The 144,179-nt window shown below is 35.3% G+C and overlaps 1 protein-coding gene across 3 annotated transcripts; it reads left to right on the forward strand.

The window, feature by feature from the left end:
* Positions 1–24,164: 24,164 nt before the first annotated feature.
* Positions 24,165–110,913, forward strand: GLRA3 (glycine receptor alpha 3). 3 transcript variants are annotated; one of them, XM_021550946.2, is made up of 10 exons: positions 24,165–24,309; positions 46,778–46,905; positions 52,161–52,228; positions 69,957–70,180; positions 73,098–73,180; positions 83,146–83,283; positions 95,144–95,358; positions 96,746–96,892; positions 101,891–102,010; positions 105,641–110,913. In XM_021550946.2, exons 1-10 carry the CDS (start codon positions 24,191–24,193, stop codon positions 105,908–105,910), a joined length of 1,512 nt encoding a protein of 503 aa, XP_021406621.1. In that variant the 5' UTR covers positions 24,165–24,190; the 3' UTR covers positions 105,911–110,913. The 3 variants fall into 3 exon arrangements, with proteins under 3 accessions (XP_021406621.1, XP_021406782.1, XP_021406700.1); XM_021551107.1 differs by lacking the exon at positions 105,641–110,913 and adding an exon at positions 101,051–101,134 and having other exon boundaries at positions 101,891–101,913; XM_021551025.2 differs by lacking the exon at positions 101,891–102,010.
* The last annotated feature ends 33,266 nt before the right edge of the window (positions 110,914–144,179 follow it).

Below are 144,179 nucleotides of genomic sequence, written 5' to 3' on the forward strand. Positions count from 1 at the left end.
CAGTTATTTCTAGCACTTTTGTTTGAGACAAGAATTGTCATCATATAGGAACAAACTGAAATATATTCACTATGATACAACCACTTAGCTCTTCACAAATCCAGACATTTGTATCATTTATAACAGCCTGGATATTTATTTGTAGAAACAAGTTTGAAAGATTCTAAAAATCAGTGCTTCAAATAAAGTCTAGGAATATTCAGTGCTATGTCCCTTGTAGGTCCACTCTGCTCTAACCCTGTTGGATACCAACCTAACCTGTAAATATCCCAAAGCAGTAGTAGGCTTGTAGGATCATCTAAATCTAATCTCTGTCCAGACCTGTTACCAAAGTATATAAACTAAGTCTTGATTCAAAATTTAACACTGTCTACTTTTTTGTGTAGCAAAGTTAGATATTAAAATCCTTAGTTGGAATATATTTTTTATCCAATTGTTGATTTTGTAACCTTTCTTACCAAAACCAAATGTTCATACCTACCAGCAGTAAAAATACCCAAATCTTGATGAATAGAGCTATCAAAGACCACCTGTATGTGTGCAAATTGACATGCAAATGAAAAATTACTCCAATATAAAACACTCAGAATAAGATGAATATTTGCTGAGAAACATTAACTAAGTACCAAATTCAATATAAAAGGATTTTCCAGAGACCCCTTACAGAGTAACAAAAACATAAACAAACAGCTGCATAAAAACTTAACTCAGTAACTTCTTAATATACTTGAATTGGTAAGCTATTTGGCACTGTGCACTTAACAATTCTCAAGAGCTTGGAAAAGACTAACAGTAGAAATGCAAACTATTTCATCTACCCAGAAATAAGTGTTGCAAAGCAAAACCACTAGTGACATGAAATATTTCACTGCTGCCACCACAGAAGGGGTTCAGTTTTCAAACAAGAACTTGCACTATATTGAAGCTCCACCAGACTGAACACAGATTGTATTGAATTCATGGATTTCTAAAAACTCTGGAAGATCTGGAATCACATTACTTTTACAAGTATATCTTTCATCACTCTGAATTTTTCTTAAAGCGTATTCCCAGCTCCTTACCTCTCCTCCTCCCCAGTCATTCCTTATACAAAGGGGACTTGAGCCATAATAGCTGGTACTAGGATTCACTCACAAATATACTACGTCAGAGCTTTATGCCTGAATTAAACCTGGAAAATATGAATAGTCCCTGACAAAGTGAATTTATTGGACTATTTCCTCCAGCTAAACCAACACAAATTCCACTGACATTGGAAGCCTGGAATGTTAGTTCACTTAATATCAGCCTCTTATGTTTAATGTGTCTACAAGAAAAAAGTGGGTTTTGCATATTTTACTTCATATGCACAGATAACCATAGTCACAATAGCAGTATTTTTTGACAAATTAGTAATTTCAGATGCCCAAAAGAACGGAGGGGCACAGTATTCCCAGGACCTATAGATGTATTCCATCTGGTCCCATGGACATGTGTACCTTCAGGTTCCTTAAATGGTGTCTTCTAAACTATGTCTTCTACAGTGAGCAATGGTTCATTCTCCCAATCCCTGCTTTCACCTTCTGCAGCTTGGGTGCTGTGGCTTGAACACTTGCTGGTGGACATCAAGACAGAAAAACTAATTCACTTCCTCAGCATCCTCCATGTCCTGGTGACCAGGACTTCTGTGTTCTTCTGAGAGAGCTTTTATCTTCCCTAATATTTCTTTTATTGTTGGTGTACCTAAAGAAGCTTTTTTTTTTTTTTTTTTTTTTGTACCTTGGATGTCCTTGGCCAGATTTACTTCTGTCTGTACTTTAGCTTTGTTAACAAGATCCTTGGCTGTTTGGACAATTTCTCTGTATGCCTCCCAGGCTACCTTCCACTGGTTCCACACTCTAAGCTATCTGTATGTGTTTAAATTTGTTCAGGATCTCCTTGTTCATCCATGCAGGCCTCCTGGTGCTCTTCACTGATTTAAAGATTGCATTTTTATTGAGCCTGGAGGATACAATCCTGGAGTATCATCCAGATCTCTTGGGCCTACCTCTGCCTGTCCTTCCTAGAGATCCTGTATCCTTTAATTTCAGCACTCCAGTCTTAGGAGCCATTTCACAGTGTTCCAATGATGCCAATAAGGTTTCAGCCTTTCAAGCATGGGCACATCTCATTTGTCCTCTTTATTCCCCATGCTGCATGTATAGCATAGAGGCATTTAAGATGGGCAACCAGTGAGGCTGGCTTTCTGACTGAAGTGACGAGGAGTCCTTGGTGCACTCCTCATGACCTGTGTAGCCTCAACAAGCTCTGGGCATCTCTTGCTGACTCTGTCATCTAAAACATGAAATTAATTGGTTTCAATTGTATGCCCTACTACTTGATTACTCTTATCTGAAGTACGTGGTCCCTGACTACATATAATCCTCAATATTAGTGTTCAGATTACATCCCTTATCTTGCTGCAGGAAAAGTGTATTACCGCTGCTCCACTCTGCTGCATTTTAGTATTTACCTCCTTGATACATTATCAAAAGAGATAAAAGAAGGCCATGAGGTGATACAGCATATCTAGCTCTATGGGTTGCTGTAATCCTTTTTTCCGGAGATTTGTTGATGGTTTGGAATTTTTTTGTTTTTATTTTTGTTTTTAAATAGTTAGGTCAGTATTCAAGACAAAAATGTCTTCATAAAGATGAGTAAGTCTTCCCAAATTTTGATCTAATGCAGAGAGTGTAGGTGCTATTGGCTCCCTGCTCCCCTTCCAGACCAAAGGGACACATCACCACCACTTAGCTTAGAGCAGGCAATGCTGAGGAGAAGGACATCTCATGTTCCTCTTCCAATACTGCTGCTACAACAGAGAAAAACATTGCTAAATTTATGACAGCATATCAGATAATTCCCCTACATGGCAAAGAGGCACAGGAAGCAACACTATTGCAGTGACTCCCATAGTGAAAAAAAGATCCATCCTGTAGTGAAAACTTGCATATATTTGTTTTCCTTAATACAGATCAGACCATGCTGAGGCATATTTTTCTACAATCCTGATCCACTTCTCCTATATCACCTATTTCTCAGCTTTTTTTAAAAACTAGTTTCTTCTCCTTAGTTCCCTACCTTTTTTGTCACAAGTTCAAATAGCAGGGAAAAAGCGAGAAAATAAGTCTGACACAAGACAGAATTCAGTTCAGTGGGTTTGCTGTTATAAACCTTCCCTTTACATGGGAAGGTTTATAAAACAGAGCAACTTAAACACCTCACAACACCCTTCTGATAAATAACTATTAATGTACGTTTTCTCATAAATATTTACAAAGGCAAGACACCATAGTTCTTATCCAGTACCATTTAAAATATTCACAAGTTAAACAAGTGTGTGAGAGGGAGGAAAAAATAGTATTGACATCCGTTCAAATAAAGACTAAAAATCTCTTTTTGATTGTGCCATTCACATAATTTTGAGTGTGGTCAAGAGGAAGTGCTGGTCATACAGTTCATGTCTAAAATCAGTGATAGGCAGTATCATCTATGAACCTGCTTGTGGCTGAGTTACCTCTCTTCAGTAATAGGCAACCTCAGTTTAAGGTCACTTGCAAAGCTTGGTAGAGAGCTTTGTACACTCTGTCTGTGGCTTAAAAATCCCAAACAAACAAATCCCTAAACCATACAGAGTATCATAAGTTCTACATAGCAGATGTACTAAAGATAAGTGATTTCCCTTTATCAATCCCCACAGGCCTTGTTTTGGGTTAGAACTGGTTGTATTTATTACTCCAAAAATGCCATCAGTTGCAAGGTAGTGCATATTAGGCAGAACGGGTAGCAGGTTCTGTTGTCAAAGCAAATGGGAAAAAAAACCCAACATCAACCCCCTCTTCCATATACACTTCTTCCCTTGTTTACTATGGACTCAAACTCCCCCTTCTTTCTTCTGAGCCTACTCCTTGTTAAATATCTGTGATTGTTAACCAACCTTAAGATGACTCAAATATGTGTGGGAGTTCGTCTTCTTTAATTAAATAAGCCTTGCAGTTGCCAAGCAGCAAAACAAACTTCTACAGAAAAAGAAAAGAATGTTGCAGCAAAACCTTTTTCAGTTCAATTACCAAAAAGATCAAAATAATAAAAAAAAAAATCCATACATCTTTCTTTAGTAAGATTCTAAAATGCTCTTCCATTATTATCATTACTATCCCTGCAAGTAAAACACTCTGCTTATTTGTTAGACTATCATCTCCCACGGAAAAAAAAAGGTTTGAAAGCCTTTTTTCAAAAAAAATCATTTTCTCAAAAAAAAAGCATGAAAACAAAAGGAAAACAAAAATATAGTCACAAGATGCATTTTCACTGGCTGTGAAAGACACTCCAAAATGATCTGTCTGGTCACGGAATGAAATTTCCTCTTTGAAATTCATTAAGTCAGACACTATCAGCCCAATGCTGCAATTCTGATTCAGGCAAAACTGTCATTGACATCAGTGAAAGCTTTGTCTTTATGAAAAGCAAGAACTGAATTAAGGACTGGAACCTAGTTGTGTTTCATTTCATTACCATCTTATTTCACAAACAAAAACTCCATTAAGATCAAAATGATATTCTAATTTAAAGGAAAAACTGCATATCCACAGAACATAAACCAAGCACAGTATGAATTGCAGTGGAATTTTATTGTGGCCTTTATTTTAACTTTCCGTTAGATGTCAGGACTGTGCAAAAATCAACATATATTTTCTTTATGAGTGTTGGCTTCTCTCAAAGTGATTTATGAAAACAGATCTGCTGCTAGAAGTGCTGTAGGGTAGACAGAAGGTTGTAGGGAAAATGCCAGCACACTAGAGACTAAAGAAAAATAGGCAAGAACAAAGTACAAAAGAAAGCAGTATAGGAATATTCAAGTATTTAATATTTTCTTAAGATCTCACAAACACTAAAGAAGCTATCCCATTTATGCTTAAATAAAAATAAAATAAAATAACCAAACAGTTATTGCATCAGAGGGTCTTTTTTTCAGAACTCCACTAAATTTGGGAATGTAGACCTTCATTTTTTTTCTTGCTTTTCATACAAGATTAGAATTATAAATTATAAATTATAAATCCAAATATGTGAGACTTTTCATTGCCTGATCAGAAGTTACATCTGTTCATAAATTTATAGAATATCTTGAGTTGGGAGGGACCCATAAACATCATCAAGTCCAACTCCCTCCTCCTCACATTCGGTGCTATTTAGGTAGTAATATGACAAATTACAGTCCAAAACCTAAAGAAAAAGTGGCATAATTTACACTAATTTAAGGATTCACTAACTCTTGCAACTAAATGGATCAAGCACATTTATATTTCCTACAACTCCATGCTTATATCAATCCTAAGAAAGCAACCTACCTCTGAGTGGAATACATGGGCACACACAAGGGGGCTGACATGCTCCTATAGTGCATATTCAATGTTGTGCTCACTAAGTCACCTGGACCTATACAGTGAATTATACCCCAAATCTGCAGAGCCTGGCAGATGTCATTTTATTGCCACACAGAAAACTTGACTGTTTACTGAAAAAGTAGTCAAATCATTTTTCCTCCTCAAATGTTTCTCAGACACAAGCTTTCAAGCTTTCACAGATATTCTGCCATGCTGCTTTTTAGTATTTGTTTTACTATTAAAAGAATATAAGCAATCATTTGAAGACAGAAAATTCCCATTCAGTTTTCCTAACTGAATTGTTCCCAAATCAGTACGAAGTGTAATACTTGAGATAATTCATAACACTTACAGAGTAAACTCAAAAATGCTTGTGGCTGTATTTCAGACCACCCATGTCTGAAAGCAACCACTGTATTTCCCTCATTTTTTTGTTTAAACTTTGCCTCCAACAGCATCCTCCTAGCCATGAAGCTACAAATGTCCACAAAGCCATCTGTACCTCAAATTCACTTCAACCAGAATGGGGAGCCGTAAGAAAATTCTACAAATATATCTGTCCCGACAACTTTACCACATAGAATCTTAGAAATTTTTAGATTAGAAAAGATCTCTAAGGTCATCAAGCTAATCATAGTAGTCAACAGTCTGTCCACTTCCACAGGATTTCAAGTATTCACAGCTGAAGTTTTTATACCACAGAGTCACACACTTTCCTAATGCATAGGTATGGTTATCATCTCAGTAATTTTTCTTTTAAATTAAAGGTTCTATGCTGAGATCTGCAAGATCTGGTCGAGCATTGGGGAAACTATATAGGCATTGGAATGACACCTGGAAAAACCATGTGTTGTTCACCCTATTAAAACACAAGGTAACACAAGAAGACAGAGAATGTTGTTTGCAACTACAAGAGTCATTAGAGCTTATTATTACAGAATATTTTAGTATCACATGTTTAAGATTCATGTCACTTTACTGAATGTGTAAGACTATGTAAAAATAAGAATATAACAAAATATGCAGGGTATGTTAAAAAATATAAAATATTTAAAAAATATATAAATAAATCTAAAGTTTGCATCTTAGTTCTTCTATATAGACAACCAGTTTTCCAGGAGGATTCTTTAAAAGAAAAAAATAAATTTAAAACAAAAAAAGTCTGAGGAGATAGAATAAAGTTTAAAGGTTAGTAAACAACTTTTTGCTAAATATGACTGTTTGGAAATCTGCTCATTACAACAGAAAACTTCATGAATTTAAAGAAAGCATTCTCTTGGTAATTTCAGGAAAAGGAATACATTTGAATTATCTCTTGGATACAGTTCTCCTTGTTGGACAGTCTTCTAAGTAAACATTTCAATCCTTAGTATTGTTTGATAATTTTTTTTATTATTTTTCAATATATCTGTTTTCACCGTGTATTTTTATTTGCTTTAGGGGCATAAATAGGACTTAAAAGAAGTTTGATATTTTCAGCAGTCATCTCATCATGTATAAGTGGATTACATTAAGATTCAGTACATGAAAACACCAGATAATGATTTTTAAAAATTTTAAAATAATATATTGCACATCAAAATAATTTTTTAATTGAAATGTATATTGAGGTAGTTTACATTTTGGAGGCACAGCTTTCCCTCTTTTGTTTCATTGCTCAGATATGTTAAAAAGGCAATTCTTCTAAAATACGCTGTAAAGCAGACAGGTTTTTTTCATGTTAAGGAAATAGCATTGGAGAAACAAGAAATCCTGACTTCTCTCAGTTCTAATCAAAGTTGTTACTGGGCAAGTAGAACCTTCAATAAAATGTTTTTCTATGCAACCCACAGAAGTCATCTGTACATGGAGCTGTGTGCCTTTCAGCACCTGTTTTGCCAAGGAGTACCTAAAAGACATTTGAAGAGGTGCTCCTGCCTATGGGTAAGTCAGTTGGACTTAGATGATATTTAGGGTCCTTTTCAACCCAAACCATTCTGTGACTCTCTGAACTGTGTGACCAACATGGTGGTATTAATTCTTGTAGTAGTGAGTAAGTTTCTATCTGGCTTATTCAGGCAAATTAAAATCTACCTTTATGTATTATATTAAAAAGTGCAAAGAAATTTCTTCTTATGAGAAGTATAAACACAGGAAACCAAAGGACACTTCTACAAATCAGCACAATATTTCACTGTGCAGTTTACTGGTACAACTAAATCAAATAATGCTGAATCCCACTAACTTATTTTCAATAAGCTCCACAGCCCTAAGAATTAGTTGTGCTTTGCTAGGGCTGCAGAGCAGTGCTCCTATGCTGGAAGCAGGAAGTCAGACATTTCAGCTACCCAGATGAGATTTTGCTTTGTGGCTGTTACAGTCGCAGGACTGGAAATTGCAGAACCACCTGCAGCAGGTGAAGATCTGCTGCTCTTGGTCATTTCTTAAGTCTGACACTGTTTGTCTGTCACTGATAAGCTATGATTTCATCCAGATGTTAAGGCCACAAAGCTTCTGTTTCTATTCAGACAGCTCAGAAGCTGCTCAACCAACACCCCTGACCAGGCATCCTGCTAAACTCATGAAGAAGTCACTTAACACCCTATCTTTTTAAAAGGATTTTACAAATTCATAGCACATTAACAGTTTTCCCTGTTACATTCTACTTGGAAACTGGGAGTTAGGCAACACAGTGTCAGTAATCTCAAGTGCAACACCATATGTCAAATCTGTTAGATTTAGCAATAACAGATAAACACTTGGAATATACGACATGCACATGCTCCTGAGCACACAAGGAGTCAGTACACATGAATTTTTACAAGCTGTGAAGAAGACTTTACAAGGCCTTGGTGAAATAATGCATTAAAATTCATTTCTAGTATCCATGAATAAAAAAAAGTGAGGGCATTCAGTGTTGCTTGCATTTCCAACCCTCAATTCCTCCGCTGAGAACCCAATGTAACTGGGAACTCTCTTCATAAGATCTTACAAGTCATGAAAAATTGCAGCATTGGTTCCTCTTCAGGTAAGAACATTGTGTGAATCTGGTAGATTTTTGATTATGTTGACAAATTTCAGTAGAGAGATGGTATCAACAAAGAAAAGAACCTATTCCATTAAAAAGCAGTTTCCCCAGATTAAATACAGCACATTCAGCAGATTTCAGTTGCTCTTCAGCTTTTCCATTAGACTTCTCCGTTGTTTAACTGGATGCTAGGTAAAGAAGGGACCTGGCCTACATTGATGTAAAGCCCAGACATAGCTGTTCTTTCAGAACATTTAATTAGAAACATTAAGAAACAGTTATGTTTCTTCAACAGATTAGGTGGTACTATCTTCATGTTTAACAGAAACATATATATATATATATATATATATATATATATATATATATATACACACCCACCCCTTAAAACAGGAAGCTGAAAAGAAGTCATTACATATTCAAATTCTGGTTTCCACTGGAGAAAATCATCTTACATGAGGAACAACAACAGAAAAAGCAAGATATTTGCCTGGTCAGTTCACCTTGGCAAATGCAATGACAATTGTAATGTGTCTATTTAGTGTCCTTCAGAGTTTGGTGAAAGATATCTGGAAAAATATCTGGAAAAACAATTTGGTACTGAAGGCTAAATTGAGTCCACGCTTAAGTGTTTTCTTAATTTCACAGGCTGTTTTTGTATGCCACTTTAAGGCTTTATCTGTAGGCACTTCAAATCAAGAAAAGTTTTTAAAATCTCAGTTATTTTTATAACCTGGCAAGGTCTAGACAACATTGTCTTGACAGAATGGCCCTGTCTTCGAGCTAATCAGTTAAGGGTAATAGTACAAGCTTTTCCATAAACAAATAGATCCAACTCACAATGGGTAGTTTGTTGTTTGCTTCACTATCTGGAAAGCAAATTATCTCAGATAAGGCATATCAATCACTTCTGGTCATAAATGACTGTTGACTTTGACAAGCTGTCAGTGAAAAAAGAAAAAGTCATATTTCAAATTTGTTATCTTAAGACAAAGAAAAATTCCTTCCCCCAGCAGTAAACAAAAACCCTTCAGAAGTCTCAGACAAGCATCTACACCTGAAAATAGTCAGCATGAGAGCCAATCCAACACAAACCTTGTAAAAGCTGTCTATTCCATAGGAATAAGAGCAGCCCAGGTTGGAAGGGACCTTGATAGATCATCTGGTCCAGCCTTCCATGGGAAAAGAAGCCTAGATGAGATTATTTAGCAAGGTCCAATTACATACTAAAAATCTTCAGTTATGTGGAAAGATCACGATCATATCCCTGAGGAGGCTGCCCCCAGTATCCTAACATTTTATGAGACATTTATAGCATTCTGAAACTCCTCTTATTTACCTTTATTCAATAAAAAATGTATTTTTTAAAAAAATTCACAGTTTGTAACACATTTGCATAAAAGAGTTGTGCCTTAAAAAACTTTTCTGAATGCTATGCTGAAAGGGGAAAACTGGGGTACACTTCCTTATTTCATTCTAATGTCTACTGAGATAAGCTCCTTGCACGTATTTCCTTTTTGGAGGAAATGTTTCAAAGAACTGAATTTTGCCTTTCTTGTAGCTGGAAAGAAATTCTGGTTCACTGTAATGCCAGGCTCCAAATGTCTCATGGTTGCCCAGGTGTTTCCTGCTCACTGGCTTTGTAAAATGCCTGCACTGTATTTAACTTCAGAAATTCATTTATATGTGTGACTTTATGATAAAGGAAATTATATCTCACTGCTGCCAATATGCATGAAATAGCTTTGTTATTAGCTCTGGCAACTCAACAGTTTTTCCATTTTACATTTGTTTCACTAATGGCCTTTACTTATTCAAGTGATTCCCACAGGTATCCAGGTATTCATAATAATGAAAAAACATTTTTTCTGAAGTAATAGTCCATAATATACTACCTTTAAGAAAGAAGAAATGTGAAAGAAGGGTCATGCTGATTATATTGAAGTTTTTTTTCAAAGCATACTCCTTAATCTCAATTTTAAATACAATTATTTAAATGAAACAACCATAAAACCTAACTGCCAAGATAAGTCTAAATACATTTCTAAACCCTTCCTCCTCATGCTGCATGGACTACATCATTATAATAAAAATAGTCCGCCTCATTTTAATATTGAAAGGAAAATAAACATCATAGTTGAAGTCTGGACACTTGATAAATACTGCTCAGATATTTGAAACACAATATTCTATCTTATTTTTCACTAACATCAGGGTTCACTCTATTCACTGCTAATCTTTGTGAGATACTGAAACAGTCTGTGAAACAAGTAAACAATTACTATTGCCTGAGCAAATAAATAATTGAGATGTTTCAAGAATTAATATGAATTAGCTTAGATTTTCTTTATACAGATTTTGTATTACCACTTTTTCATGAATGCAGGACATAGCTTGTTTGGTTGTTTTTTTTTGTTTTTTTTTTTTTTGTGCAAACAGAGCTTCTGAACTATGTCAAAATTTGTCTGTTACTATTGCTGCTGAATCCCATTCAAACTAAGTGGAGGTAACAGTCATCTTTTTCCTCAATGTGTTTTGATTTGTGCTTTATCTGCTGACAAGGATGTCACAAAAGCTTCAACCCTTCCACCTTTATTAAAAGCTTTTGATGAATGAGATATTTTTATAAATATGTTTTTATACAGCAAAAATATTTTGAACTTTCCTCTGGCAGAAGTATCTTGATACTAATGAAAAAAAAATAGTAATATTTCCAGATCAGGTCTGCTTGAAGATCCTATATATTAGTAATGTCTCAGAGATGGGATTTCTTCTTTGTCTCCATCATCAAGGTGGTACTCAATGGGCTGGATGGATGTCATATCTACATTCATCTATGCCAAGAAGCAGATAAGAAATAATTTTTACTCCCATTTTAGAGTTTGGAAAGAAAATAGAAATAGCAATACTATGGAACAGATTTTGATAATAACTATATACATTCTCAAGGTAAGACAACATTACAATCTCCAAAGCATTTGGAGACCTTTCTGTTTGTCAGGGAATTAAAAAGACAGTTCTGTTTTCCTTGAAGTGATATGAAGCAGTGCCACAGAGACAAGAAGAGAACTGTTAGACAGCCTCAGTTTCTCTCTGTACTCCTGAAGACTGCATCCTAACCCTACTGAGGCTCAGAAAATGCACAGCAGCTTTATTTGCTTTTTACCATTACTGCATTCCTGCTCCCTTGGTAATAGGCCTCATATTGTTAGATATCTTAATTGCTGAACTGACACACTACATTTGTAATGCAAGGCTATTTACATTTGTATTGCAGTTTTTCATCCAACTTCCTCTCTTCCAAGGAAGAGGTCACAAAAATCCACTATAGGATTACTCATCAGCCAGAGACTATTTGAGTTCTCCACATTTATGTCTCCAGATTGCAAGTATGAATCACTCTCCTACATCATTTCTGCATATAGACCACAGCTCCCTATGAGGAAATATGAATGAATCTGAATTTGATCCACCAGGGCCTCATCTGTTCCAAAACCTCACACTCAATACAACTGGCATATTTTTCTTCTGTGTCTCATCTCCTTAGCTGACATACAGGACCATTTCTTTAAAAAAATCAAAAACATAGTGTGATGACAATTCCAGCAAGAAGCACTCTTATTGAGAACTGAGAATGAAAAAATGTCATTTATATACAATTGAAACAGTAATGATAAATTTACCTTGTAAATTCTTCTAGTATCTCTGGAGTTGTTCAGGGTTCCAACTGAAACTTCAGTATTCAAAACATACTAAGAGTACATGTCACTTTTGCCACAGTTTTATGACTTTAGTTGAATCTGAATTGCCTGTATACATCTGTGACTGAAATAGACTTGCTTCAAGTTCTGCCTCTCCTCAAGAAAAAACTAAAATGCAAAAATATACAAGAAACATCATTCAGAATGAAGAAACTTGATACTCCAAGTTTGATTGCAAGTTAACATATAAACAGAACAAAGATAATTTTCAATGAAATAAGCTTTTTAATTCAGCAAAAACTCTCCTTCATTAATGACTCAAATGAACACTAAGCAGGTTTGCTGATGATAGTAAACTGGGAGTTGTCAACTCCCTTGAAGGGAGAGAGGCCCTACAGAGGGGCCTCAACAAATTAGAGGGCTGAGCAATCACCAATCATATGTTTAACATGGGAATGTGCACCTGGGATGGGGCAGCCCTGGATGTACAGATGGACAGGACAATGAGAGGCTGGAAAGCAGAGCCATGAAAAGGGACATGGGAGTCTTGGCTGACAGAAAGTTAAACCTGAGTCAGCAGTGCTCTGGCAGCCAGGGGGGTGTGATTCTTGAGGTGTCCTTTACAGGGCCAGGAGTTGGAGAGGATGATCCTGATGGGTCCCTTCCAACACAGAATATTCTATGTCTTCACTTAGGCCAAAGCTATGAAATGCATGGGAGCTTGCCCTCCTGCCAAAAAACACAGAACTCCCCTTCACTGGTATTGTTTTGTAGATGAAGAAAGGACTTTTTCCTCTGAAGGTTTTTTAACTAGGCTTTCTGACACTACACATACTGCAACATGAACATGTAAAGCTACAGATTTCCACTTATCTTCATGTCTCAAAGCATGCTCAAGGATATTGTCATTCAGAAATTTACCAAAATTAGACATTTTTAGAAACTACTAGTTTTCAATCAATTAAGTAAATCATTAAAGCTATCATGAAATGTAGCCTCTGGAGTCCCACTGTTGTAACAGTGCTTTGTAAAAGCATCCTCTGAAATATGACTCAGAAAGAACAAACACCAGTTTGCTTACAGAGCAGGATACATTTTCTTCTCCATGGGGCAAGACTATAGGATCCTTCATGTGCCTGTGCTTTGCAAGCATCCACTTAAGGGCAAAGCAGATAATTTCTGAGTACACAACACATGAATGATCTAAGTGGATGGGACTCTCTGAGTACAGTACCTCTTTCATTTCCCAACAGCTGTCCTCTTCAAGTGCTTACATTAAGTCCCCAAAATAGTTTTATCTACTAATGAAAAACCTGTATGAGGGCAATGTCTTTCTTCACATTGAGAAAACATCAGTTTAAGTAAAACCTTGAAATAATCTCAATTCTGCTGTGCTTTTTTATTGCTTAATTACTACAAGTGAGGGAAGAAATGCACTTCTATAAATTTTGCATGTGGTGCTTGCTGTTTTCTGAAATTGTTTATCTTAATTCATATGTTTTCTTTATTAATAAGTAAAATAAAGCCCTAAGTTCCATATCAACTTTATATCTACACCTGAAGTAAAATTCATATTATATTGAACTAAAAATGCAACCAGGGATGTTACATTTAATATGTGAAACATATATATCACTAAAATAGAATGGTTTTATGATTCATTAACACTTTATACTTTTGAAGAGTCTTTCAGTTTCTGGTTATGCTAATTTGTAGTTATGTTGTAGTTTTGCCAAAGAAGACACTTAAACATTTTAACATTGTCTCCCCTCAATGATAACAGAGATAAATAAAAAATAAATATTTTAATTTAAGCTATATACATTGCCAATCATTAATTCAAGATTAGGCTTTAATATTTCTTCTGAGCCATATTTAAGACAAAACTTAACCCTGCCATATTTCAGCATATGCTATACTGTATTTATGCATGTGCACAAAAGCCACAAACACACATCTGATTCAGGCCATGTAATAGTTAATAAAACAGAAAATAAACTATCTACAGCTAAGTAGTACAAGTTGTCTGTCACATCTGTCCCCTGCCTACAACTTGACAATAACCAGAGCAGGATAGTCACTCCAGCCTCCTTTAGGTGTCTGGCCATCACTCTAACATCCCACTTTTGAAGCATCTAGGAGCATAGAGCTCAGAATTTCTGTAATTGGTACGTCCAGGAACAAAATAATTGCCATGCTGGACCATAAACCTGGCAAAAATAAGCTGAAATAAAAACAAGCTTCCTGTTTCAGACTTTTATTATTCACTTACATAATTTTACAAGTTGGTTCAATGAGATTCAGTTTGTTATAGATGCTTTAAAGGCAAGATGCATCATGTGAATGATCAGCACATACATGTAGGAAATACTGAGCATTGAACAGAGATTTTAAAACAAAATTTACTAGATATAGATTTATTTCATAAAAATGAAGAATACACTGGAAACTCAATTAGTAGCTTTGAGGAAAACCCCTTTGATTACAGCACATTTGGAGAGGAAAAAGCTTCTCTAACACTTTATATTCCAGCATGTACAAGTTACAGAAGCAGAAGTTAACATTTAAATCTGAGATTTTTTTGAGACAGCTAAAAAGTAAAAAAATATTTTTAATAGTGTTGTTTGTTGACATCTTGACCTATAATAGCTAAAACTCCTACCAGAAAGAATATGTTTGAAGTCACATCTTAAGGGATGAAACAACGTATTTAATAACTGCTACTTTGTAGTCAATATCTGATAGAGAGCTGTTACTGAAATAACTTCTTCACTGTGACATTAACATATTCTGTCTTTAAAAAAAAATCTACCTTCAGAAACATACAAGCTGCTCTCTGCAAGATTCAACAGTAATGTGCTAAACGCACTAGTACAATAGTTTCCTCTGACCCTCCTCTTAAAGGATTACAATGAAGTATATATGTGATGATACCAAAGATGAGTTATGGGATATATACTCGAAGACAGATTGGCACAGATATTGGATTCACAGATCAGGGCAGGACAGTCATCTTCACAGCTCTACAAAGACAGCTTTTGACTTTCAATCTGCAGCTATATAGTTTTTGTCAGTGGATAAGAGGATTTTGAATTCAATAACTACATGTATATGATTACTTGGACACCAAATTTAACTTAAACTCCACATTTTCTATAAGTTATTATAAAATACTTGCTCAACCAAGCTGAAACTCTAAGTATTTCATAGCATCATTTAGAACAATAGCATCATCACCCTTAAGAATCTGACCACCACTAAACCACATCCACAATTACACAGCTTCACATCTACACAACTTTTGAACTCCTGCAGGGCTGGTGTCTCCACCACTTCCCCGATCCTGTTCCAATGCTTGACAACCATTTCAGAGATTAATTTTTTCCCAATATCCAAGTTAAAACTACCTTAATACAATTTGAAGCCATTTCCTCTTGTTCTATCTCTTGTTACTTGGGTGAAGAGACTGACCTCCACCTTGCCACTGGTGGGATAATTACAGAGAGAGAGAGAAGGTCCCCCTTAATCTCCTTTTCCTGAGACTAAATACCCCCATCTCTTTCAGCCAGTCCTCATCAGACCTTTGTTCTCAACCTTCACCAGCTTTGCTGCCCTTTTGTGGACAGCACCTCCACATCTTTCTAGTAGTGAGGGGCTCAGAACTGAAGACAAGATTTGAGCTGTGGCCTTGGCAGTGCCATGTGCAGGGGGACAATCACTGCCATGGTCCTGCTGCCCACACCATCTAGTGAGATCTAGTATATAATATTCTCAAAACCATGCCCTACATGCATTTCTCTTTAAAGCACACATGCTGAAGAACAGCCTTGCAAGCTGTACGTGCCATTCCTAGAGAAGTGAGCCTCAAAAGGCAGACAGACTTGTCCTAAAACTTAAGCTAAACAGGATACCTTGAAAATTTGATGAATTTTGGTTGTTCCCATTTTCTAGAACTGAAGAATTCTCTGGGCACAAAGTGCCTGGCACAGCTTTATCATTACTGAAAGTTTATGCTTTCAAGACTTACATGATATTTTCAAAATATATCCCTTAAAGTTATGAATGGATTATTGACTCACCCCTTCTTCCTTTCCAGAAGAATGAGGCTAAGAAAGAAACCTCATTAAAAGGAGGGCCAAATGGTCGCATGAAGTGAATCAACAAAACAGGAGTAACTGTTTAGAATTATGACTCTCAAAGCTTTCCTAGACCCCTCCCCATATAAGCAATTTGCCACACGTGAATAAAAGCTGGACAGTAAGTCGAGAGTAGCACAACTTCAAAATAAACCCAGTGGTCATTTATTGAAACCGTCTTCTCCCACTGTCAAGCTACTGTTAGGCAAAACATTAGAGCACATCTCTACACAGTCCATAGCTTTAGTTGAACAGCTGAATTTCAGAGGACATTATGGGTGCTCATGGAAAACTTTTTGCACTTAGAACTAGAGCTATCAAAATAGTTTTCATTTAGAGTAAAATCAGAAAGAAAGACAATGCCAAACAGCTCCTAGAAATAATTCCAAAATATAGGCATAAACCCAATACCAACTTAGGAAATGTTACACTGACACCAACTAATAGGCATGTTACAAGCCGTTCTCATATGTGCTTCCTCTCACATCTGTGTCTCAGTGATTAATAGCACTACCTAGAGATGCATAAGTAGAAAGCATTAGATAATAGCAAAACCAAAAACTATCCTTTTTTGTCAGGGGGGAAAAAAGTCAAATAATTAAACATGATCCTTTTCAAAGCTGTGACAGATATTGCAAACATGAAATGAGGAACAAGACAGTAAAAGCTTATGTTAGGAAGCAGATTGATTTGAGAATTAATAGAATTGAGACTAACAGAAAAAAAAAAAAAAATCTCTGCCTTTTTCCTAATACTAGGCATTATTATACTTCAATGCAAATGATCCACTCATCCAAGACCTTATAAACAAGTCAAAATATGTTATCAAGCACTCATTCCATATAAAAGTAATGAATTAAAAAAATATCATTAATTGATTATCACAAAAATAATAAATTTTACAGTAAATTAATTAGCTGAAATAGGGCAATAGATGTAAGAAAAATGTTTAAGAAAAGCTACTGAGGAAAAAGTGGGCAAAAATAGTTTGGTTTTCATTCACAACTCTGAGAATCAGTTTTGAGTAACGGTGTTTATAAAGAAACAGCCAGCTACCAAATTAAGCTTGCCCAGGTCTTACATTTTGAAATCACTTTCCAGATCTCCTGGAAAAAAGGATCTTCTGCAACCTATTTAAGTCATACAGGAATTCAAAGGGTTATGAATGCTTATATATCCTCACTAGATTTATGCATAATATCCTCACTAGATTTATGTCCTTTCTTTATCCTTATGATGCATGCATTGTGTCCATTTAGTAGAAAGGAACTGAGCACAAACCACAGCAAAAAGGAGAGAACAACCACTGGGAGATTTTCACTATTTTATGTCTTTAGTATTTACTCTCTCCCTAAATTCATACTTGTGTTTCTTACTCCTAGGACATACTGAAAAATCTGTACACTCTCAAGATGAACAAGGAAAATGCTGTAAAGTAAGTCAGGATAAGGAAATCTGGATGATCAGCTCTAATTCCTCTCTTTTTACATATACCTGCTGTCACTATGACTGCTGCATCTCTTCATGGCCACTGAGAAATGCTTTTAGAAAGCAGTTTGGTTTGGGGTTTTGGTGGTTTTTTTCTTTTTTACATTTTAATCTATAATACTTTATTAGAAACAAAGGTAGTCCAACCCCAACAGATTTCAAAAATATCTACCTAAACTCTTTCTTTAAACACAAAAAACAACACAGCCTAAAATATAAAGCATTGAGACATCCTCATTATAAGTCTGCTCGCCACAAGACCCACAGATTTTCAACTATATTAAAAATAGTCTCAACCTTTACTATGTTTTGCACGTGAAAGCAATCATATTTCTAGCATCAAAATCCATGGGAGCTAATTTGCACAGGTACAATATGCTTCTCTGTTATTTTTTTGCATGCAAAATTATCCCATGGGTGAATTAAAAAAAACCACTCAAACAAAAGAACAAACTGAAAGTTTCACACTGGGAAAATGGCAGGCTCTGGATATTTAAGAATTGCTCTGATATGATTACATGGAATAATTAAATTAAAATTTAAAAAAAAGGGAGCACTCACTAACTAGCAGGAATGGTCTCCCTTGAGGCTTGAGCCAGCAAAACACTCACAGGGCCGCTGACTCCAGCAGAACAGCTCACTTGCTTTGAGCTAAACAGAGTTAAATGGATTGAAACCTTGATTAATTAATGGAGCTAATAAAACAGTATTGAAATTAACTTGGAAATCTTTCTGCTTTTGATTGAACTATGCACACAATTGTTCATGGGCATTTCTACCCTCTTTATACACTGTTCTGCTAATTTTTATTGTAAAACAAAGAGAAAATACTAAGTTCCCATTGATTCTTATTTTCTAACAGAAATTATAAGCACATAAAGACCAGATCTTACTCCAAGGCAGTCAAGACACCGCAGACAACAGATCAGGTACACCTCACAACTTCTTTGTTGTTCTGACTACTGTTGAAGTACAAACTTATACTGCATTTATAGCCTTTCTTTGTTGTCTTCCCATAAAGTGAATACATAGAGACACTTTTTCATAGTTTTTTTGTAAACTACTAATCTTTAACAATAATTTTATATTTTGATATCAGACAACTTGGTGGTATTTTTATGTATATACCTGGTATTTACAGAATGGGGTGGGTTTTCATGTGATATATTATTACTCTGAAATAAAATTTACCTATTACACTGAAATAACTTAACATTGACTGGGATCTTACACTGAGAGTAAAATATAGACCATTTATCTGAATTTTAATTTCTGTTACTACTGTAATCCACCTCTCCAGATATTAGTGTCTCTTATAGATTAGCACAGATCTAAAGACCATGATGGATAAAAACTGCTGCCTCTGGAACTCGGGAACTCTATCTGGCTTATGAGAATTAAGGTTTAAGGTAGACTGTGTTTGAGAAAAAAAAAAAAAACTGAAGAAAAATACATGCAATCTGGTGTGTCACAGTTTGTTAAAAGACTGAAAGTTTAATTAACCATGAATTAGAAACAATTTATTTGTATGCACCCAAAAATTAAATGCAATGGCCAAAAGGCCTATTTATTTTAGTTATCCCTAGTCTTGTTTTTGAGGTAATACATTTTCAGAATGCTATGTTTCAGCCTTGTGGTGAACATACACACATTTCATTTTTTAGTGAAAACTGTCTGGCAAATGATTTGATACGGACTCCACTTTGTTTTTAGAGACTGAAACACATTTCTAAGCCTTTACTTGCTTGTTGAGGTAAATCGAGCAACTACATTTTTCTGTTTAGTGGAATTACTCTCATATTTTAAAAATGGCCTTTCTATTTTAGGACTGTATTTATTGAAAAACATATATTCTATTTGTAGTTTTGTGTTTAGTAATAGGTCAAAGCCTCTGGGGTTTCACACTTGAATGAATTACATCCTGGGGAATCCTGTGTACTGAGAAAGCCAGACTAATTAACATAATCAAACATGTCTCAGTAAAACCAGTATCTAAAACTACAGTGATGTCATATCCCATCACAACACCCTCTTTAAATGCTAGAATGTACAAACTGGCAATGCAAGTGTGGTAAGGACTACATACATGAGGCCTTTACTCCTTACCATTATGATATGTGGGGTTTTCAACTGACAGTTTGGAAGTCAATCTTAAAAGAAAGTAAATAACTCTAACTCTGTAGCTGAATATATCTTTATAAAGTATTTGGGGTTTATAGATTCATATGTTTTAACACTGGAGCCATGACTGACTTGAACTGAATCTCAAGGGTCATCAAATCTTACCCAGTGGCTTCTGGACCAAACCCAGAACATAAAACCGACCAAGATACAAAGACTTTAAAGGTGATCAGTTTTGCTTCCTTTTTAGGCATTTCAATAATTTATTTGCTTAAAAGTAAGATTATTCTTCTTCTATTCTGAATTCATCTTTTATCAGGTTCCAGTCTTGCCAATTTACCACCTCTAATTATTTCAAACTTTAAAATTTTTACTTTGACTTTGCAATTTCTTTTACTTCATGCAGGTGTCTAAAGACCTTACAGCTTTTTACAAGATGAAGTTTAATCTTATATTATAAAATATTTCAAGCTGTAGCATTCCTGTAGCTCTTTTCAGAAATTTGTCAGCTTTCTTTTTACAGGATCATTAAACATACTGAACCATGTGTGTATGATTGGGCATACTAAAATGATAAAAATAACGTCTTATGACTAAAACTATGATTCGTTTGTCTTAATATTCCAGAATAATGTTATCACAACTAAAAGAACATTAATTAATCCTTCTACCCATACATTCACTTCAGTTCCTCTGTATGAATAACTGCAAGTAGATACATTATCTTGCATTCAGCTGTATAAACTGTGTGTTAATAAACTGAGGTAGTCTATAATATTGATGACCTATTCTATTTCTTGCTTTCTTTCTTGTTCTAATATACAAAGTTTTCCAAGTATCCCCATTTATAGAACAAAAAAAAAAAAAAAACTGTTATGATTCTCATTAGGATCATCCTCTTCTAGTAGCCTTAAATCATTTTTGCCTCACAGGCTACTTCTAGTGAACACTTCTCAAGCTCATTAATACAAGTGATTTACTTTCATGGCTGAACCAGAGATGTAGTAGCTATTCAGTCCGATGGTTATAAGGAGAATTAGAGATTGACTTTAGAATATTTTGGTGAAAACTTTTTTTCAACATACTGATGTTTTCCATCTGTAAAGAATATACTTCAATTAACCTCTAATACTATGAAAAATAAATTATGCAGCTCCATTTTGTATGCATGTGGCACACACCAGCTATCATGTTTTGAATTATGCACAATATTATTTGATTTTTATCCAGGTATATGAGGCATATGTAAATAAACAACATTAATATTTGAGACAGAAGCTCTGTGGATTCTGGTTTAAAAATAGGTGTTCAAATAAATCTTATCTTTCAATCTACTATAACTGGCAGAAGTATCAAAAGATACCATAAAGATCTTCTAAAGATAGGTCATAACCATTAGTTTAGCTTTAAATAACAATCAGGTTAGTCTACCAGAAATGATATGGAAAGACTAAAAAGATGGCAATTAAAACAATATAGTGAATTAAAACAATTAGAAAATATTTTATCAAGGTTGGAAGTCAACAGTAGTGTTTTGTTGAATTGGAATATTTTATATATCAAGGTGCATTATTTTAATTCACTCAGAAGAAAATATTTTAATATTCAACACTATCAGCAGAAAATTTTCAAAAGTTTGAAAATAGTCTCATTTTGCAGAATAAAATAATGCAATGGCAAACTGGCTACCTACAGCACAAGCAAGCATATATATTTCCCACAAGGATTTTGAGAAGCTCAAACTCTGCATATCTAAAGTATAGCCTGCATTTATAATTAATAGACTTGTTCCTGTTGGAGACATGGAGAGTTTGTGATGGTAGTTTCAACTAATAGCACATAAATGCATTTGTCTCAGTACAACTAAATTAAATTAGACCAATTCAGTGTTGAAGTATATAATGCACAAAGATAAATAGCTCCTGGAGAAGGAGCCTCACTGTATATTCATTTTAAGAGAAAAGAGAGGAATCAACTCTTCTAAATACAGAAAGAAAGTACTCCACTGATTGTGTAGAGCACCTGCATTGACAGACTGTCCCTGAGCAAATAGAGGGATTCATTAGTTTGTTTGCTATTGTGTTTTGAGTTGAAGGTTTAAACAAGTTTCTTTCATGATCATTGTTGACATTTAGGACTGCAGAGAGAAAAAAAAAAAAAAAAAGGATCAACTTTTTGTGAAGTGGACCTAGAAACTTAGAGCATCCCTTCACTTATGTAACCAGCACTAATTTAAAAAGTTCAGGGAACAGAGGAAAATTTGTTAGTGGTGTTCTAGTGCAATCTTTGACATACACTTGATAGGTATCAACAAAGAAATCCCAGCTGGCTCTAAAATGTGTGGTAGGCATTACTATTTAGTAATATCTGCTTGGAACAAACTTGAAGAAGAGCTAGAAAAAACAATAGTGATATTGTGAAAATGGACAATGTAAATTAAGAACTGTGGTGAAAGTCATATGCGGGGTATTTTTTGAAATCAAAACAAAAAGAAAAAAAAAAAAGACCTGCAGGTGGAACATGTGATTACTTTCAAGATTTCTAATGAAATACCTTAATTCTAACTCACACCTATCTTCGGATATAAGAAATTCACAAAATCCCTGTTTCTTATTTATTTCCTGCATATCCTCTACTTGATGACCTTTTAAATGTTTTTTTTTTCTGTGTTAAAAGTTTTTCTCTATTTCACATTCTCTCTTTCCATCTTATTTTTTCTGTAATGAGTTTATTATAGTACTCTCAAATTTCAGTTTCTTTTTCTTTGCTTGATGTGCCTTACCTTGCTGAACCTTTGTCTTTTCCCACATCTGCTTCTGTCTTGGCACTCAAGTTTTCTATGGCTTTTTAGTAGTTTTAATAAAAGTCTGGCATGAAATAATCCTGTGGGCTGTGCAGCTATTGGAGCTGCACAAGTATTGGGGCTGCCATCTAACTGTTAGTGCTCATTGTTTAGTGGCCACAGGAAAAAAAAAGCAGGCAGATCATACTGAGGCAGTCAAGGAGAGGAAGATAAGCCCAGTCAGATGTTGTTCACAAGTGCAGAGCTCTGTCCTGAATTGGTCCTCCCAGATTTCTCTTTCCACTGGATCTCCCTGGCATGATATGGCTGTTCAAAGGCCACTGTCTTTTAGGTTCACAGAGCAACCCTACTTTACAGTTCCATACATATTTTCCCCTTCTGCCCTTCTCCAGGTGTAGCCCTTCATGACAAGTCCTTCATTTTACTTTGTTTACAAACTGTATCGATTCCCATAAGAATTTCTCAAATAATATTTCTCAATATAAACTCATAAAGCCTTACTCTTGCTAAGGAAAGCAGCATCTGGTCCGCCTGAAATGTTCGGTTTCTCTGACAATAAATGTAATCATGTCACTTCCCTACTACCACCTGTACTCGTAACATTATTCTCTGTTCCCCGCCCCGTTCTCATGAATAACTTTCCAGTTTTCCTCTTAAAATGTTATATTCCTCGTTCCTTCCCATAATCCCTTCCACTCTTCTTCCCAGTCAAACTTTCAGACTCTTTGGGTTTCCCTATTGGTCCACCCTACGGCTCTAGATCATCTTTCTTTACTGAAAAAGTCAAATAGAACTGGATATAACACTTTTTCTGTGTTAGTCAGCACCGTATTTTAAAAGAAGAAGCTGAAATACAGGGATAGGTTTCTCAACCCCTTCACTCATTTCCTCAGGAAAAGCCTACCACCAGACCTACGTGCAAAGCTGAAGCGCTCCTCTTTGCCCTGTCCTTTCCGAGACTCGAGGTTCAGTGAGTTCACTCGACTCTCCGACGGTCGCTACCCCGTGTAGGCACCGACTCCGCGGCTCCGTCCCCGCGGCGGGGAAGGGCTCGGGCGGGGGCCGCTCTGAGCGCAGCCCAGCGGAGCATCCCCCTCCCGGGGCGGCCCCTCCAGGCGCCCCCCGCGCCCTGCGCCGGTCCCGCCCCGCGCCCTGCGCGGCGGCCGCGCTCTCGGGGGGCGGCGGCGGCCGGCCCCCGCCCAGCCTCCCGCCCGCCCCGCCGGCCGCGGCGCGCCCCCAGCCCGGCATGCGTCCGGCGGCGGAGCGCCGGCTGCTGCCAGGAGCCGGGGGCAGCCGGGCGGCCAGGGGCGCTCCCGCCGCCGCCGCGGCTCGGCGCCGCCGCCGCGGCTGGGATTAGGCTCCCGCTCGGCTGCGATGCGGAGCGGCGGGGCGGGCGCGGCGGGGCCCAGCGGGAGGGCGCGGGGGGCCGCCCGGCGCTGAGGCGGGCGGCGGGCGAGAGCCGCCGGAGCTCTCCAGGGTGCTGGGCGCTGCCCGCCCGCCCGCGGGAGCCGCGCCGCGGGGCCCCTCCGATGCCTCCGACGCCGCCGCTCCCGGGCTCCGCCGCGGCGGCGAGCAGCATGGCCCGGATTAGGTACCTCCGCGCGGCTGTCTCGGGGTTCTATCTGTGGGAAGCTGCAGTACTGCTCAGGTGAGTTGCTTTCTTTGGGGAACTAGCGATGCCCTCGTTCCCGGGTGTCGGGCGGCTGAAATGCTTGGGACGGGTGCGGAGAGCCGCCGCGGTCACCGCCTTTCCTCGCCACGAACGCCTGGCTGGCTTCGGCAGCCAGGCTATGGGCACTTAAAAATTAAATGCGTGAGCTCCACGCTTCTGAATGGCTTCATAACATTGCCCTGTCCCGAATCTCATTTTGTGTTGTACAAGCAGGACGTTATGTACCTCCTTCACTTGCTCGCAGATAGTTTCCCTCTAAGATCTATGAATTTCATCACTGTTTTTAGCAGGAATTGTAACACCAATGATATTGAAAATTCTTAAGGTGCAAAGTGTAAAAGTTACAGAAGATGATCTGAGTTGGGAATATATAGACTTCTATATTACTGTCAGTTCTTTTCAGCAAAGGGAAAATCACAGATGGCATTAGGTCAGAAGTCTTGTGCAAAAGCAGAGAAATATTAGTTGAGCGTTTCTGAGAGGATATGGTCTACAGAAGTTCCCCCAAGAGGGAAAGCATTTGCTGTACTACTGGCAGTCTAGGATTTGTATTATGAAAGATGGTAACATATCCATAAATTATGACCTGAGTAGAAGGCAGAGGTTCGTATGGCTTTCTCAGCCCAGCACACTCTTTCTAAGTAGAGTGATGTTATTTATATCAGTGTAAGCATTCTTTTAACACATAGCTCTGGAAGTGTGGTGATACCAGGCTAAAACCAACTTGAGTCCTCCATGAGGGAAAACTTTAAAAGAAAAATCACACATGTAAAGAAAGATACTTCAGGGCTATTGTATATTCACTGCTAATGCAGTTAGCCATGCTTGTTATCAACAAACATTCTAGCTCTGTATCACAATAAACAATATATGGCATATAACATGACAGTGTCAGACTATTTTAAGAATCACATTGTAATTTTAACAAAGACAAAAAATGAAACTTGCATTTGAAAAGAGAATTTGGGGATTATATATGTAAGGGATTTATCACCATGAAGCTAAGTCAGAAGCATGTAATGCAACACAATGATGGCACACTTCACAAGTGCTCAAAGGTTTATCGCAAATCTTTGAAGTTAATTTAATGACATGTTTTGTATCAACATATGTAACATAAACATTTTATAATGTGATTTTATTGCAATTGTGCCAAACAAAAGAGATTTTATGAAACTTGGTCACACGGTATGAGATTGACACTGCAAGGAAAGAGTCAATGCATGTACATTATACTTTACATTTTACAGTAAGTGTTTAAAGTTCGGTGTAGGTGACCAAACATTTGTGTAGTGTAGGCAATACAAGGAGTACTGTGCTATTATTATTCTATTTCAATGTACTTACAGTACTTATTGTTCCTGTGCCTATTATTCCATGTAAATGCCATCCTACTGTTGAATTGTTCATCCTTTATTTTAATTATGTAAAAGCATTTATTCTAAGGGGGGGGGGGGGGGGGGAGCTATAAAGTCAGTTATGACAGTCATACAGGTATTTTGCATCGCATAAATATGTACTAATACTGAACTGTTTCCAAATGGATACAGATATCTTATGCAGCATAAATTCAAACAATTCTCTTCAACATCCAGATAACTGTGGTGTTGTAATAACCTTTTGCTCATAAATAGTTACTTTATGATAATGAACATGGTTACTGTGCACATGGATTATATGGTTGGAGAAAGAGTTCAGAAAGCTGCTCAGAATCCATGTTTATCTTCCATGTTAGTCTCAGGACTGCTGATGAGCTTAGGTCTAGAAATTATACATGAGAAACCTTAGCCAGTTCAAAACACATAGGAGTCTTCTCCATACTTTAAAAATTGAAAAAAAAAAAAAAAAAAAATGAAAACCTGTAAAATTTACTGGAGCCATTAATTCCATTTCTTTTCTAACTTAAGCCTTGTGAAATGATTTCCATTGGAGCAAAGGGAAAAGGGAATAGTAGAATGCTGCTTCCACTCTCTGTTAGACACAGACTGCAGCCTTAGTACCTGTATAACACTTCATGAGAAGATGGATGTGCTATAGATTTCTAGGAACAGTCAAACCTTAAGTGGTTTATTTACTCACACATTTTGGAAGAAATTATGTTTTCTCTTACTCGTGCAACTTTGAAACTTTTCTGCTCTCCATTAAGAAACTGAAGGCTGGGTGAGAAAACTGAATGAAACTAAAAAGAAAAGCTTTCATTACTTGTCCAACAGCCCTGAGGCTATTTAAAAATAATGTTTAAATTATATGCCTGTGAAGATAGGGGAAAAAAGATGGTTTTCAGTGTAAATTTAGACTTGCTACTTTAATGAGCAAAGTCTCAAGATGCATGCTTCACAAGAAGAAACTTCACCTGATCTATTTTTTTTAAATAACTCATTTTTCATTCCACATCAAAAGATCCTTCAAATTGCAATGACTGAAACAAGATGTATATCGGTCATTATAAGATCTGATTATTAATTTGGTCTCTGAAAGATGTAGAAAAAAAAATTAGAAGAGAAATGAAGCTGGGAAAGGGTCTAGAAAGCAAGTCTTGTGAGGAGCAGCTGAGGGAGCTGGGGTTGTTTAATCTGGAGAAAAGGAGGCTCAGGGGGGACCTTATTTTTCTCCACAATTCCCAAATCTCTAGGTGGGTATCAGCCTGCTCTCCAAGGCAACAAGTGACAGAACAAGGGGAAATGGCTTCAAGCTGTGCCAGGGAAGATTCACATTGGATATCAGGAAAAATTTCTTCATTTAAAGGGTGGTCAAGCATTGGAATGGGCTGCCCAGGGGAGTGGTGGAGTCACCATCCTTGTAGGTGGTAAAGAAATTACTGGACATGGCATTTAGGGCTGTGGCTATGTTGAGAAGGTGTTGTTCAGTCAAAGGTTGCACTTCTTGATCTTGAGGTCTTTTCCAACCTTAATGATTCTGTGATTATCTGTAGTCTTTCATAATATTGTGCATGTTTGTACTGTTATGTCATAGATTAACACACATATTGATAATGCATTAATGATTTTAAACATGAGAAATAATAGTTAAAGCACATAACACTCTGGTTTATGCAATATATTTAAGCAGACAGAGAAAATCTATTATCAGATCCAAAATAAAAAATATATTACTTATTAATATTTCTGCCAATCCAAGCCTGAGTGTGATATTAAGAGGGTCCAGGTGCAAAAAAAAAGGCACAATCTAGGGAAAATAATTTAATGTAGCCTTAAAATAACTGTAATTTACTACCAAAGAAAGAAAAAAAAATCTGATCTATAATTTGAAGTTATAATAATGTCTAAGACTGAGTATTCTCCAGAGTTTTTTCAATAAAGTAATAGTGTTAACAAAAAATCCTTTGGATTTGCCTGAATTTCAAAAGGTCATGATGAAAGCAAGATCATATTTGTAGAGCAAATGCGAAGTTCAGATTTGTGAGTCAAAAACAGTTTCATAACTCCTCAGGAACTTTCATGGACACTGATCTATTAGAACTATGCTGTTGGAGATTTGACAGAGATTTGCTTTTTCCTTGTAGGATGTAATGTATCAATTTTATATGTAGACCTGTGTATGGGAAAGAACAAGATGAAAAGGTAGGTTACACTGGGGAAATGCAAAATAGATTCTCTCTATGTGGTATTTCTTTATTTATCTATATTAACATAGACTAAGAATCATGCTACAATTATATTATTGCCTCTTTCCTTGTTCTTTTCACTACTCCATTGTACTTAGATTGCAGAAAACAGTATCATACACATAATTGCTCTTAAAAAGCAAATTTTTGTGGGAAAAATCTTCATGCAACCTAACTTTGGGGCATATCTGAGTTTAAGGTTAACTGATTTTGAAATTGTTACTGCATTTAATTGCGAATTGATTTCAGGTGAATAGCTATAAGAAGCAGAAATCATTATCCTTTAAGCCATTATTAGTTCCTTCAAATAATGATAGAGAAAAAATACACCAGCTAATAATTATTAAATTTGACATAGCATCATATTAGCATATTATCTTTGAAAATAAAGATTTTCAGGTGTTCTAATGAAGCTTCAGTAGCTTATTAATATGTTACTAATTAGACCTAACAAGAAATAAAAGTGTCTTTTCAAATCAAGGTGTCAATAAAAGTGTGTAAAAGTAAATCTACTAAAGCAAGATGCCAGCACTGAGGCACAAAACCTTTCCTCAGCAGCCCATACTTAATTTAAAATATAGTTTCTGTGGAATAAATCAGTTGGCAGACTCCAGGTACCATGAAAAGCACTTAGCATATCTCAGGGAGTAGCAAAGGTAGGGTAGGTGGGCTGGGAGCTCAGACTTACAGCAACACAGGAAGGAACAGGATTTTGCCATAAAAGTTTGCAATCCCACAGCACTTGTGCAGGAACAATTCAGAAGTTCCAATTGATGGGCAAAGGTGGTAATGAAGAGGTATGTCCAAGGTCAAAGCCAAGGGTCAGGTCAGCAGGTCAAGCTCACAGTCAAAATGATGAAGGTGCAAGACTGGGTGAAAGTATGCTCATGTAGAGACCACGAGAATCTCCCCAGCACTTCTGAGAGTGAAAAAAATAAAAGGAAAAACAAACACGGTTAAAAGAAACAAAAAACAAGTCCTCAGAGAAGACAGGTGAAAGCCTGCTGAGGGTTTTACAAAACAAACAGCTGTTTCAAAGCCGAGTTACCAGAGCTCACACTGAGCCCAATCAGTAAAACTCCTGTGATGAAGGGTCCTTCTAAAAGCCTAGGAAGAGAGCATGAGTACTTTTAAGGAAGCATTGTATTTTCCAAAACTCAGACAAAAGTGACAAAAAGGGGTTTTGTGACCCCTTATTTGAATATGTGATTCAAATTCTCTTGTATTTCACCTCTACCAATTTCTCTTGTACTTCAACTATACCACTGAAGACACTGAAGTCCTTTTGTACCAAATAAGAGTTTCTTCATTAGTAGAAATTTGATTAGTATGTTAGCTATCCATTCTTTATTTCTATAAAAACTTGGTGATTTTTTTAAGTTATTATCATTTTTATGATTTCAGGAAAGGATTATATATTTATATATTATCTATATATTTTTGTGTTTATAGTACTATAACCTTTAAGAAAATTAAATAACACTGAAATTTAAATTAAAACCATGAACAAACATGAATCTTTCAACTCTTACAGTTCTAGTGACATTTTCATACTTTTCAACATCTTTTAGTTCATTCCTAGATAATTGATGGTAACAACAACTGAAAGCCAGTAATATTGTGAGATAAGTGCTGTGCTTCTGTATGATGATAAATTTAATTGCTGCTCTATAATATTAGTTTTTTCCAGGCATCCTAGGAATCATGGCAATCAGAGAAAATGAAAATTTTTACAAGATTAGAGCTTCTTATTTTAACAGATTCAGAATACAGGCTTCAATTGACCTTACTGAGTATTATGTAATAATACCTATAGGGAATTATTCCTGCAAATCAGCTTTTCTCAAGTAATAAATGATGAAGAGCCCTTTTTGTGGTGTTGCTTCTTGTCCTCTTTACTGCTTTTCCTACTAAACTTCATGATGTTTAGTGGAAGAATCAGTGAAGAGAGATAGGAAATAGAAGATACCACTTTCACTGATATATAGGCATCATGAATAGGTCAAGTAAAAGGCACCTTTTTAAGGATATCAACTACCAGCAAAAATGGAACATCTCAGAGAGCAGGAAAATACACAGTAAAAACTATGTTTAACAAGATTGCAGGACCAAAACAGAAGAACAAGAAGAACATAAGAAAGCAGAAGAGTTTGCATTGTAAAGTCAAGAAAAAAGGCTGAGAATTCTAAAGACTATACTTTGTCCTAGCATAATGTATTATTTTTTCTGGCTTCTGAGGCAATATTATCCTTTCTGGCTGATGCCTTTAGATGGTGTGGCATTGGAAGTGTAAGTAGTGACACAAAAAAGAAAGACTGAGAAAAAAATAGATGGTACATATTTATACAAGTGTAAAATATTGCATTTCATTAATGCATTTCCAGTCAGATGCCTAATGAATTGCTCCAATACACATTATTGAATACAACAGCAAAAAGGGTAATAACACACAATCTACACTTAACTGGACTTTCCACATAATTAACAGAATCACAGAATTAGGTTGGAAAAGACTTCTAAGATTATCAAGTCCTTTGAATTAACATCCTCATGTGAACTAGACCGTGGCACTAAGTTTCATGTCCAGTCTTTTATTAAACATCTGCAGGGACAGCGACTCCACATTCCAAATTTTTTATAATTTTTCCATACCACATACTATCCTGTTACTTCTCTGGGTTTACCACTGATGTACAAAATTAGTGGGGACAGCAGGGAGAGTTAGGGCTATTTCTAGGTAGGAACTTCCCTAAGGAAGATCAGTCCTCTTCAATACTGTTATTACTGAAGTTTCTTTCTGGTGACATGAAATATTAGCAAAATGCAGTTTCCAAGGGAAACAGTTCGAGACCACAGAAAAGGTAGAAAATTTCAAGAACACTTTGGTCTGACATGATCATGGTCACTGAAGGGGCTGTTGCAATAGTAGAACTACACAAGTAGTGGGGCTACTGACTAATACAAATCTTAATGGTTAGAGGCAAAAGCAAGGCAGATTATCCTGAGGCTCTTTTAGTAAACAATACAGTAGGAGTACTAAATTTTCTCAAACACTTTCTTAGGCTGAGTTAATTATTATTAATCTACACAGGATTCTTACAGTTAAAACTAATTTAGGAAAAGTATCATAAGCAAAATCAAAACAGTTATGAAATTTAGAAAAGCAAACATTTTTTCTTCTAATAAAATTCAAGTTGTAGTTATAACTACATCACCTACTGTCTTCATATTTTCCTCTTTTTTGCATTCCCTCTTTGATATAAGATAGATATATAAATATATTTAATCTAAAAAAAGTATTAGTTTATACTACCCATCACACCATTGCTTAAGGCTTCATATACTATGTACAGTTTACATTAAGACTCCACTATGTCTAAGAGTTTATTTCCAGTTCCTTATAAAAAACATTCCAAATACATTCTCCCTCTCTGAATTTTGAAAGATAAAATATGAACCTAATGTAATCCTAGCATCTCTGAGGATCCACAAGTACCAGAATATGCAATTTCACAGATGACTTTCTACAAAACTGGCTGTTAATTATTTTGTATGATTTTTACCAACATTTTAATTTATTTTAATTTCACATGTAACCACTCAGCAGAAATACCTAGCTAATACAGTCATACCAACATGGTTCTCAAAGGTTTCTTTTCTTTTGTTTCTTTTTAAAACTATTATGACTTTACATCCTAATGGGGAACTGCAGAGCTTAGGGACTGTTTTGTGAAAAGCTGATTTATAAAGTTCTGGAATAGAGTGGCACATAATTTCTAAAATGATCTTGAGTTTTTGTCCTGATAAGTCTTATAGTTTCATAAAGGGTTGAAAACTGTACTGTCCTTTATTAGATTCAGTAACACATGGGAGAGTCCATTCTCTGGGCTATATAGGCTAAGACATCTTCAGGGACTGACTGAACTTCCAGGTTTGTGAGCAATATAAGTGCTGACTAAGAGTGCCCTACTAGATAAAATAAATGTCACAAAGTGGTAAATTACTGGCAAAAATAAAACACCTCGAAATCAATCTGACTTCACACAGCGAAGTCGTGCCTAAGTCCTGTGTTCTAGGGCAAATGTCCATGCTGTGCCTAAGCACACATATGGAACTTTTGTGAAGGGATGTGCATCTGTGGGATGTTTCCCCAGATCCATTACCTCTGACTCAGCAGTATTAGAACAAAATTCAAAGTGGGCAGATTTCAGCCTCATATCTTGAATACATCCAGTAAAAGACTTTTTTAAAATTCATAGTGGCTTTTTTCACTGTCTTATTCCACTAGAAAAAATTATTTCTGGATAGTTTCTTTTTTCTTTTTTCTTTCTTTTTTCTTTTTTTTTTTCTTTTTTCTTTCTTCTTTTTTCTTTTTTTCTTTTTTCTTTTTTCTTTTTTCTTTTTTCTTTTTTCTTTTTTCTTTTTTCTTTTTTCTTTTTTCTTTTTTCTTTTTTCTTTTTTCTTTTTTCTTTTTTCTTTTTTCTTTTTTCTTTTTTAAGGAGCAGTTTTGTCAGAGTTTGCTTAAACTCTTAATTTGCAAGACTTAAAGTAGAATAAAATGTCTTGTAGTTTCCCTCAGTTTTTGTGCAATAAAAATTGATAGTCACTTGTTTTGAACATAATATTGCAAGTTTTTACCACATAAAAATGAATATTAAATGTCCCCACTTGAGACAGTAGTCTATGATTACAAAAACTAAAATACAGTGAGGAACTGGAATCAAAAATACCATTTGGAAGTTTCTCCATATATGTGTTAAAATTTTACCTTTTATCTTCAAAATTTATTCCCAAATTCTAACATTCTGCAAATGAGCTCTCAGAATATCCCTTTTCTTTACTTATTTCTGTTGTTTCTCTACACATATCTTTGGATCCAAGAGTGCTCAAATTTTCATCTGTAATCAAAATGTGAGCACAAAGGCACTTGTTCCAATTCCCTAAACAATGGTTAACAGAATGCTCTTTTTCCTCCTTTTCAACAGGGATGACTCCTTTGGGAGAAAATGGGTCTTGCACATAATAAAGTCTTTAACACCACTTGGGAAGGGAGCAGTGCCCTCAATGCTTTCATGATGATCCAGGGCAGGCGAGAGGGTGCACTACCTGGACCCCTCACTCATCTGGCGGAGGAGTTTGAGGGAGGTCAGCTCAGGTCATGACCCTGGAGTTCTTTACACAAGGCTCATAATACTGGGATGATAATTTAAGGGGATGCTGCCAAAATGAAGACTAGAAAAGCAAAGACTAAATATGTATCTGAGGGGAAGTTTAAACACCACTTTCTGTGTGTGAAGGAGAATGCGTGTAGTGGACCAGGATAATTTAGGAGGGAGCATGAAAGGCTAGCAGCACTTTTTTTGTAACCTTCACATTATTTTCTCTGACTTATTCCGTAAGGAATATGCTTCAGTGCATGCATTAGGAATACTGGGTTCTGTCATTATGTGGCATGAATTCTGTCACTCTCATCATCACCCTGAAGCTCAACTCTGTTCTTGTTAAAGTCTTATACTGATTTATTGCAGTGTTGATCCTGGATAGAATTAATAGAAAGGAAAAAATTACTTAATCCACATATCTCATGTAAATTAACACAGTTGGTTAAACATCACCATTCCTGTCTCACAAGAAATTCCAAAGCTCTGAAAAGATTTTCTCACTTTTCAATGTTGCAAAAAGCAGGAATACTCTCCTAATTCTGTGGGAATGGTGTTCAGAGTCTTTGAAAATTAGAACCTGAGACTCCAACTTCAGTTTCCATTGACATTGGAAAACTGATTGTTACCAACAAAATAGAAAGGACACCAAAAAATATTCCACCCAAGCCTGCCAGCATTTCATAAAGCTATATTGAAACATATGTTTCCTTAAAACTACATTTCATGAAAACAGTATTTTTTCATCCAGAAATATTCTGTCTTATTTGAAAACTATAAATTATTACTAAGAACACAGATCTACACTATAATTAGCTGGCTAGTCAGAATAAACAATTTAATGAGAAGCATTTGGGGAAAAAAATACTTTATATAGCGACTTTTCTGGCTATATTCAGCTCTTCTCTAACAGAACTTTTATCAAATTTATTTTAGAGATAAAGTTGAATCTTCTACACAACCGTCTCGCATGATCACTCAAGATACAGGACTGATACAAGCAGAGCTTCCCTAAGGCAAACATAGTGTTTGAATAGAATAGTGTTTCATTGAACTGTGGTTAAGTCTTCACAAATCTGGAGTTTTTATTCAAAACCAAAATTTTATCTAGTTTTGATAAACCTCAGTCATTTTATTCTAATGTAAGATTTTCTGAAAAAAAAATTTATGCATAGTAAAAATTAAGAAGAAGCACACAAAGAACCCATTTTCAGTTTTGCTTAGGGTTTACAATTCATAAAGGTGGATTTTTAAATAAAACAAGATAAAAAAGGAACAGAACACATATTGCATTCTAATTGGCCATTATGGTTACAAGAAAGACGTCTCTTCTGCAGTGAACACTGTTCTGTTTATACTATTGAGAGTACAGCAACCTAAGAAATACAAAACTGGTGGGGCACTCCCATAATACTAAAAAATCCATTAGAACTAAGAAATTCAGTGATAAGCATCTCTAAAATTTAAAGGACATTTTGAAATGTATTCTAAATACAGAATCAACAAAGCAGCTACACTTGGTAGAATTTTGTTTGCAGAATTCACAGGTTCTTCCTAGATCTAGGAAGAATCGCCTTGAGAAACAGCAGTTTACAGTCAAAAGTCTCATTTGCATTTATTTGCCTTTCAGTCTTGTGTTGCTTCATTCTCATGAGCTGCATTACCATCCATTATGGTGGTTAAAGACACCAGTCAGTTCCTGTGCAAAGTCAGTTGGTTAGGGGAATCATGCATTAACCATGACAATAAATGTAATTATTCAACCCTGACAGCTTTTATAGAAGAATATCTGGAGTAATAACATAGAATATTCAAGAAATTATTTTACTTAGTCATTTTGCAATCTATCCATTATGCCAATAACTTTTCTGCATTATTTAGTGAATACAGAAATTACGCTTTAAATTGAGAATAATGCATGTTCAGATTACTATAAATAAGTGGTTTACAGATTCTGTGATATTTTTAAAAATATTCCATTCCTTTTAGCCAAATACAATCTATCAAAAAACCCAAACCAAAACAAAGTTAATTGAATTTGAAGAAGATCCAACTATTTTTAATTAAAAATTAAAGTCAAAACCTAAACCCATTCATTAGTTCCTTGGAAGAGTAAGAGATTTGTCAGAGTTTGATTATTTGAAATATTCTCTGCTCCTCTTTGAGTTAGCTTTTTCCTCCCCCAAAAGTAGGCTGCATAAATTAAAATATGGCAAGAAAACTAAGACCTGAGTTTGGATCATTTATAAAAATAGTCTATACAACAGGCTAAAAGAATATTAAATATGTGCTTCTGGAAAAACAATGAAAAAAATTCAGAACAGAGTCCTAATTTATAAAATACATTCATTCATGTTGTGCATGGCTGAAACTATCAACAATAAACTTGTCTTATACAACAAAGCAAAATTACAGAAACAACCTCTAGTATGTTTAATCCATATTTTAATGAAAATAGAAAGCCTTGCCCATGGGATTATGAAGAATGCTGACAAATTAGTTTTCTCCTTTTACACTAAAACATTTTTTTCCTAAGGAAGGTATAAAGCATTATGCTTATATATATGTACCAAGTCACAAACAAAAAAAAAACTTATATAAATTTAACATTATCTAGACTATAATATACTAGAATGATGATCATGACAGAGTGTCTCAATCAGAAGACTTCAAATTGCATTATTCTGTTTTTTTCCTCTCTCTTAAGAAGAGCTGAAACATTCCACATCAATCCAAAGGTTTTTGAAACTATAGTTCATGATTTATGTACTTTATGTAAACATGTATCAAACATGTGTTTACTTTCACAAGCTATTTTACTTCCATGACCAACATGACTAGAGGAAGACTGTAGAACTGGAGGAATCCTCAACTATATTAATAAATGTGAAAAACAAATGGCACCATAAAGGTATCGGGAATGTTAAAAAATGCATGTAACCATTGCCTAAGCTGCAGAAGCATTAATATTTAATGTTAATTCTGTAGCTGAAATAGAAAAAATATTCAAATCTGAAAGAAAATATTTTTCTAATAGTTGCATTGAAATGCCACTATATATTTAATGTCCCCTATATATCACAGAATCACAAGGTTGGAAGAGACCTTCAAGATCATCGAGTCCAACCCGTTCCCTGACCCCTCAACTAAACTATGGCACTGAGTGGCACATCCAGTCTTTTTTTGAACACATCCAGGGATGGTGATTCCACCACCCCCCCAGGCAGATCATTCCAGTACTTTATCACCCTTTGCATGAAAAACTTTTTCCTAATATCTAACTGATAATTTCCTTGATGCAGCTTGAGACTGTTGACCTCTCATTCTGTCAGTTGCTGCCTGGTGAAAAAGACCAAACCCCACCTGACTACAGCCACCCTTCAGGGAGCTGTAGAGAGTGAAAATGTTGCTTCTGAGTCCCCTTTTCTTCAGGCTAAACAACCCCATCTCCCTCAGCCGTTCCTCTCAGGGTTTGTGTTCCAAGCCCCTCACCAGCCTCGTTGCCTCCTCTGGACACACTCGGGCATCTCAAGTCCTTCCTAAACGGAAGGGTCCAGAACTGGACACAGCACGCAAGGTGCGGCCTCATCAGTGCCAAGTCCAGGGGAAGGATGACCTTCCTGCTTCTGCTGGCCACACTATTCCTGATACAAGCCAGGATGCTGTTGGCCTTCTTGGCCACCAGGGCACACTGCTGGCTCAGCTGGCTGTCAGCCAGTAAGTACCCCCAGATCTCTTTCTGCCTGGGCACTGTCCAGCCACACCATCTCCAACCTATAACACTGCAGGGACTCAGCACTTGGACATTTTAAACTTCATCTTGTTAGACTCTGCCCATCTATCCAACCATTCCAGGTCTCTCTGCAGAGCCATCCTACCTTTCAACAGATTGACACGAGTTCTCAGCTTAGTGTCATCTGCAAATTTACAAATGAAAGACTCAATCCCTCATCCTTGTCATCAATAAAGATATTGAACAGAACTGATCCAGCACAGACCCCTAAGGGACACCACTGGTGACTGTCCCCAGCTGGATGCAGCAGCGTTCACCAGCACTCTCTGGGCCTGGCCATCCAGCCAGTTCCTAACCCAGCACAGAGTGCTCCTGTCCAAGCCATGGGCTGCAGCTTTTCCAGGAGAGTGCTGTGGGACACAGTGTCAAAGGCCTTGCTGAAGTCCAAATAGACAGCATCCACAGCCTTTCCTGCATCTACCAGGCAGGTCACCTGGTCATAAAAGGAGACCAGGTTGGTCAAACATGACCTACCCCTCCTAAACCCATGCTGGCTGGATCTGATACCCTGGTCATCCTGTAGATGCTGCATGATGACACTCCGTATAAATTGCTCCATTATTTTGCCAGGTACTGAGGTCACACTGACCAGACTATAATTACCAGGATCCTCCTTCCCGCCCGTTTTGTCAATGGGTGTCACACTGGCCAGCTTCCAGTCATCCGGAACCTCACCAGTGAGCCAAGAACTATTTAATGTAGATTTCATTTATAGCCACTAAAATAATACAGAATAAATAGTCAGTGAACTTAGAATGGAAAGGGTTTTTTTGTTGCACATAAGTATTGTTACTTTGGCTAAAAATATGTCCTGATGCAACTCTACTAATCTCTGCAGCATTATATTAAAAAAATTATTCTGACCATTTTCACTTAGTCAAAATAAGAGGATAGGAGGACAACTAGAAAAATCTAAAACTGTGAAAAATCAGTAGAAAAGCTAAATTTTACACAGAATATTTCAAATTTTCTTGAGGGTTTTTCTTATAAAATACCTTTTTAAAGTCTTGGTAATACAATGTTTCTGTTTCTCTTAGTTGATATGACACTGCCAAACATGAGTTAAGAATTATGTGTTTGTTCTGATAAAATTATTATTATCTTAAACATTGCAAGATATGAAAATCTGCATTTTCTTTGCACTAGGAGCTGTCAATTTTATGACCTACAACACGTAAAAGAGATTGCATCTTTAATTAGAAAGAAACACATTATTGTCAGTTTTAGCAGAAATACAATTAAATTCTCTTGCAATATCAGTCTTTGTTAACACATTGCCAACTTAATTCTTTTTCCGTCATTTACTATCTTTGGCTTCATTATATGCCACCCTCTTCCACTGTTCTTTCACTGTTGGAAAATTTTTTTTGTCCCTCAGAATGAAATTAATTTATTCACCAATAAATCATTATTCAAATAGAGTTATTTTCATAATGAAATACAAAGGAGTCGGAAGAAAGTTATCTCCTTGTATTAACCTTGAATGGTAGAAGATATAATTGTCTAATTCAGGCATCTAAACTAGGAGTTCAGTTATCCTGAGTTCACAATACAGATAATGTAAAGAGCTTGTCTTCCAAGGATAGTTCAGAGAAGGAATGAATTTTGTGTTTTGTTTTGTTTCTCAGAAGAAAGTCTCTTGGTGTGAGCTAGAACAGAACAGCATTGACAGATGATTTTGTATCTCACTTTGAGTACTGGATCCATGCAGCTGTGACCCCCCAACATAGCTCCTGGCTTTCCAGAATGGCCCTGGATTTTCAGAAAAGAATATTGCTGATAAATGGCCTCCATTCAGAAAAGTCTGTTTGTCTTCTATTTTCTACGAAGCATTTTAATTTTCAATAAAGAGATTGGTTTTAAATTTTATTAAAATTTTAAATATAATTGCTTAAAAAATGTTATCCTGTCTTTTGTACTCCCACTCCACAATATTTGCTAATCTTCAAGGTTTCAAAATTTAAAATTCTTTATTGCAGTAAAACACAGAGACTTGTATCTCTTTTCTGACACAGCCATCTCGGTTAGTCAGTTTAAACACATCACACCTCAAAAGAATATCTGTGTCATGCCACTTAAGTGAACAAATGCATTTGGATGATAAACTGGATAAATTTGAGTGATAAATTTGGAAAAACCTTAGCCTTATCCCTAAAAATGAAACTAATTAGCATTGTTTATGCTTTACATTAATGTATTATATTTTTGGTAGTAAAATTGAAGGCAGTTTTTGTCTTTCTAAAAAGAGTAGGATTTATTTTTGTAAAAACAAGGAAAACACGCTAATGGATGTGCTTGAGGCCTTGTTATTTTTATTGTTTTTCATTTTAAGCTGGCACATTCTAATCTCAAAAAGGTATTTTTGTTCAGGTTTATGTATGTGTTGACTAATGCGTGCAAATTCTGCTTACTATAAACTCTGATCTTGTTTGTCATTTACCTACTTGATTAGTAGATCAGATAATTAGAAACATTACCATTACAAGAAAAGCCATTTTTTGTACCATAACAAAAATGCTTCTGACCTCGTCAAATTAACAGCTTGCTTTCCCCATTAATTCTACCAAATGTATATGATGAAGGTCTGTATCACTCAGAAGAGGCTTTCAATGCTTTCTTCATATCACAAAATCTTATTTCTGTGTTTTCAAAATGCAAGACACCATCAGATGATCCAACACCAACAATTAGAGGATAATTTCCTTCCTAGCAGACCTCTTTAATTACATGGTTACACTGAAGATTTTTTGTTTTAAAAGCTGATGAATTCCATCACCATTGCTTACAGCTATAGAATCAAGGAGACGAGTTGTGAGATTAATTCAGCTAACTGTTGCTGGTGAATCAGTGAACAAGTACCACTAGACTAACTTACTGAAATGCTTTTGTGTACTAATTCATGTGAGATGCAATTAAATGCATATTGGCTGCAGTTTTTTATTTCCTTCTAAGGGTGTAATTAATTTCTTTGGACTTCTCTAGGAAGAATTTTAATATGAAGTGCATTAAAAACATTCAAATGTCAGCTGGAGAGAATGGACTAAAAACACAACATCCAATTGCTTCAGGGGTTTGGCCACACTTGCTGTCTGAAAGAATAAGTTTAAATAATGAAATTAAAGACCTCCTGGACCATCATAACGCATGTAGCAGCACTGTAGTACGCATTGTAAAATGAAATGCAAACTTTAAGCCTCTCTGAAAGACTAAAATGGATTGTGTTTGATTAGTGATTTATGATCAGATGAAAAGAATCCCCAGATAAATGTAACAGTAACTTGGAATCCCCAAGACATGTGTGACAGTAACTTGGTGAGAAAACATTTTTTCAAGAAAAAATGCATCAGCAGTTACCTATGGAAGGGAGAAAATGAACTTACCATATAATTCAAAGATAATTTGTATCAATTATATTCAAAAGTAAGTCTGTGAGACTCTGGAGACTACATTGAGGCTAATTTGGATAAATAAGCAGATTGTCCTAAATTTGACTTGGAAACATCTCTCTAGGAATCTTCCAGTGGAAGGTATAATTATAGCACACCATACTCTTTCTTGTTCTCTGTCACCTCCCTGTAGCAGCAACAAAACGAGAAGACTCAGCAAATGGTGTAAGATGTAATTTCTTCCTTCCCTTTTGTCTATACTGTTTTTATTAGGCCCTTTTGCAGTGATATAATCTTTCTTATAGAAATGCTGATGGTACACCATTACTTTCTTTCTTCAATATTTTTAAACAAATATATATTTTTTAAGTCTGAAAACACCCTGAAAACAATTTTTTTATTACCCACATTGAAGATGAATGTTTAAATGAGGGAAATCAGTAAAAACCAGCACTTCCTGCAATACAAAAATGATAAGGCTCAAAGGTAGTAGGCCTGAAATTACATTTGAAAATATGCCTTCTAAAAGAAAGCTTGTATAAAGGACTTTCATATGTAAAGTTTCTTTTCCTTGTTTGTGCTTTGGTAAAAATGTGTAGAAGGTTGGGATAGATAGAGACAATTTACAGGTAGAACACAGTAGTTCTCCAGGAAAAAAAAAAAAAAAACAGCAAACAAACAAACATGGGAAAGCAATCTGATTTTTGCAACCATAAATGTTTTAGAGAAGGAAACATTTGTGGGGATTGTAAATGTCCTTTGAATAGTTTTTTCCAATAATTTTATTTTGGAGGAAGGGAAGAGAAAGATGTTCTCTCAGAAAGATGCCTACTTTAAGTAGACATTTCAGGAGCACAGATTCATGACCCATGCTTTATCTTGATAACTAAATTGCCACCTGATAGATGAGATCTACCATTTAAATTCTGTAGATTTTGGTGCTCTGCCTGTATAGCTATGTTAACTATATTTTTTTCAGACTTCTGTAGCAGCAAATATTTTAAAAACATAAAAGAATCAATAATAATGCAAACATTTTCTTAGCAGAAGATTAAAAAAGGGCTGAATACCATCACCTGCAATCACCATAATACATGTCACAGCATCCTAAGGCCTAGCTCCATATTGAAACACACAGGGCTATGTATCTCAGCTCAAAATGTTAAACTATTCCATAACCTAAGTGTTTCAGTGGTGGAAAGTCTTTTAATTTTGATCTAAATATATTCCTGGCAACTTCACATACATTTGTTTTCATGGCAATATTATAGTTTAGCTTACAATTCTTTATTCTTTGCAGGTGCATGTCATAAACAGATTATTTTCCTCTCTTTTTCCTAGTTGTGGTCAAGCTCTGAATCTTTGAGCTGCTTCTTGTTTATGGGCAGCTCAAGTGCACTTTCCATTCCAGAGCTTAAGTTCCTACTGTGCAAGGAGCTGATGCTCATACAACTGCTTTGTAAGTCAAATACCCAGCTGTGAAAGGAATAGAGCAAGATGAGCCAACATTACAGCTGTAACTTTCAAACCTTATTACAGCAACTGCAAGCCTGCAAACCAACCCATGTGTAGAAGGACCCTGAGAAGACATCATTTCACACTTGGAAATATGCCCATTGCTTCCCTTCCTTAAGCTCATCAAATCCATCAAGTGCCTTTTGACAGTCTGAAGATTTCTGCATGAGATTTGTAATGTTTAACTTGAATTTAGCCTGCTTTTCTATATATTAGAACTTACTCATTTTCACCAAGTTAGCCACATATGAAAAACAATATGTTATATTTTATTAAATTGTTTCTTCCAGAAAGCTGTATTGTCTTGGTATAATCTGATTTTCTGTTAAGTTATTAAATTGCACGTCCAAATTCCCATTTTGAATTTGTCTATCTCTCATTGGTTTTTCTTCTGCTTTTCTTTAGATAAATGTCCAGCATTTTCTGCTGCGTATTTATACACTTCAATCAAGCTATTTTTTTCCACTCTTCTTTTTTGATAAACTAAGAAGATTAAGCTCTTAAAGTCTCCTACTTGAAGCAAATTTCCCTAACTCTCAGGTCATGGTTTAGTGGCTTTGTTCAGTACCTTTCCAAATGCTTTAATATCCTTTTAAAACTCAGACATGGAATTTGATGCAACATCCCAGAACTGGTCTCATTAATATCGTATAAAATAATAAGTGACCTTCATGCTTCTACTCACTCTTTCAATCTTTCTGCACCACTGGATAACACAACAGTGCAGGGAGAACTTCACCACGACAGTGCTGAGTTGGTTGAGGAATTCTGAGTCCTTCTTCACTGCTTTCTCGAACTCTGCCCACATTCACAATTTATACATCTCTTAAATATCCTTCCTCTGTTTGTTTTAATATATCCTACTTAAATGGCCTGACTTCAGGAAAGAGGTTGTTTTCTTCACATCATCAGAATTTATGTCTCTGTCAATTCTTTTGCATTTCTTAATTTTAAATCATCAACAGCTTTGCATTTTCTTTCCAGATTAGAGATGGCATTGCTGAACAGCATTCTTACAAGTAGCTTGCTTTCTCAAATTTAGGATGTGGTAGCTGGTCTAGAGAAGCTGCATCTTGCCTGTGTCAGGCTGCTTCTTACTCTCTAAGTGGGACTTATATCCCACTTAAAATATCTTCAGCTTGACCTAAGAGTTTCTGATTCAAATATGACTCTTTGTAGGTAAAATACCGTGATTTAGGAGAGTTTCCTATCTCAGTCATGGAAATTCCTACTTGACAGGCTTCAAGGCATTGATGCTAAGCTCATCTGTCCTCAGATTTTAGGTGAAAAAATAAGTTAATGGAAAGAATAGACCAGAAACAGGAGTAGTTATAGTCCTTGTGATTCTAATCTTCAGATCTTGTCTGGTGTTGTGTGACAGTTTATTTGAAACAAAAATTCTTACCTTAAGTTTTGATGGTGTAATTTGTCTGGTCACAAATAAATTTTTAATGTATCTTTTTACATTTTCAATTTTTTTTCTTGATTCTTGTCCACAACTTCAGTTATCAAATTTCTTTTTGATTGTTTTTGAAGGCTTAATTTACGTTTTAAAGATGTTCAGGATACATCCAGAAAATTGAAGTCATGTACCGTTCTAAGTCTGAAATTGGAAAATAGCTTAAATCCTTATAACTGATAGTAATATTTGCCCATAGCTCACAGGAACAACTCAGGATCACTACCAGGGAGAGCATTCTTGGTAACTTTTCTTCATAAAATATAAACAGACCAGAAGACTGTGATGTTATATCTCTCTCCAATAAAAGACTTCAGCAATGGGAAGCTTCTACCTCAAAATGTGTACAGCTTTCTTTCTCAGTCATTTAAAGTCACATAATGACTTTATGTTAAACACAAGTCCATTGTACCTTGCTGGCATTAAAATTCTTGCTGATATTAAGCTCCTATAATTCTGCTTGTTAGAAAATGCATGTACACATTCTTTAAAGAACTGTGGCAGGTCAGAATGAATTCCCTCTGGAGGCACGCAAAGCCATTCCTGGACTTCTGCAATAGTTGTGTATCAAGGACGAAGCTATGTGCATTATTAACACTAAAAGGAGCTCAATCCTTAGTTCATGAAAGGAGTAGACCCTCCTCTAAGCCCTTAGCCAGAGGCCTAACTTTCAGAGGCAGTGTTCAATAAAACTGAAGAGCCCCTACCATGCAGAATAAGTTTTTATATTTACCTGGAAACAGAAAATCCCTTCCTAAAATCCAGTGCTTTACTCAAGTTTTACTACATTATCAAGTCTAGCTCCTTTTTAACTAGACGAGTATTCCACATGTCAGTTTTGACTGATGAAAGTTTTATTTGTCCAAAAGTATTCTTGAAATACATATTTTAAATAAAAGTTAAAAGTGTAGAATTCTGCAGAACTAGACCAGCTTTTTCTCATTACACCCCAACCTTAGTAAAAGGGAAAACATTCCTTGAAGAAAGACTCAGTTACAAATTACAGCTGACTTTTGAACTTGGTTATACAAAAGATATTAATTATGCTGAATTTATTCTTTCTTAAGCTGGTGTTAAATTATTCAAGATACTCTGAGACTTAAAATTGATTAATGAAAGCAAATATTAATGATGCCATCATATGAAAAAGTAAATATCACTTTGAGAAAATACATAGTCACAGCAATTACTATTTTTCCCAGTCAGCATTAGTTAACTTAATTTCAAATTACTTTATTCCATGGCAAAGCAAGAGCTACAAGTACAACAAAGGATGATTTACAAAAATTTCAGTATAGTAAAAAAAGAGCAACGAAAAAAATTCTTCCTTTCCAGCAAATGATATTCAAGCAAACAATGAGCCTTTCTATATTTGAGTTCTGGATAATTTATGTATATTAATAATAAAAATATAGGATTGTATATTCCATAGTGTAGAAATTTTATATACCTAAGGAATAGAAGTATAAATTCCTTACAGAAGACTACCAGAAAGAAATATAACTGTTTAAGTGTATATACTAAGTGCATACACACAGTAACTCACTTCTCCTGCTTTCCAAGTAGATAACACCCAACAAAGGGTAATCTGACTCTTGTATTTTATTTGCCTTATAGATATTAGTGCTGTTTTACAGAGACAGTAATCACTACAAGTTGTAATAATGTGATGAATCAGATCCATTCAGAATGATTGATAATGAAAATTATGGCAATAAGATAATTTCAAACTGAACTATAAAAAGAATATTTTGAATGCTTACTCAGGAACGGAAATACACTCTGCAGGTATGGGAAGAAATAAAGAACTAGGTTAACTATTGAAAGAGAGTAAAGAAACATTTTTTACTGAAAGAGATACAAAAATATTGAAAACAATTTAGAAATATCCAACAATTTAACAATTTATGAACAATTTAAGAATATACAAATCAACTTACACATAGAATGGAATAAACACTTGCTAAGCAAATAAACTCAAGTATAAAATTTAACTTTCTGATTTAATATTACAGCTAAAAAACTTAATTTCCATTTTTAATTAAAATATGAGCAAACCATAGCATTCTAGAGGCTTCTATGTTCATATTCTATGTGTGCCCAAATTTGTAACTCTCAAGGACTAATATAGATCTTTTTTTTATTTAAGATAATAAATCCAAATTTCAAACTTGAAGACAAAAATTTTAGCAGACCTTCAAAATGGAAATTTCTATAAAACTGTAACTTTTAACTTCCTGTGTAAAAGAGTCTTGGAAAGAAATAAATTACATTCTCAGTCTGTGCTCCACATGGCCTCTGCATACATACATACCTGTATGGAATTTTTCCATTTTGGTATTCCATCCTCTGTTAAGAAGTAAGATTTAGCATGGTTTTTTACGAGTCACAAAATTCCTAAAGGCTTTACAATATTCCCTGTGTTTACGTCTAAACAAACACATATTTAAGTACTTCTAAAAGAGTGAATTTCTATAGAGACAATGAATTGGGTATGTAAAATAAATTTAAGTCCTCCTGTAATGGATTTTTTACTTGAATTCAGCACAAACATGCAGATCTCTTTATCATTTTTGAGACTCCAAAAGCCACAAATTATTTCATTTGCATTGTGTATCACAATATTACTCAAAATTTATGTATTTTCTGACTGTTTTATTTTTCCAGTATGTTAGCACTCAAGTAAGGGTTGTTCCACAAAACAAAGCCTTTTCCTTTGGGTCCCATGGCTGACCACAGTGCCACTACTCCTCTCTCTTAGCATGTGCAGAACACACTTTAGAATGTCAGTGGGACTTTTGCATGCATATGAAGAGGAAGCTATAGGAGACATCATTTGTCATGTGGCCCTGAGAAAAAAGTTTGTCCTAAAATAGTTTTTTCAGTAACTCAGTAGGGTTTTTTGTTTGGGTTTTTTACTCACTGTGGCAGTCACATTTGTTTTAACAGAAAATGAAATTCTAAGACAATACCACCTGCCAAGATGTTTTATTATGGTTACCTATCAACATAAAATAAAAATTGGTGATAGCAGTACTATTCTAATCAAGTCCTTAGTACTTTTTTTTTTTTTTCTTACCCAGGCTTCTATCACATATCGCATACATAGTTAAAATAGATTAATCTCAGAATAGACTCCAAAATATGACATTCCACATTCACAGCTATTTCTGTAGATGACATTATTTAACTCTGTGATAATGATATTGATTACTGCTGACTGAAAGTGTTAGTAATCACTTCAAAAGTTCCAAGGAAGAAGTAACCTATACCTGTGCAGCATAGCAGAATAAAATTTATGTATTAAATGACAGATATATAAAGAATTTACTGTTTCAGTTTCTTTGCTACTACAATTTTTGAAGCATTAACTAACTTGAAAGACTGTCTTTGCTTTCCTGTTTTCCTGTTCCTACAAAAATGAACAATTGACTAAAAAAATCAAAGTTTCACTAACAAAACTTCTAACAAATTTTTGTTTGTTTGTTTGTTTCTCCTTGCTGTTAGCTTGGTAGCCACAAAGGAAACAGACAGTGCAAGATCTCGTAGCATGCCAATGTCACCGTCCGATTTCCTGGATAAACTAATGGGTAGGATGTCAGGCTATGATGCGAGGATCAGACCAAATTTCAAAGGTAATTTCACAACTAAACTTTCAGTATTACTGCTCACAAAAATGCAATTTCTGAAACAAATATGAAAACTAAGAAGTACATTCACTGAAAAAAAAAAAAAAAAAAAGGTGCCTTCTTTTGCCTTTCTTTTGTATGTGTGGCAGTTCATTTCAGTAGCAATACAGTCTACACCTGCCCCTTTCACAGCTGCCCAATTGCAGGCCTTTCATAAGGCCTTATCCTTAGATTTGAGTTATCTAACAGGTTTTTTTCTTTCCTTTCCTGAAATGCTTACTGATGGATTCAGATTCCCACCTTGGATTGCCATAGCATGAAACACTACAGAAAGCAAGCTCTGTGAAAGATTGGCCAGATCTTCATATCTGTCTTGTTCTAAAGTGTGCTAATGACATTGACCATCAAACTCCAGACAGCTTATCTTAGTTACCACTTCTACCACTAAGTTATACTCCTCGCACCTGGGCCCCATTTGTGCTGTGAAATGCCGAAAGGACCATTTTTCCTCTTGTTCTTTTCCCTGTTCCCAATTCTCCACTGAAATTGCAAGTTCTCAGTACCTCAATACATGGAATTTTATCTTGGCATGTGCCTTCTATGCACTGATCACAAGGGAGATTCAATTAAAACACAGCAGATTCAAAGGCTGAAACAGTTTGCAAATGGAATGACTACATCTCCTGAGGGTCTTAGCATATTATCCAGACTCAGGCACATTAGAGTATTTAATGAAGGATTACAGTAACCATATTTTTATATGCATATGCAAAGTAGCATACAGACGAAGGCCATCCATTCTAATGTTCATAATCTGGGAAGTTTAGGTAAATTTGACTTGTTTTTTTTTTTTTTAAATTAGTTCCAATGTAATAGTGGAACCATATTTAACTCTATTACTGAATTTTTAAACAAGGCATCAGTCTTTAAATTACCCAGAATATAAATAGTGTTTTGAAAGAATAAACCTATTGTGATTAAAAATTATAAATTATTCTTACTGTGCCTTAGTTGCTTTCTCCCATGCCTAACGTCTTAATGCCAAAAGATTCTCTTAGCTCTAACATTTTACTATAAGGCTTTACTCCATGTTTACTACAAAAATTTTCCTTCAAACTGGCAGTGCTTTCTCCTCTAAGTCATCTGTCACTGCCTTTCCATCTTAATTCTTATTCAGCAAGAAATGTTATAATTTTTTGACATCTCCAAGTTCCAGAAACTTAAGTGGTTTTGACTCTAAAGCCACTGCTACGTGCTGGTTTTACCAGAATTTGCCCAGTCTGATTCATAAGGACCATGCAAGAGATTTGTCAGATTACTTCCTCATCAGCAAACCATAAACAGTTGGTTGTGTATATATCAACTTGTTACCCAGGATTTACTACAGCTGGGAATGTTTTGCTCTTTTTAAGTTAGTGGTGCTGATATTTCTCAGGAAATTATAAATGTGAACTGGAATTTCAGAAACATCTCTATATGATTTGGGGATTGAATTTTATAGTTTGTTATGGACATCATCCAATCACAATCTTCTGATGGGCCAACAGTGAAGAATAGGCAGATGGTTTAGAGATTATGAAATTAAATGCGGTACTTCTTGAAAGTAAAATTCAAAGGATTTAGAGCTTTGTTTTGTAACTGTTTAAACTTAAAGAGACAAAACCTAATTTGACGTTGTTCCTTTTCAAAAAGTGCACATTCTAAATCTTCTGGACAGTTATGCAGTTTGAACAGATCTGCCCAGAATGATTCAGACCTACCACTAAGAATAAGTATCTCCTTAAGCGACTTTGCCACTTTTTGGTTAGTTTTTTTACTCCTACAACAAGTGCTGGGGCTTAATGCCTTTTTGAGGTTTTAAACTGGTGACAGTTTTAAAGAAAGAGGGAAAGTGCTAATGAGATAACTCAGACATTAATTTTAAATTATTTTTTGTTCCAGTAAAATTCCTATGCAGACAAGATTTTTAATTACCAATTTTATTAATAATTAATCTTGGTCAAGGAGACAAAATTATGCATTTTGCTTATGTTCTATGCTTTTGGATATGGAATACATCATATGAGTTCTTGTTCAAAAATATAATGGAGAAGACATGGTGTTTATTCAGCTATTCAGCTATGGAATACATCAGGAAATTTAGAATCATTGTAAAAGCTCTGTTCCTGTTGCATTTTTTTTTTTTAATGTTACGTCAAACCTATAGTAAAGTGCTTCTCTTACTCAGTGTCCACACTGTAGATGATGTCCATTCCTGCAAGTATGGAAAATACTTCATTGCCTTTTAAATTTAAACACAATTATGTAACCTAGATGTAAAAAATTTAAATATTAAAGTAAAAGTTTGGGCATTTATATAGGAAAATGTAAAGTATTACTTGCCCTGCTATTGCCAAAAATTTTTCAGCAATCATTAGTTTAGAAGCTTTGAAAGCCAGGACTTAATTGAAAAAAAATTAATTTAGTTACATATGCTCTCCTGATCCCTTCTGGAAGCTGTTTCTATTTTTGGCCTTTTCATCATTTTCTGGCAATAAAACCTTTATCTTTTGGAATAGGAAAAATAATTTTTTTTGTTTGCTTTAAATTTGCTGATTATTTTACTGATTGTATTGGCATGTGACATACTAAGACATGGAGAAGTATTACCTCTTTTTGATCTTTACAAATTTGTGTATTTGTGGATTACTACCTACTGTATACCTTTTCCAGTGTTTTCTATTTAAGCTGGTTTTGTATGGCAGATTTTAATAGAATTTTTGATCCTTTTTGGCTTTTTGATATTTTTCTACAATAATATATAAATATATTAATTCATCTAATGTATTTATATATAATATTAATCTGTATTAAAAGTTTTCATTATTTCTACCAGTTTGGCTGGAACAGAGGTAAAGTTTGCAGGGATAAAGTTCATGTTCATGTCACCCACCATCATACCTGAAATCTGTGTGGTTTTTTTTTTTTTTTATTCAAGTTGTACTTGCAGAGCATGCTACACATTTCCACTGATTACAAAATTGACACAGCTGATTTACAGTGAATTGTATTTACACAATTCTGCAAAGATTTTTATAATGTCTGGATTCACATCACTTCAGCCAGTCAGTTTGTTCCTGTTCACTTGATCTGAAATGTCTTCTACAGTCTTCATACAAAATTCCAGTAGAATGGCTCTAGTGTTTGACACAGATAGCAACTGGAGACAAATGCTGCTACAAAGACTTCATTTGTTTTTTTTTTGCTCTGACCTTCTTCACTTCCATCGATACTTTTATACCTTAATCATCTTCTTTCAGCTTTCAGATCTTGGCAGGATTCTATTTTTAATGCCTTGTAGATAGTGATCATTGTTACCTTTTCTGTCTCTAGTGAGTTTTGGCTCTATTTCTTTTCTGCCTCTCTTTAATCTATGTTCAACTTGCCTGAATTCCTGTGTTGGAATATGACTTCCAGCTTTTACAGCTTCATATTCGTGATTCTTTTTGACCATATTCTGGGAAGTTCATTTTTACTCTCAGCACAGTATCTTTGAGTTAACTCTAACACATGTGGAGGCTACTTTTAGCTTCTACTTTTCTGCCCCTTTTAACTAGCTATTAACTATTTTATTGTAATTTGAAATTAGGCATCAGCACTGTAGCGATTTAGAGCTTTTTCTTAATAAAAGCAACTATGTTGATAAAGCAAACATATTTTAAAGTATAGCACTATTTTAAACAAGATAGCATCACATCAAATTTGAAAGGATGGCAGGTACTACAACATGGAAGTGTTTGAAAGAAAAGCTGCCTTGTAAACAAATTACTAATATGGGCAAGAAGTACAATTTTCTTCCTGACAGTTTTTAATGATTGCCTTAATTCATGGTCCCTGCTTTTCCTTTTTCCCTTGATTCTTTCCAGGAGTTGATCATTTAAAGCTTTTACTGAATTCTCAGAAGTATTGGATATACTCAACAACTCTAAATAATTAACTGCATACCAAAGTGACTGCAAGTGCTACCTCCTTACCTGAGTATTCTACTCCATAGGTGTAGTTTTGTGTATTGCAAAGACTGAAGTATATGTGGAAGTGTTTTGTTAGAATTGTTGTACAGGACCTCAAAACAATTTTTGCTGTCAAGAAAGAAAGCTGTGTGCTCAAAGTTCTGTTCTATTGGCAGAATTTTTAGTGGACATTCTGATTCTTCAAGTATTTAATGTGAAATTTATTGGTCATTAGATTTTGCTAGTTGCAATCCACCAGTAGTGGCAGAGGAGTTTCATTCTTCAGTGATACTAAAAAAGATATATTACATAAATGTTTATAAGACCTGTCTTCATATTCCAGATACAGATATCTCATTGTTAGACTGCTTACAATTACAAAAAGAATCCAGATTTTCCAATACTGAAGTGGTTTATTGAAATAAGAATATTGAGTTGTAGAAAGGTAACAAAAAACCTGGAGATGGAAAAACGGTTTTTTTTCTGTTTTTTTTTATATTTGACACAGATTGAAATTGATAAGGAATAATGGAAAAATTAGCATGATTTTCCACAATGACATTTTTAAAGTGACTTCTGGAAAATAATTTAAACCCTTTTCCATGAAGAGGCAATTCCTTGTTCAGTTATCATAATGACTGCTCTGCCACTATTGATTCTTCAAAATGCAAGATAAGACAAAACAACAAGTTGACTGAGGACCCATGGTAACAAAGAATTCAGTCATAAATGGACTCAAACACTTTGTGAATTTAAAAGAAATGGGAATAGAATCTAAATTACTTTCCTGTAAGCATTAGAGATAAGAACAACAATAATGCATTTCTTTTCCCAGTGATGACAGATAACATTGAAGGTAGAAGCTGCCTTGAATGAAGAAAGTCACTTTTCCCCCTACTTGTTGTGAGAAGTGAAATGCATTCTCACTGAAATACACATAAAATATTTTTACTATATATTTCAAATGGGATTTTTTTTTTTTTCATTTTTTTGTAGAAGCATGTGTGCAGGTTTATACTGAACTTTGTTTCTGTGGGTTCTTTTAATTGCTAATTGCTAAGCCTGGTCAGATAACTAGTGTACCTTTGAGAAAAATCAAAAGAAAATTCTTAGAAACTATTCAATTTAATTGTGCATTAAATTACTTGTGAATGCAGCATTATTTCTTCCAAAGTCAGTAAATATTGTTTATAATGGTTTATATTGAATAATAAATCAATAAGCAATAATTCTCAAACAGGGACTGGTGGGGTTTTTTTTTCTCTTTTGCAGGTCCTCCAGTTAATGTCACATGCAACATATTTATAAACAGTTTTGGATCCATTGCAGAGACAACCATGGTAAGATATTTTAACTCAGTCAGCATTGAAGTTCAAGTGAAATATGTTCCATGAGCTCTAAAGATAGCTAGGGCTTCTCTTTACCCGGAACTCCGTGAAGAAGGAAATCCACTTCTGAGAATTGAAAGTGAGAATTCCTAATTTGGCAATTGATTTTTTTTTCCCCTAACAAAAGTTTCATCATTATACCATACTCACAAGTAAAAGTAAAGCCAAGGCTAGAAGGTGTTTTTTAACATAATTTCTACCTAAGTTTTATTTGACAGTTGCAATTAAATTATTATTAGATAGATAGTAGTTTCAATAATGTTCCACCTCCCTAATCTCAAAAGTCCTAATTCATTAAGCAACTTTGTTAATAATATTTTTTAATGTTGTCATCTACAGTGTATATGGAGATGTATACTTTATTTTAAAAGTCCTTCTTCCACACAGTTATTGCACTGAAATAATAGAAAGTACTAAAACTTTGAACTGGTATATAAAATTTAGAATAAAAAGAAGTTGGTTATGTGTTTTTTTACATACACTTAATTTTTTTCTACTAAAGACAGATGATAAAGTACAAAAAGATGAGATTTTAAGAAAATAATAAGAAGAGGTCAGAGTGTAAAGGTAGCAAAACTAGATATTGAACTGTGAATTGATGAAGACTCCAGGATAATCTCACTTAAAATTGAGACATATGGTAGATATAATCACTAAAATTTGGTGTGGGGAGATATTGGCATTCCTTTTCTCTACAAGTGCTTCACATTTGTTTGAAGAAAGCTAAAAACACCTATTTTAAAGTAATTTTGAATAGTCATTTTGGGGCAGAGCAGGTTAAAATACAGAGAGATGACAGAAAAACTGTGGGAGTTTGTAAGATCCAAATATATAGAATACTCTGAAATCCCAACAATTTCAGGAGTCAGGAATGACAGAATTGAATTGATATAGCAAAAAAGCCCCCTATCTCTAAGTGGTATTAACAACTGCCTGTTCTTTACCTACCTTGGAACATAGTAGTAGATGTTACTGAGAGAGGTAGATGATTTTTTTTTTCAGATAGAAAATTACTTTTATTTGTATTTGGGGGCCTTTCCAGATTGCAAATCCCAAACAGATTGACAGGGCATCTAGAGAGATTTATTCAGGTTCAATCAGAGGATTAAGCAATACCCACATGATTAGAATAGTGTTCCACAGCTACTTCCTAATGTCTGGATGAGTGAATCTGGTCCAAAAGGGGAGACAGACCACAAGGTCAGTAAAGTTCAAAGACCTAGCCACTTGATTGATATATAAAGGAGATATAGAAAACTGGAGTTGTTAACACACAAAAATTGTCCTGAGTTTGGGAAGAGGATGACCAAGTTCACATCTCAAGTGGATTTTCTCTCCAAAAGCAGAGAATTATAAACATTTCCTTTCAGTGCAAGTTAGTTAAGTTAGTACAAAATTTCTCTTCTATAATCAAACTACATTCTGCTCTATGTTACCTCGAAAGCAAATTGAAACAGTCAAGGTAGACAATAACCTGGTCTGTAACAAATAGTTCCAGGTAATGTAATATGTTACAGAAAATACCAAACCTGGTCAGAACCACAAGGTTTTTAATTCTCTAATTTTCATGCATTGAAAAACTGGACATTTAAGCACAACCTTGACCTTCATGATGCTTGTGTTCTGTTAATAATGCATTCACTGACATAGCTCAAAACAGATTTTGACTTATTGTCAGCTGCTGCTGACCTCTCAGAGACTCAAGTATTTCTTTGCAGAACAAATGCTTTTGCCTAGATATGACTTTCAATTGTGTGGTTTATTAGCTTTTCTTCTTTCTAATACTGATGGTGAACTTCTAAAAAACACAAAAATCTTTCTACCTTTAAATGACAATGAAAACAATCTTGCATTTTTTTCACAAACTGAATTTGTAGCCATAGTTAATTCACTGCAGTTCAGTATGTCTTCAATTTTCACTATTTTATCAGTTGAATTGACTGTATTCCTTAAAATTCAGGTACCTACTTCTTAACTCATTAGAACAAATTTTTAGACTAAAAAAGGACTTTTTAATTATTGAAAAATACCTCTTTTTTCCAAACTGTAAACAGAACAGGTTAAGTAAGCAACAAGTGCAAAATAAAAACTGGCCACTGATACCTTGTACCTAAAGCTACCAGCTGATAATGGGATCCGGGTAAAGCGGCGTACCAGCTTCAAAGGAGCCCGAATGCATCGAGCCCTGCCCTTCGCTGGCGCCGCAATTGCCCCCGGGTCTCTGTCCCGGTTCCCAAGGTCTCTTGCTGATGACCAAAATCTTTGAGCTCCCTCTGCTGCCTCGGCTGTGCATAACAGAAAAACAGGCAGAAAAACAAGGGGTTAAAGAAGCCCGCGTTGCTCATCTCGGAGCAGCCAGCTTCACGTTGCTGGGCTGAGCGGCTCTCAGGAAGGACGAGGAGCGCGGCAGTGAGCGATGGGAAGGGCGGCGTGCGTCCCTCCGGCAAGCACGCTCCCCTTAACTCATCTACACCTGCTCTAAAGCAGCAGAATTGGGCTTGCAGCTGGTCAACTCTGTAAACTGGTTCTTTCCCTTTCCCTTTCCCTTTCCCTTTCCCTTTCCCTTTCCCTTTCCCTTTCCCTTTCCCTTTCCCTTTCCCTTTCCCTTTCCCTTTCCTTCCCTAACATATTTAATTATATAATTATATATTATATTTAATTATATTTTATAACTTTTTTCATCTAACATAACATTTTTAATACAAATTAACATGTGAAGTTTTTCATTTGAGATAAATAGTAAAAAGCTTAGCACACATACCATTAAAGATCTGACAAATAGGTTGGATTGCTTGGACATGTAAATTAAATATATATTGGCAATATGGGAACTATATCCTACAGGAAAGCAAATACTTTTCTTACTGGTGCAGTGGAACTTAGATTTCAGCTTTTATCATAATACCCTGAAAAGTTCCTTAGAGAGTTTTTGTAGCTCAAGCTGCACTCAGCTTGTATTCACACTGCTAAAAGATTTTGTGATCATTAAGAGAAGTGTCATATATATGGTCAGCAATTACCAAAAATTAAGAGGAGATTATTCAGTCACACAAGGTCAGAATAATATCAGTGCCAACATTTTCAGTTGCAAATGTTCAGAGACAGAATACAGAATACACAAAACAATTATTCTACTGCGTACATAGTAGGCCATACCAAAATATCTGCTTTTATTCTAGGAGATGTGACTGATAAACTTGCTCATGATTTTCTGAGTTTTAAAGGTCAGGCACAACACTGACCTTAATGCAGATTTAGAGCAATTTTTACTGTGTGTGTTAATACGCTTAGCATAATGCATGTGCTAAAAATGCATTGAAGGGGACACTCACAGAGAGATGTGATGGCAAATAACAACAGTGCAGACAATTAACACTGAATTAATTCATTTATTTTAATTTAACACTCTTAATTAAGTGCAATTAACAATTGGAAATCATATGTCTTTTATTTGGCCTTACCATGTTTTTGCTCAGGGGTATTTCATTATTCAGTCTGAAAAGAGTTTAATGTTGATAGGAAGCACATATCTTTCTGTAGGAAAGATAGGAGGCACAGGTCTTTCTTTACTCCTCAGACTAATGAGATTATCTTGCATTTACAAATAAAATGTGCTTTTAAACCATATCAACCCATTTTTAAGCCACCATAATTACTGTCCTTCCATGAGCCACAGTTCCTTAATTTCTTTAGCTGCACCTTTCTTCATTAGCATTTCTGATTTTGTTCTATCATACCTGTTCTAGGTTGTGTTTCAGTAGATTGCTTGGAAGAAGTGTTCCCTTGTACACATTACAAACCTCAATGCTAAAGAGTTTCATCAAGTGTTTTTCCTCAAATGAATCATTTAGACTGATGTCTCAAATACAAGGAAATTGATGCCTTTCTTTACTGAAAATACACTGAAAAATTTGTCCCGTATATGTAGCAATGTGTTAATACTGACGTGTGAGGAAGAAACACCTATGCTTTGTATCTCAGATGAGTGACAATGAGGCCTCACAATAATGGCCATTTTACAGTTTCATAATTAAAAATAAAGAAAAAAAAAAGTCCCTGTCTGACAATCAACTCCTTTCTATCAAGGCACAGAAAAATTTATTGTTCTTATGCAAGTTTGGACATCAGATTATATGACATCGTTTATTTTTCATACACTGGCCTCTGCCACCCTGATCCTGGGTTACAGAGTCAGGAGTAGACAGAGGTTTTACAAATTCTAGTGAGTCTACAGCTGTCCAGTTTGTTACATGTCAGCAGTAATCCAGGCAAATCCTGTTGCTGAACCTGCATTCCAAGCAGAAAGATCATATCACCTTACTGACATACAGGATCTATTCCATATTATAATGAAACTCTATAGGACGCAGCCAAAGTTTGCTTGGAAAAACACATCAGCACATATAAAAAATAAAAATTAGCAAAAAAACTTTTTTTTTTTTAATTGAAAGAGGAATTCTTATACCCATTGGTTTTCCAAGCAGAAATGGAAAGCATTTTTATGTATACTTCTGCTCTGAAACTTTTAGTTTAGGATAACTTTTTAGAGAAGAATCTTGGAATTCCCTGGAAATTGTGGAGGAAGATATAATGTAAAACAATGGCTGGCTTTACAATACCATAATGAAGTGGATGGGGACAAGCAAATGCAAGGCAAAAGTAGCACAACCATGTTCCAAGTGTCTCACCAAGTTGCAAGGTGTGACATGCATTGCATTGCAACAGCTGATCAAGGGTGATGTTTTGTATTGCACATTACTAACAGGTGTTGAGGATGTCTTTTCAGAGGTTCTGGTTAAGAATGAGTTCAATTTGAAGCTGTGCATAGAAATATGAGAGTCAAGTATCTGATTTGCTGATATGTCCAGAAAATCTCTCTATACTACTACCAAATGCATACAGTATCTTCTGCTTTGACTTCCTGGAAGAAATGTCAAATCATTTATACAACTATCTATACCAACTTTAGGTAGAAACAAGTTCTGAAAACAAAATCCATTAGTCAAAGATTCTTTCTTAGGTCTAGAGAAATGGTAGTGTGCGCTGGGTGTGCTTGTGTGCTGGGTGACATGTTTTTTAATTATTGTTTACATTAATGGAAACCTAGCTTCAAATATTTTTGCCTCATTTGAAGAAAAGGCTGAATCCAGACCTACAGTTGCCTTACTTCTCTAAGTTAGAAGTAATTGTTCTGGTTTATCTAAAATAGATAAATATTTACCAGTACAGGTGTTATAATCAGCTCATCCTGACATAGAAATGTAATCTCCTTTCTGCTGTATTTTAACAAGCATTCTTAAAGAATATGCAAAACGCTTTATAATACAGAAAGCTGAACAGCTCAGTTTATATACATAAAACTTTCTACTTCCTCATAGCACTAACTGCAATTTTTAGCTACAGAAGACCTGAAGTAGCCTCCTACATCATCTGCTCAAGCCCTGCTACTGCATAACAGTGCTGCTTTAAATACTACTCATCACCTGTTCTAATGCTTTCTAAAACCCAAATGGTTTCTTTACAAATTTAAGGTTCTTCCAGAACCTTTATTTTCTCATTCCATGGGACACTTAGCCTTTAGTTAAATTTTTATATCCTTTTATATCCTAAAGTGATCTAATCTAGCAAAGATTAGATCAGTTCACACTTCTTGTTTCCCCTTATCTGTGTTTCTTTACACTGATTCCTCTTCCTCTGATTGCTTTTTCACTTAAAGGGGAAACCATTACTTGTACAGCACTGCATTATGAAATCATGTGGCTTTACTCTCATCCCTTCCAGTATCTTCTTACTTACTTCCACATTATTATATTAGGCTTTTCAATCTGTTTGAAGGCTGCTATCAGGTAGGCTGTTCCTAAAAATCTACATCCTGGTATAGCAATTGCAGCATTATCCAGAAAAAACTGTGAAAATATCTAATTTGCAAGCAGAGTTCTACTCAGTCACTATTGTAGGAAAACTTAGTATCTGTGAAAATAAGATTGTGAGATTGTGGCATCATTATATAGCTCTGTTCACATCATATGAAGTTTCTTATTTTGTTGCAATCATGAAATATGAACTCCCTTGGGTTTATGATTATGCAACACTCGTGAGGATTCCTAAAATTATAACACAGATATCAGTGTAAAAACATTATAAAAAATAGTTAAATCAAAGGATTAGGTCAAAGTAATAGTTTTAAAAATATCTTTAGTGTAGCTCCTTCATTATATGTATTTAAGCAATGGAAATTAATCTCATCATGATATATGTGGATTTTGTCTTTAACTCCCATTAATGCTAATAGGAGTTAAGTCCATAAATCCCCATCTATCACTGTATGACTATCGCCTATCTCCCTCAGTTTTGCATGAACTTGAAATTTACCAACCCTGTTTACAGTAACAAAAGCTACAGTGGACTTTAGAATAGTTGTTGAAGGAACCTGAATTAAGAAAATAAATTATTTTTGGATTGTCACCTTCGTTCCTAATTTCTGTTCTTGAGTCTAGTAAATATGCCCTGGAAAAGTTCTCAGTACAAACATTCTACATTACCTTGAAATTATTTGATTCTTGATTGATTCTTGATTTGGTTCTTGACTTGAATGAGTTTCAAAACATAATTTTAGCATCAGTTAAAAACTCTGTTCTCCCACCATGTCTTCATTCTATTCTGAACACTTGACACTTCCTGCACTCTGGGTGTACGTATGCTGGTTGAGAATTTTTAATTACAGTAATCACTCAACATGAATGAGCTGTATGCTCAGACATCATACCCATAGTGCAAAAATATATTGTAAATAATATATTAAAAAAAATAGTTGAAACCATTTTATAATACTTTAAAAGTAAACAGTAAAATTGTACAATTCATCAAAAGTGCTTGTAAGAATCTGTTTTTTACATACCAGATTCTTTTTTTTCATAGACAATACATAGCATGCTATCAATTATGGCCCTTAAAATCTAGCAGAACTAGTATTATGAGTCTGTGAATCAGGCTTTAATTTTCTTTAAAAGTCAGTATGATCACTGCGAGGTGTGGTATGATATGCATTTTCTACTGACATGCCACTCCCTATGTCATTGCTGCCATTGCATAAGTAGTGTTAGACCTCTTCCTCCCCCACCCAAATCCTTTTAGATCCTAATACCAATTTCAAAAATAATAAAAAAAACCCCTCATAATCTCTCAGATAATTTGGTTTCTTTTTGCACAAAATAACCCCTATGACTTCAGAATCTGAGATATACTGTGCAGGCCTTAGCAGCAGCAGCCATCTCCTTCAGCACAGAAATTGGGTTCTGTCTTCTCTCACTCCTAAGCACTTCTATTTGACCCTCTATCTAATTAACCATCTTAACCAGGAAGTGCTACTCTGCTGTTCAGATTCATCAGACAGAGATCTACAGATTGACAGTTCCCTCCCTCTCTCCAAATTGCAGGTAATCCCATCTCAAAGGCTTCTCTTCTCCTATGCCTCTAGTGCTCCAGCTTGCAGAGGCTTTGAAATTCTCAACAATTTTATCCAGAGATGGAAAGCACTGCAAAGCCAACAAAAATCCCTCGTTCATGATTTAACCCCAGCCAGCAAAGGACTACCACACAGCCTCTCTCTTGTTCCTCCATAAGTGGGATCAGGGAGAGAATTAAATGGAATAGTAAAAGTCCGAGGACTCGTGGATTGAGATAAAGACATTTCAATAGGGCAAACAAAAGCTGCGCACACAAGCAAAGCAAAACAAGGAATGAATGCACTGCTTCCTATGGGCAGGCAGATGTTCAGCCATTCCCAGGAAAGCAGGGCTCCATCACAGGTAATAGTTACTTGGCAAACTTGACAAACATCATCACTCCAAATACGCCACTCCTCCTTGCCCCTCTACCCCTTTCTCCCTCCCAATATATACTGAGTATGATGCCATATGGCCATATTGTATATTGCCTTGGTCAGTGGGTGTTAACTGTGCCAGCTCTGTCTCTTCCCAATTTCCCATGCACCCCCATTCTCTTCATCAGCACAGCAGTTAGAAAAGCAAAAAAATAAAAATGCTTTGGCTCTGTTAAAGAATTTCTCAGCAACAACAGAAGAACACCTCTGTGTTATCAACTTTGTGCTTAGCACAAATCAAAACATAGCCCTGTAACAGCCACTGTGAAGTAGGTTAACTTTACCTCAGCTCAAACAAGCTGCAGCCTTCTCCAGAGTTTGGAAAGATCCCAACTTGCAAGCCTCTTGGTTTAAAATTTAATTTTGCCTAGGAGCAAATTTAATCCCATATCTTTCTTTCCCATTAAAAAAAAGAAACAGGCAGCCACCTCCTCAAGGTATTTCTCACTGGAGACCAAGGCAGTGTGAATAGATACTAACCTAAAACTTTATTAAAACCATGAAGATATTGAAGGTGAATTAAAAACAAATGTATTGAATACACATAACTGAGAAAAAGTGGGCATTCATTATTTCTTATTTACCTGTTTTTTATGATAAAACAATAATCTTCAAAAGCACTGTTGGAGAATCTGAATTTATTCCCTGGCTTTAAAAAAGTCTGTACATTACTTAATATTTCAGTCACTAGGTTTTTTTTTTTTTCAGTTAATGGATTTTCAAAAGGTAAATGTATAGGAACATATGCAAGCTAATTTATTGGCATAACAGGATTAGATAAAGAAGATTTCTAGTCTGATTTCCCTCTGCAAACATTGTAAGCTACAATATGCTGGATCTCCTCACAATCTTCTTTTTAGTTCCTCTATCTTCTTTTAAAAGATTTAAATTGAATGAGGGTTTAGCTACTTAACTCCTGGTAGGATTGAATGGATAGAATACTGAAAATTTGATGTTTCTAGTCAACCATTATTAAGTCCCTTGTTTGCAATATATTTTTCCATATTTTTGTGAATGTGGCTGCTTTACAGTTTCAGAAAACTGACTATATTAAATATATAATTTGCATGTCTTATTAATGTATATCATATATGTATGTAAAATATATACTAAATAAAAATATAACCACACTTTTCATTGCATATATTGATATTTTACACTGGTTAGGTATTTCATTAATTTTGGAGAGTTTTACTTCAATTTCTAAATATTTATACTAGACCTTAAAGGTAACAAGACTATTTCCCAGCTTAGCAAAATGTAGGGAAAATGTTTTAGATTTCTGCCTGTGATTACTGTTCTGGTATTACCATAGTATTACAAGTTATCTCAGTATCTGAGATCTTTTAAAATAAGGATTCACTTTTCAATTCAAAAGAAGGATTCACTTTATTTCATCATGGACCTAATGGAAGGAAGGCCTTAAAATTTACATTTCTTCTTCCTCCCTTACTACTCATCTAGATCCACATGTTCACAAAGTTAATTTCTTCATGAAAGGAACAAATCAATATATGAATGGAGTTTGTGTCTGTTGAAATTTTATTTAGTTGCCCAAGTGTATTTAGTTTGGTTTTAACAATCCCTAAGACTCCCTGAGTAATCTGGGAAGGTAGACATATCACAGGATTGCAGGACACGTGCATCTCTTTGAACCAGCAGCCAAAAGGCAAAATGTCTTAGGGTTTTCAAATGCCACTAGATGATATCTTTGGGTAGACAAACAAATCATTCCCTTTCTTCTCAGTACTAGTACAGTTCAAATACACATAAGATTTTATGTGTTGCCATGGTATAATTGTAAAACCACTAAATCAATATGATTTTCCTAAGAGACCTCTTGGTGCATTTCATGCATAATTTAAGGTCATATGAGTTAAACAAACTGAATACATATCTGCATATGAGTTTGTTTAAGTTAGTCAAGTTTGTTTAAGTCAGAAATATATTCCTTCTCATAGCCTACTTAAGCAGGTGTTTAGACTGTAGGAGTTAGCAGGCCTACTTCTGGGTTTGACCTAGTTTAGCTTTACCTTTTATTTTACCTTATTTAACCTATTCTAGACAATGTCATACCTGTCTATCAACACAAGGAAGGCATCAGAGAAATTTAATATGGAATTCCCAAAATTGTATTTGATCTATTTTGGCTATATTTCTCTGAAGAGATGAAACAGAGGGTGATTTCAAATACATGTTTTCAGTAAAGAATTATAAAATTAGCCCATTCAGTCACTCATTGAAACCAGTCATATTCAAAGGGGTAACATAAAATTCATTAATAACAAAATGGAATACATAGCACCAAAAATTCATATGAACAAATGAAAATTCTCAGAAAAACTTAACTTTTCACTTAGCAAAAAGTACCTTCTGTTGTTACAGCAAAAACTTCTTCAGGGACACATTATTTGCTTGCAGAAAAAAAAAACAGAATCTTTTGCCAAATGAGAACATGGTAAGGACCAAATGAAGACAGAGGCTTAGTGTATGTTGTTTGTTCATGTAATTGTCATGTCGTTTATCATCTAAGCCTTTTTACTACTGCTTGAAAGTGCAAACATTTTAAAAGCCCCTGAGCTAAAGCTTAAAAAAGCAATTACACTGAACAAAATGTGATTTAAGTGTAATGCATTAGGACTAGGGACCAGACATCTCCCATTAAATATGGGAGTAGTTGATTCAATTTTTAATTACTAAATATTCTAGGACATACAGTAGGAGCTATGACAAACATTATTATACAGTATGTCAGTACTATAATTAATCTTTTTAAGAATAAGTATCCTAGATATTAACTATCTTTGACTTCTGATGATTATATATGAGCACAGAAACTAAAATCCAGTGTTGCTACTGATAATAAACTCAACAAAATAAATCAGTGCTAAAATAAACTAAACCCATCTATTTTCAATATTTTAGCCCTAAAAGGTATGAAAAGTAAGTAGATACTGTAGCACATTGTTGAATTCAACTGATTTTGAATGGTTTGTAAAAAAAACAAGGGTGTAAGTAAAGAAAAAAACAAGGGGCTCTCTCAGAAACTACTGACTATTATTCTTTTTTTAGCTATGTGTTGAATGATAGTCTGATTGCTCTGTCTAATAAGCATCCTGTAAATGACCCAATACTTTCTCTAAGGCAAAGACAGAACTGTAGTAGTTGTAGTAGGTTCTCATCCTCCATCATTTGTAGTGGTGTCAAATGAGGTATTACTCATCCCAGAGGAAAATGAAGCAAGAAGCGTTCATCTGTACCAGCCAGAATGCTAACAGGAGTCATACCACTTGAGAATCCAAGGGATTCTGAATCCACCTCAGGATCCAAGGGTATGAAAGCAGGTGGCACACCTAGGGAGAGCACTAGGTGCAGAAGTGTAAATTTCTTTGCTAAACTCTAAATTTGAAGTTTGTAAGGAAGTCTGAGAGGTCTGACATTGCAGGTAGCAATGTTGAAGTACTAGTTTTAGCCAGCTGTTTGCCAAGTGACTTCTAGTTATATTGACTTCAATACGAGTATTGATGGATAGTTATTGGAGTAAACTCTGGAAGGAATTAGGTAAAATTGAAATAAAGTTTTAACCAAACCATTCACAGGACACCATTGGGATATCTAGTAGTTCTGAAATGTATGAGAAACAAACAAAACCAAACTAAAATCCCAAAAAATAACAAAAAAACCCAAAATTCTAGAAATATTGAAAACATCGATACACACCTTAAAATCTACTGCTCAGAGGAGCTGTTCATTCAAATCCGTCAACAGTCTTTTCTGAATAGCTCAAATAATTTTTAAATCTTCATGAGACCAGAGGCAAATTAGTTCTCACCTCATCCATCTGGGCTGTCCTACTTAATGGAGGGAGCAGGAGCACCCACAATTTTCAATATAGACTAGGATTAGAGCTTTTTTCCAGGAACTGAACAGGCCTTGTTCCTCATCCTTAGCCTTCAAGGGCTGAAATCTCGACATTCGAATCACCCACAGTGTGTTTAGCCAACTAACTTCAGGCAGGACCAGACAGGAAGGTTTTCCATGTGTTTGTATGTGGAACAGAACCCTTTTCCTTACAGAAGAATCACAGGAAGATTTGAAACAAAAATTGCAAGAAGGAGGAATTTTCCTAAGGCATATGCATAAAGACATTGCTGTCTGAGGGAGGAATCATGTGGTTCTAAAAAATTCTCAAAGTTGCTTTGTACTAAAGAAGTGGTACAGTACTGCAGCTGCTCTCAGCCTTTCTATGGGTTCTGTAATTGCAGAGTCAGAACAAGACATCCTTAGTTTTACCCACTGCCAAAATCAGTTCTGGAAAGAGAGATCCCACCTATGGAAATATCCAGCAACAGATCACCAAGAAGAATCCTCTGTGCCATAGACAAACGTTTTATCATAATTAACAGTGTATCTGCATTGCTTCTTGTAATGAATGCCCTACAGCTCTTCAGTACAGGAAAGCATGTTCTCAGGGATGTTTGGCATTAGTCAAATATTGGTACTCTGATACGGATTTAATTTGTCAGTTAAAGTTAAGTACTAAGCAATTGATTTAAATCACAGTTAATTTCTCTTTAGCTGCTATGGTAAATCTTTGACAGATTAATGAGTTACAGTTAATGGTGGAGTATGAAGCTTGTTGCAATTTGTTTTCACTCATTAATTGAAATGCCAAACAGCTTAGATATATGCACTATCCTTACTGCAGTTCAGCCCTGGAATCATAGAATGTTAAGGGATTGGAACGGACCTTTAAGATCATGAGCAGGGACATCTCCCACTAGACCAGACTGCTGAAAGCCTTATCCACCCTGCCCTTGCATGCTCTCAGGATTGCAGCACCCAGAATGTCCCTGTTCCAGTGCTTCACCATTCTCACAGTAAAAAATTTCTTCATTCAACCTCCTCTTCTCCAAGCTGAATAGCTCCAACTTTCTCACCCTGTCTTTGTAGCAGAGGTTTTCCTGACCTCTTATTAACTTTGTGGCTCTCCTCTGGATTGTTCAAACAGTTCCCTTAAGCTGGGAACACAGGAATTTAAACAGTACTCCAGTAACAGTGCAAAGATGTAATATAAAATAAATAATCCCTTTATTTACTATAATAAATAAGAGCAGTGAAAATATCACCAGTATCTGTTAGCATAAGAAAATAGATGAACCATTTCAGAATTGAAATGAGAGTTAAGGAAGGATATTCTTGTCTTAGATTTAAAATGTTTTCTCCTTCCCCTTTGATATACTTACAGAAAGCAGCTAAGTAATGAATTAAGTTATAATGTAAGTCCTTTGCATTATCGATTTAAAGAAATACAGCTTTTCATGTATACTCTCACAGAATTTACTGGCCTGTCCAGTCCTTTATCATCCTTCCCTGCACTTTCTTTTACATATCCTTTTGTACAGATAAGGATACACCATAAGTAGTCTGAGTAATGATGGAACACCAACGATTAAGCATGAGGGAAATACAAGGCATTCCTTCTGAATACAAAAACTGTATTTGCATTTCTCAAATGTGAGTGTGAATTTCACAGTTCTTCTCCTACTTTGATTTTTCAATGGCAGTGGCAACCTGCATGGAAAATGACTTGACAATTTGAGTGGCTAACTTCAATTTAAATATTTGCATTTCTGTACTATAAAAATTTTGTCAAAGGCATATTGAAATTGTTAGCTGAAAAACATTTGTTCCAGTCAGAAATTTTCAGCTATGTAAAGGAAAAATAGAAAATTCCATCAGTTTGGACAAAGTAATTAATTACCTAATGTGCAGCCACAGTGCTTAAGAACAGTGAATAAATTTAAAATGGAAAGATATTATTACAAAGTACTATTATGCCTCAGGCCATCCTGTCTAATTATACCAGTCAAGGCAGCAATAAAAAGCATGTCAAGTTGCATGTTTTTCAGAAACCAAGACAATTACTTTGGAATATCTCAGCAGTAAAAATTAAAACTATCAATGTGTTCTGCAACATAGAAGCTTTTCTTGTAAGGCAGTGAAAATTAGCTTTCATTACAAGTGTCACGGTTAACACATGAAGAAAAATTTTCCACAAGAACAGCATTTGTTATAGTGTCTTAAGTTTACTCTTAACAGTGTTCTTCCAAAGTCTGTAAGATTTCCATGTTAAAATTTTACAGTGAGTTAAAACAAGTGAAATAATCATTTGACTACATTATGCAAAAGATAAGTCTAGATTTTACTTAAAAGTATATATTAGGTAAAAATATCATAGTATTTGGCATGACAACAGAGAGAGTTCTGTATTTCTGAAGACTTGGTTCAAATAACACCATACAAAAATTATGAGAACAGCTGATATTAAATGTTCAAATGAGGGGGATATTTTGGAATCTCTCAGATCTAGAAGGATTCCACATGAAGTGCACATGAAAAATGCATTAAAGAAATAGTGAGAATTAGGACATTAGTAACTTGAGGATATGTGCAAAAATCTCCATAAAGCTATGTTCTGTGTGTTGTGGTAATATAGCTCTATCTGTACAAGTATAATGAAGTAGAAATCAAAATATCCAGGAAATGTTTCAGATTTTACCATATGCTGGAAATTACTAATCAAAACGTTTGTACCGGGGTCCATGGTGGCCTGAGTTTTGGCAGGGACAGCAAAGAGCAATTACCTGATCTTCAATTTTTATTTTAATGAGTCTTATGAAGCAGGTGAACAGCATCCTGACCCTCTAAGAAGGTTCACCTTGTGCTAAGGTTTTGAAGTATGGTGAAACAAGTGCAGACCCGTGTCTCTCTCATAGAACCAGGGTAGAGCAGCTGTTCAGACAATGGCAGCCTTGAGGTTACAGATGAGGCTGTGGAGGTCACCACAGCTGAAATAATGATTTCTCCCTCCCCTCAATGAACTTTTCTGTCACAGTTATTTGTATTAGGAGGCATCCTTTCAGGCAAAGAGCACATGAGAATACAGAGCATCTTGTAGGATAACAAATTCAGGCAGTTTGATTCTGGTGTCTGTGTTTGCATCAAACAACCCTACTTGTTTAAAGCAGTTAGGTCTTGTGCTCATAATGTGCAATTATAAACTGAGATGATGAATACTTATTCTTCATAAAATAGCAGTCAGATATATCTCTTTCCTTTGGATAGATTAGGATATATTTTAAGTGAATAATGAGCGCCAATTTAAGGCAGAGTTTTCAAGGGGGATAACAATGAAAAGTATCTCCAGTTTCTTCAGTGAGAAAAACTGAACCAGGAATTTTTTAATTTTAAAAGCTGGAAACAATTTAAACCAATAAACATTACTTATACTGACATACAGAATAACTTAATATAATCTTGAAAGGATTCCATCATTTGTTATTCTCCATTTTCCTTTTTCATTTGGCATTCCTGCAATGCATTTTTCACCTGTTCTGTCTCACACATGTGAGAAGACCTTTACTCTATAACTAATCCTGTCCCTAAGCTCTTCATAATCCACTGAGAAAAGTAAAGTAAATCGACATACCCCAGGTTATATAATGTAAAATATAAATCTCAGGTTGAGCTGAAATACAAAGTCCTGAGAGCTGCAGTGCTCCCACCCCAGTGCCCCGAGTTTAGAGCTGTTTCCTTCAGTGCAAGGATCACCTGTGCTGGGAAAGGCAGTGGAGCTGTCATTGCTCCCACATCCTTCTTCCTCCTGTCCTTTTGATTTTATACAGCAATCTGGAATGGAAACTGGTACTACGTGGTATTTGGGATGTCATGCAAAGAAATAGGGATATTTCAGGGGTTATTATTCCCTCCTATTAGAAGACACCAACAATATATTTCTGTGAGCACTGAGGCACAAACTTGTCTAAGAATTTTGTCTTACTTTGGAAACACACATAAAATACAGGCTTGTTTCTACATCTGTAAATTACAAATCCTTGGCTCTGGTTTTATCACATCATGGTACTAATTATAAAAAATACCTACAGATTCTCATAAGAAATTTTTATGACTTTTGAGGCTGTTCCCATGATGAAGAAGAAGTGTCTTTCAATCCTTTCTTGAAAGGGGTTGGGGTGTGTTTGTGTGCATCTGTGTTTAACAAATTAATTAACAGCTTATTTCTTTAAATAAAGCAGTTGATTAACAGTCCCAATGCATTTAATGTTGCATGCTTCCATTTGGTCAGAGAGCCTTTTTCCTCTTCTGGAAACAGTATTAATTTAATTTTTTTATTTAATTAAATTAACAGAATTAATTTAATTTTTCAGGTGTAGTTTTCTACTTACTTTCTTTGTGCTAAAATTTTTTAAAGCTATGTGAACATAAAATTCTTTACTGGGACTTTCTCGATATGATTTGCAAATATTGGAAAGTATTGGCAATACTTGGTAAGCATGTTTTTAGCATATTTGGCTACCCTTACTTACTCAGTCAAACTGAGTAATTAAATTGACCAAAACAGCAGGATGCTGAAGATATGAAAAACTGTTTCTCATTAATAAATGTTGAATATTGAGGTTCCTGTTGTCCTTTATTATGTCTGTTGGCATGATTCTTCCCACTACATGGATGCATGCTCCGAATTTCCTAAGAAAAATATCAATAAAATGCTGGATTTTTAACCAACAATTGCTACACCAATGGGGTTTTAACTAGTTACTCTAACCTATAAAAACTAGTATCCATAATTTTTGGCTAAATTTTATTTCTGCCCTGTATACTTAATTTCCTGTCCTGACTCAAAAAGTTGTCTTATTAAAATTAATTTTCATAATCTTTTTCAACCATAAAAAAGTGAGTTATTTTTACTTCTGTTATATTTAGAAGTGTCATGTAAGGTCTGACATCCAGTGGCCATTTTCTCCCTGCAGCTAACCTATCTTTTTCTCTATTTTATTTTGATCTTTTTCATTAATGCAGTTCAAATAATGAGGAAAATCTTATTATGACCAATAAAAGTATAGTTCCTATGCCCTTATATTCAGTGTCACTTCTAAATGCAATGTAATGAGAAGGTATTATTCACCTTCATGTAAAACCAAGTATCTTCAGAGTGGTAAAGTTGTAAGAAAGAGGAGCCATAAATATATTTCTGACAGAATGTATGTGCAGCTTCAAAATGACTTCCAGAAGTTTGAAGCACTCACTCATCTTTACTGTAAAAGCACTCTTGATTAAGACAGGAATTTCTGTAGAAATTCAGGTTCCTGCACTTGTAGCTATTATCATAAAGACTTTTAGTGTCTCTACCCTATTTGAAGAGAGGAGGAACATGGGCCCTCCTCAGACTGCTGTATAGCAAGTTACTGCTCGCACAATGTTCAATAGAGAACTGAGGCTCTGAAAGCCTATGTGGTAGGTCTAAAACAAGTAAGGATTAGAAAGAAAAATAATTAATTTAACTTCAGTTACTGTGGGACAGAGAGCGAGGGAAGTGGGAATACCCCTTACAGAGAGAGGGAAGTGGGAATACCCCTGCCAGGGTTCAAAGAGAAAAAGATAACACCATAAAACTTTTTCTATGCTTCCCATTTCAAATTCAAGACAAAATTGTGATAGAATAGGTAAATAGATAGGGTATAGTTATATGGAATTATATGAACTGTACATGGAGGTTGGATTTCCATATCTCAGGATTTTTTTTTGATTGCCATGAAATGCATCTTTATTCTTATCCATTGTGTCCCCACTAATATAAATAGGTATCATTCTGGCATTCAGCTAAGTAATTCTTTTGTCATCCACAGATGGACAAGGGATTACAAGGCTAAGAAATGAAATAAAAGCTAAATCCCTATGCTTGATAAAGCTTTGCTTGTTTTCTCTTTTATTCAGGATTACCGAGTGAACATCTTTCTCCGTCAGAATTGGAACGATCCACGCCTCGCATACAGTGAATATCCAGATGACTCTTTAGATTTAGATCCATCCATGCTGGATTCCATTTGGAAACCTGATTTGTTCTTTGCTAATGAAAAAGGTGCCAACTTTCATGAAGTTACAACAGATAATAAATTGTTGCGGATTTTCAAAAATGGAAATGTACTTTATTCCATCAGGTGAGTTGCTAATCTAATGGGTTTGTTTCAGATAGAAGCTCAAAAGTATAATTAGGATTTTCTAAAACATATATTCTGTTGATAGTCTTGCAGAACTATTATATGTGAGTTTTGAGCACAGAATTTTGTCAATATTCATTGTTAATAATAAAATAGAAAACGATCACTTATTAGGCATGCACATAGTAAAAGTAATAAGAAAATTATCTTTCCTGTTTTAAAGTACAGGTACTGAGCCTAGAGGAACTAGGACACTGCACAGAACAAACAATCCTGTAGTATTATAATCTGAGTTGGCCTATGTAGGCGTTTCACAGTCTGTGGCCTCCAATGTCATTGACAATCCAATGTTACTGCTTTTCCCCCTTTCTGCATATTGCAGTTACACTTCAACCTGAAAACATGGCCTGTTTGAGGAAGTATGACATTTAAAGATTAGTCATTTACTCATCTCTGAAGATGGAGAGAAAACTGGAAAGTAAATTTTTGAAAAGGTTTTAAGCTGAAAGCAGTAATCATAAGTATTGACAAAATCTAATTATCCCACTTTTCTTCCCATCACTTTCCTTTTAATACAGACATCAGTAGGGATTTTACCACTGTCTTCAAAAGCCCAATCTAATGAGAAACACATTGGATATAAGTATGCTAATGCCCCACTAGATTTGGTATTGAAGCAGTGATTCACTTGTGCAAAATGTTAGTCTTTACAAAATAAATATACTATTGTCCACTCTGTTTTGCTTTGCATGCTTTTATGACACTGAATTAATGTGTAATTAGACTCTTTTAAGAGACACTGGGAATCTGTAAACACTTTGTATATTGGAGAGAAAGAAAACTTTTGACTTGCATGGATGTGTCAGTGGCAAGAATCTCCTTCCTCCTTCCAGTGCCATTAGGCAGTGCTTTTCCAAGCTTACACAAGGAGAAAGGGTTGCATTAAAATTCTTACAAGAATTTCATATCCAAAAGGAAGTTAGTCTGCCACTCTGGGAGCATAATCAATCTTCAGTGTCACAACATGCATTCTGTCACTTAAAACAGATTCAAAGTAGGTTAAAAAGATTCCTTCTATGGGTTCAAGTAGAAATAGATCTAAATCAATTATCTGCAGACTGAGTCACCTTAAGATGCACTGGCTGTTGTTCCACTCTAATCAAATAACTCCTCACCTCGCCCAGCTCCTTCCAAATACACACAGCACACAGTATAGGCCCCACCACTCAGCTGAAACAAGTTGAGTTGAAACTTCAGTACAATTCAGACCAAGTTCATGGCCACATGAAATGGGGTGAAAAACCCCAAATGTGAGAAATATAATTATATTAAATTATAAAGACAACATCAAATGTGCTGAAAGCAGATACCAAATAGTTCCTCTGTTTCTTATGAAGCCAGAAAGTTTATGTTGCCTGGATTTAATTAAGAGTTTAATTAGAGTTTCTAAAACAGATTTAAAGGCACATCACTGACATCTAGTTTAGTTATGTGCATTTGAATGAGTTAACCTTCTGATTAGGGGAGATATGTTAATTGCTAGTGTGATGATATGAAAAAGAAAAAAAAAGTTTTAAAATTTGCTTCTTTCTTTCATTCCCTAATTTCTCCTCATCCCTATTTGCATTGCATTTTTTGCACCCAATTGCATTGGATCAATTCAAACAAGAAAATAATGGAAGGTAACAGTTCCTAACTCAAGGAGTACTTAATATAAAACACTAAAATGTTCACTGAAGCACAAAGTCCAGGTGCCTCTGAAATAATTTGCTGTGTTACTAGCCTACTAGCCAGAATTTGTCTTTGGAACTATTTTAAACAGCATGGGAATAGGGGATGGGTCTGACTTCCCTCCTCAGACTCTCCCGATGCAGCTCTGTCACTGTCTGGCTAAACAGAAATTACAGCAACAATGAATCAAGAAGGTTTGATCACCACCACCACCACCAACAACAAAAAAAAAAAGGTAAAAAATAGGGAAAATAAATATACATATTTGCCAGCTACCACCCACGTCACTTTAGCCCCAGTGACAAAATCAGGGGAGTGGGCTCAAGAGAGGGGGATTAGAGCACTTTCATGCTAGGAGAGCCTTATATGTAAGCAGTTTAACTGAAGCTCCTCAGGTGTTTGTAGGACATTCTATCAACTGAACTGATTAATGAAGGTAGAGTCATGGCCCTGAATCATGAATGGATACCTAGGCATGGCCAGGGAGGGAAAACATATCCCTTTATCTCTTATAAATTCTTCTTTCTGATTCCTCAGAGAAGTTCTACTCAAAAGACAGATTATTGTAAATAATTTACAAATTATTATAATAAATAATACATTTCTTTTAAATTTAAAATTTAAAGATACCTCTTGCCTATGATTTGCAAAGAATTTCACAGGAAGTATTTGGACTAACACTGACGCATAGCTACAGTTCAAAATTGCTGCCATCTTTTGGTTTACCATTAATATCATAAAATGTTTCTTTAAACCTTTATGTTTACTTTTTTAGCACCTTATTTTAGGACAGTAACACATAAAACCATTTTTCCACCATAACAGCTGACATATGCTATGAAATTCTTGCAAATTTGGGTAAGTTTTATGCCAAGGATTTGAAATACTGGAACAGTCCAATAATTCTGCTGTAGCACAAAAAGGCACAGTGTTGCTTTCGACTTCTCATTAATTTAGGCAACCCTAGTGAAAAATCTAGTTTTCTAAAAGTCTGTAATTTTTTTTTCTATGTTGTTATACTAGGCTGAGTTAGATGGGTTCAGGTAATAGAGATCTTTTTTGAGAGCTTTCTACTGAAGCACATATTCTATTTGTAATTGCTTCAATTGAGTTAATGTGTTCTTCCTCCACAGTTCTATGGCTTTTTTGGGGGGTATGTTTTTAATGTTTTTTTGTGTTCTTTCAGATTGACTTTAATACTTTCCTGTCCCATGGATCTCAAAAATTTTCCAATGGATGTGCAAACATGTATAATGCAGCTGGAAAGCTGTAAGTTTGCGTAATGTATTATCCTATACATACTTTTGCAGGGATTACAACAGCTATACAGGAGGTAGGAAAATCCCTTGTAGTGGCACAAGAACAAATTTTCAAAATTAATCCTCTATTTTATTAATAGAGTCTGTGAAATATGTATGATTTTGAGAGGAAGATGTTCTTTCATACCTATTTGAACTGAAAATCAAGAGTTTTGTGTAAATCTGAAGTTACCATTAAACTCTGACTGTTTATACAAAATTTCTGCATATAGGGTTTCACCATAAGTCTTTGTGTTCACACATGCAGGAGGTAAATAGTATGGAGAGCATAAAGGAAACATAAGAATAACTAAAAGAAGTGATTGATGGGACTTTACATGAAATAAAATTATTATATTCTAACATATATATTTTACTTATCTTCTACCTTGATATCTTGATACTTAAAGGAGGGTGGAAAGTGTAAAGCAGCTATGCCATTTCAAGGCATGACCACACTCACAAAAGGAGAAATCAACTATTCTGTCTGATGCATTGTATTCTCATTTTCCTTGTGATATGAAGTATTTGGGAATTGCTGTTTCCCTTAAATTGAGAGGATTTTGAAAGAGAGCTGTAACAGAGAAATTCTCCTAATGATACAAAGAACAAAAATAAAATAAAGCATTCTTTGAAAGGTTTCAGCAACCTGAAGTTTGTGAAAATGAATGACAGGACCAAGGCAGATTAAGAAGTATTCATCTAAAATATCTAGATTTACAATTTTAGGTCCAATAAGTAAAATATTTCAAAAATAAAATAATTTTGCATATAGAATGAACATACTGGATTATTTGAAATATATCATAGACCAGAAACACAACAAACATAATTTTATTAACAGTTTTTGGAGATTTTTTCTTTTTTTACTGGAACAAAACAACACCTAGGGGAAGGGAAGGTAATTATCTATCAGTCAGTATGTCAGAACTGTTTGTTGTATGGTATGCTATTTATAGATTATTGCAGGGTGAGTATAAAAGCCAGATCTATCCTTTATTACAATGGACAGATGGTAACATTATGAAGCAGCCTTTCAATATGAGGGCAACAGCTGAATCTGACAGCAGAAATTTTCTTGACTAAAATGGAGAGATCGTTATTTGCTGCAAATGTCAAGGAAATTAGGACAACATTATATATCCAGCTAAACTCTACAGCCAACCTGAGCAGACAATCCTACTGATAACCTATGTCACGTGTATAATTAATGTGACTAAACACAGGTTAACAGAAGGCAGTTGTATCATACATGCAGATGGCAGGTATACTCACTAAATACAATTATGCTTCAAAGAGAAAGTATCATAGTGTTTGACTGAGAAAGCAAAATATATCATTAAAAATGCTTTAAAAAGTTATTAAGCTTTTGCTTTAACAGTTTCATAAAACTCAGCTGCAATTTTCCTCTCTTTCAGCTGTTGTGAGGACAGGTCAGACAACAACTGAGCATTCTTGAACAAACAGGCATCTGCTTTGCTTTAGAGAAACCTTGCAGGAGCCCACAGTTCCCACAAGCTACGCCACAGGGAACCAACATTTATTAGTTGAACACTACTATAGATGTTACTGTACTTTCCAGCAGAACATTTCTCACTGAAGTCTTGCTTTTAATCATTGAATTCAGTGGGAGTAAATTCCCAGCTGCACATTCACATGGTAAAGAGAGGTTCACACAAAAGGAGAGCTGAAGAAAATACAGATGAGTGCTTCAAATTCTTTATTCACAGAGAAAGATCAAATTTGATTTCATAAGGAAGTTGCAAGTAATGAAGCTTTTCCCATATTGCCTTGTCTAATTCTATTTTACCTGTAATTTCAGACATCAAAAAACAGACTATGGGAAAAGATGATGGCCTGAGGCAGAAAGTTTTGCAGCATGTGTGAGCTCTGGATATGCTTACGTGTCTGACAGCAGAATAACCAGTTAGGTTTGCAAGAATAAGGCAGAAGTTCCCTGAGATTATTTTGGGACAGATCCAAAACAGATATGTACAGTGACCTAAGTTCCAAGATCCTAGACCTTTGAGAGCAGGAATTCACCTGTCCATAGGGAGTTTCTCTGTACAGGAAGGACAAGAAAGGAAATAAACAACTTAGAAGTGTTACAAAAAATATCTACATTCCAGGAAGAAGAGTAACCAGGTTAAAAAAAAAAAAAAAAGTAGTTTATACGAGAGTGAATTCTGACCAATTTCCAAAAATTAGGAAAGGCTGAGCAGAAACTTTCAGATTCCAGACTCTCTGGCTAAAAGGCATCTAGTTCTATTTAAAATTATAAAAGAAAAAAGGACGATGGGTGCATTTGGCATTTTCCCAGGCTTCAAATCAAATCTCCTGAGGTAAGAACTGAGAGCCTGATTCCACCCAAGCATCTCTAATTTCTGGGCCATAGTGTCATACTCTGCTCTGGCTGTCTGCCTTGCATTTTTTTGGTGCACAGTGAGACAATGTAAACAGAGGGATCAAAGCAGTAACCCTAGTGGTTAATGCCTTGTCTGGTGAAGTGGAAGACATTTGGGTTCAAAACAGAAAACACAGTCCTCTCATGTCCTGAGTGAATGATCTGACCACCAGGCTATGTTATAAGAAACCAAAGTGTTTGCAGGAGCAAAACAGCAGTAGCCGTGCTTCCAGATGTTTCTTTTTGAAGTGGTGATCATTGCTGTTTTTTCCAAGTTGTGTAGGACATCATACATTATGAATTTACAAGGCCCATTTGTCTCACAGTTTCTGTAAACTGTGTCTGATCTTGCAAGCCTTGATCCAGAATGTGTCACTAAGAAAATTAGAATAAATCACTCATCTTTTTTTCACTCATCTTACCACTGGGTTGCAAAGATTGGCAGTTATAACCAACAGATCGTGGGTTTTGTTTTCTTTCCTTTAAGTAATAATTTCTTTTAGTACTAGATACTTTCCTTCAGTATTGATACTGTAGCTCCATCATAGATAAGTCTAAGAGAAAAAATCATGTACAGCCTTTATTCCCAAATGATATCTTTATTTTTAGCTGACACATGTAATGTTTTCTCCAAGGTCAATCGAAGCAGTTTGATTTGCCCCTGGTAAAAGTACTTCATTAGATCATGAAGTGTCTGAGAAATATTTCAGTATAAATGTCTTCTATTTTTAAAGGATTTATTTTACCAAATGATTTCTCAGCAGCTAGAATAGCTGCTTTTTTATCTTAGAAAGGGAGCAAATGAAAATGCACATATGAAATCATCCCTTCTACAGTTCTATGCCTTACAGCAGGGCAGCCTATAGGCATGTGGGATAATTTTAGTTTTGTTCTGCTTGAATAAGATACAAAGAAATGTCAGCTAGATACGTATTTATTTCTATTGCCTATCTCCCCAGAAAGAAATGTTTTTCTTTCATATTGACTAGAGCTTGTTGTCCTTCTTTTTTAAGTTTCTCTTTTACCTCACAGCATTCCTTTATTCTTAAATTACAATTATAACTTTATGTGACATTTAATATCCCTGAATTTTCAAATATTGAAAAGTCTAAGTTCCAAAAGAAAAAATACTATGAAAAGAAACATGGGTAAGGTATAAAACACTTTCTTACCTCATAATTTTAATTTTATGTTGAGTTTTATATTGAATAGTGGCCCTTTTTTCCCCTTTTGGATTTATGGAGGCATTTTAGTCTTTCTAAGCAATCATGCTCATGTCTTCTGGATTGTTAAAGAAAATTCCCTCTGTACTACATGATTCTTATTTGCAGAATTTCTTTCTCCCCTGTCTCTAATTTGGATTTTGTACAAATGGAAGGATGGATATGGAGGCTGCACTAGTACAAGTTAATGCATTACAGAAAAGTATGTGCACATTTTTCCTTTCCAACAACATAAAGACAAAATAAGAAATATAAAATAACTGGAGTGTATTTCTTATCTGCCAGGGAATCATCAGGTGAATGACAGAAATTATGGGCATGCTAAGTGTGTGGTACAATGCCTGTCTGTATATAGAACCATAGGTATAGAACCATACTGCTTCTCTCCTTTCCATTTCAGCAGCATAAAAAATATCAACTGCTCAGGCTGTGGTTTTTATTCTGCAGATGAGTGACTCAGACTATTGTGTCTATCTGAAGGGAGACATGACACACAGCTGCAAAGATCAGGATACTTGTGGTCATCAGCTCCAATGAGCTGATGCAATGCCAATGCAGGATGAAAGGGCATTAGGAACTGTACAGCTGTTGCTAGAAACTAGCATAAAATGGGAATAAAAGTGATAGCTGAACACCTATAGGCTTCAGCAAGAATACTAAATTTGAGAGATATGCTAGAGTGCTGAGCTGAAATGTTATTCTTTTCCAAAGTTCAGGCTAAGAAAAATAAGCCTATAACTCCCCAGGGAGAGATTCCTTCAGACCAACTTAGAGGGCAATGCAAGGGGCAGACACTTTGCAAAGCAGCTCAGAAGTACATTGAGTAAAATCTTGCCTTCTTGGAGCTCCAACACAAATTTAGCCTTGAAATGAATCACAGCTCATTTCTGAAGTTAATATATTTAATGCATAATGTAAAAGAATTTGTTCTAACCTCAAGCCAAAACCAGATTCCTTAGCTCTTTCATGTCTTCTCCCTGCTACATTGCTGGGAATTTAGGGCACAATTCAAATGTCTGTCATGCTGTTAGGAACAGTAATGTGCAGGCAGCCTGTCCTGGGGGCAAACTGATGGGATGCCCAACAGAAGAGTAGTGGAATAACCCTAGTCAACATGACTGTAACTCTTGCTTCAATTGGAGACCTAAAGAACTGTTGGGTTTGCACCTGTACCGTGCCAAAAATTAAAGAAATTAGAATGTTATTTAGATAAATCACTGGGATTAAAAAATAAATGCTGTAGTTAAACTAAACTCTTCTACAAAAAAAAAAAAAATTACTCTGCTCAGTTGTTTCATGCTGAGCATGTGTCTGTTTATTGAACGTGAGGAAAAGAGTTGAGTTTTAATATACCTGTAGATATTTCAAAATGACACAAGGGAAGCACAGCCTTCCTGTAATGAAAAAGAATGAGTATAAAATTTACAGGATATATTGATATTCAGCTGGATCACAAGTTTGCTCATGGCTTGGAAAGGTGTGCTAAAGGTGGACAGAAAAGCAAATAAAACAATGTCAGCTGGGAATTATGTTGGAATTGCCAAGACAATGGCAGTTCAAAGGTGCAGAGTCTCTAAAGGTACAGGGGAGATCCTTGCCTTGCATAAGGTGTTTCTGTAACAGTGTTGTCCTTGGAGAAGCAGGAGAGATGTTAGACATTTCAACAATTCTTCAAGACAAATTTGTTGGATGTTCACTATCTTGTCTACGAGACAATGGGCTTTTATTGCCTACCACTGATACTGAATTAGCTAAAATAAATAAATATCAGTTGCATGTTAGCTTTAAGATGCAACTGATATAAATATCTTGGTTACAGTAAGTTCTATAGAGTAATGTGGACCAATGTGGGTTGAATGGGACTCTATTTCTTTAAGGCAGGCTTTAGTCCTATACTATCAAAATTGGATGAAGGAAAAGTTTATATTTATTATTAATGGTAATGCAAAAGAATTACAAAGATACAGTCTAATTCTTTCTTTCAGGAACTTCATATTAGGCAACACCATTTTAGAAAAGATATTTTTTTCTGGGAAAGATGAGTCAGACTAAGAGAAGTTTGGGTTTTCTTTCACGACACTGTAGATGCCCTTGATACTTAGAAATATTTCAGCAGGATCACATTGCTTTTTCCTGAAATTTTTCCAGAACCTGTAATTGAAAATGCTGAAAATTCTCATTGTAGCTAAACAATTTTCAGTGCTGTCTGAAGGCTAAAGCTACTATACCTATGTCAACCATCTGCCAGTTTTTTTAATAGACTACATTGACTAAATAAAATACCACTTAAATTTAATTTTATTTGCTGTCTAGTTATTCAAAATCCTCCATCAACTATTCCAGGGACAAGTCCTGTGAACTACTTTTCATTAATGCCTTATCTCTTCCACCTTCTCCCTCTGTTAGTGTAACAGAGTTTTACTTTCATTTTGTCACACTTATCACCTACTCTCTTTTAGAAAACATCATTTTCTAAAATAATATTTCTGCAGACCAAAACCAAGTTTCCCAATTGTTGCAGGCCTTCTTCTCTTCTAGCAAATTATAAATGTTCCCTAGTTCAGCATATTCATCTCAGGCAGAGCACTCATTCTGCTATTATATGCTTCATTAGCTAATTACCTGGAATGACTTCAGGCTCCTGAAAATTGCTTGTCTCTTTAAGAGAACTATTTGCACAGAGGCTAAAGTGCCATGCATTCACACAGTTCTTGAGTCTTCCTGAGAAATCCTCCCCCTGGAAACATTCTCCTCCTGGAATGATGTCTTTTTCATATAATTACCAAAAATTTACCACCTGCTTTTGCATTTTAAATGTGCAAGACCTCAGACTTTGGGTTGATAGAGTATTAATGTAACCTAACCAGCCCTATAACTCCTAAGCAATACTGTTCAAATATAACAAGATTGTTTTTCCTATAATTTCTTTATAGTTCTGTGAGGATACCATTTAGATTTTGTATAATTAGTAATATCTTTACAAAATTAAGTAAGAGTGAGTACTGCACAGTAGCCAGACAAAACGAAATACATTTCTAACTGCCCTCTTCAGCCACAGAAGATGAAGAGTTTGTCGCATAAAACACTAATTAACAACTCTACTTCCCTTTCCAGCCTTTATTCATTCATGCCCTGCAAAGCCAAACCCTAGTGCACTGCATTTCAGTGACAGAAACCTTTACCAGTCCACTTGATTTAGGTTGGACTGGTCCTGAAGACCATGCTAGTCCATAGCCTCCATTGCTTTCAGCTATTCATGTAGAATAAAAGTTTCACTTTTTGCACCAGTGAGCTGCACCCTTATATACTACCTAGGCTAGTGACTGACAGTCCTACTTTCAACTATAATATTTATCCACTAGGAATTCCCTACATAATACTATACTTCCCAGCCACTGGTAAAAAAAAAAAAATATCTGGTAGCAATTTATAATAGTCACCACCTCATAATCAAAAAAGAAAAGCTTCTGGTTTAATGAGAGGCTAAATTCATGCTGGGTTGAAGTTAATCCCTTATAGGCCCTAAAGAGAAATCTCTTGTTCTTTATAACTGTGACATACTTCAGTGCAGTTCTTACAAGTTGCATATGTCTAACAATATAACACTTCTAGCACTGATAGCCACATATCCATTCAGAATAAAGCCTTCACATTTCAAGACACACTTTACTGCTCCATTTGCACAGTGATAACCATGTAATGGAACACAACTTCTCATATTTTTTTTATCTCATAGATCGCTGGAAAATACACACAGTGTATTTCTAATCTTCAAAAACAGACCAGTATCAGCAACAGGCATTTAGACTTTTAGTTAAATTTATGCTACTGAATGACATTTTTTTAAATTGTTTTAAAGATAATGCAATTTGTTAATCAGGTAGCAAGTAGGCTCAGGTGGACTTCAGGTTTAGTATTTCTAGAACAGGACAGGGATAGTTATTACAATTAATCAGCAGAGGTTCCAAAATTAGTGTGCTAGGGGACTGTATTTTAGATTCATTGCATATATAACACCACATACCTAAACTCTAATAAAATAAATACTACAGTATGGTAACCACTGATTATTTTAAGAGTGATTTCTATAAAAATGTCTTTTTCCCCTTATGCACAATGCACATAGTACCATGAGCACTGAGAGATTCTAAGAGTTAAGCACTGTGCTATTCAGCAGGTCTTCTTCATAAAATTAATTGAAAAATACATTTTCTTTTGATTTCATTCAAGGTGATTTAATTTAACATACTAGTGGAAACATTATACTATTTTAAATTTATTTGGTATAACAGAGACTCACTCTCCATTAAGTTCTCTGTATTTTAAGGCACTTTTAATTTGTGACTATGACCTTGAGTTACAAAACTGAAGCTATAGTTTTGAATGCTAATGATATATTTGGTCATTTAAAATGTAAACATGACAAAAACTAATTACTACAGCAGCATTTTGAATATGCTGCTATTATTTGTACTATATTGCATTATAGAAAAAATAGTGGGCAAAGTAGAAAATCTAAATTAAAAGCATGCATTAAAGATGAATGAATTTGATTTAGTGAAATACATTTTGACACAACAGTTGTTTCTTGCCAGTTCAATGAGTTTTACTCAGGGAGTATCACTTCTGGCCATGATCTACATGCTTCAAGTGGTAATCTGCTTTACACACAACTGCTTTTTGTCTGAATTCATGCAAAGTTTGATAAGATTTTCCACAGTTTACGGCATTTAATGGTGAATTTTAACTGTGTTTATAGAATATTGTGCAATTGATAAGAAAAGCATATGTTTTCTTGATATATGTTTGTAGTGGCATGAGCAATTCTGGTCTTAATTACTTACTTAAAAAGATGTGGTGGTCTCATTTTTATCATATTTATCCAGCCTCAAAAAAAGTGCCAAGTAAATCAACAACAGTCAGCCTGAGTTCCTGTGAATACCCTCTATTCATGTTCTCCCAAAAGAAACATCAAGAATTTAGAAGGAAGAAGTGTTAAAAATATTTTTTTCATTTATAAACACTAATTCTTAGCTCCTAGTTTCATTCAACATAGGTCAGAAAAAATGAAATTTATCTCAGTTTTCAGGTCAGCAGATCAGGTCACTGAATGCCATTTATAGGTGTATTAAAAGAGAAACAAAGTCACTGAATATAATGGAGTAAGATTTATGCCCACACAGCAAAGAGGATCATTTTTTTGCTGGAACTCAAAATATCAGTAACTTTGTGCAGACAGTTACTCTTAGAAGGTTCTGAACAATATACTTTAAACAGCAATTTGATACTGAAAGGTTAGCAGGTTATTTTCAACAGCTTATTAGTATTGGACTAAAGCAGAAAAAATATTGCAGTGAAGCTGAAAGCTATATAAATCACATGAAAAAATTCTCCTTTTACCTTCTGGTTCCTTCTAGTATATGTGGCTTAAACTTGAATGAAAATATGAAATATTTTTTTTCCAGTTGTAATAACCAGATAAAATTTATTTAGAAATAAAATTAGAATGAAATGCATGAAAAAGTTTAACACATCACATATTCAGAAGAACTATGAGTATTTTCCCCAGTGATAAACCATGCAAATATTTATTTGAGAGAGGGAAATAGAAGGAAAAATTACTTGTCTGTTGCAAAGTCTGGGCCCTGATTACTATGTCTTTTGCTGTTATAGCTAATCTTATACACATGCATGAGGTATGGATAAATGCAGGAGTCTGAATATTAAAGCAGAGTTCTTATTAATATTATATGTCACAGTCAGTTAATATGAGAACATTATAATCAACTGCTTTGCCATGTCTTGTTCCAGTTTGAGAGAAAAACAGTTTTTCATTTCAGCTAAGACTACTGCAGAATTTTGAACTCGTTGTCTTTGAACAATTTGCACTTAACCATTCAAATTGACACAAATCCATAAGCATAACATTGACAATCCACATTTTATCTCAAGTAAAAGGAGGAAGATATCTGAGTGTAAAGGGCCTATTTTATCCTTTATGGATTGAGGAGAAAAAGATGTTCCCAAACACCCAAGAGATTTGGATGTTTAGCTAATTTAAATGCTTCTGTGGAATCCATTAATGGACCATCTAATTATAAGAATTTAAAACAGTTTCATAAGACAGCTGTTTTGTCTCTTCCAATTCAGTGTGGTATAGAATGGCAGAAAAAAAATGTGATTAACAATCAGACCCTGTGTATTTCCTCCTTTTCATAACATTTACTTAAAATATTTTAATTTGATATGTTACTACTTTTGAAATTGGAGGCAGACTTAGAGTTTATTTGTGTTTTTTCTTTGTTTTAGTTGGATACACAATGAATGATCTCATTTTTGAGTGGCAAGAAAAGGGAGCAGTTCAAGTAGCAGAAGGTCTCACTCTGCCACAGTTTCTGCTGAAAGAAGAAAAGGATTTATGTTACTGCACCAAGCATTACAATACAGGTAGGAAAGTGGTTACAACTGAAAATATATTTAACATTTATTGTTATGATAAATGTGACAGTTTGGTATATTTTAAATGTTCTCGCTGAATTCAGAAGAGGGTTAAAATGTACAGGTGCTTTGTGCAAGGTAATGCAGTTTTAATAACTGGCAAACAAACCAAAACTATCCGAAGAGTGAACAAACTTTAATTTTAGGTACCTTAAGAAAATATAGACTTGAAATAATTCAGAAACTGCTCAGTCGGGGGCTTTACCTGTTCATTAGGTGCCACGACCACATTTACAATGTGGGATCTGAAGAGCTACTGAAATCCAAAGGTCTACATGCAGTGCAGTAGTCACAGCCTGGCTCAGTCAGAAAAAAGGGACATAGGGCTGCCAAGGCAAGTTGTCCCTGCCCTAGCTCATACAGCAAGGGGCCAATGTGAATGAGCTGAAAGGTGTGCAGTGGCCAGGTGCACAACCCAGACACGAGCAGGCAGGGACAGGACAAAGGTGAATGGATTCAAATGAAAGAGAGTAGGTGTTGATATCAGGAAAAAATTCTTCATTTTGAGGGTGGTGAGGCACTGGAACAGGGTTCCCAGAAAAGCTGAGGCTGCCCCATCCCTGGAAGTGTTCAAGACCATGTTGGATTTGCCTCTGAACAGCCTCATCTAGTGAAAGGTGTCCCTGCCCATGGCAGGGGGGTTGGAGCTAGGTGATCTTTAGAGTCTCTCAACTCAAGCCATTCTATAATTCTCTAATTCTATGATTCTGAAGTGAAGCTTTATTGAACTGAGATATTTGGCTCATCTCTGGGATTATTTGAAAAATGAGGGGATTAACATAAATAATATTGTTATTATGTTTTATTTTTAATTGTGAAAAACTATTTCAATAACTGAACAATCATAAGCACAATAATCCTAAAAAGCAAAGCCTAAGAATGCACAGTTTATATAGTCTCCTGAGAAAAAAAGAAGCTACAATTCTTCCATTCTCATCTATGTATTTTTTAATTTTTGCTCTCCAGTATGATTCAACATGTCTTAAAATTTAAGATTAGAATGATTAATTTGGATTCTGCTGAAATACTGGGGAGAGAAAATTGAATAAGTGGTGCTCATAAGGAATGTCCTGCTATGATCAAAATTAAGGAGGAGTGTTTTCCAGTGTTGAGTTTTATCACAACTGCAGAGCTGCCCTAAGAGAAAAGGTTCTCTCAATTTCCATTTGGAGGAGGAACATACTGATAGAGATATTTTGAAGTGTTATCTAAAATAAATTGGAAATACTTATCATGCACTTTTATTGTACAAATGCTAATGTCTGGATAATCCTTGAAAATCTTCTAAAATTTGTGATACATACCCTATAGCAGAGTAATTTTTTCACTCAGAGACTTCTTTGTTAATGATAAGATAGAAATTCCTATTATTCCTTTTTCCTTTCTACCATAATCTTTATGATAAATAAGAAAATTTTATTTTCATCATTTTCTAGTCTCCTTTGAGATATACATGCAACTTAACCTTTCTTTTTAGTATTCTTCTGCTTTTGTGCCATTTTAATGAGTGTCTGTAATTGTATTCTACACCCCATATATCATATTAACTAATGAGAAGTCATGGTATAGAGTATTCTTCTCCTTTTTCTAAAGTTCATTTGCATAACTGATGTATCAAAAATCTCTGAGAAATTAAGACATTACTGTGATGTTTAACCTCATACTGAATGGAAACCTGGTTTGAAATTTCAGAATTCCCAGTGATTTCCAAACTCTCCATCCAAAGCTGGGTTGTACTCTTACTCATTTGTCTGAGAACTTACTTACATTATAATCATCTGAGTTTAAACCTTGTGATTTCAACTAAAATTTCATTTTTTCAATATTTTGAATGCACTACATTTTTCTTCACAACCTGTGTTTCAAGCCTATTTAACTTGGTATCAATTTTTATCTAAGGAAAAAATGCTATACCCAGGCACACTATGCTGGGTTACATGGGTCAGCTGTGGCCCTAAGCTGAGGGGAGAAGCAGGAGCCACAGATGTTATCAAATGCATGTGGGGCCTCATGGTCCTGAAGATGTGGCTACAAGTGTGCTTGTGTCTGCAATTCTGTCACTCTTAGGTGAGAGGAGGGGGTTACTGCAATAAGTCTAGAGGACAGTGTGGCCCCTCAGCAGCCTGTTGTATTCTGTATTGCTTTGGCCAAACTGCTTTTCTGTGGCCAAACATGCTCTAAGATGTGAGTTCAACCCACAACCCTGGAAAGATGAACCTCAAGCTTGTACTGAAAAAGTAATTGGACCATTTACCTTGTCCACAAAAAAAGCAAGGTATTTGATAACATGGAAACCTTGTAAGCCTGGATGCAGTTAGAGGATGGGAATGTTAAAATATGTCAGCAAAAGATAAAGCAATTGCACAGCTGTGGGACCTGCCTGTGATGGGCAGGAGGAAAAAATGTGATGCTGATGCTGAGCAGCAGGTGGAAAGGTATGTTCTCACTAGAGGAAGCAGCTGAGTGGCCTGCTCTGAGTCACAGCATCAAAATTACAAGTACAGAACTTTGTTAGGGCAAATCAGAAAGAAAAGTTACTTCTTCAAGATAACAGTATTCTGTCCAAAGTATTTTTTTTTTTTAATTCAAATCTTCAGTATGAAGCAAATTTAATCAGATTTGAGGGGTTTGGTTTCTAGGAGAGTAAGAATTCCTCTTTTTTCTTTGTTACAACCAATATTGTTAACTACCATTTGCAGGCTAAAACCCCATAAACCTTATATTAAAAGACAACAACTATTTTCACTGTGTCACTTGGATACGTGACCAGTACTGTGCTTTCTTAAGGGTTCTGCAATGAGATTACTGCAGGCAGATATGCCTTTAGTGCCTCCACAAGAACCAGAATTTACAAAAAGCAATTTTTAAAACATGATGTGGAGTCTGTTTCTCTGAACTATGATAGATTAGATAAAATAAATTCTTCAAATAATGCTAAGCAACTGCAGCTGATATGCAGTAAGTGACCAAAGAAGAGTTTTCAAATTTAATTTAGTTACAACATAGGATGGAAAGCTCTTCTGAGACATCCTGTAAAACAGTAAAAAATCCCCAAATTCTCCCTGTGAAGCAAATTAACATGAAGCTTCAGGACAGTATGTGGAAACTCATCAGTGCATGTCTCAGTGTTTCATGCCCAGTTGAAAACCCTTCACTGTAACCAGAGCTCAAAAAATAAAATGTGCCTAAATATAGAGACAGTTTCAGCAACAGTACAGTAAAATGGCTCATCAAATCTTGTGTTCTGAAGTGACACAGCAACATTTCTAATAATTTTCATGTTTTGCATCTACAGGCATATCCACAGCGACTGATTTGGAAAGTGAAGTAGAATCACAACCAGAAAAATCACACATGAACCATTTACATTACAAGGATGGTCTTGCTTTGCCACATTCCTAAGTGACATTAATTGCTTCCCTGGGCTGTTATGCAACATTAAATTTTATTTCAAACACAGCTGCAAAAAGCCCAATATACAGTAGCATGAATTGATACATAATGGCATTGGCTAACAGGCACAAATGAGTCTTGGCTTTACTCCTGCGTCATGAATAATGCTTTACACCCACACTTCAGTGATGCTGCTCAGAACTGTCTTAGGTCTAATAATGCCTTTTGGATCAAAGAATTAGATGTAGTGATCCTGGAAACAGAAGAGCTATGAAGAGCTATGAATGCTGCAGAACTGATAGATACTGTGTGTAACCATTTCTGATAATTGTGGGCTTGATAAGCAGCATGTTTCCTTAGCTCCACACTTCCCATCTGACTTCCTAATATGCACATCCCCAACACAATTCTTTCTCACGACCTCATTTGTTCCCCCATCATCAAAAAAGGTGCTTAAAACCTTTAAATTGAGGCCCTTCTAAGTCTCACCTTCAACCAATCTAGTGCATTGCATTCAGCCATTTTGCTGCCAGCTTGATGACAGTGATTAAAGGAAACTTAACTTTGATGTCTTACTCTGACAACTCAAACCTTTGCTTGTGTTGACAAACACCTAAACCACTCTTTCTGAGACTATTGGAGTGCTTTTTAAGACATGAGTTTTTAACTCCCTCAGGTTTTTTTATAGACCATTTCTCCAAAAAGAAGGTTTGTACTTTTTACCCAGGAGATAGTCCATGGGTGTGAAATCTCTGAAGCTACTCATTCCTTCACTGAAAAAGCAGAAATTATAAATACATTCTCAAACAGGGCCTATGGCAGGCTGAGGATGTGACCATCCCTAGATGCACAAAATGGCACTGTCTGACTCCAAGAAGACATTTTTCTCAAGGGCCACAATTGATCAAAATTTGAGCATCCTACTTAAAAGATTCATTGAATAAAAATTCATAATCTGTCCTGAAGTGGGAACATTACATCTAGATGTCTCTTTAGTTTATACTTCTCCTCTCTCTGTCCCAGCTAATGCAGTGCATGACAAGTCTTTCACATCACAAGACTTCTGTTCAGCTCGATATCTCTCAGGCTCCCAAGCCTGGGAGATCTGCTGCCTACCCAGCCCACCTCCAGCCTGTGTCAGGGCAGGGGGTTATGCTCATCACCCATCTCTGCATTTGTCTTTGCCATGCTGTTGTGCTGGCTTCTCCAGCCTACAAAGGTCATGCTCAATGTAGCTTGGTTCTCCTTTCTGAGGGAAATGAGAACCACAAATGCAAATTTATCAGAATGAAAAAGAAATCATTTTTATTTTCCACATTTATTTTCAAGTGTCTTTTACTGTAGTCATTACCAGTCTTACAACACTGTCAAGTTTACCACTTGCCTCAGTTTTTTTTTCCAAAAAAGCCTGTGTAAAGACACTTCCTTCCTGTCCAGGAATCTGTATATTCAAAGACAGGTGACAACCTCAGCACTGATTTCCCCCAATATACTGCTGATATCTGCAGACTATGACTTGAAAGAAAAACTGAGTGGTAGTACATTCCTAGAGTTGTTTAGTGAATCTTGGCTTTAGATACATAGACAAGTGCCATGTAAATGAAAATTTGTCTAGTTCTATATGTTAGACACTGGAAAATCATAATTGCTTTCAGGCTGTATGAAGATAGATATGGTGTTTTATCTATTTTATGATGAGGAAAACACAAGTAAGCAGCTTTTATCAGCAAAATACACTCAAATTGCAATTTATATTAAAGTGCAAATTGGAAAGTTTCTAGAGACTGCACTTACCAAGTGCTTTTTAATTATCCTGACTTCTTAGAAATGTATGAAAATTATTTCAGCTAAGTTTACTTATATGCAATCAGTTTTATAGCAAAATCTCTTGAAATAATGAGGTTTTCATACACATAATTTATGGGGTTTTTTGTTTAAAAAAATTTATTACTGGAAGACAGAGGAACAGAAAGTATTTAGCTGTATTTCAGTAATAAGTAAAGCAGAGTTGCTCTCAAACAAAAGTGTCACATTCTTGGAAGAATAAAAAGGAAACCTTGTCTTTACTGAACAAGGTAAAATCAAGTGGACTGCTTTTCTTGTGGTGATCCTGATAATGACTCAAACAGGAGAGAAAGTAAAGGGGACAGTATTGCCTCATGGAAAAGTCATTTCATATATTTCATTCTCCTTCATCCTCTCTATGAAAATCATCTGCTATTCTGACTGCAGTGTTATACATAACATGCTGTTGCCAAGAGATGTTTATTGCAGTCTTAATTTTAGCAGATTCAGAGAAAAAAGAAAGCACTCGACAAAAGGCAAAAGGAAAGTGCTGGTGGTCTATGTGGTCCCTCTTATGGCAATACAGTTTATTTCCTCCCAAGACTGTCTATTTTCAGCTAAGATGTTTTTTTCAGTTAGAAGAAAAAATTGTCCTCACAGTTTCAACATTGATAGCTTAAAACATTTTTTTTTCACCAATCCATTTTGTCTGAAGACAGTTGGAGCCAACAGTCATACTCTCACTAAAGGCAATGACATTTGCCAGGGTGATTCCATCCTCTGTACTAGATAAAACATTAGGGTTTATAAATGCAGGGCCTTTAGTAAAAGCATTGATTAATTATATGATGAATGATTTTGTCTCAGAACAATACTGATCAAGCTTCATCTGTCTAGGCCTTTAACACACAGGTCTATAAAGGACTAGCTTTCCCCTACCTAGCATACTCCTCACAGCTCAGGAGGAAACAAGTGCCAGAACCAGCATTAAGGAAGGGCTGGAGAAATACAGCAAAGAGAAGGTCTGTGATGGCTTGCAGTAAGATTACCTTTGCAATATATATTATATGTCATGAACTATGCTCAGTGTGGGCAGTCCTGCAACAGATATTTGTTTTGAGTAAATATTTGCCCTTGTACAGAGAGTAGATAGGAATACTCAAAGCATGGCAGTGACAACCATTTAGCAAGCACCTGTGAATACAAGGTATTAAACTTTAGAAAGCAGTCACAGGCATGAGATACAGTAGCCATATTACATCAGTCTATACAAAATCCATTTCTTGAGTCCACATATTGTTTCATTTTGGAGGAAGAGTCTTCAACTTTTGTCTTGAGAAGAAAGAACTATCACTGCTTTTATCTCTATAGAGAAAAGAGTGTCAGCTGGCTTTTGCAATGCGTTATTTTTTCCACATAAGATGACAAAATCTGGTTTTTACATGTCTAAAAATGTTAATCACAGCAGAGGTTTAGAATAACACTGAGAAGGAAATCCTCTGTCTAATACAATTTTCAAGCTCATTTTGAATTTAGGATCTCTGCCAGGATATAGGGAGTAGAGGAATCGAGGTGCTTAAGAAATGGCTTTCCAGAAGACAGACAAGTGGGAGAAGCTCTCTATTGTATTACATCTAAAAAAAGAAAGTCAGCCATTTAGGCTGAGCATATCCTAGCCACTGAAGCAGTCTCACTCTTTCTCCTTTCCTTCTGTCTCTCAGGTTTTTTCTCTAATTTCATGCTAAGCCTTAGTCTCCAGTTGTTTTTTCAAGAGGAAAAATGAAGTGTTGTTTCAAAGGAATAGAATCAGGACAGAACATCATCACAGTTCAATTGCCCAAGGATTCTGTTAGTAAATTTCCATAGCTAGCAATATTTTGGTTGCTAGACTGACTGCTTGTTGGCTATAAGTCACTGGTAAAATCAGAATTGTGTAGTCAATGTCCATACTGACAGATGTGTTGGAATCAGAATATGAAATATTTGCTTCCCAGATCCAAGACATATTCTGTATAGCACCATAAAGATTTATTCAGATTTGCCTAACTCTGTTCAATTTTGCTAAGCTTTAAATAATCTCTATTCCCCAACCATATGTTTATTTTAAGTAAATAGATTAATGTAATTTCATTAAGCTGTATAGTCTTTCAGCCACAGTCCTCTCTATATCCATAAGATAGTTCACAGTAAATCATTTATTAACATTATCGATGGCTTAAAAGGTCAGATTACCATTTACTACTATCTAAAGTAGTATCAAGAAATCTTCAGCAGCTAGCTCTCCATTTGTTTATACTTATTTCATATTTTATTATGTTATTAATTTTTAATTTTATAGCAGTTTAATAATTATTAGTCCTTTCTTAATTTTTTTCAGGCATACTATTTCCTTGACTCAGAATCCTGAAGTAATTCTCCCTAATTAAAACTTTCTGTACAGCTTCAGAAACAGCTACTCAGACTTCTTGGGAATCGTAGCATGTTTGTGGACATTGTAGGGACACAGCAAGAAAAGCTGTCCCCAAAAGACACCTTAAGGACTGCTAAAAGGACAGAAATACTTTTAACTCCTACCAGCTCTTACCTCTGGAACAGTTTGAGACAGATGAAACTATAAAAGAGGACTCTTTATGACTTGGATTTATGACTAATGTTTGATTTTTCTTGCACATCCCACACTACTGACAGTACCTTTTAATGACACAAGCATACTGCTGCCTGCATAGCCCATTTTTTAAACAGCACATGCCACAGCCAGAGGGAGATGTCTAGTATGAAGATGACCTGAAGTAGAAAATTGCTCTTCTTGGGCTGGCTGTGGAAGAAACAACAAAAATAGTATGTGATCCAGATACTCACTCCAAAGAAAAGCAATTTATTCTTTCTGGGCAAAAGAAATATCATATAGACTGACTACAATTTTATTTTTTCACGACACTAATGGTTTCAGCATGGACATTAAGTGGAAATCTTGCCAGTTCAGCAGCTCTAACATTGTAACCAAAGAATATGGGTAAGAGATAAAAATGCACTGCCACCAGTACATTCACTTCACATGCATAAGTACAACGCTGATCAAATCAGCACTTTTGGGTCCTTTCATGGGCTTAAAACACTGGTTAGACTACACTTACAAACACAGAAATGTAATCTCAATTAAAAAAAAAAATATTTCTTTTGGGAAGCCCTGCATAGTTTTTCTTTCTTTTGCTTCACAAAAAAATCCATTTTATGGATTGTGTGCACACTTATATTTAGCTTTAACCTGAAACTACCACTGGGTCTTAATTTGTTGCTCAGCCTCAGCAAAGCTGCACTACCAAAAAGGATTCCATCCCTCCTGCTAGGCACTCTCTGGGACATTCACAGTGCATATCAAAATGAACTGGATCTTACCTTTCATGTACTGCAAATGAATTAGAAAAATGCTCTTGGTTGCTTGTCTATCTCATTCCCCAGCTGAGATGACTTTATGAGTATGTCTCTTTATGGGTATGTCTCTTCTGATCCATTCAAGCATCCAGTGAAATAGATTAAACCACAGCTAACCTGAATTTGAAATAGAATACAGGAAGAGAAAGGAGGCCCACAGCTGGATGCTGCCTCAGGTGGGAAAAAACAGCACAGCCTCTGCTGGCTGGAGCTCACATCTGCTAGTGCAAGTGTTTTCCTTTTCCAGTCAGCTTCATTAGCCAAGTTTATGCAGGTGGTTCTGATTTCATTCAGGAAAGGCAAAAGCTAACATCAACCCTTTCACACTTAGACAGCAACTGCTGCAACTGCAGTGCTGAGACTGACTGCCATTTGCAGCCTTCTGCAACACTCGACAGGGGAGCAATGGAGAAAGGCAGCTGGGTGGCCACCAGCCTTCCTGAGGAGCTGCTAGATATTGATTTTTCAGGGCTGTACTGGAACGGAGGAACATATTAGTAGAAAGCACTGGAAGTATGCCTGGCAAGTCCATAAACTCTCTGGGTCTAAGACAAAGGCAGGACTCTAGGTCATACCTGTTGTGGAGCTAAGCAAAGGTAGTTTTCTACTTTGAGACATATTCCACTTTTTTTTTTTTCTTCAATTTTTTGTTTGGTCTTGATGTTATATGTTTTGAGTTGGTTTTTTTTGTTTTTTTTTTTCCCTTGGCCAATGATATTTGCAAAAATACTAAGCCAAGCAAAAAATGCTTTTGTATAATTCCTCTGACATATCATTCAGTCCTAGTTCTGGCCTCTTCATTATCCCTGCTTTATCCCTGCTTTTTTCTTTCCTTCCCTGTGGTTACAATATATTCTATTTGCACTTCTTTCATTAAAAATCTCTTTGATTTTTTTAGGATTCTGTTGCTTGCAATTATTCTTCCCTTCACCTTAGTTCAATTGGGTCTGTTAAATTTGCAACCACATAAAATAATCCATTATCAGAGCTACTATATTATTTACTGTTTAGGACCACAGAATTTTTGTGCTGAGTGGTCTACAATAGTTCAAGTCCACTAGAGTCTTCAGGAAAGAAAGTCAAATCTCTTATCCCACATTTCTCTGGATGGAAAAAAAAAAAAAAAAAACATACAAACAATAGCTAATGTTTACTGACACTTCATATATGCACATACATATATTATGCAGTCTGATGCTCCTTAGTTTTCCTTCCTAATTTGTTTTGAAAGGAGAATATAGAACCCTGTAAGAAGAAAATGTTGCATGCTGAACAATTCTTATTGATATGCTGCCAAATAAAATGGCTTTGCTTAGACCTAGATCGGGCTGACGCATTTCTGTCACTTCTTACCACCACGATTTACTGTGATGTATGAGACAGAGACTGCTACTGTCCAAGGCTGCTGAATTAACAGAAAGAATGACACACACAAAAAAAAGAAATCTTCAGGGTAAAAACCAGTTTGAAGAGTATGATTCCAACAAAGGCCAGTCAGTGCAGAACTTCTGGCTTGTGGGGTGTACTGAACTGCTAAGTGAAAGGCTAAATTGCATAGGTATCCTGTTGAAGACCATGGAAGAGAAACAAGGGAAAATATCCTGGCCTTTCCTGAAGCAAACACCAAAATTCCCATTCACCTTTTTTTAAACCAGGATTTCATCCTGTGACTGAGGCAGGAATCAGTCTTGAAGCTGTAGTAGCAGATGTTTGAGCCAGGAATGCCAGCAATGAGAAATGGAATAGTTGAGCTTGCAGATATAAAACTCCTGAAATACAGAATGTAACCTTAAAATTAAGCATCAAAAATAATGTCTTTCTAAATTTTTTAGTGCCTCAGCAGAATAAAATTGTCATAAAATTACATTCATTTTGGCATCATAGGAAATCTAGTGGCCTGTTAAAAGAACTGTTATGAAAATAATGAAGTTCAGAAGCACTTGATACCTAGAATAAAAATATTTGTTGGACTTTATCTGAAGTTCATTTCTGTATGCCTAACACTATTGTCACAGCATAAAACACAATATATTAGTACAGGATAAGTTTATAAATCCATTACATTTCTTTTTAATCATTTAAGTATCAAATCTCTATTGATGTGCAAAGAATTTGTATAAAATGTCATTTTGGTAACTAGAAATTGGTTAGGAGAATACCTATCAAAGCTAAGTGCAAAATATAACCAAAGAGCTTCATACCAATTAAGAAATGTAAAATGATATAGCCTTCCTTGTTAAATTTAGAATTAGGAAATGTTTTCACTCAAAATAAGGAAGAAAACTGAGTTATGTGTATTTGTTGCTGTGAGAAACTGTTTTATGTATACATCACTTGCAGTAACAGCATTGCCTTCAGCAACATTCTTATGACCATTGGGCAGAATTAGAAAATCTAATGAGACTGGGTCAAGATCTGTGAAATAATCTACAGCTTGCAGGGTGGGAAAAAACCCCAACCCCACAACAATCTGGCTAATCTAAAAATATGGGTTTATGAAATTTGTATGAGCTACTAATAGATTTTTTTTTTATGGTTTGAATAAGTCAGTAGAAGTTGCTTAATGTTTAGTACCTGGATAAAACTAGGTCATTTAATAGCCTTCCTAGAGTTTCCTAATCTCTGGACTTTCTAGTCTTCAATCAGTGTTTGAAACTTGATAATTTCTCTTATGAGCTGAAACAGTTTGAATGGGGACACAGGGAGAGATTTAGCAGATTCTCCTATTGATAACCTAATGCTCATACTGATATCACTATATTTTCCCATTTTTTAATAAAAATAAAATTAAGTTTTAAATTGAATCAAATAGAAAGGAGATACCATACAACAGGGAAGCAAGCATTTTCCTTGTGCACAAAAGTATTTCCAAATTATAAGTCACAAAAAAGTGTGAACTCACAGAGGAAATTTCCTATTGTTTTAATGAATCATGGGGGGGTTTTATAAGAAAATAAGATTTTCAGACTTTATCAAATGCTTAATTTTTCAGATATTCTGCCCCTTTTCTTTCCAGTAGACTCTCCTGTTACAACAGAGACTGTCTTTATTGCAAGTCAGTGTAGAGAATTTGAAACATAAATCTTTTTCTAGTGAACAAATATATTTGACATAGCATACATTCTTTAGGTGTGTGCACTAGATGCTGACAGTAGAGGCATTCTACTTCTCTTGAATATTTCTTCTTTGTTGTAAAAAGGAAAGTTTACGTGTATCGAAGTCCGATTCCACCTGGAGAGGCAGATGGGTTACTATCTCATCCAGATGTACATACCGAGCCTCTTGATTGTGATTCTCTCCTGGGTGTCATTTTGGATCAATATGGATGCAGCTCCAGCCAGAGTGGCTTTAGGCATAACAACTGTACTGACCATGACAACACAAAGCTCAGGTTCTCGAGCATCTCTTCCAAAGGTAGGCTTAATTTCTTTTGTTTGTACTGTATTAACCATAATGTTATGTGACAAGCACTTTCAGTCAACCTTATGTGTTACAATTATTAGTGTCCAATCATTTCCTAAACCAGCTAAATAATTTTGAAATATTTGGGGATTTCTTGATTCTCCAATCAAATATATTCTATTTTTCCCTGTCTCTACTATATAGCCAGCCACATATCTAGTTAATTCCATAAACCTTAACAAGTAGTGAAAACTTATATTCAGTTTTATATAAACCCTGCTTAACAATTGACAGGCTCATTCTTTTTCGCATCCCAGTTATCTGGTGACATGCTAGCAGATATGACTGAAATTCTAAAGGCCATAGATTCTTACCATAGATTCTCAATTATATTCCTTTCTCAAAACTGCCTAAATTATGAATTAGATTACCAGTTACAAACACAATTACGTTAAGATGTAGAAAAATGTGAACCTTAACAGCTCCAAACAATTACACAAAATTATTCTCAACACAATGAAAATCACTCAAAGTTTATTTCCATGATTACCTATTTCTGTTTTCTGGATTGTAATTGCTTTAAATATTTTCCATTTCGTTTTAGAGCTTATTCCTTGACAATCTTCATGTGCTATTGCAGCTAATAGAAATAAAATGTATACAATAAAAATAAAGTTCAATTCTGTATTAGTTTTAACATGCTATTTTTGTCTAATTAACTTTTTTTAAGTAAAACAAATTTGAACATGCTTTGTGTCCTAAATATATGAAGCTGAATGCAACCAAAGTTAGCATCAACAGCTAAAATAGAGTGCTCTAAAAACTCAAAAAATAACAATGTAAGAGGCTAACAGAGAGCTGCAGGTTATTTTGTCACATTTTGAGGCCTGAAGTTAGTTATGTTAGTTACATTTGATTTCCTGTGCCTATATTAGCAAAGAATGAACCCATTAGACCTATTTCCTTTTCCTATCTCTTTTTTTCTACCTAATTTTTATTCCAGGAACTTTCAGCCACATCCATTTTAATACAGGAATTTCATCTGGTCCCATTACAAGCTATTTTCCACTTCCTTAGTGTCATTCACATATCTCAGTGGGACAAATGAAGGAAGAGCATGTGTTTTTTTGAAGATTATTTCATTTTTGATGTAATGCACTATAAGGAACTGTTAATGATTTAAACACGTTTTGTAAAAAAATACATTTTTTTAACAAAAATTCTACATCTATACATTGAATTGTTCTTATTACTGTCTAACTTTCATGCAAAGTTTTTTTCACTAAAAGTATTGTTGGGATATGGAGGTATTAGTGCACTTCCTCCTGCCACGGAGTACTAAACTTCACATCTGTGGAACATTTTAACACACTCAGGCTTCTCCTGTCTCCTCTCATAGGTGTCATACGTCAAAGCAATTGACATCTGGATGGCGGTGTGTCTGCTCTTTGTGTTTTCTGCACTTCTGGAGTATGCAGCTGTGAACTTTGTGTCGAGGCAGCACAAAGAGCTTCTGCGATTCCGACGCAAGAGGAAGAAGAGCAAGGTAAAAGTAACGGTGTCCTCAGCTTTTAAAGGCTCTGACTGAACTCTGCTGAGACTGTACTGGGCTAATTTGGGCAACACACTGCAGCTTGAAGTGGCAATAGAAATAAAATGGCAGCACAGCATAATATTCACTATAGGCAGAGGGTCACTACAAGGACTGTGAATTGCATAAATCCAACTTGAATTCTCGAAAGAGGGATTAAGAGGGATTTAAATGAAGCATGGGCCATGTGGGAGCCATCTGCACAAGCATGAATTTCACTCTGTTGGAAGAGTCAGATTATACTTCAGTGAATGAATGTTACTGGTATTTGCAGCAGTTTTTACTACTGTGAGATTCAACAAATGTTGTTCCCCAATTTCATTCTAATACTCAATTGAAAGCCATAACAGCTGTGTTTCATGCAAATATTCTTTAATACATAAAGTACTTATTCAAATAATATTAGTGGTAGAAGAACAAGCATTTTACTTTAAAAGGCTGGTAAGTTTGTTTTTTTCTTCTGTCTGGTAATTTTGTTTTAGTTGTTCATATTATTTGTAAGAAATTTAATTATAGTAATGGTTATTACTGTTAGAGCTGGAGCTATACAGCCTACCAGTAAAGTAACTCACTACCAGTGTGCAAAGTCAAGCAGCTAAAGTTGCAAGTTTGAATTCTGAAATCTGTAGTTAAACCAAGCAATAAGGAACATTTCTTACAATGAGTAACTCCTACTTCAGATTTTACAAAGTATAAGTAGCTCTTCAGTCTACTTATTATGAGTACCCCCACACCCCGATGTAATGCAGAGTCTGTCCTTATCAGTCACTATCTAGAATATTACTAGTGGATGAAAGTCTGACCATAGCAACATGATTCAGTTCAATCATCTTTCATTCCTGAAGACTTAGTCTACTGCTTACATCAGCAGAAGAAGATATTTACAAGTTTCCCTCTTACTTAGAAGATCTGCACTGCTGTAAGACCTACCTAACCTGTCTCTGTTAGTAAGACTCAGTGTTAAAAGGCAGGCCAGACAGTCAGGTGAAAATGACATTTTCATATATTTGCCTGTCCCTGTGTAGTGAGTCCCAAACTTCTTCAGCTGCACAGAGAAACTCATGTAATGTGGACTAGAGGATGATTCAGACTGCAAGTGCCTGTGTTCAACATTTGACCCTGTGAAAACTGTGCTTCTTTCCTCCTGCTGACAGTAGCAGAAAAAAAAAGCAGTTTTGTAACAAGGTGTTTCTTGGAATATGGCAGCTCTCTGAAAGCTGTCCTAAGGTTTGGAATGGGAGGAATGGGGTGGTGCAGTCAGGAATTACTGGACAGGGGGTAGGTAAATCACAACAAATGAATTGTGATCAAACAGCTGTGGTAAGTGATACATTATGTCACTATACATTTAGTCCATTCCTCTTTCTCACATCTATTATTGTTTCTTCTGGATCTCAAGCAAATTTCCCAGTTTCAACTTAAGTGATATCTCTCCTCAATCAAGGACTGCAGAATTAGGAAGTGGCAGGAAGTATCTTCCTCCCTCAGAATCAAACCAAATTTCTTCTCAGCTCCCTTTTAGCAAGACTTCCAATTCACCAAAGACACTCGTTCAGCAATCACAATCAATTACATTTCAGCCTAGAGATATGTGAAAGAGGAACCACAATATTAAAAGGACTTCTAAGAGTAAAAGGACTTTTAAAGAAAAAAGGTTTGTGCATGAATAACCACATTGGCTTAAGTGTTTTTCTGGATTATGGTATTTTTAAATTCACACTTAAAAGTTCTTATTCTAATTCTACACTTCATTAGACAGTCTTTAGTTTCAGGTAGATTGCCTGCTATATTCTCAAAAAATTACAAGGTTAGAATTAGAGACTTTAGAGTGTACAATGAAGTACCAAGAACTTTGCTTTGATTCTAAAGGATGGATATGTGCATTTCAATGCTTTTCTTCATAACGTACGTCAGGTGAGGGTATTAAATATATTCAGGGGTATGGGGCTTTCCCTTCTCCCTGTACCTATATGTTTCATCATGAGACAAGTTTCTCAGTCTAAATTTACCACAAAATTCTTTGTTCCTGTGCAAGATTATGATTTTAGGAAAATAGTAATTTTTCAGAAAATTTTAATTTAATTAAATGGTTTTTAACTCACTCTAATTCCATGTAGATTTAGAGCTCCTGGACAGAGTTAACCATTGAGAATGTACCTTCTCAAACTCTAGAGACAGCTCAGCTAATTGCTTCTCTCTTTCTCAATGTTTTATGAAACCTTTCCTTGCCCAACAATTATAGAATACTTGAAGCATTATAGCATGGAGATTTTATCTCTTAAAAAGAAATTTCTATTATATTTTAAACCCTCCATTATAAAAATAATAAATGAGTCTTACACATTAAAAACTGCAGTTGATAACTTGCCTTCCTTACCAAAAATGTTATTATTTATTCACCAAAATTTACAACATGAAATGCAGGACCTAGGATCATAACTCAATGTAACTTGATTTTCCTTCCTCTTTTGTCTTTTTCAAAGTCAGTTACTGTAGCTGATGCTTATACAGTTTTTTATGTTTGTTATTCCTTTGGACTAGGTCAAACAGCCACTGGCTCTCAGGGATTAGATTGTATTGACTTTGAAATCTGCCATGTGTTAAGAAATGTTCATTTGACCATAAAGTCAAGAGGTGAAAAGATGTTATGTAAAAAGGCTACATTTAAAATAAACTTCAGGGGCTTCCTTGAACATTAAATCTTCACCCTTGGCAAAGAGAAAACAGCATTCTATTCAGTATTTACATTTAAAACTATTAGAGAAATAAAGTAGATAGGATGACTTATTAGACTTTTTCTTTCTGTATGCTTGCCCTCTTGGAACATTTTACTGAGATCAAGTTTTTCTACCAGGTGAATTCTAAGTGTCGAATACAGATTTTTTTCTTTTGTTTTTCTTTTTTTTTTTTTTTTTTTTTTTTTTGCTACTGGCATTTTATCTACAAGGGTACAGCAAAACTTCTAGTGATTTGACATGTTGCAAAAGTGCAAAAATTAGATCAGTTTGGAAATGTTTAATTTCAGGTATGTGTAGGGCAGATGAAGAATTTCCAAAGTCTGGGGGTTTTTTGTAATTATAAAGATATGCTTGTTGCAAGAAATATTTACTTTTACCAAGTTACCAAAGCAATAGTTCTATGATTGAATTTCACTGTCTTTCGGAGATAAGTGGATCCATTTTCCTGACTTTCATACCTAATTCATCCCAGCCATAAAAATTCCACAAGGTCCCCTGAAATCTATTCCAATTGTTTAAAAAGTTTTTTTCATTAATGTGTTTTTTAGCTTGGCATAGCTTGTCTAAAAAGGACACAGAAACCAGACTTCTTCCTTCCTTCATGTCACCATTTGCACATTTCCATTCAATCTTTTCTATAAATATTCCCAGTGGATACAATTTTTGGGCTTGGTTTGCTTTGGGTTGTGGGATTTTGGTTTTGTTTTGTTTTTTTTCTCATTCACCTTCCCTGGAAATTCTTTTAATAAGTCTATATAAGGCCTCAAAACTATGCTTGCAACATTAACAAAATGAAACCTATACAGTAACAGTTGAAAGCAGCTAAAGGATCAAGTGATGCAAGTAACAGAGTTGTTTATCCAAGCCGGTTTTCCATTTGCCTTTTAAACAACATCATGTTATTGACCCATATGATTGTGATCTTCCATATCTTCTGGGTCTTTTTCCAGAGAAACGCTGGAACACTGTCTTTCCATCTAATGCAAAGCTGATTATTTCTGGCTAAATGTCATACTTACTGATTCTTCTGTATTTTTCAGATGCTTTGTTCAAATCAATGAATTCAATTTTATTTCTAAACATATCCTCAAATAAATTTTCATGTTTTCATAGTCTGGACTATTTTTTAAATTAATTAAAACTATGGGTTATGTCCTTCTGAAAGCACAGAGAAACTGGAATCTCTCTGTTAAGAAGCATATGTTTGAATTTGGATAAGACCCCTGCAGTAAATTCTATTATACAAATTCCAGTTCTGTACAGAACTGCAACACGACATTTTGGCATCCAGAGTTCATCTATCCTTCCCATTTTCCTTATGCTTTTTCCACTTATAGTCACTGCCTTTTTTACACACCATCTGGTTCATTTGCAGCCTCCCTTCCCAGACAACAAAAACAGCAGCATCAAAGGCAATTCTTAGGTACAACTGCACCCTCTGGCCACCATTTTTATGATTGTAAGTATGGACTTCACTCAGTGATTCCAAATTACTTACAGGCAAATTTCTTTTCAGAGGCTCAACTCAGTTTGTACAGAACTAGCAAAAATTTTGAAGTGTTTGGAATTTTGTCATAAATTTATTTATAAATGAAAACTGTTGTTGCAACATAATGTGCAACCTACTCAATGCTTTTTTCCAATAAGCATCATGGTAGGTATAAGAGATTTTTTTTAAAGGGTCGAATGTCTTTATGATTACACAAATGGCATAACACATCCTGAGAACAGGAAAATTTTTGTTCCCAATTTGAGACTTCATTTGATACTTAGTATATGAGCCACAGTTCTTTGACAAAAAAAAAGAAATCTGGCCAGTGAAAAGAACTATTCAGAAATACTATGTTACTGTTCCTTCAGAATGAATGTTAATTATTCATTTCCTTCCTAAAAGACAAAAGGAAAAAAAGGCAGAAAAAGAAATCATACAGGGATGCTGAAACACACCAATGATCATAGTTTTTCTTAGTTGCATTTACATTCTATGGGAAAAATATTATCTGTGTACATATACTGAATAATAACAAATTGATTTTAGGTTAACTTAATATATTTAGGTTTTGGGAATATTCAGTCTTTTAGCTCTATTTTCAAAATCTAAAGATCATCATATCTTTAGAGAGGAAAATAGACATGCAAACTAGATTGTCTTTAATGGTAATCACGCCTTTTTTCTTTTGTTTTCTTTTTGGTCAACCATCCATTTTGATGAAAGTATTTTGAGGGAGTTCTTGATGGAAATGAAATCAGTGAATCATTACAGCATAGCAATGGCTTGAGATGTGCAGGACGTATAGACGGGACTTTGCCTCAAATCTACAGTACAAATTTAAGGGTAAACTATTGAGAAGCTGTCCCATTTGTCATAATGTGCTATCCAACCATTGACAGAGGCCCTGTCCTTTTGTCTACAATAACATCTTCCCATGTGAACTTCATATACCTTCATTGCTACCTGTATGTGATGACGTGAAATGTTAGTAAAGGCACTGTCTTGTTAATTTCATAATCCATTTTGGTCTGTTTAAATCTGGATTAAAATGTAGTACTAAAATCCTGCACTGTTTGTAGTGCAAAACAACTCAATACCAATTTCATTCTCAAAACAGCAATAAAAAACACAGTGTTCAAATTACCAAAGTCAAGGTCTCAAATAAGTTTTCAAGTTGTTACGACACCTTACAATCAAACAGCTATGGAGTTACTTTCAGCCCTTATATACATGTTTTTTCTCAAGATAAATGTATTACTAAGCACACTAAATGGAAACACCATAGTCACAAGACCATAAAACTCACAGTTTTCTATTCATTTATAGCTAAGTATTTTGTAGAACAATACTGATACAGAAGTAAATGAATTGAAATTATTTCCTTCAAACCACTAAAGAATTCCAACTTTCCAAATGAAACTTCTTATCTAATTTTTTTCCACTTCTTAATTACATTAGTTTTAATAGAAATTATAAAATATTTAAATGTAACTGCATGCAGAACAACTTTCAACTTGTTAATTCTAAAGATGAATGGGTAAAAAGCACATCCAAATCAAACTCTTACTAAAGTTCATTAATAATAAAATTTTTGAAGTTTTATCAATAATCTATAATAAATAGTTTTCTTTAGTGACAATACACTCAAAAGGACACAAAAGAAACAAAAGCTTCCTTATCAATTAAAAAAAAAATTCTATTAGTTCAGCCAAAATGCAGGACTTCTTCAGGAAGTTTCAGTGTAAAGGCTCCCAACTGGGTCATACATGGTATTGTTCTTCAGATGATTTCTACATCTGTAGACTCAGACATATGCATTCTGAGACATACTTCTAGTCAAAAAGAGGGATTTTAGCCCAGTCAATCAATAGAAAAAAAGGGATGTTGCTGACATAAATGCCTTCAAAAAAGCACTCAAAGCTAGTATTGATAATAACAGTAACTGCATCTTTCCTTCTGTGCACAAGCACCCTCTGATATGAAAATGAAGCCAACCTAGTGATCTTTCTGCATTATGAATCTGCTGGAAAACTTGCAGAACTCATTTTAATATTGAAGCGGCTGCCCCTAAAAGGAATTCTGGCAGCTCTTGGTATGCTCCAGAAGGTCCTTTCCTGCATATCCACCAGCCCTAACACTTGGGTGTGGCTTGGCTGGCTCCAACAATCTGCCTGCCCTGGTGGAGACACCATCCAACAGACACTGGGCAGCAATGCTGGGCTCCTACCAGGACCTTCACATCAGCTCAACAACAGAGAGTATTTCCAACCAGACTGCTTGCAGATGAAATACAGGAGGTCTGCAAGCACAAAAATAAGGAGACACCTGTCCTTTAAAACATTCTAGGGGATCATTCCATTCAGGTAAACCTGAAACAAAGGCAGCAAAGTCTTACTATATAGTGTCTGATCTTGAAAACATGCACAGCTGAAATCTGCTACTCAAAAGAATAATTTTATTATCTTTCTTGTCTTGTGCAGTCATAAGCCTTATTTTCTGGTGAAAAAGACAAAATCCTGAAATGTATATGTGAAGGTGTTTAAATGGCAAATTTATAGTAAATTCTCACAGTACATGCATTTCTAACTTAATATTTCTCTTAACTGGAAAAAGACTACAGCTACTCTAGAATACTACTACATTAAAGATGTTATTTCCCATTCTTATCTGACAGGAGAAGAACACAAATCTCTGTTTTATCACGTCATCAAATAATGATCCTATCATTTTGTATTTCTGTTTTTCATTTCCATAGTAAAGTCAGTGATTTTCCTCCTCCTTTTCTTTCATGTTAATTTTTCTTTATTTTTATTTTTTAAAGGCAAATTCTAATACAGATTTTAGATATAGTAGTTTCAGTGAACTTTATCAGTGTCGCTATTTATTCAATTTAGATGTATGAAGAAGTATCTCAGTAGGTTGATATCTACATCTCTGCTGGGTGGTCATGCTGATGACCAAATAGTTCACTTCAAACTTAGTAATTTATCTGCATTCATTTGTAGCTAACATATTCAGTTAATATTGATAATAAAACTTGGATTTCCTTTTAAACAAAGTAATTAGCAATTATTTGATGAATGTTTAAATTTTTTAAAATTAATTCTTCATTGAAAAGTGTTTTCAGATTTTCAAAATGTCAGACATTTTCAAAATGAAAAATTTTCAACTTTAGATTTAATTTGTACTCATTGAGAAATTGCATTTGTATGAAGTAAAAAGTTAAAGTAAAACAAAAAATGCTTCTAACTATTGAATTGAAGTAGTAATTATTTGACTTGCTTTGAAAAATAAATATTTTTTAGATTTATTTTAATTTCAGATAGGACAAGCTTTAAAATATCAAAAATTCTCCTACAAAAGAATAACTGGCAGCTGCTCAACTGTTTTTATAATACTTATAAAAATAATTTTTCAAAATACTTATTTAAGAATTAATGTAGTACTTTCTCTATTTCATAAAAGTGTAAAATCCTAAAGCAACTAAGCTAAATTAGACATGAAAAATTTACATTCCTGACTTTTAAATTAGTATTGAATAAATAGTGAGTGCCATCAAAATGATATAATTATTCTTGAGTAGTCTAGGTAAAGGAGTACACTGGAATAATTTCATAATCAAATCTAGCCCTGACTTCACAGATTACATACCATTTATTTTTCTGCATATGTGCCTTTTTTTCACTTGAGGATACCTATGTAAAGAGAAGTAAAAAAGATGTCTCCAGACACAAGCTACAATTTTAAATTGTATGCTATGAAAATATGTGTATCTTCAAAACATCTACTGTTTCTGTGCCATGTGATTAAGAATCACTTTCTTTTATAGTTCCCTAATCCTGAATGTTTTTACCAGTTTTCCCCTGAATTGACTGAGTCAGAAGAAAAATCTGACATTTAGCTTTCATTTCCTTTACTTTAAACTAAGACGCTGCACACTATTATCTTATCTGATGCAGTCACAGGGAACAGCAGAAATTAGGCATACAGATAAGATTAATTCTTGCTAATATAATGACTATGCATATCATAGTGGTTTTATGATGAATATTTCCAGAGGCCAGGATTCTGGGTTTTAAGGCAATGAACAGACTTAATAGCTGTTTTCTAAAAGACCAGTGTGAAACTTGTCCATTTGAAGACTGCACATATTTACTGTAAATGGGGAAACTTAACCAAATCAGAAGTTGTGAGCCCAATTACCACTAGTTTACTAGGCTTTCACATTTCTCTAAATAGTTTACAGAATCCATAAACAAACAGAAACATTCTGTGCTTGTTAACAATCCAGCAATATTTTTAGCAGACTGATAGGGATGAAATTTCAACAAGTTAAGCTAAGGTGTGGATTCAATAAGTCAATGAGGTAATGGTGTAACTGCTATTTAGCAGCAGGTAAGATTTCTGTAAACAATAATTTAAAAAAAACTTCTTGCTCTTTTTCTTTCTTTTCTTCTTTTTTTTTTCCAACAGGATGATGACACACGCGACAGCCAGTTTAGCATTACAGCATATGGAGTGGGGCCATGTGTGCAAGCAAAAGATGGAATAACACAAAAGGGGCCAAATAATCCTGTTCAACCCGTACCAAAAAGCCCTGATGAGATGAGAAAGGTATTCATTGACCGGGCCAAGAAGATAGACACAATATCCAGAGCTTGTTTCCCATTAGCGTTTCTGATTTTCAACATTTTTTATTGGGTTATCTACAAAATCATCAGGCATGAGGATATTCACCAGTAACAAGACTGAGGCTTGCAGTACGTAAAGATCTGGCTGTCACACTCAGCAGGAGGCTTTTTGTTAGAAATGCAAATCAGAGGACTGATTGGAAGAGTTAAAAACAATGAGGGGGAGAAAAAGGATCCTGCATGGCCTGCAATGACCAGCTGCAGTGGGATGGAAGAATGGCACCCAGAGAAGATACATCTGTTATTGCAAACTTTCCTTGTCAAACTAAATATTAACAATTTTTTCATTAAAAATCACTCTCTACTGAAGCTTTACTGCCAAATATTTATACTGTTACATAGTGGTATAATTGTACAGTATTCTTTGGTGGTCCTTAATTTTTTTAAATTCTTGTGTATTTTTAATTTTAAAAATATTTCCAGAATACCCTGGGTGAATCCCACAGTATCACAAGATAGATTAGTGTTTGTGACTTTTATTTTAGTTTTACAATATAACTGATGATTGGAGAAAACAGTTTAAAGGACTTGATCTAGTCTAAAGGACAGTACCGGTGGTTTTACAATGAACATATTTAACATATTTAAGGCATATAATTTATTCTATGTACTTCATATTACTGTTCCCCTGGAAGGTATATGTTGAAATAATCTCAGACACCACAATACATACAGCCTAACAGTCTATATTTCATATGAGAAATATACTAAAATTTGTTAAGTATTGATTCCTGAAAATGATTTTTTTTTTATTTTAATTACCTACACTTTAATAATTGAAGCATATCCTTTAATCTTTTCTGTATTTTTAAGGATTTTTTTTCTCAATTCATAAAATTCATACAGCTTCTGAAATAGACAAATTACATCAAAATTTTGCAATACTTCATTTTGATTCAATGCAAAGAGATCTTGGACCAAAAGTGAAAGCAAAGAGTCAACTGCTTCACTGAAGCATTTGGAGGATGAATACAGTTATGTTTATGCACATTCATCTCCTATATACTGCATAATCACAGGAAGTTTCATTTATGAATGTGTCGAATTTTCTGATTCATTCTTTGAAGTTTGTTAATATGATTTATATACTGGTTAGAAAGTGCTTCACAACTTTGGAAAAACATGCAGTTCTTCTAAAATGTAAAAAAAAGACCTGGATGGTCTTTTACTTTACTGGATTTCACATAAATAAATAGGAGAACAACTTAAAACTCTTAGAAAGATCTTCCCTGTTTAGGTTTAAATAAGTCATGTTAGTTGCTTCTTTGAATTGTAACACATAGAACACATTTATGGCACAGTGTCCAGGCAAGAGTATTTACTTTTGTCAATCTATTGGCAAAACAAAACCATGCTATGATGTGGAAATGTAGCATTTAGTTATTAGATACTCTAAGTCCAGTCAGTGAGGCTGATTCTCATTGCAAAATATTTCTATTTTGAACATGTTTAAAATTTGTGCTTTGTTGATGATCAGAATGTGTATACAAAAGCAGAATTGGCTGGAGGCAAACATCTGGTGCACTGCCAAAGGCATGGTACATATGAAGTAACAGAAGTAATGTAACTCTGTGCTGGGGATTGTAACATAGCAACCTTGGGTTTGGTTTGGTTTGTTATTGTTTTCCTCCCAGAATTAGAGAAATTCTGTAATAGTAGCTCTCACATTTTTTTCGTGTCAGAAAGAACATATATAATCCACCTTTCTTTTAAAACTATTATGCTTTTATATTGTGCTTCATTTATAATCTAAAATTATTTCAATTCAATGTCTTCTATTTTTTTTTCTGATATTGTGTCTGCTTTTTTATTGACTTATTTATGTGCATGTTCCAAAAAATCTCATTTGCGTATGAAAGTGTGAGGGAGTATCACAAATTTATGACTGATATTCACCTGTCTCAAAGTTAGGGTTAGTTACATTGTATGGAAAGGTTGTTAACATGTTTCTGTTATCAGCAAAATCAACTGTATTTTGTTTAAGAGCTGTTTTCAAATGCACATAACATTTGGCATGTGATTCTATTTTCATACAATGGAACAAAGATCTCTCTGGAGCTGATGGTTTGTGGACTTTTTAATGGAACCATAACATTTACCAAGGTAACATAAGCTTCTGTAGTCCACTAATAATGTGTTTTTCAAAAGAAATAATGACTTTAAATATAAGCTTCATTTAGATTATTCCTAAATTACTTAATACAAAGTCACATGTCAGAGAAAGAGAGAAATGTCATTTAAGATGATAAAAAACTTCAAGGCACAAATGCCTGCTATTCACCACTGGAAATGAGAATAGTCCAAAACTGCCAGCAGGCATGCCAGCCCTCTGTGCAAAGCTGGAATCAACAGCTACTGACAACAGCTAAGACTACTGTAAAAGATTATATTTTTGCAACTGTATCATGAAGCAGCAGGAAATGTTGTTAAGATGCAAGAATTGAAAGGTACTCTGCAGTGTTTACCAGACTGCAGTATTTATGTTGCACTCCCATCAAAGAGGCAGTGGAAATACAGAAAAATACTCAAGAAGGAGATAATGCTTGAGGCAAATGGTACCTAGCAGACTTCCTCCTACGTATGAAAAAGACCCCATTCATTAGGCAGAAGTAATAGCTACCTCACTTCACTGGTCCTAGATCTGGGCTCTGCAGAGGACAAGTCCTTGGCAAAGCCACACGAGAAAGCTTCTCATAAGCACAATCCCTGTGTGACAGGATAGTGCAGCTTTGTCCCAAGTCATCATTCAACATAGGTGCAGACCCTGTACTTCTCAGGTCATGTTTTTGTAGACCAGCCCTATGCTTCAAAAATTAAATACAGGCCCTAGAAGGACATTGCAACACAATGAGAGCAGAGATGGTGGGATCTGAAGGAATACCCCAGTAACAGAGCTACTGAGGAGCTGACACAGTCACCATCAAGGGAAAAAAAGGATCAAGCACCCTTAATTTTCCCAATGCTGCTGTGTCTCCATAGGTACACTGGCTCAGGTGGAAACAGTAACTACAGTGGGAAACAATTTATATCATGTGCTGCAAAGTTTATATTGTTTCGTGACAGTAGTTTCTACCTGTGCAGATTGATTTCCACACCATCCTCTCTCTTGATAGAAAGAGAAGCAAAACAGGAGGGTGCAGGATGAAAAGTCTGGGCTGTACATAGCAGAACAGGAGCCACAGGGAGACAGAAAGCCCAAAGCAGAGCCTGGAACCCCTTACATGACTGTCTTTTTGTTCTGCACTAAAGAGAGATGTGGCCAAATCCGTGTCACTCCTCATGAAGAAAAAACTTCAGTACCTTGAGAGAGAAGAAGAAAAGCCTCTTAGAGGTGTAGTAGAAATATTCAACTATCACTGTGCCAAACTCCTACTTAAATTTCAAACAGCAAAATGCATTATATTTTTAAAACTAGATTCAAATATCAACACAATAGGCTTGCATGGTTAGAGGGATGGCTTTTTTCTCTATAATGCTGATAAGCTATGTGAAGATGTAAGGGAATAAGGAATTTTAGTATTGTACTACTTAGAACTCAGCTATTTTAACACCAAAATAAAGTACATTTTCCTTTCAAGGACTTTTGACAGCAAGCACTATTATTTAAATAGGTTAGTATAATTCAGGAGGAATAGAGCATTTACTTAAGATTTCATTTTTTTCAGCTCAATCATACATTAAGTTTCTTTGAATTCCTTATCATTCATTCCAAAATCTGCTTTATAAAGAATCATTTGTGATGTGTGAGAGATGATTCTGTTTACTCACTAGACAGAAATATTTAGGTGATTGTGCACTTTACATTTAAGGAGTGAGATATTGCTTCCACTTTGTGTATAATCCCTTACAGAATTGTAGATTGATAATGTAGATAAAGATAGAATATAATAAACTGTACAAAACCTTATATTTTTTAACAGTAGGGAAAGATAAAAAGTCTTCCTTAATCTTAGAAAAATTATTATTTTCAGCAATAATTTTATAGTAGAAGGAAATTAATTTATTTATACCATTCCCAACCCAAGCTGACATGACTGGTTGCAAAGATACACTTTTCATGCAGCTTCTGCTCTCATTTGAGCTATCGTAGAAATTAATCTAATCCAACAGAATAGAATTTGGCCTTAAAATGTGAAACTGCTGAATGAGCTAGTAATACATACAGTACCCCTGTGAGGTACTAAAATAACTTTATCCACATCTTACTGCACAATCATGTGGTTATTTAGATGAGTGCAATATCAGATATTACAGCTTTTTTCCTTTTTGAGACAAATAAGAAGAAAAATATAAATTTCAAACCAGACTACTTGCTAGTAATAAAACAGGTGTTCTGTTTTGGAGTGGTTACAGAAAAGGTATCATCAGGCAACAATAACCCACAGTAATTACTGAGGTACTATCAGTTTGGAAGGCTTGTGGAAGCAGGTTAAGATTGCTAGAAGCAGTAGATTAATGCCAGAAAAAGTGTTGGCTCATCCTGTCTTCTTGACATTCTCGACTATTACTGCACTTCTTCACTTTCATCTTTGTGAAATATGCAAGAAACATTTCTTATGTTTGTATTTTAATGTACATCAGAGTAACATTAACAGATGAAATGGACACAAGTAGCTACTGATGTTCCATAAATGTGGAATTGTGAGTTATACAGAAAGAAATTGTGCCATAAGCTTTTGACATAAAGGTTTAACATAATATATGGTATTTTGTGTGCTAGTGATCCTGGCTTTTTAAAGACTGCAGCAAGAAAAAAAATTAAAATTTATATGACAGTTTATTAATAACTTGTCTGTGAGATTTAAAAATATTCTCCTGTGAGTTCTCTCTGACAATAATTTCATATCAAAGTACTTCCTTTTTTGGCAAAAATCTATAAATGTGTTGTGCATGTATTTTATTAGATTCCTTTTTATTGTATAACAGTATCATATTGGGCTTAAACTGACATTCTCTGCAGTCAGAAGTGTTAAAAATGTGAAATTTATGGTGTCACCCATGTCATTGTAGATATTTTGTTCAAAAAGCAAAATAAACTTATCTTTTTTTCAGAAACTGTGAAGTAATTTTATTATATTTTTGAATTGAAATTAATTTAAAGTCAAAAGAGGAACAGACAACACCATTGGAAAAAAGGATTAAACCCACAGCAGTAGTTACCATTAAGTATTTCAGGAGTGAAAACAAGAGAGAAGGAGTAGAGTGCCTTTGAGTAGAGTGTTTTTGATTGCTATATAGGCTCTAACTCTGAAAAAACACTTGTTCTGAAAATTTGGGGAAAGTTATCTTAATAAATGCCTATTCAAATAAGTACAGCCACTCCAAAATAGTCTTACTGAACTTATTATCAAAAAGACAGAGTTTCACTTGCAGCAAAATAGCCTTATAAAAATTTTATAGGTCTCTGAGCATCTCCTATGTGCTCCTTGATAGAAAATTGAAGGTAGCAGATAAACAGTCATTTAAGAATGGTCTGAGTTCTTCTAATCTGATTAGAGTAGTGTTAATGCTCTTACAAACAGTGTAGTCAGTAACAGCCATGTCTTTAGGAGACAACACAGCTGTGTATCACTGCCTGCCCACTTGTGACAAAAGGCAACATCAGTTCACACCTCTCAATTTGCTTACTATGTTGATGGGACACAAAACAGCAAGTTTGACATAACTCACAAATGAAGTGTTTCCATTATCAGTTGCAAGTAATTCAGTTCAGCAAACCTGTAGCTTGGAGCTTTATAAAATGGAAATTTCTCAAAGGAACAATCAAATTTAACAAGAACACCAGAGAATCCTTAGCAGAAATCTTGAGTGAGCCTTCACAGAGCCTGCAGAATTCTCAAATCTTTGCTATTTGTGACAGCTGTTGCTCCAGCAGATCTCTACCATCTTGTCTTCCCTAAAGCAAAGCACACCTGGTATCGGTGCTACGGTGCCCGACTGGCAGGAAGAATGACCTGCAGAACACCATGATATCAGAAGGCTAATTAATTACTTTATTATACTATATTATACTAAAGCTATATTACACTAGTAAGAACTATATCACTACTAAGAAAAACCTGTGACTCTCTGCCGAGAGTCCTGACACAGCTGTGACCTAATTGGTCAATCAATCCAAAACACCATCACCAGAATCCAATCAAGCAATCACCTTGGGGAAACAATCTCCATAACACATTCCACATGTGCACAACAATGAGCAGCAGCAAGTGAGATAAGAATTGTTTTGATCATTCTTTTCTCTGCTTCTCTCACAGCTTCTCTCAGGAAAAATCCTGAGAAAGCCAAGTCTCTCTCTGCACAGAGGATATGTGAATAACACCAAGTGGTACCTCTGCCCTTGTTCAGATCTATTCATAAGCAACAATGTCATGAAACTACTGCAGTAGCAAATGTTTTCATGATGAGGTACACAGCTCCCAGAGCATGAAAACTGCAAATGCACCGTACAAGGTGTGCATCAAGCAATTGAAAAAGAAAGTAACAGTCAGGTAATGTATCCCGAGAATCATAGGAAAAAGAAGTAACAGATCTTAAAGAGATCAATATTTATGGCATAAACTACATGGCCCTTTCAACACACTGTTCTGGAAAAACATATCAAATATCCTCTTTTGATGAATGCATATATAGTGACCAATTAATTTTAGAAACACCTAGCTATTTTAAATTATTTTTAAAATATTTAATTTCACATAATCTATACAATGGATTTTATTTTGTATTATCTATACACCATCAGGATCTGAGAACATACTTTTTCTGAATAAGACACAGGCTTGTGAATTTAAAACCCAGGACAACAATCCTCAAAAGTCACACACCTAGAATTACAGAACAATTTTCCTTTTGGAGATCAATCATACTTTCTCAAAAATTTATTTGTATTTCAGAAAAATTTGTAAACAAGTATATATTTTATATATAATATTTTCTAATTAATAAAAATTAAATATTTAAACAATTATTTCATGGAGTTACTAAGTCACAGATTGGCTGAGATTGTAAGGGGCCTCTGGAAGTCCTCTTGTGCAAACCACTGCTCAAGAAGGGCCACTTACAGCCAGTTGCCCGGGGCCATGTTTGGAGAGCTTTTGACTATCTCCAAGCATGAGGAGTCCACAGCCTCTGTGGGCAGCCTGTGCCAGTGCTCAGTCCCCCTCAGAGTAAAAAGTGAACATTCAAAGGGAACATCCTGTGCTTTGGTTTGTGCCCACTGCCTTCAATCTTGAAACCCAGCACTGTTTAAAAGAGCCTGACTCCATCATCTTTGAATACTGCACACAAATTTTCACACATGTTGATGAAATCCCCCATATCTGGACACTGTAGTGCAGGTGAGACTCTACCAATGCTGGGCAGAAGGGAGCAATCACCTCCCTCAAGCTGCCTACAGCACTGTTAAGGCAGCCAAGCCTGGCATTAGGGTCACAAGGGCACGTTTCTGGCTCATGGTCCTGGTCTGAACACCGCCTGTCCAGCTGCTCAGCACACCCTGGTGCCTGGGGGTTATTACTCCCCAGCGGCAGGGCTTTGAACTTTCCCTCACAAGGCTGAAAAGGGTTTTCTTGTAATATTAGTCCCTATTTAAGTAATCTGCACTTAAAACCCCTACTGAGGTATTGAGTTCAGCCTCAAACCCACTTATGTTTTATTTCCTCCCTTAACAAGCCAAAACCCACACTGACCTGCCTTGAAATCTTCTCAGTGTTACTTTAGATGTGTTTGTTTATTCTCATTAGGTATGCTCAGTAGCTACAGGGGACATTAAACAGTTGTTTTTAAAAGTACATGATAGATCTGGTTTTCCACCTGAATATGAGGAAGAACTTTACTGTGTGGGTGAGTGTGCACAGTAACAGATTTTCCAGAGAAGTTGTGGAATCTCCCTCACGGGGATATTCAAGAACTGTCTGGACACAATCCTGTGCTACGTGCTTTAGGATGACCCTGTTTAAGCAGAGGGATTAGACCAGATGAGCCCCTGTCGTCCCTTCCAACATGACCCATTCCGTGATTCCGTATGAAGAGTAAACCTCATGTTGGGATCAGAATAAATCCACAAGTACTCGAGTTAGGCTTAACATATTTAAAGTAGGATGTTACTGGACATTTTTACAAACCCCAACTACATTTCCTTACTTACACACGAACCAGGTGTCCCTCCCCACCCTATTCTTGTTTTATTGCAGCAAAGGCACCGTCGTTTCTCAGGACAGTATAAATTACACCACGAGATGGAGCCCCCTCATTGCGGCACGTTTTGGGAATGCGTTTTGTTCAAGGACAAGTACTTAGCAAAATGCGTTCTTCCTGAGGATATTCCATCCCCTGGCAGTCATTATTAAGAAAGAAATTTATAAAATATAATTAATATTCATGCTACAAATAATATTTCATTTTGAGAGTGATGGAAACATTTTGAGGTGATGCTGTCTTAGAAACAAAATTAAACATTGAAGGAAGGTCTTAGGAGTAGATTCCTCATGGCAAGGATGCCTTCAGAGTACAGCTGTAGCTACAAGTACAAATGCATCACTTATTAGATTTGAAAAATAGCCATTCCACTTATTAACAGCATGTGTGTTGTCATGCTGTCATAAACACAAATAAGAAAGTATAAGAAAGTTTAAGGGTGACAGCTGAAGCTTTCCAGTAGCTGGAGGGAACCTTCCAGAAAGACAGAGACTTTTTACAAGGGCATGATAACTTCTTACATAGATCAAGGGGGAGTGGATAGAAACTAGAAACTAAAAGACAGTTGGTCTAGATGAGATATTAGGAAGAAATTCTTCCCTTGGAGGGTGGTGAGGCACTGGAACAGGTTTCCCAAAGAAGCTGTGGATGCCCCACCCATGGAAGTGTTCAAGAGCAGGTTCGATGGAGCTCCGGGCAGTCTGGTCTAGTGGAAACTGTCCCTGCCCATGGAATGGAATAATGTTTAAAGTCCCTTCCAACCTAAACTATTCTATGATTTTATGATATATATGTTTCACTGAGGAATAGATAACTTCATAATATCTCATATCTAAGATGAGGTGAGCCCATCACTTCAGCAACATTAACAATGTGAATCTGTAACTCAGTTTGTCTTTTAACTTGAAGGGTGGATATCACCACCCTCTTGCTTTCCTAGCAGACTTCACCCCTTTACACATTCACTGAACAAATATAGAAACATCAGTAATAACACCCTGAATTTTGATCTGAAATTATACTGAAAATATTATTATAGATAGATACTACAGAATAGTTTCAGACTAGAATAGATACTACACTGTACCACTAGCATCCTTTTTGTTCTTCATTTCTCAAGGCACTACAACATAAAGTTTCTTTCATGATTTGGATGGTAATTAAATAGGACCACTATGAACATTACTAATTTTGAATTTAATACTAGTCAATAAAATATCTCTCCAAAATTAATTAATTATATGTTAAAGCTTCACAGAAGTATTTACAACCTAAAATCAATGAGTATTGAGTTTGTTTCTTTTCCCCATAGGCTCTGCAGGCTCTTCTCAATTATCATTCAACTGAAATACTTTACACTTTGTATTTAACTTCATTGACAATAAAAGAAGGTCAATAAAAATAACTCAAGAAGGGCATTTCAGTAGGAAACTTTCAAATTGTATACAACTGTAGTCAGACATAATATAGAAACAATTTTATATGACACACAGTTTTGAGAAAATAAATTTAAAAGCACTTTCAAAAATAATCTGTTCCCTTTCCAGTAGCCTCAGATTTAATTAAGGCTTATAGTACAAAAAAAACCCCTTGAATTTTATTATTGCAAATATGTGAGACCAAGTAAATTTCTGAAGAGTTCTGAAGCAGTATCAAAGCAGCTGCTAGGTAAGGGAACAGGGAGAAATTGCTACTGGTTGTGCCAGTAGTTCTGTGTTCAGGAAAAGTCTTGATATACGAAGGCCCCTTTCTGAGAGGTGCTTACATACTGATTTCACCCCTGAGTTAGTTCCCTTATTTCTTAATGACTCCTCCAGAACGCTGCTTTCATTTGAAAGGCAGTACATTCCAACACCACCCTGTGGTACAGGGCAAGTGTATGAAAATGGTTTGTTATCCCCGCTTATCTTCTAATTATTTCTGTTCTGTGACTGGCATCAACATTTCACACAGCTGCTCCATGTGTTGAACAGTTACACTGTCTTTCAGATTATTAAACCTGTAATACTTTGTTCTTTCTTACAGTACTCGTGCTTGTGTTCCTACTCTGGCACCTCCTGCAAGGGAAATTGTGGACACAGATTAACATGAAAACCCCAAGCATTGTCTTGGCATAAGTGTTACTAGAAAATTAAGGTACTTAGATCCCTTCCTCACCTCTTTTTTCATTTACTACTTGATGCTGGAAAAGTTTTTCAGTATTAGCAAGTCCAAGTTGTCTTAATTCTTCTAAAAGTGTATTTTTCACTACACATTTTCAAAGTATCAAACCTATGTCTAAATTTATAATTTTTTTTTATTTCTTCCTTGTTTTCACCTGGGGGGCACAGTTCTTTTGGGATGTCCAAAGGAACCACAGGATCATTACTGTAAACACACAGAAAATCCTATACACTTTCTTTTCCTGTCTACCCTAATAATCTCTCCTGAGCCTGTACTAGCTCTCATCCAACCATATCCCACTCTGTAATACTTATGAGATGTCTACAGTGTAATTTCAGAGTACAGCCAGCATTAGTTAATCTGTGAATTTTGTAAGGTTACTTAACATTTTTTAAATTAAAGCAGAATATTTTACTTGTAACGACCAGAGCAACATAACCTGCATGCCTCTTGGGGCATGTGCAGAACTATCCCAAACAAATTTTTTATACCATATCTAACCAGGCTACCAGACCACTCTGAGCTGTCTACCTGTGAAAACAAACCTTGTAATACCACCTCTGTGGGAATGTTACAAATTATGCATGCTCATCCATGTTGCCTGAACAAGTCTCCATTGAAAAAGCTCATTCAAATTCCATAGTCAATAGTTTAAATCAGTGGGTGACTGGTTAATTCTGTGGTTTCAATTCTCTGAGCTTAATATCCTTGATGAAATTTTAGTGGCTGGAGTTTCTGTTAATCTGTTTTGAACTAGAATTTGCTGTCAAGCCTGTGTGGGATGTTACCAATAGCTCTGTTTTGTGGGTCTGAAGTAAATGGAATAATGTCTGAGAATTTGGATCAGTATTGTCTACCTGCTACAAAAGGCAGTGGTTATATATCTCATTGTAGCTGGAATTTTAATTATTGTTTTTTTCAAAGGAAATTGAATCATCTTTGACATAATCTTTCTGAAATACTTCAGTTTACTTCAGACCCTAACCAGATGTTCTGAACTCAGGGAGTTAGGCAAACTCTGAGTCCTTCCCAGTGCTTAATTGTTGTGTGCCTGCAAGCTAATGAGCTATTTATTCTCTCCATAAAAATAAAGTGCAGCAGAGTTTAATTGAACTTGAGCATCTGAACCAAACTTGAGCATCTGTAAAATATGCTTGCCATCATGCCTCTCTTAATTCTACTGCCATCAAATCTAGCTCTGCCGTAAGCAAAAATATTTCTACAGACTTCAAGAGTGGCTGTTTTCAATTATGCTATAATATTTTAACAAGTAAAATAAACATGGAAAATATTGTCAGAGATGGTAACATAGTAATCATGCAACTTCCAGAAACACTACCAAAAAAATTATTTTCATCATACAACTTTTTGACACTTCCTTTATCCTCCAATCTATTTTTTTGTTGTTTGTTTTGTTTGTTGATTATTTTTTTAATTCTAGGAATAAAAACATATAGAAACAAACTAAATATTGTTGTTTGTGCTGTTTATATCTAGACAGTAAATAGTCAGCAGAGATCAGAACAAGGAAAGAAACACCTAAATCACCTAGCTCTAAACAATATATTTGGGAACAGATTTAGAAGAAGATCACTTTTTTCTTTTTATTTCAAGTTTTAGAGAATATTCATAACTATCCCAAATTTGTCATTGTTCCTTCCCCACTTGAAAACCCAAATTGAAATTTTCTATATCAACATTTTAAATCCATTAAATTATAACAACTCTTGTCTCTCCCCAGAGAGTAATCTTATTAAAACAGAGAGAATCCTTTGTGGAAGGAAAAGGACTTCAGACACTGCAGTTACCCTCCAAACAGATATACTATTGAACAGAGATATTTTTGACACTGCTCAAAGTTCAAACACATAAACTGCCTCCTTGGAGTTTCTGTGCTCATAAAAACTTTGCTTTGGTCATCAGAAGCAGGGTGATGCACAGGTGATGAAACACATTTGTACAGGTGGTGAAACAGATTTTACCTGTATTTTACCCGCAGAGGAATCATCTTTGATTTTAGAGAGTAAAAATTACTTATGAAATAGATCTGTCTAAATAATTGGCTTTCCGATAACAACACAAAGAAAAATTTGAAAAAAATTCAGCCCAATGATTTTTTATTTTTAATCAAAGCAAAATTCAACTTTATGTGAATCAATAATTTTATTGGAAGCATAAGTGGGTGATAAAATAAACAAAATACATTGAGCAAAAATCAAAATTATAACATTGTTATTTTCAGATATTTTGTAGTGGGCTGACCCAGTTTGAATTCCAGATGCCCACCAATGCCAATCTGGCATTCTTCACCTCAGCTGGACTGGGAGAGAAAATGTAAGGAAGGGTTCATGGTTCAATATAAAAACAGAGACATCACTCAACTGTTACTGTAACAGGAATCTCAGAGTTAACTTGGAGAAATAAAATGACTTTATTACCAATAAAACCAAAGTAGGATAGTGAGAAACAAACCCAAACCTTGAAAACACCTCCCCACTATTTCTTCCTTCTTCCCAAGCTCAACTTCAGTCTGATTTTCTCTGCCACCGCCCCCTCAGTGGAGCAGAGGGTGGGGAATGGGGGTTGCAACCAGTCCATCATACATTGCCACTCCTTCCTCCTCAGGAGGAAGACTCCTCAAACTCTTAATCTTCTCCCATGTGAGGTCCCTCCCATGGAAGACCGTTCTCCATCAACTTCTCCAACATATATCCATCCCATAGACTGAGGGATGCACTTGAAGTATTCCATAACAAAATGTTTTGGTTAAGGAAAAAAGGTCTAGTACTAGTTCTGTGGTATAAGTTTATATGCTCAGTGTACCTAAACTGTGCATTGTGAGTGAACCTAAAATCATTGAAATAAAAGAGATTTTTGAATTAATGTAGAATCAAATGCATGTATGTGGACAAACACTTGTTAAACCTGTTTTAAAAGAACTTCCCAGCTTCTTATTAGCTCATTATTCTTACTCTTAGAAGTTGTTGTTTTTTTTAAATACCTTATATAATTCCTTCTTTTTTGCAATTTAGATTATTTCTCATTTTATCTACAACAAACACAGAAAGCGTTACTCCCTTCCTCTTTGCTAATGGCTTATGTATTACATTCCTTCTCCACACCATATTCCTTTATTCTTCTCCTTTGTTTTTCAAGAAAAAAATAATCAAAATCACTTATTCTTTCCTCATAGACCATGGTTTCCAGAGTTTAAATCACCGTTGCTTCTCTCTTCTACATGAATTTCAGCCAACACTCCTCCTGTTTTGGAGAGGAAAAAACAGAACTGAGCAAATAATTCTAATTAAAGCCTTGCTAGTGAGGTGCAGAGGAGAGGGATTACTTTGCGTGTTTTGGTTATAGAGTTCTGTTTATACATTTTCCTTTTCCCAGCTGCATGCCTCTACTCATTCATGCTGAACTATACTAATCCATATATTTTCTTATGTGCACAAATACTAGTAAGCCTCCCGCTTCATTTATTTAAGGAAAATATTCTTCTCACTTCTTGTGAACCTTCCTTTTAAAATTCCTTCCCATGCTTCAAAACTCTTCAAAGGCTTCAAGACTGTCAGTAGAGCTGTCCCCATCACTCAATAATAACAAAGTTATCATAGCCAAGATACATATTATTCACATGCTGTAATAAGAGTGCTTTTAAGGAAGAAAGCGTGAAATTTTGAGCAAATATTCATCTCATGCCATTTCTTGTTTTCAGAAAATAAAAACCAGATTTTCCATCCTTCCTTTTTCATACATATATTCTCACAGGCACGAAGCAATTTCTTAGGGAGGATTCTGTCTGTGTCAGAGAGCTATTAGAATGTTCTCAGGATATAGCTGGCACCTAAAGGGAGGGAGTTTCTGTTATATAATAGAAAACTTTTGTAATAAATATTAGAAGAACATCTTAGGTGTCATTCCTTAAAGTGTTTTGGTGCATGATTATACTTCTTTAGAGAAAGCAAATAAAAATCTCAAATTGCTGATTAAAGCACTGATACATTTAGGTCATCACAGTGTCATTTACAGAAAGACATCTGGATGTAGTGAGAAGAAAAGCCTTTGAAGACGGTGAATTCAGAAATCTGTAGTACCTCTATGGAAAATTGTTTTTAAAGTTGTCTTTCCCACTTAGAGAGTATGTAATTAAATTTTTTGAGCTTTTATATAATTACAATGATCTAAATTACAATAAAATGGAGCAAAACAATTTAATATTCTTACATTTGGGTTTCCAGTATTTCCAAGAACACACCCACAGTTCCATTCCCTCTTTCCCGTTGCTAAGGACAATATGTTCAGAATCAATAGTTATTTTTAATTTTTCTCTGAACCTGCCAAACTGCATGTCAAGAATTATTAAATGGGACTGCCAGTTATTTCAGAGAGCACATGGGGGAAAAAAGACCTAGATACCCTTCCAAAAACCAGGAATGTCAGCAAATCCAAATGCTTCCTTTGACATAATTTCAAACATCTGAAAAAACATTAGTAACCCAATGCTACGGATTTGTTTAAAATTATTAAAGAAACAAGAAGAGACATAATTCTTAGTACGTTTTGTCTCATATAGTTATTATCTGTGCAAAACATGTAAAGAAGAAGATACACATTTTAAAATTGAGACAGAAGGCAGTGAAATATTCCCTCTTTCAAAAGTATGCTCTTTGATGTAAGCTGGTTGGTGATAGTGAACTGTCCTTTTGCTTCTCTCTTCCATATAATTTGCATCTCTGGTTTCTTCGTGAGAAAGGGAACATGAAGTTATGTGCCCCCGGGAAGCAAAGTAGCAAGGAAGAATAAGACACTGAGAATTTCATTACTTCAAAAAGAGCCTTTTTCTTCTTCACCTTATTCATTTTTCTAATAAGGTTCTTATCTTGTTGTTCATACTTAATGGCTGTCATGGTTTACTAAATATATTAAAATAAGTGACGAATGCTATTTCAGTGGTGCTATTTCTGTGATGCAGAGAAATGGGTTCTGTTGAAAAAGGAATGAAGTTAGAATTCATTATGTAGCATGGTGGCAAGAATTCCCATCCCTTTTTCCTGCTTGGTTTGTTTGTTTGTTTTCACTAGGATCCTGTCATTGCTGGTTTTACATATAGCTCATCCAAGAGGTTCTATAACCTTGACTTTGCTCTTTTCCACACTTGCAATGGGATAAATTACTACAAAAATACAAGGTAATAGAGAAGAAGCGCTGGTTGTGACTGCAGTTAGTTAAGGAAACAAAAAAACTATCTGAAAACTAATTGTAACTTTACAGTTATTGCCTTTGCTTCTGCTTTTCTTTCTTTTTTTTTTTAAGCCACAAATAAAAGGAGATAATGAAAAGAGACAACAGGATAACTGAATAAAATATCCACATAAGTATGAAGCTTCAATAAAACACATTATATTAAAAATGGAAATTCCCTGGGTGGTTCAGACTCCTGTCACACCAGGGACATTATTAAACCATAGACATATATATTCCTGGTCTCAAAAACTCCTTCCAAGAAGTAGATGCAGTTGATTAGGTTATATTGAATAGCTGCTGCTTGGTCAGTCCTGCTTAGAAGCAGACTTAGAAGCTTGGTCAGACTGCTTAGAAGCACATGGTACAATGCTAGATCAACATTAGGAGCACATGTGATCCATCACAGCAACTTCTGAAACTCTCCAAAAACGTGTGACTTGAAATTCAGTTTCACAACTTCCAAACACAGCTGTTTGGAAATGTGTAAAAGAGTTTGCATAAACTTCTCAATGACCTTGCTGTGCTAGAGAAGAAAGCAGGAGCCAACTTTCATTCAATAGTATAAAAGAGAAAGTTTTCAAATTTCAGTAAACAAGAATCTGGTCTGCTTGAAATGCCAAAAAAAGAGGATTTAAAGATGACTACAGAATAGCACCAAACTGTCATGCATTGCAGGAGAGAAAAAGGCAAAAGGAACCATAGGAAGCATAATCAGATACACTTTTAGCAGGAAAACCTCCTTTTCAACATTCCTTGAACTGTTCTGAATTAATGTATTCAAGCACCTAAGGCACATCTGGAGTAGGACTATTTAGATTACAAAAAATTTGAAATTTGTCTTTCACATGAGCTTAATTTTTTTTACCTGGTAATAGAAGCAGCAAACATATATGACTGATTTGCAGAAAGTGAACATATCCTTCTAATCCTGATGAGAGATAAACATTAAGAACAAAATAAAGGCACCCTTTTAATCTAAATATTGATGTCAGGGGGAAAAAAAGAGGTCATTTATATTTTAGACTTTCTTCTTATAGAAGAAAGAGTCCTAACCTCTAGAGTTTTCAGTATTTTGAATACACTTCTAGTGAAACCAGTAGAAGTAAAAGCCTTCAAATAAAAAACTTTGAACGAACATAATGTGCTTTCCTACAACAGAATGGGATTTCTCTCAGTGACTTATTTCCTTCTAGATAGTTTCAATTACTGTGTGAATATGTACTTGTGCACATACATACACATACATGTGTATGTAGATAAAATTTGCATTGTGTAGAAACTACATGTTATTATTGTATAATGCCTTTTAGCCATGCAGTGTGTTTTTATCCATGGCAGTATTTGATCTGACTGTATGCATGTGAAGAGTAAATAGAGATATTTGGAAGGTTGGCTAGGAATTAAATGTCATAACCTTTTGCCACTGAAAAGCAAACTCTGTACTTTGGGTGTATAGCCCTGAGTCAGTGTTTTTATTGACATTAAATTGTTATACAATATTTTTATTTTAGATAAACACCACGACAAAGCAAGAACAAATATATTTTTCCAGGAACTATTTAGGATAGAGTGTACCTTAGTATACCCTAAAAAACAGTGTGTAATTTAAGAGTGACTCATTTGGGCACCAACTTTGGAGGATTGTTCAATTCCTGCTCTATCATGGACTTACAATTAGTCAGAAGAAAGCCAAGCGGGGCCTATTTTTACTATTGTTAGTTCAACCACAGTGTTGATGGAATTACTGAAATTGGTACTAACTCACTCACTGTATTGAGTGCAGCACAGCCTTCAAGAAGATGTAATAAAAATTAAGGCAGTCCAGCAACCCACTGACAGTGAAAGAGGTGATGTCATTCCTTCCAGAATCCTCTGTGATACCCAGATACATATAGTCCTGCCCTCTCCCTCATACTGAAACGTAAACTTTAAGGAATTTAGAGATTTTAGAGGAGCTAAGATTTTAGTTAGAAATAAGCCTTACTAGAGTTAATTAAAATAATAATAATAAATGAGTAGGCCTTGATGAAGTAAGGAGTTAGTAGTTAACTAAAAACTGATTGCTTGTCAGCACAATGTTTAGTTAGCTGGGTTTATAATGAAGAATATAGAAACTGATAAATAGCTTTTAGGAACATAAGACAATTGTGGGCCTCCTCTGTTCTGAAACCAATTGAAGACAAGGAATGGGAGTTCTACCAAGAGTTCATTTGTCATATTTGCATTGAAAAGGTAGAAAGGTCAGAATGAGGTCCACATTTTGGGACCCCTCCCCATGAAAGGGACCACCAACCCATTTCAAGGAACAAACTACGCATGCTTAATAGCTTCTGGAGTAATTAGCATATGAAGCGGGGAATGGGATGTACCAAAAGTATGAATATGTATATGTATTTTGTGTATTAAATTCTTGTATGGATAAAAAGACTCTGTAATCACCTGGAAGGCACAATGTGTATTTGGGATCTATCCCACACGCTGCCCGGTGTCGAATAAACATACACTTTCTAACTTTAAACTGTTAGAGAGTTTTTTTCCGTCACAGTTGGATATAGGTACTAGATCAATATCGATATTTTTTTAATAAATCAACACCAGCTCTGTGGCTGCCCTTCAGAAATCTAACTCAGGTCACTAAGCTCACTGTTTCTGTTTTATCAATAAAAATAGTGAAGGAAGAGTCAGTTCTAGGTGCTCTAAGTCAGGATGATGAGAGACAAGGCTATGCTTTTTAGTATAAAATATTGTTTAATTGATTGAGTATTGTGAAACTGCATTCACAAAAGGGATGAAAAAAAACAATTTCTCAAGAGTAATAACACGATTTCCACAAATGCCTTTTAGGCAATCATTCTACCAAAACATTGAGGAAGAGGAAGGAGACATAATTTTTCAAGGATTACACCAAGAAACATGCTCCTTTAAATTTAGTATTAATCCTTAGCTCTAAATTACTTCTGTATGGGTGAAACTTTGCAAATATTTGTGAGTGTACTGTATGTATATGAATAAAAAATAACCCAGTTACCCATTGCATGTTTCAAAACTCATTAACATTTATAGCCAAAAATACCTGTGGCATTGGTGATTAAGATATTATCCAGAATAGCGACCCAAACTAACTATCTAAAGAGGCAACATTACTTGCTCCATAGAACTGAAGGTTTTCTCGTATATTTCTAAAGGAGCAAAAGGAATTGTAGTGTTTCCTGAAAGAGCTGGTAAAGGCCCTTCTCAGGCTAGCAATCTGTTAGGCTCAGTTACTGAAGTCCTAAACAGTCCTCGAATCGAGCTGGATTAGTTTGAACAACTGGGCATTGACTGGTCCAATGTGACTGAAATGATTACAGGAAGAAATACATGAGTAGTTCAGCTAACAGAGCTGATGGAACTGTGGTCTCTGGCAAAATTTCATAATACACTTCCAGGTTCAAACAATCCCAGCTACTTCTTTTTTGATGTGGAGCTGTGCCTTCTGTCCCTCATGAGACATACGAAAAAAGACCCATCACCTGCTACCTCCAGCACACCCAGCTAGTTAAACCTGAGCTGCTCAATCACTACTACTGGAAGGCAGAATCTGGAAATCATCACTGAAAAAGCTGAAGTTTTTCTACACTAAATTCTGCAATTTTTAATTGTATTTTTTTTTTACAAATACAGTGTCTTTTCTACAATACTGATCACCACATTATCTAACAGCTCCATTTGTATATTTACATTACCTCTTTGGATGGAAAAAAAAAGAGTTTTTTTTTCTATATATGAATACAGAAATTATTAATAAATACCATGAAAAATTATTTTTAAAATTTAAATTGAAAAAAAATTCACCAAATTACTTAATACTAAGCCAATAGCAGCATCACATCCCATCCTTAAGTTCTATAGTGATGTATTGTTAACAAAAGAAACATGGGATACAATTAATGTTTTTATTTTACTGCCTTCATCTATCTTTTTATGCTCAGTGATATTAGCAGAAGCAGTGCAGCATACTCTCAGCCACTCCCAGCAGAAAAACCCAGGAACAACCCAGGCAGCTGGGACAACCTTTCTATCTCTTCCTAAAGAATCAGCATTCACTCACTGTGCACTTGAATAATATTGCTTTTCAATAAAACATGGTAAGGTTGTGCTGATTTATTTGCATTTCTTTTCCATCTAACTGATAGAACAAATCCTACAACATACCATGCATATATAGCTCTGAACAACTTTATGCAAAAGCAATTCCAATGGTTTCTTTCTTCTGATTTCCTTTCTAGTACCTTTGTATTTCTTGCATTTGTAAGAATACTTTGTAAAAGAAATAAATGCTTTCATTTTCTGAAATGCTATGTTACTAGTTATCATCAGACCCACAGATTACAGATTAAGCTATGGGTTTGTGCCTCAGCAGAAAAGAGATTGAAATCAATTTTTTATAAGTATCATACCTTTCCATTTCCCTTAAATTCTCTTTCAATTCCTTAGTTATTTTTGTTGAAAGGTTCCCTGTTGTGAAGGGAATTGCATGAAAAATGCAAGTACTGCAGTTGTACTGAGGAAATACTGTTGTGCTTTGTTATGAGTCAGACTAGATGGAGTCAAAACATATTACTTGGTCTTAAGAAACACTGGCTGAAAAATAATCAAAATAACAGATATACATCTACTTTTATTGAGTATATAACATCTGGACTGAAATTCTTCAATCATCTAATTTAAAATGATAAATATTCTCTTTACTTTGTTGGATCTACTCTAAACTACATATATATGATATTTTAACCCTTAGAGACTTTATAGAAAAATCTGAAAATTAATTTCTGTGTAGAAATTATGATGCCTAGTCAGAATACTTTCTTTTGGTTCAGTGGTAAGTTTCATGTCTTATGCAACTTCTGAAAGCTTCATCTCACACTATGCAAAGTTCAAAAATCAGGTTGTAGACACGTTCTTCTCAGTCACTGTAATTAAAGCCACTGACATGTGCTCTTCTTTCTCTTCTGGTATCTTTAGTTGCACCCTTGATGCATCTTCCTCAAACTGCAACACTCAAATGTGAATTTGTCCCAGGAATAGCATCCCTTTTCATATCTGCATGATAGGAGAGGTTTTGGAGTGTTTTATGACAAAAAGAGAATTATGAGATTCACTTTACAAAAAGGGCTGAATGAAAGTACCTGCACAGTTTTAGAAAGCCATACTTTTGTATGACACAAAACTTTAAACCTTGTTTTCACACAATCACATCAATTGCTCTTCAGAAAAAATAATATTGGAAAGGGACTGCTGTGAAAGTGAGAAAAATTGGACACCCAACTTATGGCTAAATGCCATCTCAATGTGGAGGTTTTTGAAACCTGAAATAAGCTATCCTTGTTAAAGTAATTGAGTATTTTTCCTTGAAAATGGAGAAATATTTCATTTATTTATTGTTTCCCTTTTTTGTTTTGCTTGCTTCTCATTTTTCCCTGAAAAAGTCTGAATGAGTTGCCTCAAAGAGCATTTTTAAGACAATATATATAGTCCAGGAAGTTAGTTGAAAAGAATTTGAATTTATATCTTCAGAGGAGGGTGGAGGATAGTTGTGGTGTGTTTAAGAATAATAAAATAAAAACCAGAGTGAAATCACTTATCCTGAATGGTTTACTTCTGTTTTATTTTTATCTTACCAGTTTCATCCACTTATTTGAATGTCAGTTTGTTATGAAAATGTTGATATACTACCATCTCTCACTTGATTCTGTTAACTCAAACATATATAAAAGGCAGGTCTTGGAGCCACTGAAGGCACCTGTCACTCATGTACCTGTCATTAATAGCTCATTTTACACAGTCTAGGAAAAAGAGTATGGAGAATTCTTTCACCCTGAAAATTCACCTGATGAGGTGATGGAGGAGGAAAATGTTGTACAATCTATTCTACAAAATAGACCTGTTTCTTGTTGTCTTCTGGTCAGTTGAAATAAACATCTTTTAAGCCTAAAGCGATGCTCTAAATTTAGAACTCTCAGTTGTGTACATATTCTTGGGGACATTATGAAAACAAGAAGTTCACTGTTACATGTTAAATTTATACTCAGTAAACCTGCCAAGAGTGTTTCCAGTTGAATTAGAAAAATGTCAAGCTATTGCCTTGGAAAAGAGGATATTAAAATGCTTGTTGATAATTTTGTTTCCCCTGGAAAAAAAATTGAGAAAAGCCTTCCCTGAATAGTCACATAATGATAGTGACCACATGTTTCCATTCATAGTAAGTTCTAGTTAAAACATACATGAAATTGATGAATTGCTGATATGCATAACTAACCGTGTCATGCTTAAAGAGAGGTATGTAGGATAATAAAATATTTGAGCAAGATAGAGTATCAGATCAATTTACAGAACTCTGATCTTGCACATACTCATCACTTTCCTGCAAAAATCCAGTGTCACCAGGTGTACAGTTATCAGAGCAAAACTCTTGTCTCTGACAATTACTGTTGGAGCTTTCACTCACAAGTTGTCATTTGTTTTCCACTAGGTCCAGTAGGTAGATCACTTACATGAAAATAGGTAGGAGCATGTATTATGGCTGAATATCACCTGATTATTTTGAATTGTATTGTTTACATACATCTATGTACATGTAAGTTTATATACATGTGCTTATATAATGCATGTAAACAGTACGTTGTATATTAGCTACTTGAAGTATTTGTTACTCTTACAAGCCTGCAGAAGACAACAATTATTCAGCAAGAAGGCAAGAATTTTACTCTGTACTATTAGGAGACTGGAAACATATGTGGTGCTATGGGCAAATTACCACTATATGACTGACATAAAAAAAGTTGACTTGAAAGAAGAATTTCTGTAAGACTCTCTGCCCTAGCTGCAAAAGAGCCTTTCTACATTTTCAGTCCATTCCTGTGTCCCCTGCCTTCTTGTAGCCATAGCTGGAAAAGATAGACAATGTTTCCCTATGTTGTTTTGTTTTCAGTCTTCCATAACAAAAACAAAGAGAGAAGTCATGCATTGTATTAAACAGTTATTGCAAAATGAATCATTATCTGACATTCATCAGAAAAAAATATGAAATTAATTATGACATGCTCTAGCTACAGCATTTGGAATCTTGCCATTTGCCAAATCTATTTTCCATTAACTTTCTTGAAAACAAGTCCATTATTTTTGTTTAGATGCTTGTTACGACCAGTTTTCTTATCAATCTTAGCTGTTATTTATCCATATAGCATCATCAGTATTTGTTCTTTAGGATCCACAACTTTCCTACCACAACATGAATGTATTCTCAAGCAAACAAACACATACAGAAAAAGGGAAGAAAACACTGAAACAAACAAAAATAAGGAACTTCTTGCTTAAAAGAAAAACAATTAACAAAACCCTACTCTATAGAGTTCTCTAAGCAAAAACTTTAAAAGTCTGCATAAGACTGTCTTCAAAGGTCTTGACAGCAAGCTCTCTCAAACCAAAGGGGGAATGGGAAGGGCCTTAAATTCCAAAATTTAGGCTATGAACCACAAAACATTTAACTGCTGCTTAATTTAAAGCAGACAAGTAGTCCAAATGATTGTAAGCTCTGTGTGCCTGTGTCTGCCTGTTCACTTATTTACCTGCCTGCAGATAGCAAAATATTTTCCAGTCATGGAAGCCATTCTTATGGAGATGTGTCTTCAGTAGGAAACCAGGTGTGTTGTCACCTAAGGTTACAAGTGCCTAATAAATTCCATATGAAGACAGGAAATTTGTGGCTCTCATATATTAGCAACTCACCATAGCAAATTGTGCTGCAGCAAAGGTCCAGCTTTCATGTTGAAATTCTGAACAGATTTATCTTCATAAGGACTTTACCTCATACTAGTAATCTTTTTTATCATGTGCTAGCTAAACTGAGTAATGATTTTTTTTTAGAGAAAACAAGATGTGTGAGAATTCATCTGTTTACGTGAGATCTAAAGTACTACTCATCTGAAAACAAAGTCTAATGAATACACTGAGAATAGTCTGGTGATCTTTATCATCTTGGTGTTACAAAAGAAGGAAGTTTCTTGAACTGTTAGGATGCAACTAACTCATAAGGACCACGGGAGGAGGGGAGCTGACTATGTGTTGGGACAGATATTGGCCCCTTGTTAAGGGCCTTCTTGGCAAAATCTGCTAATTAGACTGAATCATGTAGAATGTTTTAAGCAAAATAATTTTTTTCTTGGCAAGCAATCATAAGGTTAACATTCTTTTAAAAACCCAAGCCAGGGTTCTGGTGATTTGCCTGGTTTTCCAAATGAAACATACACATGTAATGTTCCTAGAATCCTGTTTGTTATGCTTTGGGGTTTTTTAGTGGAGATAATTACCTCCTTTATTGCTTTAGAAAATGGTAATTTGAGAGGAGTTGTTTTTTATTATTGTTTTGCTTTGCTTCATTTTTACATCCAGTTGCAGACCTATGCTAAATTAAAAGCTTAGTAGAGGCAAGATTCTTCAGTTTTGCTTTTAAGTAAAATAGGCTGGGTTAGCAGTGTGCCTTCGGGTGTCTCTTTTTCTTTCATATTTATTTACCTGGTAGAAAAGCTGAGGTTTCTTGTCACTGCATGCATTTTGCTTGTAGTAATTACCTTGAGGTAAAGCTTTACTTAATAATCAAAGACAGAGTGAGGTTTTTATAATGTGGGGTTTGGAACATTGGTTGCATGCAGTTGGTAAGACTATAAAGTCTGATGCATCCTTGGTAGTACTCTGAAATTACTGCTGTTTATTAAATATTAGGAAGTTCACTTTTCCCTTCCAAGAGAATCCACATGGAACCAAGCTTACTCCTGTCTTGCTTGCAGATAATTTTTTTTTCTGAAATAATGTCTCTAGGTACATTTTGAGTAAAAGTTTAAAGCAACTCTGCATTTTTTCCTGTACCATGGCTCCTGAACAGAACAAACAAAGTCAGCGTAAACCTAGAAGAAACAACTACGCATAAAAACTTGTATACAATAATAATTAAATTGAGTTAATACAAATGTAATTAACTTAGTTAAATGACAAAGCTTATCCAGTAATTTCCAGTAAATACAAACATGTTCTTATTCATACTCCTCATTAATCACATTAATATCTTTCTTTGACAGTTTTATTCTTTGGATGTGTTTATTGCAGAGGCTGGCCAAATTTGGACAAGTTTGTTAACAATACCAGTGTAAATGAATCGGTTTCAATGAAGTGATTACTGAAATTCACTAATGCAGACTGATTTAATATACAAGAATAAATATTAAAAAGTAGTAAATATAAAATGCAAGCTAATAATGAACCAGAACTGAAGTACAGAAAATTATGAGACCATGGGGTCCAAGTAAAATTAGTATCCCAGTATCCTGATTCTAAAAGACAAAGGAAGTAACTAGGAAAAAGTTAGTGCAGGGAAAGCACAGATTATATTTTCTCTAATACTTTCCTGGCCTCAGTTGTTTTCAGTTTATCAAATTTCTTGAACCTCATGTAGTTTATCTATTTGATAACCCCTCCCAAGTACCTGCATCACATTTCTAAGTGTCTTTCCAGTTATTCACTTGATCATGTGTTTATTTTTTTATATAAAATATTATTTATCAAAAAGTTCTAAATACATACAATACCACTGTATGATCAACCACCTCTTTCTGTTTTAAACTACAGCTTTATTAACTAGCTCCCAGTTGCTGTCCTGTAAAAGACAGTGAAGAAGTCTCTCTAGCTTCTACACAACTACCTCCAGATACTTATGATTCTGAAGAGTTTTACCATATACCTATCCAGTAATCTCTCACTTGAACATAATTCAGTTTAATCATTATTCATTCTGAAGCTGTTTTATGTCTTTGATCATCCTTGTTGTTCCTTGAACTTTTTTTATTTCTGCTGTAGGCCTGTATTCTGCTGAAGTGAGATAAGGAAAAAATCACAGAATTCTAGGAGAACATGAAGTGTATATTTACAAAGTGGCATAAACATTTATTTGGCGTTTGCTCTTGCTTCCTTTTGTAATAATTCTTAACATTCCTTTTTGTCCACTGCTGAATGTTAAGTCAGTCTTTTGACAGAGCTATTTATCGTAGCACTGGTTCACTTAAAAGGAGCAAAGTTGAAGATCACCAGGTCTCATGTAAAGGTAGGATTTTCTTTCCTCACATGCATCTTGTTGTTTATATCTAAAATTAATGTTAGCTGCCTCTTTATTACATAGTCACATCAATTTCAGAGGTCCTTTAGCTGTCTTCAAGCTCCCTAATAAATAATTTTATCTGAAAACTGTTTCACCCACTAAGAATATAATTTTCTAATAATGTAAAAATATGTTGATAAGCCAAGATTTTTATCCAAGATGCTGTGGAGTGCAGTGGAACTATAGTGGTAATCTTTCTCTCTCTTGTAATGGAAACATATAAATTCTGTTTTGGCTATATTTGTTAACTGGAGTTTTATCAATTGTACCTTCTCTCTAATTCCATGATAACTTAGTCCCCTTAAAAGTCTTTTGAGAGGTAAAGTAGCAGTCAGATTACCTTTAGCCTTATGTCTGTTCAGCCCTTTGAAAATCTTCAAGAGGTTTACAATGCAGAATTTCCCTTCAGTAAAGCTATACTGAACTTTCTCAAAGGATTGCAGTTACCCATGCTTCTACCCTCAATTAATTTAATCCACATTAAGATTGTGATCCCTTAGATAATGAAATGTTTAAGTATTTTGCTTACTTGAGTCACCTTTTAAACAGCATGAAGCTATCTAAATGGATGAAGTGCTATATCTTTTTCAAGAATGTTCTGTGCTCTAGTAGGGACAGTATCTTATTCTTTTACAACTACACAAAATATAGGGGTATAAATGCACCCTCCAACTCTTAAGCTATCACAAAATGTTATGCTGTAGTGCTGATGAATTACAATGACTCATTCCTAATAGCTAAGGTTCTGTTAGAAGATGGAAGCAGCTGTCATACAAACAGATACTTTGTCTGGAGAACTAAAGTATGGTGTTTGGCAAGAGAATTTTTTATCATCCTTTGGGTTCATTCCGAATTCCTGAGTAGCCAACAGCAAGGAAAGCTTGTAATAGAAGTGACAGCATTTGGGTTAAAGCAATCAGGGCTTATTTTATCATAAACTAGATAGGTAGATAGATAGATAGATAGATAGATAGATAGATAGATGACAAAATAAAATTTAAAAAACAAGATAAACCAAAACATGAACAAAATTAAAAGCAAAATCAATTTTTACATATGCAAAAAAAAAAAAAAAAACACTAAGAATTTTGGAATAAAGCTGAGGTGAGAGGCAAGAAATTATGTATTTGGAAATACCAAACGATATGTAGTCAAGGTGGAGCAGGATAAAGGAATAGGAGACTTTAGAAAAGACAGTATCTTCCAAGACATAGGCACAGAAATAGAAATCTTGTCCCATCTGTCCCATTTTGTCATTTCAAAGGATCCTAGAGAATTTTATAAGATTTTAGAGTCAGCAGTTCCCTCTAAAGTAGCTTTTTATTTCAGACCAAAAGTGGCCTCATAAAGGAAGTCCCTAGGTTGCCTCCAATCACTGCATACTGGTTTGCACTGCAGGGCAGAATTAGAGTGCATGAATTGATACACTTCTGGGTGAGACTGTTTTACAGTGCAAGACTTCACTTCCACATAACACTTCAGCTGATAACAGATTCACTTCATGCAAGCCGAGAGCTAACCTGAAGTAATCTCACCCACTGCAAATGTGTTGCATGGATGTCCTCAACATCTTGCTACCAGCTAAGGCAGATATAGCCAGAATAAAAGGGACATCAATAGCACACACAGTGGAACAATGTATGTATGCTATAGCACCCAAAGACAGTTTTGCTTCAGCCTTCACACATTGCAAAATTTATAAAATTGAATTGTTATGATTCCATATGCAGACCAAAATTAAGTTTAAGCTTATGGTAATACTTAAAATGTATGCATGGAATTTACTCTGCTTAAACCCAAAACAGATTAATGCTGAGCAGAAAAAGTAGTTGAGTATGTGCGGCAGATGTGTTTTCCACATTTTGATAATCAAGAATGATACTTGGCCTGAAGTTAAGTTTTCCTCAGTTCAACTTTTGAGTTAGATGCCTGGTGGTAATAAATACCACCTCCTTTGGTGTTACACCTGTAAGACATGGCAGTTCCAAACTGAGTCACTTGAACACCATTTAAGGTCAAGTCTTCAGCTCTTTGTCTCTTATGACAGAGAAACCATATTATCTTAAAATAAGTGTTGAATTTCAAGGCATCCAGCACACACACACACACACACACACACACACACACACACACAGAGATTGTACTTTTCAAGCCCTTATGGGTGTGCAAATATGCCAGCAGAGTACATATATCAGTCAGTCACTATTATAACTATCATATACCTGTCAGTCACTGTCATCACTCTTTGCATGAGACAGATTCAAAATTGTACCCAAGTATCTCATAAACCACAGTCAATGCCAAAATGAGCATAATAAAAAAGGTTTATAATTTTACCACAGCTAAAAAAGTTATCATTTATCTTAATTCTAGACAGTTTAACAGATCTTTGTTAAACATGATTCCATTTGTTCATGAACAGATGTTCAGCATAGACTACTTGGTGAAAACATATTTACTCTACTTGACACACAATAAGGACCAATATTGGCAAGTGTGTTAAAAGGAGGAATCCTCTAGACTATGGAACTCCTAAAGCAGTTACAAGATAGATAAAATCTAACTTTTGGAACAACGGCAATGAGGAAATTGTTTCAACAAAGCAACAGTGAAACATATGGAGTTATTACAGACATCCACGTAATGACTGGGACATGATAATTACAATGTCAATCAAGGTGGAACATGATCAGAAACAGATGAAAGGGAAGTCAAAGATCCAAGGAGAAAATACTAATTTAATTCAAGTGAAGACTAAAAGATGGAAAATACAAAAGGAATTTAGACAGATGACAGCAAAGATGAAGATTTCCGCAGAAGCAAAAATGAAAATTTTATATCACATGAAGCTGTACAAAAGATTCTGCATATAATTAGATTAACCACAGAGGGTACCCAAAGGAAGTCTCTTTGCTGAGACAACAGGATAACTTGGCAGTGGACAGAGAAATGTGATGAAGCTCTAGAGCAATTAGATAGAGTGTTCTATTATGTGAGTCCTTGCTGTCCAACAAACAGATATAAATTCATAGTTTTACTCTCCTATTGTCTGACTTTCCAAACATCACATTTCTTTTCAGGCACTCTATGCCTTTCTCGACTAATCTCTCTAACCCAAACATCATTTCAGCATGCAAGGATAACTTGGAAATTTCTACAGTACAAGTAAAGTGAACTCTGATTGAAGCAGAATGAAATTTTTTAGAAACTGAGAGGGGAAATCTGGCTGCCATATTTACCAGTAAGAACTACAGCACACATAGCTTCAACAGCAGAAAACTGAAGAGATGAGACACAGTGGTGTTTTGTTGTTACATTACCATGAGTCACATCTAATGGGGTACTGTACAGGATGTTAAAATCATAATAATAATTCCAGAAAAACTGGTCAGATGAGAAAATCCAATGCTTCTTGAGATGGATACAAAATACAGATGTTTTTAGAGAGGACTGCATAACTGGAAAGTATTGTTTTTCTGAAAATCCATTCGCAAGTAGGACATGAAGAATGACTTTTTCTATGTAACATACATTGCTGTGATTCACAAGGTCTCAGTAAGTTTGCAGTAGAATATTAAAAGGTACAAAGAAGGTACAATGACAAATGAAGCAGTCAAATGGTTAAGACCACACAATACAAAGACCTGCATGACATCTTAGGAAGGTATTCACAACCAGACTGAGCTGGTGATAAAGACTGAGCTCAGATGAGTTAAGTGTTAGCAATCTCTAACCTACACTGGTATTATCAGCAGATTATCACAAGTATGCCTCAGGCCTAATGTGAGGACATTATTTGTCTGAGGCATTTTTAATGGGAAATAGCAGAAGGAGTGTATCGTGATATTATCTTTTCAAATTAGTCACAAATAATTATCAGACAACTTCTGTTAGCAAGAGGTCTCTTATGTGAGGCTCCAAATCTGTGAGACTGACATATCAACATAAGCCTTTGTCATGCAAAATCTCATTAGGTCACAGAGTCTGAAATGCTATGTTCTTGGACTCATTGCATGTCTGGTGGTGCAACAGTTAGGAAGAGAAATCAGAAAGTATAGAAACCAATGGATCACATTCTAATGTGATGATGAATCCCATGAAGATGAATTACAAAATCCAGAGGACAGACTAAGGAGGAAGTCATGACAGCTGGAATGGCACGAGGTGTAAATGAAAAGCAATCCACAGCAATACTCATCCAAGGCTACTATGTAAAGTGACATTACAAAGAAGAGCTGTTCCTATGCATGACTGCCACTTAGGATCAGAAAAGTGATAAAGTTGTTGTGCCCTCCCTTCACAATTACTTCTGGCAGTGAAAGAACAGTGCTGTAAATATGACAAGCATATCATCTCTTTGTTGTGTGTTCTAGTTTGCAATGATTTGGGGTTTATTTTGTGGAAACACAAATTCGACATAGCTGCTTTGCAATTGATCTCATAATAAGAACATTCCTTTAATGTTTTTCTTTAAAAAAAAATAGAAGAGAAGAGGTATAAGCACTGTTTCCCATTTCGGGTAACAATCTGCTTCTTTGATCTTATTGAAATCTGGAAATTTTGCATGCCAAGAGAACACCTTTTTATCTAATATTGAAAGAAAATTTGTAATTTGTGTGCTTAATGAGTAGTATATTTTACATGAGTCCCCACCTGAAATAGGTTTCTTTTTTTCCATATCAAATAAAATTGTAACCCTAGATAGGATTTTCATTAAAATATACACTATACAGAAATAATATGAATCTTAAATGAAATGTGATAGTCTTCCTAAAATAAAAATTCAGATTATTTTCTGTCAGTAAGCTAAGAGAGAGAGTGGAATGCTAATATTTATGCTGTGTTTTCATTTTTTCATGCTGCCACAGCTGTCTTAGACTAAACAAAACAGTTCTATTTTAAAGCAAGAGGCTGTACTGTTACTTTAAGGAATTAACAGAGCTTCTAGAATATTTGCTTTTAAGAGATTAATGGGAGATACCAACATTAAATAAACATACTGAAAGACAAATATACACACTATCTAAATAAAAAAAAACAAGCTAGAAGAATAGTTTGGCTATATATTTATTTAAACATGTATACATATCTGAGGTTAACTATTTAAAATAATAAATATTCCCATTATTTTATTGTCCTATATATTGGTTTATTTCCTTTCCATTTCCATATATTATTCATAAGGAATAAGGACATACTATTTGTACATCTAAAGTTCTCCTTCAGTGACACAAATTTATTATATCACAATATGAGATATAAATCTATTTTTAACCTTTGAAGTGAACTGAAGATTTATACTTTGAAATAAAACTCTCAAACAACACATTGGCTTTACTGAGGTTTCAAAAATATATTGAAGAAAAGTAGTGAAGTGTGTTGATTTGTTTTGAATTTAGTATGATTCTATAACCTGTATTAACAAGAAATTATAAACAGGGATCAACAGATTTCTTCTTCAATGGTGCTTGTGTCACCTTTATTGGGAGGATCATGACCATTCCAACATCTAGTAAATTACTTCTGATGTATCAAGAGTACAGGAAATTCAATCTCATCTATCAAAGAATAACTGCAAATTCCAATAAAAGCTACTTATACCAATTAACCTAGGCAATTTTATTAGCATTCATAGCTTTTAAATCTCTTTTTGACATATTTTCTGTCATCATATGATATATCAAAATATTGCCCTGCAAGTTCATCTCCATGTTTTAACTTCATGCTAGTTTATGCCTCATTGAGTATTCCGTAGATGTTTAGATCATGTTCCTATACTTTTTTCATTTTCATCACTATTACTCATAAGGCTAAATTAGTTTCAGATCAGCATACCCTTATGACAAGGGTGTTCAGATAAAATGAATGTAAATAATGGCTTTGTGTATGTATATACATATATATATTCTTAAAGCACTTCCATTGAATTGAAGCTGCTTACCTACAGATGTTTAAGCACACATCTAAATATTTACATGATCTGATATTCAGAAGATTTCTTTAAAAGTGGAATAGTTTGTATACTAACTGTATATTAAGAAGATCCCTTGGTTTTGTCCCTGAGGCAAAAAATAGCTGCGATCTGTCATAGTTTCTAGTTTATAAATAATAATTATTTCAAAGTTATTTGAGATTTGGAGATAAAAGAAGCAATGAAGCCCTATATCCCCTGATAGTCTCATAGTACTTTTGGCATGTGCGATAGTTGTTTTAGAAAAGTTTAAAATAAAAGCATAATAAAAATAAATAAATAAATAAATAAATACAATTTTAAAAATGAAAAGTTTTGCTTCCAGATTTATGATATCACATGAATTTTAAAAGTTGTAATCCTCTGAGAAATTTTTGTCCATAAGGACTCAAGCCAAGTTCTGCCTAAAGAAACAAAAATCTGGAATCTTTTTATTGAAGTCAATGGATATGTTCCAGATTTAAATGGCTGCAAGAGTAGAGTTTGGCGTCACATTTTAGTTGCAATCAGAAAATTTTAACAGTTTGGCAAATTATTTTTATATGGTTTTCCACTGGAAGGAAATATTTATAGTTGTTATGCTTTCAGCTGGAAAAAATATGGTTATTTATTCCAACCCTTGCAAAATGAGGCTAATAGTTTTGCCACATAGGATGAACACAAGACTGAGTCATGGTTACAGTATGCTGGGTGTGGCTACAAAAGAAAGAAATTTTCCTTACCTTGACAATATTTGTTTTTCGGTGGAGAGGTGAGGATGGGGCAAATATGAGTGATTTTATCAGTGAATGGGTGTGTTCCCAGCAAATTAGTATAGGTATTATCCGGGTATGCCAGCTGAGTAGGGTTGTCTACAAACTTTTGATACCAGAATATAGTAGCAAAGACAACAAATAGTCTAATAAGGAATCACAGGAAATCTGAAGTTATAGGAAAACCCTTACACTAAGTTTGAAAGTGCCTAAAGCATCTGAGGGAGGGACACAGTTTTCACAACAACAGAAGATTTTCCAGGTTCTTGCTATTGGGTGCAAGTACGGGTAGATCACAAACTGTTACCAGATTTCTCCATCTATAATTTCCAGATTACCCTCTAAAATCCAGTGCAGTTCAGCAGCTACGCAGATTAAACGTAAATCTTAATATCATATGTAAAATGTTAGAGCAGAGCATTTTTCCTGTTGCCTCTGGTCAGCAATAGCCTGCTGCTTTTCCTTCCTGGAATCTATTGGCCCATGTTTTCATCAAGTCTTCCCCTTCCACTTCACACTCCTTCCTCCCTGATTTCCACGGCTCGCGCTCCCTGTGAGCACAGACACACTGCTGTCAGCACCTGCCCCTTCTTTCACCTTACAGAAGTTACCTGAATGTGTGGGTCATCTGAGCGCTTCTTTTGAGAGATCAGAACTTTAAAAAAGCATGGATTAGTAAGCGCAAATATTTACTCAGGAAAATAATGCTCTCTGCTTGTGCACATGAAGATCAGATATCCTTTCCTCCTTCAGACTTGATTTCTGTGTGTCGGGTGAGAGACTCAGGATCTCCCCCAGCTTCCAGCAGAACTGGGACTGTCAGCCAGGCATTGGGAAGGGCCTGGCGGCAGGGGGGAAGCCCAAATCCCAGACCCATGGATGTTCACAGCAGCTGCAACAATCCCACAGGCTGGACCTGTGCCCTGCACCAGCCCAAAGCGGCTCCCGAGGCCCTGTTGAAGCCACCACTCCCCACGTCCCCTGGTGGGACAGGGCTGTGTGCGGTGGCCTGTGGGATCCACAGACACTGAAACATTCTGGACACACAGGCAGGGGCGAGACGCTCCCAGAGAGGGGAGTCATGGGGAGCTGAAGAACCTTCCTCATGTTTAGCCCCAGTGGCAGAGGGGCTGAGAAGGGGTGAAGGCCCTTGGCACGATAATTTACAAATACAGCCCTTCATGAGGAAAGCAGCATCAGACAGGGATGGATACTCTCCAAAAGAATAAGGAAGCAACAAGTATTACAAAAAGTGTCTCCTACCTTGGATGCAATTCCTTTTTTTTTTTTTTTTTTTTGTTAGTGTTAGTCCCATTCCTTATCTTCTCGCAACATCCAGTGGCTGGGCTGGCAATGTGGGAAGCATTTCACACAGTCTCAGAGAAGTTCTAGCAAAAGGTAAACCACCTGATGTCCTGATGTTGACCTCTTAGGCTTCTGAGGGTTTTTTTTGTCTAAATATCATCACTGATCTGTCTGAAAACATAAAAACTACTGAGAAACCAAAAAGTGTTTGAGATATCTTGTGCGCAGTACTGTGTACATATCTTGTACACAGTAATCTGACAGTACATTATGCTTCAATCTGCCTTTTAAATGTTTGCTTGAAATAGGGAGCTACTAAGCAGCCCTTTAAATGTTGTCATAGGCCTGAAGAAGGCCTGTTATTATTATTATTTCTCTGCACCAGGGCTTAGCAGATGGCATGTTTGCTGAGATGATACACAGAGCATAGGGCAGGTGCTGGAGGTACAGCTTGTTCTTCCAGATCTCAGGGGAGAACAGGAAGCTCTTAAAAGTTTGTCTCTAACATTTCTCATATTAGCACACTTGTTCTATATTTGTTTTGTATTCACTTCTGCCAGTAAACACCTTTCAGCATGACCTCTAGCAATAAATTACCTTATGAATCAGGATACTTGGGATGGACTTTAAAGTGGAAGACTTCTTTTTATCAAGGTAACCAAAGATAAATTTTGATCTATAATGAATATGTCCCAGAGAAATATCTGCATGCAAGAATTTAACCCTGGTGCTTTTGAACTGAAATTCTAACATTTAGCTCTCCTATCAAGATTCTCACTTCACACATGAGGAAGCATAATGACACATGCAAGGGAAGCTCAGGCTAAAATGACTTTGAGTATCTCTTATTTTCTTTAAGCTCTTGTTTCCAAAAAACACTGCCAGGTCACATGCAATCCCTCAGAGCTCTTCCCTGAGGACTGGCCACATATTGCAACAGAACTGCAAATATTCAATACTCTTCTTACACTTTCTTATTGCTGCTAAGTCTTTTTAAGGATGTACACACACAGATAGACAAAAGACAGACAAAATATTATCTATGAGTCAATCTGCATACATTTAAAATTTTCTTCTGGAGATTGAAAATTGATATTCAGGAACCCAGTTCACACACTTCTTCAATAGCACATTAGAGAATAGAACATAGCAAGCACCAAAATATGTGCTAGGTATTTCCCCTACTGTTCAATTAAAGGAACAGGAATTAGTCTGGACAAGCTGATCTATCTTCTTAAGACTGTCTTTACCTCAAATTCCATTGGATTTCCTTCCTAACCCAAATATCCTTTCTTGTCCCATTTTAGGAGTTCTCATTTCATCATTAAAGTTGTACTCAACTCAGTTACAAAAAAAGAAAAAGTAAAATTACTAAGACCACAGTGAGATGCTAATCTAAAAAAGCTGGTAACTAAAAGATTTTAGTTTCTTCTAGAAAATTATTTTATTTTCTCTTATCTAACTATACTGTTCTCAACAGACCTTATCTTACTGGGTTTTAGGCCAGGTGTTTGCTCTCATACCTATGTTCCCTATGACAGTGAAGATACTTTAGATAAAGTCTTCAATATCTGGATACATTTTTCCTCAGTAAGATGCTGATAATGGAACAAAGGCTTTACCTGCAAGGAAAATATTACAGCCTATGACAGAAAATGTCATATCAGTCTAATACATAAAAAAACAGGTGCCTTTAAGTTCATAACCCCTGATGTTGTTTTGCAATAAAACTTGGCTAGACTCTAAATCTTTCATTACTGACAACCAAAAGTAAATAATCTATTGTAAATTATGTAGTTTTCAAAGCCCCTTTACTTTCTCTTTACAATGTCATAACAAAGTTTATGGCAGCTTTTACAGCTGACACCTCAAAATCCCTGCTGGCAAAAATATTTTGCTGTTTAAAAAAAAAAGTTTGTTATCAAGGAAAAACAATGAAACCCTGGTTTCCAGTGAACCCATGGTCAGGTCATCCACAGATTAATGGGCTTTAAGCCTAGAAGGAGCTATTAAGATCATTTGTTACGACCAGATACACACAGCAGAGCTGATCAGCAAGTAAATGCTGCATTAAGTTAGTAACTTTCTCTTGAATTGAATTATATCACAGTACTGAAGAATTGAACTTCTATCAGATAATTTTTTTTAAATTAATTTGAGCATGATCTGGGAATACGTGGTGGGAAGAGAGCTTGGAAGAGAGCCTTTACACCTGAGTCCATGTTAATAAAACCTTCAGAGTCATTCAGCAAACCAAATTTAAAGAGAAAAATGTTGGTGTTTCTAGAGAAACACATCACACTTTCAGCCTCTGGACTGTGCATTCTCACTCAGAGATGTAAATCTCTTAGCTTCACCTTCAGGTGTACACTGGTCATCTTGCAGGATGGCTGAGGCTGCTTGAAGACCACTTCAAAAATACTTAGTGATGTACTTCTAACACCCAATCAAAGATTTTTTTCAGGGTCAGTCTATATGTATTTGTTCTTGTGCCAGCATTGTTCTTTAACTTAAATAGATCTGTTCCCTCGTGGTGTTTATCCTTGAGGAGAGCAATCTTAGCCCCTCTCGGCCTTCCTTTTGCAAAGTTAAATAAATCACACCCTTCCACTATAATTTGTTACTTAGGTTCTCCTTTCCTGTTGTCACCCTTATAGTCTTCTCTGCAAATGAACTAGTCTCAGTTTAATTTTTTGCACATCTGTGGCTGGAGTTTTAACTATTCCTGATGACAACAGCACCATCACCCTGCTCACCGCTTCCCCTGGAATTCTTCTGGAGGTGAATATTTCAGTCTCATTTGCCTTTTTTCATGGCCCCACCCCTTGAGCAATTTATGCTCATGACATAACCATCAAAAATGCTTTATTCTTCTCTTCCTTAACTACTTACAACTAAGAAGATGCAATCTTACAGCAAATATCTTTGTTATCAGCCCCCAAATCGTGTGTTCATAACTATGCTGAATCTCCATATAGATGATGTTCTGAACCAAATCTCTCCTGAGCAGATCAAACAGTAGCAAGAGACATGCACGCATGACTAAGAACAGTTGAAGGCATGGAATGAAATTGTTAAACTTCTTATTTAACCACAATAGGATTAAGCTTAATGCTTCCACATACAATAAAAAGCATTTAGAGGGAGAGAAAAGCCAAACTTGGCAGCATCCAAGTACAAAAAAAACATAAACAAATATTATAAATCAATACACAGTGATTAGATTCTTTTTTTCTGGTGATTTTTTTTAACTTGGTAAGGTTTCTGTTAAACAAAAAAGTACTGCATACAATGAACTTACAAAAAATTCTACATGCTTTCATACCTCAGAAAAAAGGAAAGAGCAAAAAGAAACACAATTTTTACTTCCCAAAATTTTAACATATATGTAGCAAGTACCAGCTTGTGCAGAAAAGCCTGTTTGAGATTAAAGTTGTAAAAAATATTTTTGAAACTTGCTGACTATTTGCATCTCCTGCCTCTTAAATGAACTTTCTTTATAGTGGAAGATTTTCTCTACCAACCCTTGCAAGCAACAGTATTTCAGTGAAATGGTAATCTAGGTGCCTATTTCTATAGTGAATGTGACCAAACAGAGTTACTCTTCTTCTTCCAATTTTTAATGTCTCACTCTTTTCTTTCTGCAGTTTCCATAAGATGGACTGTACCAAGAACAGTTGAGTGTCATTCGACACCCAGGAAGTTAGAATGCTCTTTCAGGAGGTAAAGAACATTATTTCAAATCTCAAAGATTCCTCATAGAAAATGCCAGACTCTATATTCAATGTCTGATAATCCCAACCTCCTGGCAAAAGAAAAGGTGTCCTCCACTGTATTTGTGAATATATTCCCTCTTTTTGCTTTTCTGGCAAAACCTGGAAAGCATTCCTTTTTAACAAAGGGTTTTGCTAAGAAGTGGGGAATGAAAGTAAGGATCAAGCTTATTTCAATACATCAAACAACAAAACATATGCATTTAATAGAAAATATGTTTTTCTTTTAATTGTCTGGTTAAGCAGCCAAAACAGAACTTATTTTTTGCTCCCTTTTCCATATCTTAGTCATTGCAATGTCCTGCAGCTGCATATTTGACACTTTGACAGATGCTTCCAGATCTGCCCAATGGCCGAGAAATGACTCCCTTACTTGGAAGCATTATCTGAGGCATGGGAACACATAATACTTTTTAAAGGGGAACTGAACTAAGCATTCATTTACTTTTTAGATCATTATGTGTATAAAAGGGAAAGAACCATTCTGCTCTGCCTTGTTTCTTACATCAAAATGCTTATTGCTACCAGTGGGGAATATTGGCCGTTTGATCTGATTCTTTATGGAATTTTGTTATTATGCTATTACTTATTATGGAGCTGTGCCTCAGGCACTGACTTCAGCTCTTTCTAAAACTGCAGATGATCATCTGGAATTTGTGCAACAAGACTGATTTCAAAACAAGACTGTGTTTGCTTGCGCATTCAAGCAAATTTAAGGGCAAAAGATA

The sequence above is a fragment of the Lonchura striata genome, chromosome 4, assembly GCF_046129695.1.
Source record: "Lonchura striata isolate bLonStr1 chromosome 4, bLonStr1.mat, whole genome shotgun sequence".
Taxonomy (NCBI): Eukaryota; Metazoa; Chordata; class Aves; order Passeriformes; family Estrildidae; genus Lonchura; species Lonchura striata.

Coding starts and splice junctions, on each gene's coding strand:
- GLRA3 (XM_021550946.2), top strand. CDS start 24,191: ATGCCTCCGACGCCGCCGCTCCCGGGCTCCGCCGCGGCGGCGAGCAGC. Junction 24,310..46,777: donor GAAGCTGCAGTACTGCTCAG/GTGAGTTGCTTT, acceptor CCTTGCTGTTAG/CTTGGTAGCCACAAAGGAAA. Junction 102,011..105,640: donor TCTACAGTACAAATTTAAGG/GTAAACTATTGA, acceptor TTTTTCCAACAG/GATGATGACACACGCGACAG.